At 41.8% G+C, this 144,179-nt stretch overlaps 1 protein-coding gene across 2 annotated transcripts; it reads right to left on the reverse strand.

Annotated features, from left to right (window-relative positions):
* Nucleotides 1–13,832: 13,832 nt before the first annotated feature.
* Fyb1 (FYN binding protein 1) lies at nt 13,833–86,634 on the reverse strand. 2 transcript variants are annotated; one of them, XM_041631086.1, is made up of 18 exons: nt 85,509–86,634; nt 54,436–54,625; nt 42,809–42,855; nt 41,434–41,453; nt 40,888–40,922; nt 39,558–39,678; nt 37,002–37,161; nt 34,814–34,958; nt 32,903–32,925; nt 31,351–31,420; nt 30,284–30,409; nt 28,575–28,600; nt 26,652–26,718; nt 23,759–23,858; nt 22,904–23,066; nt 18,077–18,110; nt 16,042–16,073; nt 13,833–14,007 (listed from the first exon to the last, which is right to left on the reverse strand). In XM_041631086.1, exons 1-18 carry the CDS (start codon nt 86,611–86,613, stop codon nt 13,985–13,987), a joined length of 2,487 nt encoding a protein of 828 aa, XP_041487020.1. In that variant the 5' UTR covers nt 86,614–86,634; the 3' UTR covers nt 13,833–13,984. The 2 variants fall into 2 exon arrangements, with proteins under 2 accessions (XP_041487020.1, XP_041487021.1); XM_041631087.1 differs by lacking the exon at nt 30,284–30,409.
* Nucleotides 86,635–144,179: the final 57,545 nt, after the last annotated feature.

Raw genomic sequence — 144,179 nt, forward strand, 5'->3', positions numbered from 1 at the left:
TTTTAAAAGTTTTTTTTATTGAGAAAAGAAGAAAAAAAAACGTAAACAAAAAACAAGTTTCCACCTCCTCCCAGCCCCCCCATTTCCCTCCCCCTCCTCCCACCCTTCTCTCCCTCCCCCCCACTCCTCTCCCCCTCCCTCTCCAGTCCAAAGAGCAGTCCGGGTTCCCTGCCTGTGGTAAGTCCTAGGTCCTCCCCCCTCCGTCCATATCTAGGAAGATGAACATCCAAACTGGCTAGGCTCCCACAAAGCCAGCACATTAAGTAGGATCAAAACCCCGTGCCATTGTCCTTGGTGTCTCATCAGCCCTCATTGTTCGCCATGTTCAGAGAGTCCGGTTTTATCCCATGCTTTTTCGGTCACAGTCCAGCTGGCCTTGTATTTTTAATCATATATTTGATAAAGTACTTGTATACAAGTGACTAGAGAACTCACAATACTTAAATGTTTTTTTTTAAAGAAAAGAAACCGATGGTGTTTTTGGTTGTCACCTTGACTATATATGAAACGAACTATAATCTAGAAATAAAGGACACACTTGCAATCTGGATCTTGAGGCAAGAAGACAGTATGCCTTTGATCCTGATCTTTTTTTTTTAGTGTATTTTTTTATTGTTTTATTGAGCTGTACATTTTTTTCCAATCCCCTTTCTTCTTCCCCTTTCCCCTTCCACCTTTCCTCCTGCCCCCCCCCCCCATGCTCTAAAATTGCTCAGGAGATCTGGTCTTTTTCTCCTTCCTAGGTGGCTCTCTCTTAGGGTCTTCTTTATTGTCTAGGTTCTCTGGGGTTGTGAACTGTAGGCTGGTCATTCTTTGTTTTATGTCTAATATCTGCTTATGAGTAAGTGCATACTATATTAGTCTTTCTGGGTCTGGGTTACCTCGCTCAGTATGGTTTTTTTTTCTAATTCTGTCTATTTACCTGCAAATTTCAAGATGTCATTTTTTTTTTTTAAACGGTGAGCAGTACTCCATTGTGTAAATGTACCGCATTTTCCCTTATATTCTTAAGTTGAGGGGCATCTAGGCTGTTTCCAGGCTCTGGCTATTACTAATAATGCTGCTATAAAAAGACACAGGCTAACAGATCAGAAACAAAAACAGAATCCATCCTTCTGCTGCATACATGAAACATACCTTAATTTCATAAGACAGGCATTACCTCAGGGTAAAGGGTTGGGAAGATTTTCCAATCAAATGGACCTAAGAAACAAGCTGGTGTAGCTATCCTAATATCTAACAAAATAGACTTCAAACTAATATTAGTCGAAAGAGATGAAGATGGTTATTTCATATACAACACCGAAAAACCCCATCAAGATGAAGTCTCAATACTGAACATCTATTCCCCAAATATAAGAGCACCCATATTTGTAAAAGAAACATTACTAAAGCTTAAAAAAATTACACACCAAAACCCACCTAGTAATATTGGGAGACTTCAACACCCCACTCTCACCATTGGACAGGTCTGCCAGACAGAAACTTAACAGAGAGATAAAGGAACTAACAAATGTAATGATTCAAATGCGCATAACAGACATCTATAAAACATTTCACCCATACACACAAAAAAATATACCCTCTTCTCAGCACCTCATGGACCCTTCTCTAAAACTGACCACATACCCGACAACAAAACAAATCTCAACAGACACAGAAAAAAAAAAATTTGAACAACCCCCTGTGTCTTATCGGATCATCATGACTTAAAGTTAGAATTTAACAACAGCACTAATTGTTGAAAGCCCACAAACTCATGGAAACTGAACAGTGCTCAACTGAATCACCAGTGGATCAAGGAAGAAATAAGAAAGGAACTAAAGACTTCCTAAAATTCAGCAAAAGTGACCACACTTCACACTTAAGCCTATGACACAATGAAAGCAGTGTTAAGAGGAAAGTTCATAGCACTAAGTGCCCACATAAAGAAACTGGGAAAATCCTACACTAGTGAATTAACAGAACATCTGAAAGCTCTAGAACAAAAATAAACAAACCCAGGAGGACTAGGCAACAGGAAATAATCAAATTGAGAGCTGAAATCAACAAATAGGGGAAAAAAAATACAAAGAATCAAGGAGACAAAGAGTTGGTTCTTAGAGAAAAATCAACAAAATAGACAAACCTTTATATAAACTAACCTAAAGGCAAAGAGAAAATATCCAAATTAACAAAATCTGAAATGAAAAGGAGGGCATAACAATGGACACGGAGGAAATCTAAAGAATCATCAGGTCATACTTCGAAAACCTGTATTCTGCAAATTTGGAAAACTTAAAGGAATTAATCTGATCTTGAGGCTGAATGACACACGCATTTAATCCAGACCTTGAGATGGGAAGGCACAGCCTTTAATTTGGGGTTACACCTTCTGCTGGAAGCACAATGGAAGAATGAAGTGGGGTGTTTTTGTTCGCCTGCTTGCCCTTGCCTTGCCAGCACATTCGTTTCTTCACTGACATTGGCGTCTGTTTCTTCGGGATTCCAGTATGTTCAGAAGACCAGCTGAGAAACCCAGCCTCGTGGGACTGAGAAACTCCTGGATTCTTGGACTTGTTATTCATAGCATGCACTCTCTTTCTCTTTCTTTCTGTCTCTCACGTGTGTGTGTGCGTGCGTGCGTGTGTGTGTGTGTGTGTGTGTGTGTGTGTGTGCATTCTCATTCAAACCACCACACTTGATGTCTCATCTATTTTTGAGGGAAGCATTAGCTGTCTGATCAACTTCAGGTTTCATGAAATATAAAGAAAAAAATATAACGCTAAGCAGTAACAGACAAGCAATAGTGTATAGAATTTTCCTATGGGTAGGGGAAGCCTAGGATAAATTCCATCAATGAAGTCTCCAGAAAAAAAAAAAAAAAAAACAAGAAAAAAGTGAAGCTCAGGGAAAGAGAACTCAAGAACGGAAGGCACCATATGAGACCGAAAAGGAGTCCCAACAAGAGCATCTTAAATATATCCATCTATCTTCCTCCTCCCACTTAAGATCCTTCTTCTTCTCTCATGGTCCCCTTTCTTGTGTCATACATGACCTATTATTATTTTTGTTGTTTTAAGTTTTGTGGGCTTTTTTTTTTTTTAAAGATAAGATCTCATAGCCCAAGTCAGACTCAAATTTCCTACTTGGCTAAGGATGGCCTTGAATTCCTGAGGCCTGTTGCCTCTGCCTCCAGGAGCTAAAATTTTGGGAATGGGAGCTAGGTGGGGTGGTTCATTCCTTTAATCAATCACAGCACTCAGGAGGCAGAGGCTGGCAGAGCTCTGTGAATTCAAAGTCAGCCTGGTCTACATAGATGACAGCCTCCAAAGCTACACAGAAAAACCCTGTCTCAGTGTGGTGACAAAATGGTCCCCAAAGGGAGTGGCACTATTAAAATGTGGTATGTAGAAGTAGGTATGGCCTTGTTGGAGGAAGTGTATCACTGTGGGGCGAGCTTTGAGCTCGCCTTTCTTCAAGCTTCCCTCAGTGTGACTGTCAGTTGACTTCGTGTTTCCTGCACTCTCAGCTCCAGCCACCATGCCTCCTGTCAAGATGATAATGGACTGAACTTCTGAAACTGTGAGCAAACCTCCCCAGTTAAATGTTTTCTTTATAAGAGTTGCCACGGCCATGATGTCTCTTCACTGCAATAAAAACCCAAACTAAGACACTCAAAGAAAGAAAGAAAGAAAGAAAGAGAGAGAAAGAGAGAGAGAGAGACCTTCAGCTAAACATGGGCACAGAAGTTTACAGTGTATCACCAGGAATAGAGGGTCTCTGAAACTCAACCGTAGTACCCTGATAATGAACTTCCTGTGTTCAGAACCATGAGAAATATGTATGGTATGTATGATACGCAGTGTCTATAGTGCTTTGTCATGAAAGCTTTTGTCTTAGTTAGGGTTTCTATTGCTGCACTGCAATGAAACACAATGACCAGGGAGGGGGAGGGAGGATGGGGAGTGGGGAAGCGGGAGGGAAATGGGAGGAGGGGAGGAAGTGTAAATTTTTGAATGGAAAAATAAAAAAAATAATAATAAAGAACAAAAACAAAACCAAAAAACCCCACCATAACCAAAAAAGCAAGTTGGGAAAAAAGGGTTTATTTGTCTTATATTTCCATATATCACTGTTCATTATTGAAGGAAGTCAGGACAGGAACTCAAATAGGGCAGGATCCTGGGGATAGGAGCTGTTGCTAAGGTCATAGAAAGGTGCTGTTTACTGGCTCACTTCCCCTGACTTGCTCAGCCTGCTTTCTTAAAGAATCCAGGACCAGAAGCTCAGGGATGGCACCACCCACCACGGACTGGGCCCTCTTCCACTGATCACTAATTGAGAAAATGCCTTACAGCTGGATCTCATGATAGCATTTTCTCAACTGAGGCTCCTTCCTCTCTGATGACTCTAGCTTCTGTCAAGTTGACACAAAACCAGCCAGTACAAGCTTAAACTAGGATATTGATTTATTGCCTGCCATTGATCATCAACTCAGCAGGATCTAGAATCCTTATATATGCCAGGGAGTGGCTATATTGGGTGGGATGACCAACACTAAATTTGGCATCACCCATAGACTGGGGTCTCACACTGACTAAAAGAGAGGAAGTGAGCTGAGCACCTGCATCCATATCTTTTTCTGTATCTTGTTCACAGTTGTTGACCAGGACTCTATCAGGAATGAGACCAAGATCCATTTATTATTTATTATTCCAGAACTAAGGGCCACTAATTTTATACTCTAGTGATGAATTTGACTTAATTATTTGCATTTCCTCAGAACTCGAGCAAGGCTGGATTTAAAAATAATAGGCTATTTAGTTTGGCAGGGGAAATTTTTAGAGAGAATAAAATTCATCTCTTTCTTCTTCTTGATCACAGGTCAAATCTGAATGACTAACTGCTTCACGGCCCTGCTGCCATGTCTTTCCTTCCGTGGTGGATTATACCTTCAAACCGTGTGTCTGTAACAGGGCCCCAGACCTTAGCTTGATGGAAATACCATTCAGGCCATAAAACTCAGCACACAGACAGTACCACCTGCTGGAATGAAAACAAAGACCAAATCCATCAAAGTCCATAGTTCTGGGAAAGTCTCTAAATGTACCAACCTTGCCTTTTGGCTTCTATAGTTCCATTTCAGGATAACTGTTCTTGTTAAATGAAGTATGTCAACTCAGAACACGGTTTCTGTGCTTCAGAGCTCACCCTGAGAGAGGGTCAAGGCTATGCTGCTATCCCCAGTGCCCAGTGTAGTCTTTGGCTGTCTAATAAAGACTTTCCATTGGCTTAAACTCATATCAGATCTGTCTTCTCCGGTGACTACCCCACAGCAACTCCAAATAACTCTTTCCTTCCTAAATTTACTTTTGTTAGATATTTTTGACAACAACAAGAAAAACAGCCAGTGCACCCCAAGACTCCTTCATAATGTCTACTTTTCCAAATAGAAGAGATTTTTTTTATTTTGTATCTCTTCTAAATGAATATATAACAAGCTTTATGTGTCTATTATTACTTTGTGGTCTGGTTTTCTAGCATTGCGTATTTATTTATATCTTGAAGCTTAGGTAACCACCGTAGCTTAGTACATCTCCTTGAGATCTTTACATATTAAAAATGAGAAAACGCTGGTCCCTTGAGGTATGTGGGAGGCAACAGGATTTCAGTGCTTCACTTAACATAGCTTCTCCCACTTAGGGTGAAGCTCAGCAAGCACATTGTACTAACTGAAGTATTATGACTGAATTCTATCTTGACTTTAGGAAGTGCTTTAGGAAGTGCTCTTAGAGATATAATAGGGTAATGCCTCACATTTGATTACAGATGTATTAAGATCATTGAGTTAAAAAGGAAGATGTGGCTTACATGTCTAAATATAACTCACCAACTTATCAGAAAGTTTTTTTTGTTTTTTGTGTTTCTGTTTTTTGAGACAGAGTGTCTCTGTGTGGCTTTGGAGCCTGTCCTGGAACTAGCTCTTGTAGAGCAGTTTGGCCTCAAACTCACAAAGATCCGCCTGCCTCTGCCTCCTGAGTGCTGGGATTAAAGGTGTGTGCCACCACTGCCCGGTTTAGAAAGTTTTTGAAAAATATTACAATATCTCAAATACCCTTTTCTTTTTTTATTGATTTTATTGAGCTATATATTTTTCTTTGCTCCCCTTCCTTCTTCTCCCCTCCCCTTCAACCCTCTCCCATGGTACCCATGCTCTCAATTTACTCAGGAGATCTTGTCTTTTTCTACTTCCCCTCAAATACCCTTTTCAAGGAACTGAGTTGAATGAGTTCATACTTATGTCATAGAGGGTATTTCTTTGATCTTCTTTGTTAAGAAACTGACCTTTAGCTACTGACTACTATGCTCAGTTGGACATGTCTCAAACCAGTTATATTTTAGAATTTTTTTCTGAGACAATATTTCTCTGTTGTGTCCCTGGCTGTACTGGAGCTCGCTCTGTAGACCAAGCTGGCCTTAAACTCACAGAGATCCCAGCTCTGAGTGCTTGGGTTACAGATGTGTGAATTCTATTTAGTTTCAAGCCATGGTGTTTGCAATGTTCGAAACTTTGAAGAATGTGAAAACACCAATTTTACATTGAAAATTGATTTTCTTGTTTTTAGTCATATGTGTAGATGTGTGATGTGAGTCCAGATACAAAGAGGACAGAAGAGGGTGTTGAGTCCCTTGGAGTGAGAATTAAAGGCAGTTGTAAATCATGCCATGTGGGTGCTGGAAAGTGAAGTTGGGCCCTTTGCAAGAACAGTAAGTGCTTGTAACCACCAAGGCATCATTCTAGATACCATAATTTTTTAATGCTCATATTAAAATATTCTTTAATTGCATCTTGCATAATTAAGAAACAGGGAAACTAGCTTTCTATCTAGATTCTGGGGAAAAAAACATTGTGACATGGGCCTCATAAGCCATTATAAGTGAGTCATTAAGTTATTAAGTGCAAAACAAATAGTTACTCAAACTGAGTAGTCTGAGGACACAATAAAGGCTTGTTTAAAGGTGGATAGACAGCATGTAGAAACTACAAAATAAAGAGGGATTTCCTTTGATTGACACTTACTGGGTGTGTCTGCAATCCCGAAGGAACCAGCTGAAGGAGAAACAATGGAATCAGATAGCCAGTATCCTATGGAAAGGTCTGTCTGAGTGAGCTGGAACTTCAGGGAAGAAGGACACAACCAGCTGTGTGAACTCCTCCAGAGAGATTCTGAAGAATCCTCACTCTTGGTATCTCTGACAGACTGCTGCTATTCCCCATGGGTCACATGGACTAGAAGCTAGAAGTCAAGTGATCCTCTGGAGGGAACTGATAAAGGTTAGGCTCAAAGGACACAGTAGCTAGAAGGTTAGGAAGGGGCATCTCGGAGACCTGAATAAAAAACATCTACCACAATTAGCAACTTACTCCTGTGCCCAGAACTTATATGGTATAATTTGCCACAGTCTACACTGCTCTCTACCATGCCCAGACCAAAAGCTGAATATCAAGTTGCCATCTTCTTATCATAAGTACCATTGTTTTTCATAGAATACAACAATTATTTGTTGATAGATCCACAAAAAGTGAGTCAGAATGCTAGAGAACAGGATTTTTCAAGAAAACAATGGAAGAATATGATTTTGAGCTTAAAGTGTATACCAAACACATTCTGATAGTCTTTAAAAATAATTTTGGGGCTGAGAGATTGCTGCTCTTGCAGAGGACCCAAAACTCTCAGCTACTTCTCCAGCACCATGTCTGCCTGCATGACACAGTGTTTCCCACCATGATAATAATGGATTAAACCTCTGTACCTGTAAGCCAGCCTCAATTAAATGTTTTCCTTTATAAGAGCTACCATTGTCATAGTGTGTCTCTTCACAGAAATAGAATATTAACTAATACAGAAGTTGGTATCAGAAGTTTTGATAGACCTATGATCCTTGGCAGAATGTGGACTTTGGGACTTTGGATTAGGAAAGCAGTTGAATGCTTTAAGTGGGAACTAATGGGACACACTAGTAGGAGCAGAGAAGTCGGTGGTGCTGAGAACAATGTAGATTGTGATGGCCTGACTCAAGAGGTTTCAGAGGGAAAGAATATTAGGAAGTGGTCTAGAGTTTGTTTCAGTGATGTTTTTGTGAAGCATGTGACTGTTTTCTGCCTTTGTACAAAAATTCTGCCTCAGGCCATATTGAAGATGCTTTTGGATTAACAGCATTGGCAGAGAAAATGTCAAAACAGCTTACTCTTGACTATTATGTGGTTATTAGTGTCCAGTCTTAAGCAGATCTATAATGAAAAGAAGCAAGCTGAGCAAAGAAAAATACAAAATATACAGCTTGGGGAGAAAAGGGGAACCATGAACTGTAATGGAACTAAATTCTGCATTCAAGGAGATAAGCATATTAAAAGAAAAGCCTGGTGCTAAATGGAATAAAAGGAGTGGTATCCTTGGGGTAAGACACCACCCAGCTAAACTTCCAACTTGTGAAAGGAAATTAAAGAAAAGTTTAGGGTCCAGTGTGATGTCACACACCTTTAATGCCAGCACTCACGAGGCAGAGGTAGGCGGATCTCTGAGTTTGAAGCTAGGCTTCTCTACAGAGCAAGTTCCAGGACAGCCAAGTTTAGGCAGTGAAGGCAACCATCAAAAACAGAATTAGTGAAAATGTCTTTGAACATGGGGAACATGTTCCAGCCCCTGCAAGCAGCAAAACTTAGAAGTTTTGACTACATGGTTCTGTCTTTAGAGTTAAAGACAGAAGATAGGGGTTGTAGAATATCCTGCCGTGACCAAGGAAAGCTGCTGAGACCAGATGTGTGTCAGGGATGTCCCTTCATGGAGGCCTTGAGAAACCATTGCATGAAGCTGTTAAGGTAAAGCCTGGATTGTCCTGGAGACTCCAAAATGTTGGAGATGCCAGGTTATGGGATACCTGTCAAGGAAAGCTGCTACCAGGGAGTAGATCCAGCTCAAGAGAGAAAGGTGTGCTGTAGTCAACAGAGAAGGAAGGAGTTGGAGATCTGAAGAGCAGATTGACATGTAGTCAAAGCTTCTAAGTTTTGCTGCTTGCAGGGGCTGGAACATGTTCCCCATGTTCAAAGACATTTTCACTAATTCTGTTTTTGATGGTTGCCTTCACTGTCTAAACTTGGCTGTCCTGGAACTTGCTCTGTAGAGAAGCCTAGCTTCAAACTCAGAGATCCGCCTACCTGCATGGAGATGCAGGGTTTGGAGTTCGCCCAGCTGGTTTTTGGTCTTGTTTGGTCTAGCATTTCTTCACTGTGCTTCCTTTACATCCCTTTGGAATGGTAATGTATAGTCTCTGTTATTATATGGAAGTATGTGATCTGCCTTTTGATTTTACAAGGGTTTAAAGTTAAGAGATTGCATGCGTCTTGGAAGAGACTTAGATGACTTTGGACTTATAAACATTGTTGAGACTCCTGTGCAGTATGGGGACTTTTGAAGTTGGACTGAATGCATTTTTGTATTATGATATGACCAAGCCTGTGGGTTTCAGGGTGTAGAATGTGGTGGTTCGGATGAAAATGCCCCCCTTAGGCTCATAGGGAATGGCACTATTAGGACTTGTGACCTTGTTGAAGGAAGTTTGCCAATGAGGGTGAGCTTTCTCTCTGCTGTCTGCCAATCCAGATGTAGAACTCTCAGCTACCTCTTCAGCACCATGTCTGCCTGCATACTGCCACACTTCCCACCATGACTAAACCTCGGAACTTGTAAACCAGCCCCAACTAAAAGTTTTCCCTTTTAAAAGTGACTGTGACCATGGTGTCTCTCCATAGCAATAGAACATAAGACAGTGAACACCCTTCATGTGGCAAAGGTGTGGCAGCGGGAGGGTGGAGTGTCAAGTCTCAGTGTGTCTGTGGTAGGGAGCAGAGAGAGATGAGTGCTCAGCTTGTTTTCTCCTTTTTATTCTATCCGAGGTTTCAGGGAGAGTGTTGCCCACATTCAGAATGTGTTTCCTCCTCGGATAAACTTCTCTGCAACACCCTCGTAGAAATACCCAGGTGTCTCTCCTGTCCTCGGTGATTCTAAACTCTGCCACGTTGACAATGAAGATGAACTCCTACGAGGCTCTTTGGGGACATCACATAGGAACAGCTTTAAAGTGATGGAGCAGCAGCCAGGTTGGAGCCGTCTGGAGACTGAGTGGATCTTGAGAACATGACAAAGGATGAACGGGGGAGGGGGAGGAATGCTCAAAAGTAGCTTCAAACTTATATTTAGGGTTACTTAAAAATGTTTCTCAAAATTACTCCCCCAAATTCTGATTCAGTTTATTCCAGGGTTCAGAAACAGTTCTGTTTGTATGGTTGGTTGGTTTTGTATTTTCAAGACAGAGTTTCCCCTGTGTAGCCCTGGCTGCCCTGAGACACACTCTGTAGATTAGGCTGGCCTTGAACTCTGCCTCTGCCTCCTGTGTGCTGGAATTAAAGGCAGGCACCACCGCCACCACTGCCCTAACAGGTACAGGTTTTACTAATCTTTCAGCTTTACTGTGCTCAGTCTCCAGATGGCTCCAACCTTGCTGCTGCTACCATCACTTTAAAGCTGTTCCTATATGATGTCCCCAAAGAGCCTTGTAGTAGTTCATCTTCATTGTCAACGTGGCAGAGTTTAGAATCACCGAGGACAGGAGAGACACCTGGGTATTTCTACGAAGGTGTTGCAGAGAAGTCTGGCTTCCCTGGAAACCTGACACCAAGGTGAGCTGAAAATGCAGGAGTTTTCTTTCAGTGGACAGGAAGGAACAGGTTTGTGTGAGAGAGCCAGCCAGGAAGGTGAGGAGCCTGGTAACAGCAGGGCACACCTGCTCTAGTAAAGGCAGGAGGTAGGATGGTTGGGACTCTGTGGAGGGGTTAGCAAGGTTGTTGCAGAGGCCTCAACTGGATTTGCTTTGTGAAGAGTCAGTATGTGCCTTCCACCCCTGTTATTCTCAGTCACTGGTTAGGACAACCTGTAGGGATCCTGATCTTCATACAAGCCTCGCGATGTTCTCCCAAACACAGTATTGGGAGCCTTTGGGTCATCCAATTCAGAATAACTAGAAGAATCTGAGGCATGTGGTAACAGCTGGTGCCTGCAGTTCATCATTTAAAGACAAGGGAATGAGAAAGGGAATGTTGAAATGGGTTGTAGGTGAAGTATTTGGGTTCAAGTTAAAATTGCGGGTTTTCTTACAGCTAAGGAATATTCTAATGTATTTTAAATATACAGGGAAAACTACTCACATCGAAGTTAAAGGTGGAAAGGAAGTGGGGAAAGAAGGGAGGAGAGAGGAGATGTGACAGAGGAAGGAAAGAGAAGGAGCAGGGGGGAGATAAGAAAGAGAAGAAGAGGTAGAAGGGGAATAAAGGGCATGAATGGTTTATATTGGAAGCAGCTCAGAGGGCAGTTAGGAGGAAAGGGACGCTTAGTTATGGCTTTGAATTCAGGTCATGATGTCTTGTTCTCTTAGTTTTCTGAACATGGGTTAAGTTTATGTTGCAGGGAGTTGGAGAGAATTGTACTTAGTTACCTATTACTAAGACAAAATAGGAAACAATGTATCAAGAGGCAGCAGGGAGCGTGGCTGGGAATAGGAGGCTGAACAAGACACAGGGAGGATGGTGAAGATAGGGCTCTTCTGTAGACAGAACCACGTCAAGGGAGAGGAAAGCTGATGACCTTGATGAGTACAGAAGTGGGAGGCCGGTCACTTGCTGGAAAGGTATTTATTTTATTGGCCACTCTTCTCACATGACAAAATTCCACACACAATCGATAACAAAATCACATTTAGTATATTAAAATTAACACTTCAAATATACATTAAATAATTATTACATAAGTCTCTCACAGGTATCCGTCCATTTCTTTGAATATAAACCAAAGTTGAAATAGTCTCTTGATCTAATTTGGGATTTTTAAAGCCTTATGTTTACACTGAATCCGTGCAACTCTTAATCACAGAAAATTACTGGAAATACAGTCAGCATTTAACCTATATTTGATCCCAAAGTTAACACACAGTTCCTTTTGAGCCATGAAATTTGTATCTCGTGACAAAAGAAGTTCATCTCAAGGAAGCATGCTGACTAATGCCACCAAGGAACTTCCAATCAAAGGCTAGCTGAGAGGAGTCATTTTCCACCCAGGAGACTCAGAGCCCTGCAGCCTATAAACTGAGCTGTAGAAGCTGACATTTCTAACATTTCAAAACACTTAATAGAAACCCCGAATCTAACCTTCTGAAGACCTGCAGCTACTTTACAGATTTTTCAGTCTGCGTGTGCATGTTCCTATGCATGTGCGGGCATATATGGGTAGCATCCAGATTGCTGTCCATCTCCTGGGACCAGAGTCTCTCTTTGGTGTGGAACTCACCACTCAGGATACACAGGCTTACCAGTGAACCCCAGGGGTCCTCCGATCTCTGCCTCCCTGGCACTGGGATTGCAAGTACTGGTCACCACACATGATTGTCATCTGGGATGTGTTGATTGAATTCAATCTTTGCACTTGCCATACAAGCATTTTACCAACTGAGTTATCTCTCTATCCCATACAATTCTTGACTTTTAAAAAATTCAATGGGGGAGGGTCACTTTTCAGAAATTCCATTGGATCTTTGCAATTTACATATACAATATATTAATCAGTATTTAATCAATGATTTAAAAGAAAAAAGAAAAAACCTTCTGAAGTGTGTGTCTGAGATGGGGAAACCATAAAAGGTTGAAAAAATTGGTAGTGGAAAATGTTGAGATAAACGTAGTTGAATCCTATGTTATAAGGACACTGGAGGGTAATGAATATTGCCAAGGTAGCATCATGATCAAGAAGAGAGTCAGCATTAGGATTTACCAATTAAAAAAAAATTCTCTAATCTGTTATCTTCTTGGATGTTGAGCATTGTGGTTTTGGTTCGGTGCTTCATGTCCTTAGCATTCAAAAGCTGGTGCTTTACAGTCCTGAGGAGGTGGTGAGGGATGCGTTTCAATGGGGTGCCCCAGGCCAACCACTGGGATTTATTGCCTTGTGTTCCTTCCGCTGAACAACTTTCTAGTAAAGTGGGTGTAAACATCACTAGGTCCTTCAGAAGCAGTTGACCACAAAACACAAAACCTCTCATAGAGGCCTCACAGTAAGGAGCTACCATAAAAGGAGAGTGAGCATCATGGTTCTATCTCACAGTGTTCACAACTGTCTCCCTCTATTTCTCTAGTTAACAATGGTATCTAAACAGAGTCTGGGATTCAACCATGTGTGCCTGAACCCACACTAAGACTTCCTTTAGACTCTTGTACAGGGTAATCTGAGATGTGCATACAGAGTATAAAGCATGCTGAGTGAATGGCTGACTTGACTTCACAGGGAACAAAGAGGGAACACTTCGAGACTAATGTATCGCTGCTCCATTGCCATTCAGAAACTAGAGAAGCTAGCTTCACCTCTTCTGGGTAGGTAATTTGAACAAGGACTATAAGGGCAGCACAATCATTAGGTTGTTCTCTTATGGGATTAAAAATAAGAATCCCTTTTATACAGTCTTCTTTCTTCTTCCTCTGGGATGTCTTTCTTTTTTCTTTATATCTTTAAAAAGGGATAGGGTAGGGGAAGAGTCCCTAATGGTTGTCTAAAAAAAAATAGTGCCTTCATAAGCATAACTGAAGTAAATGGGATCCTTAAGCCAGATGTGGGCTCAAGCCACTAGAGAGGCTGAGGCCAGAAGATGACCCGAACTGCAAAGTAAGACCTTCCTCTGCACACACACACAAAAAAAATGAAAACAAAGAAAGGAGATAAATTCTTATATCTCACTGCCAATCTTCTGACATAGTAAAGAGTTCATTTTCCGAGCTTAAATTTTCAAACTTTTATAAAGAGATTGAAATTTCTTTTTGTACATTCATTTTTCCCCCTATGATACCCAAGAACATTCCAATTAAAACTCATGTTGGTCACAGCAGAATGAACAGACCCAAGTGCTAGTCATTGTCATAGATGCAACCTGAAAGAAAAAAGAAAACTTTCATTTATTCACTCAATATTTTTATATGTTCATGTATGTGTGTGTGTGTGTATGTGTTCGTGTGTGTGCAGGTTGGAGGACAATCTCTAGCAACATCCTCAGGAACCATGTGCTTTTTCTGAGACGGGGTCTCTCATTGGTTCCAGTGCCACTAATCAGAGGGAGCCCCAGGGACTGTCTTCCTGTCTCTACCTCCCCAGGACTGGGATTACAAGCACTTGTCATTATGCCTGTCATTTAGAAAAAAAGTAAAACTTACTTATTTTATATTAAGAAGACAAAACTAGTTAAGCGAAATGAGATATATTTCACCTTCTGTACTGGCTAGTTTTATGTCAACTTGATACAAGCTAGAGTCAACACAGAGGAAGGAGCCTCAGTTGATAAACCTTCTCCATAAGATTGTAGGCAAGCCTGTAGAACATTTTCTTAATTAGTGATTGAAGGGGGAAGGCCCAGCTATTGTAGGTGGTGCCATCCCTGGGCTGGTTGTCCTGGGTTCTACAAGAAAGCAGGCTGAGTAAGCTATTGGGAGCAAATGGGTAGGCAGCACCCCTCCATGGCCTCTGCATCAGCTCCTGTCTGCAGGCTTCTGTTGTATTTGAGTTCCTGTCCTGACTTCCTTTAATCATGAATTATGATGTGGAAGTGTAAGCCTAATAAACCCCTTTCTTCCCAACTTGCTTTTGGTCATGGTGTTTCAAGACAGCAATAGAAACCCTAACTAAGACACCTTCATTGATAGCCCAGTTTCAACAACATTCCTAGACAAATTTATTCTTCATCAAATGAGACTGAAGATTAATTATTCTGACATCACATCACTTTTTGGAAATGAAATTAGTTAAGCATTGACAAGTTTCTCAAGCTAAAGACTAAAAGGTCGGAGCTGGGAGGTGATTATCAGAAAAGCATTTGCTTGCAAGTTATGGGAATAGGTTTGATGCCAAAACTGAAGTAAAAAAAACAAAACAAAACAAAAAAAACAACAATAAAACCCTGGATGATGCCAGGTATTTTGGCAAACACCTTTATCCCAGCAGTCAGGAAGCAGAGGCTGGTGGAGATCTGTGAGTTCAGGGCCAGCCTGATCTAGAGAGCAACTTCCAGGCCAGCAGAAGCTGTGTAGTGAGACCTTTTCTCAAACAAAACAAAACAAAACACACACACAGTCACACACACACACACCCAAACACAAGCAAACCCTCACACACACAAGCACACACATTCACATACGCACACCAGCTAACGGGCAACATGACAACTGCACACGTTTTGTTGAGATTAATGTTTTAAATCATCATTTAAAAATACCTGATGATTTTAGTAGTGTTATCAGTTATGAAATGTGTATCTGTTTGTTGATTAAAGATTTGTTAGTCACAGATTTTAGCATTTGTCAGCTTTACATTTGTTCATTTAGGATTTGTTAATTTCATATTTTATAGGCTGCAAAAATAATCTATTGTTAGCTTCTTGGGCATTATGGTTGCTGTGATATAAATATTGTTAGCTTTAAAACAAGCTACCTATTAACTACAAATGCATTTCTTTGATAAAAAAAAAAAAGCGCAGCAACTCTTAACTCATGCTACAATACAAAATTTACCCGAGAGTTCTCCCTTCCCTCCACTCCTTTTCACTCCTTCTACCTCTTCCTGTTCTCTTGTTCTTGACTCAGGTCTCATGTAGCCTAGGCTTGCCCCAACTTTCATTGTGTAGTTAAGGTTGCCCTTTAACTTCTGATCTTCCTGCCTCTACCACCCAAGTGCTAGGATTACAGGTCTGAACTACCACGGTTGTCTTATACTTCTCATTCTGGAGAATAAATACGCTTTTATTTTCACTTAATTTCATAACCGTGTGTGAAGATGAACCTCTCCCTCTCTCTACAACACCAGACCATTACTTTCCCTCACATTTTAAAGAAACTCAAATTCTGATCATATCTGATGGCTCTCAGTCAGCAAGCTGTTTTCTCAGTTACCATGGTGGGAGCTGCACAAGACTTACCATCCGCAATGTCATCATAGATTTCTCCATCACTGTAAACACAGAAAAACCACATTTTTTATTGTATAGAGAATATCTTCCCAACATCAATATATAGAAGCTAGCAGTAATATGATTGCCATATATCAGAACCATGAGAGGTAAAGCGAGCTATGATGTGCATGTGTAAGTGGACAAAGATTTTACATCCATCTCTAGCTCTCCTTTCCCTGGCTCTATTGACTTCTCGTTCATTCTACAAACCGAATAATAGACAGATGTTTTGAGAGCACAGATCATGCCCTACTTTGAGCACTGCCAAGGTCATAGGCCCCCTGAATCCCTAAGAACTGGGTACAGAACTAAACAAACTGAACTGCCAAGGCAAAACCCTCATCCAGGGGCCTCAATCCAAAAGTGCAATGAATTTTGACAGTCATTATTACTAGATCTACACCTTTACTTGAGTTTCAAATGTTTCAAATTTTAAATGAATGCAATATATTTGACATGGAAAATGGCTATCTTGTTTTCACGTGTTCCTAGTTATGGTGCATAAATATCAAGTTTAAAGCATTTAAATACTAACTATGGAATATATAGTCATAGAATTTTCTTATATTACTTATTGTGAAGATTACATCCACTGCAGTAATTCTGGCTACTTTTATACACTTTCAGGTTTTGCTTAGCCCTGCAGCTTTATGAAACATTTCATTAACAAACACTGAGTTGTTCTCATATGCTGGGAGACAACTATGAGCCAGATGTAAGCTTTGATTTCAAGGGTGCATAGTCAAATGAGTGATTTATAAACAATATAAAAATATATTATAATTATGACCATAATCTTGAAATGGAGGATGCAGTGCCTGGCTTCAGAGCTGTGAGGGTGGACATGCTCTTGGTTCCTTGCCCTATCTCTGGGCTTTATCGCAGCAGCACGAGGTCCCTTGTTTCTGCCAACTGTGGCAGATGCTGTACGCTCCCTATGTCTTCTGTTTGGATCCTGTCTCTGAGGCTGAGGGAGCATTTGACTAGTGGAAATCTGATGTGAATGCAGAGGACAGATTTTCCTGCTGTTTAGTTCACAAATGTTTATTGAATTATGCCTTTTAACAGGTAGCGAGCCAATAGCCACTGAGTGTCCTTTCTCCGTTTTCTTTTTACCATCCTGAAGTCATCACAGATGAAGATGTGCTCCTATCTGTGACACGTTCTTCCCAGAAAATGTGCACCTTTCTTAGAACAAAGCCTTTCAGATATCCCGTGCCCACCAGTGTAATATAGATGCTGAAGAAAACACAGATGTTAAGGCCGTTCCCTGTCCGCTCTCTATTGGTTCGCGGACAGAACTCTTAACATGCAATGCCCTGTTCACATGGGTGTCCTGCTGCTTATGGTAAACGGGTTGTGAATCCCTGATTCTTTCATTATGTCAGTTTTTACAAATATAGTGGGGTTAATTTTCTGCTCTGGGTGTTTTGCTGCAGAATCTTAAAATGTTTGAGAGGAATCCAAGGGCTTACAAGTACCAGGCTGTGACAGACAGTGAAAAGGTCTTATTCAGAAGAATACAAGAGTCATTGATTAGTATCTCTTTTGAGGGGGCATATTGACAATAAGGCAACAGAAGAGAGCACTATGCTCGGTGTGAGTATAGAAAAATCTTCAGTTAGGAGCTAAACTATGAGCTATTAACTGATGATATTAGTACCTACGGCACACACCATTTGGATCTAGCTCGTTCTGTTCCACTACTATAATAATTAATAAACAAAATGCAAACAATTAGTGGAAAGGGTAGTGCTTTCCCTGTGTGTCTTCAGGGTTTGCTAAACAGACAGCTAAAGGAGTATATGAGACTATTCACCATGAGTGAGATAGACTTTCTTCCTAATTCAGATGGGCATATTCAGCGTTGTTATTGGTACTACTATATTGAAACAAATATAATATATTGCTCAACCCATGGCATTCTGGAAATGACTCCTTAAGGAAACCAGAAGAGTCTCTTAACAAATACAGTGATAATAGAAGAAAATGATGGCCTTACTTGTCCGCCAGGTAACTCCGAAGAACATAGCCATCTATAAAGGGAAAAAGGAAATATATTTAATTGCAGATAGAGCTTTGAAAGTTACTTAATGTCTAGTTCCCAAAGTTGACATACAAGGGAATAATTATATTAAGATAGAATACCGAGGGACTGGAGAGATGACTCAGAGATTAAGGGGCCCCTTCTTATCCACAGCACACAATCTGATGCCCAGATTCACATCAAATAACTCATAACTGCCCATAACTCCAGTTCCAGGGGATCTTATACCCTATTCTGGACTCTTCAGGCACCCACTCATGACACAGCCACACAGACAGATTTTTAAAAATATTTAAAAGGATAATATATTAAATAATTATATCTATACAGAACATGCTCAGAGGGTAATTTGATCATGTTTATGCCCGCATTACCCACGCTTATTCTTCCCCCCCCCTTAGCATCTATCACTGATCCCTCCCCTAACCTATGTTTTTCTTTTTATTAATTTTTTAAAGACAGCAAAAAAAGATAACATCACTATGGTATTTTCACACATAAATCCTTATATTTTTTGTCTTTTCTCTTTCCTCCTCTGGCTGCCTTCCCTGTGTCTCCTGCCCTTCTCTTGGTGATTTCCTCCCTCCTTCCAAAGAGTCTTCCTTCTGTTTTCTTGACACACGAATTTCATTACCCCCTTCCTTCCTCCAAGGTCCCCCTTTCCCCTCCTATGCTCTTCTTCCTAGGCCTTCCTCCCACATACACATTTAGATATCGGTTCTACATATGAGAGAAAACATGGGGCATTTGTATTTCTGAATTGGGCTTATTTTGTTTAATATAATCATTTTGAGGTCAGAAGATGACTGGCAGAAATCTGTTCTCTCCTATGTGAGTTGCAGGGATTGAACTCAGGTTGCCAGGCCTTATCAGTATATGCACCAAGTTATGACATGTTGATAAAGACTAATATTTTTCTAATATTAAATGTCTTCATTAAAAATATCCCCAGGAAGATTATGAGAAATACAGTTTGTGAAATTAAAACTAAAGATGACTTAACCACCTTTTTGAAGATTAAGATTATTATTTGCTGATGTTTTTAGGTAATTTACTTTTCAATTAAATCACTTTTAATTTAAAACACAATTATGATAAAAAAATGATGGAGGAAGGTCATTGGTCAATTATAATAAAGAAACTGCTTGGCCTCATAGGTTAAAACATAGGTGGGTGGAATAAACAGAACAGAATGCTGGGAGGAAGAGGAAGTGAGCTCAGACTCGACAGCTCTGCTCTCTGGAGGAGAGACACCATGCTCCCCTCTCCCGGGCGGACACGAGAGCTCTGCTCTCTGAGGCAGACAAGATCAAGCTCCGGCCCAGGATGGACGTAGGCTAGAATCTTTCCTGGTAAGACTGATGCTACACAGATTATTAGAAATGGGCTAGTCCAGGTGCAAGAGTTAGCCGAGAAGAGCATAGAAATAATGGGCCAAGCAGTGTTTAAATGAATACAATTTGTGTGTTGTTATTTTGGGGCATAAGCTAGCCATGTGGGCGGACGCAGCCCCGCTGCTCCTATTTCAACAGAGTGGCGCCCAACGTGGGGCTCGAACCCACGACCCTGAGATTAAGAGTCTCATGTTGAGACTGAGCTGCTCCTACTACTGCAAAAAAAATTCGCAGACCTGGTTAAACCACTACTAACAGTCCCTTACATGGTCAAAGTTAATAATTAATAATGTACAGCTAATTATCTCACCTTTATGAGTTAATTCTAAAAGCTATATTCTCTTATACTCTCAAGAGCATACATCTTTATCTTCTGTTGATGATTCCTTTGCAGATACTATTGTTTAATTCTGTTTTTTTTCTCTCTCTTTCTCTCTGTCTCTTCTTTGCAGTACATATGTGAGGGGAGAAAGGGAGGTATCAATGACTGAATATTTATGACAATGTAGGTGGTCACATGCAGGATGAGGCTGCTTCACTCTATTTTAGATTTTTGATCATGTGACGATGTCGGGCTCACTAACTATAAACCACTTACATAGTGTTTTTACAGGAATACTGACTTTTAATGTCACATAGGTCTTGCTGTCTAGCACTTTCAAGGGCTAAGACTGTATTTTATTCAAGGACAGTTCATGATAGAGTCAAAATGAGTGACTTGCCATGGCTCGCCATGTAATCTTGGCAGTATAGTTCCCAGAAATTCTTTTTTTATGCAGGAAGAAAATGTTCTCATTGTTCACATGGTTCATGTTCGCTTACCAATATGAGATATCAATAGAAAATACAAAAGAACCCACAAAACAAAACAAAGTCATGGTTATGGTGCAGAACGGCCACTATGTTTAGCCTTGCAATATTAGGAAGCTGATGTTCCCTGGATTCTCACATGACACAGAAAGTTGTTATTTGGAAAACTCCTGCTCACAGAGCAGAACACAGTGGCTGCAACAAATGTCTTGGGATATGTAGTGGGGTAGAACAGCTAGGAATGTAACACCCATCCCCCATATGTGCCCGTCAGTTTCTTCCTAAAATGCTGTCTTGCCATGGGATAGATGTGTCCCAGGACTAACAACTCACCCGTGAGAGGACATTAGAAATATGGAATTTCTAAGGAAATAGAAAATAGATAATAGCCTTGAAAAAATAGAAATTAACGTGGTTTTGTAGTTTTCAGTTTTTCCTTAATTGAAATGGCATCTATTGCCTGTTTACAGCATGTGTTGTGTTTGCAGAAAATAAAGTTAAGCTGCTGAATTTGGCCTCCCACAGTTAAAAACATATAATCGTACTGTGTGGACTTGCTCAGGCAAGTGAACCAATGTCAAACTTGAAAGGAAATGAGACACAGTGAGTGGTGCCTAAAACTGAATGTAATTTATTATTTTGGTTTTCACAAGAACTAATCTTTCTCCTTTTTTCTCTCTCTCTCTTTGTATTGTTTCTGAGTCTTTTTACCATAATGACTTCAAACATTTTATTCATTCATTCATTCATTCATTCAATTTAATTTTTACTACTTTTGAGGTGAGTTTTCACTACATTGCCCAGGCTGTCCTTGAGCTCCTGGTTTCAAGTGCTGTTCCTCAGTCAGTCTCCCAAATACTGGGATTTTAGGTGTGTGCTCACACAGACTGACTTTTGAAGTTTCTGAATAAATTTTTTTTCCAATGAGCATGCTTTGTTAAAAAAAAAGCAAAAAAAAAGAAATTATTAACTAGCTTTGTGACAGCAAAGCTCTCAGAAATCTTTATCTGATGCCTAAAGGAAACAGAACATTATAGCCCAAATAACTCCTTTTTCATGCCTCAGTTTTTTTCTTTCTTTTTTTGTAGGAAGTTTTCTCCAGTGACAGGAGGTGGGAAAACTCTCAGCTCATGAGCATCAGATTGTAGAACGTATGCAAATATTAGCTAGCAATTTTAAACTTTTGAGAATGTGCCAGAAATATATATATATATATATTTAAGATGTCACTGCCTACACAGTTCACACTTGCCAAATGTCTCTGGGTGAGACCCGACTGAATTAATAATGTCTACACTTGAGGCTCTTGCTCCACAGAGCGGCAAAGAGATTGTCCTTTGTGCTTTAACCTCTCGTTTGCTCGCTATAAGCCTTAGGTCGCGTCCTTTTCTGTGGTAGCTTGAAGAAGAACGGAGAGGGAGGAAAACATTAGTCATGCTGGTGCTGAACTGCAAAACACCCATTGCTGGTCATGCGAAGATGTAAAAATAAGGAAGGAACAGATTTAGAGTCCTTAATGATTCACAAGCTAACAGTGCTTATCAGGCCAAGCCAGCAGACGTTTATGTGAGTGTTTGTGTAGGACTTTCATCTGGTTGTTACACTAGACATCTAGAGTGTTCCTTTGAATCTACCCAGTCTAACTCCAAGTTTGAGACACTATACCAGTGCCAACAATCCAACATCAAGAACACTTCACTGAGGTTCTGTGTGGGCTCGAAGCCTAAGAAGAGCAGCAAATTCATGAAACAAACCACTCAGAAGTCAAAGTGGTGTGGTTGGGGAGAGACGCAGCCTCCTTGGGTAGCTGGGAGAGTAAGGAGTAAGGATGCTTCCAATTTAAGATGATCACTGAGCTGTTTTTAATGGACAGTTATGCATTCCAAGTCAAATAAAGTAGCACAGTGGGATGAACCAGCAAAATTTATTCAGGGAATGACAAACACGTCCTTTACTTTCGGATGTCCGTGCTAGACAACAAACTGCAGTTGCTGTCCGTGAGGTTGGATGACGAAGGGCATTTAGTATATGCTATCCTAAAGACAGTGTGGGCTCTTGAAAACATTTGGCTCACATAGGAGTGGGCTGGATGAGAATGTGGGAAAGATGGATACCATTTGCAAGGCCATTTGCGGTGATTGAGAGGAGGGAGGGATACGTTTCTACAGCAACCATTCCAAGTCCTAGTGAGTGTGTAGAGAATAGATCAGACGTGAAGGAAATTAAGAATGGTCAAGGATACCAGCCAAGAAAGGGATTTCATAAATATTATGAAAAGCATGTAGTCTGAAAAGTCAAAAAATAAAATTAAATAGACACACCAATTCAACAACAGGGGTACTAGGGAGAGACTGGAGACAGGAAAGATAGGGAGGGAAATGATGTAATTCTATTATAATCTCAAAAGCTTTTTATAGACATTAAAGTAGAATTTATTGATTTCAGCATACGAGAATCTCCAGTTTCCTAATATGTCCTGCAACCCATAAACCGCAGAACAAAGCAAGTTAGTAGAGATGAGCGACCGCTGCAGCCCACCAACCGTCGGTCGCGCAGTGTGGCTTCAGCGGGGACTTACATTTGCCTTCTTCATTCCTGCAGAGAACTTTGGTGTCGTCTGTGCTTTGAATCACTTCAAGCGATTCTCCGGGTTTTATTTGCAGCTCTCTAGCTCCCCACTTTTTAGAAGTTATGGAGGAAGCAACTTTCGTTGAATAGAGAACTCGAATTTCGCCATCGTACTGAAATAAGTAAACATCGAAATTACTGATACATATTACTACAGTCATTCATTCATTGACAAGTTTATTAAGAAGGTTTGTGTTCTGGACATGCCTGTGGGGGGTCATCTTGAGTTTGCTAATTAATATAGGAAGAACTATGTTACTTCTGAGTGGGACTAGTCCCTGGTCAGGGGATGCTGGACTGTATCAAATGGAGAAAACAAGGTACACTCTAGTATGCATGCGTGTCTCTCTGCTTTGTGACTGCAGACACAATGAGACCAGCTCTATCAAGCTCCTGTCTCTGTTATTTTTCCATGACATACTGTAGCCTTGAACTGTGAGCCAAAGAAACCCCTTGTCCTTCAAGATGCTTTTATCTGGGAATTTCATCATAGCCTTGAGACAACAACTAGACACCTCATAACCTCACCAACTTCACGTGACAAAACTTTATAGGTTATCACTTTACCAAAGGTCAAAGGACATCTAAATTTAAATGGTTATCACAGTGTGGAGGATACTAGCATGGATGCTTGCTTGCTTAATTTATTGTAGGAATAAATTTAAATTTACAACATATTTGGAACAAAGAAAAGTTATGAAAGATAGTGCTAGTATTGTTAACCATACTCTAAAAGAATATACTTTGTCATTTTGAAATTTTTCATCAGTACTTTGATCTCTGAATGGCATTAAATAATATATACCTTAAATTTTTTCCTGAGATCTTTTTCTTCTTTTTCCTGTTTTTTTAGCTTCTTGGGATCTTTTTCTTCTGTTTTTGTCTTTCCAACATTAATTCCTTGACTAGGGTAACAGAACATATATAAACCAACACTTTGAGAAACAGAAAATAACAGATCATAGTACAGACTTAATTCTCCTTTTTGTTTTTTGAGACAGGATTTCTTTGTGTAGCCTTGGCTGTCCTGGAAATTCCTCTGTAGACTAGACTAGTCTCGAACTCACAGAGGTCCACCTGTCTCTGCCTCCCAAATGGTGGGATTAAAGGTATGTGCCACCACCACCCAGCCTGAGACTTAATTCTTAACATTAAAATTTTCAATGGTTTGCTTTTTGTTTTTATTTTTCTTCTCTTTTTTGTGACAAGGACTTACAATATACACTGGAACTCATTAAGTAGACCAGGCTGACCTCAAACTCACAGAGATACATCTGCCACCTGCCTCTGCCTTCTAAATGCTGGGATTAAAGGTGTGTGCCACCATGCCCATCATATAATAATAAATTTTTGTTCAATGTTGTTTTTAATTTAGTACTGATTGTTATAATCAATTATAGGTTTCTGACATGTAGAAGGGGTCCGTCATTAAATAATACACATGACTTAAGCTGTAGGTGAAAGGTCAGATTGAACCCATCATAAAACAGAATAAGGTGAAACAGAGCTTCATACCATGGTTTCGTGTAATTAAACCTGTACTTGAGCCCCGTGTATTTTCTAGTTCTTTGTAGAAAGCTGAATGGCAGAGATAATGTTACTAAAAAGGGTCAAAATGCTTTTTTAAAGAACTGAGTTTTTATGGCTTATAAAATGTATGTAACTTAGTGTTTTCACATCTAATTAAAAGGGAGCTATAAGAGAGGAGATGGAGTTCAGTTGGGGAGTATTCACATAGCACACCCTAGACTTGATTTCCGGCAGAGAAATATTACAGAAATAAATGGAGGCAGCACTGAAGACAGGAAGTGCTGGTCATAAGGGAGCATCTTAAAGATAATAGCTAATATAGTCTATAGTCGAGCTTTATCTTGGAGACTTTATTAAGTTGCTCACTGGGAACTAAAAGTTCAAGGCAGAGTAGGAAGAAGTGTGATTGCCTGTAGAAGGGAGTTGTTTTTTTTTGTTGTTGTTGTTGTTTTTAAAGTACTAGAATATTTGTGAATAGTGGAAATTTGACACTGGTATTTTCATTTTGATTATTTAGAAAAAACTTGCTTGTGGCTTCTTTAAAATGTTTGGTTCTATTTTTTTCTTTCTTTTTAAGCATTTATCTTGTTGACTGTGAAAAGAACAAGGGCCATTCTACCTCCAGTCTTGCTTCTATCCCTAGGATCTATTGCCTTTCCTGATCTGGGCACTTGTGAAATTGCTGGCCCAGATTAGTTCTCTGGGATGATCAGAGCATGGATGAATGCTGAAAATGCTCCACAAGCTATTTTTGAAAATAACTTATTCCAAAATAGAATACTGTGTTTAAAATATAGAATTGTTTTAATTTCTGAAAATAAGCAATGGGTAGGGAAAAAAAGTCATCTTTGATCAAATTTAATCAGCTGGAGTTTGTTTTCCTCCAAGAAAAGGGCCAGGATAGGATTCTGGGTTCCCGGAGAGCTAGCTAGCTCATGGAATGTGGGGATGTTTCCAGAATGAAAAATATATTGAAATCCATCAGAGTCAGGCACAAGGTCCTGGTGGTGATGACTATTAAGATGAACACTTTACTGAGAGCAGATTTCCCTGTCCCAGACAGCTCAGGGGAGGCAGATTTCCCTGTCCCAGACAGCTCAGGGGAGGCAGATTCCCCTGTCACAGACAGCTAAGGGGAGGGAGGTCTTCTTTCATCTGTGTTGCTTGTTTTGCCTGCAGAACTTGATTCCTTTGTGACCAGTGGCACATTTTGCCTTCAGTTTCTTTGATCTTGATACTGTTTCTAGTTTAGTAAAATTGGCTTAACGTGGTGAGACTAAATACTTGAAGTTCTCTCATGCATTCTTAAGTACAGCTCAGCAGGCATGACTAAAATTATTAATGTAAATTTTTCCCTTTAACTAATCAAGTATACCATTTTTTTTTCATTCATCTCTTTCTTGAGGGCACTGTTGGACTTTCCTAGCTTTTGTACACAGGTCATTTCACACAACTATTAAAAAATGAGCAAGTATTTTAGTACATTATATTCTACCTCAGAAAATTTTTCAAAGGGCACTCCTTTTGGGCTAACTGATATTAACTTATTTTCATATGCTTTTAACCTTAAAGTTAAATGCAGACCTCAGATAAACTGAAGTTAGTGATCACTGTTTACTTAAAATAGAAATGTGCATAAAACTTTTGAGAATCCCAAAGGATATACATGAAAGTCCTTTTAAGCAACAAATTCTGTAACCATTGATGGAGGACAGGGGAGAAGAATGAAGAGGGCTGAGATAGAAAAGAAGTACATCCAAGGAAAAATGCTGGGGAAAAGGGTAAAAACAAAAGAGAAGATGAATCATAAAATTACTGTGAACAGAATCTCAAGTATACATTCCCAGTAAATTAGGGAATACAGACAGCAGTGAGTCACCAGCAACCAGCAGAGATTAGTCAGGGAACAGGGGGCAGAACCAGTGTCTGAGGTCAGGAGAAAGGACGGGGAAGGGTAGAGGAGGGGGGTGCTAAGGATAACTTGCTAGCAGACTTAGCTCTGAGCTGAGAGCTGTGCTCAGAAATAAGCAGAGCATGAGCAAAGAGGAGCAGAGACTACATGACCGCACATGACACACACACACACCACGCTGGAGTTTTACTCCAGCCCAATATTGCTGAGCAGTTTCCACGTCAACATTTCATGGTAACCAAAACGTTTTAATGACCTCATCTCCGCAGGTGGAGCAGGGAAGTCGGAGGCATCCACATCGTCGTAAACTTCTTCTCCCACATCTATTAAGAGACAGAATACCAAATATTGAAGTGTCGCTAATTTAAATTTTGATGTGAACATTTAATGATGTTATTAAAACCCAAAGACTGCTTCCAAGATAGTGAGAGATTTCTCAGGGACTGTATATATTTCTATTAAAGGCATTGTCTGCTTCTCAAAGGAAGGAAGGGGGACATTCTTATCTTACAATCAATAAGTGAACAAAGCAACAATAGAAACCAGTGAATACGATGACAACTATCATTATTTGAGGGGAAAAACCAACAATCCTAGAATAGTGCTGTGACTATAAAATCCTACAAGTGTAATCAATGGATGAATGGCGAGACTTAAAAGCTGTGGCCGAAGACGTCAACTCTCTTGGCCACTGGCAGCAGAAAGTAGGAAGATATTCTTTATGTCTATAGCTATCTGTATAGCTCGGTGTCGGTCTCCTCTGTGTCGGTCTCCCCCATCTACCCATCTAGCTGTGTGTATCATTTATCATCCACCATCTTCTTTTAATGATTTGTCCCATATTAATTCATCACCTGACAGTGATAGTATAATTGTACTGCCCTCAAAGGAAAATCTTATTTCTACAGATAATATATATCAAGTGACGAGAAACAACACTGATAGAAAACATGCCATGACTGGTATGGTGGGCTGAATGAGAATGGCCCCAATTCCTGGCTTGTGAAGTGCTGGGGATCAAATAGTGCTACCAACTGAGCCACGCCACCAGCTTGACATCCCCCCTTCTCTCTCTCATTTCTCGAAACAGGGTTTCACTGTGTAGACCTGGCTGTCCTGAAACTCACTCTGTAGACCAGGCTGGCCTTGTACTCATCGAGATTCATCTGCCTCTGCCTCCCAAGTGCTTGGATTAAAGGTGTGTGCCACCATCAGCAGCATACTTAAAAGAATATGAATTTAAGTAGGTAAACTCTTTAAGTAGCCTTTCAATGTTTTTAGAGACATTTCATTCAGAGAAACTTTAAAAAATCTTAAAAAGATCTGTTCCAGCAGCATTTTCAAAATGACAACTGAAATTGTACAAAGAAGACATTGTTACCCTTTTCCCTAAAGAGTTAGAGGGAGACTATCCAAAAGTGTCTGGTTATGTGTCTTTTGCATGTTTTAACACACTTTCAAGTAGCAACTGTGCATATTCAGCATGGACTGAATTGGGGTGGGCTCAGCTGACGCTGGTGTCCATTACCTGCCTCTTATCTCTATGCCTCAGTGGCTTTCAGATTAGTACTTTGAAGCCATCTGTGCTGGTGTGAACGAGATGTACATTATGGTCTCAGGCATTTGAATAATTGGTCCCCAGTTTGTGCTGTTGTTTGGGCAGGCTTTGCAGGTATGGCCTTGGTGAGATTTGTCACTGGAGGTGGCTTTGAGAGTTGAAAAGATATGCACCATTGCCAGCTCACTCTCTGTTGTTACTTGAGGCTCAAGGTGCAAGGCCTCAGTTTTTCTGCTCAAGCCTCCTTGCCTTCACCAAGGTGCACTGTTGTAATAGAAAAGTATCTAATACAGACGTTGATACCAAGGGATGTTCTACTGCTATGCTATGACAGGCCTGGCCATGCTGCTTCTGGGAGAAATATTGTGGTGTTTTATCACAACAATGAGAAGTATCTGATAGGTGAATCTTTTTATTTTTTTATGTGTTTATTTTTTGAGTCTGTTATTCTATTACTGGGTCATTGGCATCATTCAGGGTGAAATTGTTTATGCAATGTGACATATTTATCATTTGCAGTCAGGACTTCAAGCAGGTACATTCAATGTTTGGTGACCTTCAATGCTTCACTATCTCAGGTGTAAGAAATAATTTGTAAAACACACAGGTTTTATTACATACCCAGTTGTTTAGGAGGAGAAGGAAAACTGAAAAAAAGAAGAGAGTACAGTTAAAATCAAATTAACACGAACCTTGGACTTAATCCCTTTACATGTGAGAGAAGTGTGAGAGTCAGTATTCTAGAGGTGTGAAATGGTTAATCTGGTGAGCACCATACCTTTCTCATCCTTCATTTCCTGCTAGTCTCTAGCCATCAATTTGACATTTGCCAAGACTAGTTTTGAAGTAATTTTGTTGTTCAAAAACCATCCAGAACATAAACAATTGTTTACGTTACCGAGTCACTAGACCAATATTTCAGATTTGCTCTATAGTTTGGGCATATTTTTACACCAGAGTATGTTAAATGGACTCAGTATTTCGTAGCTTCATGCTGTCCATAGGTCTGGCCCAAACTGTTTATTTGAATTGAGGACTGAAATTACAGAGTCAAAATCAACAGCAGTCACTGGCATGTGACCTCATTTCTCTGGTATTCACAGATCTACACCAAACTGGACAATGATGAACAAGAAAGGAATGTATATTTCAACCAGGCAGTGAGAGCTCTGGAGAGGAGTGGGAGGGAACCAAGATTAGGTGGTATTTAGTTGTAGCAGCAAAGGACATTTGTTTTTATTATTTCCCGAAGTATGACAGCTACATGCGCGTGCACACACACACACACACAAACATGCATACACACACACATACACACTTCTGAAAGATTCATGTATAGCACAGAAATAACCGGTAAGTAGAAGTTGAGAATATTCACTCAAATATCTTCAACTCAGAGTTTGGGAATGTGAACAGAGGACGGAAAATGTCTCTTCCTTTACCCCAGGTAAAGGTCATATTTGAGCAATGTCGCTCAAGAGAAGACTTCTTGCTATGTGCTTTCAGAATTGCAAGTGTACCGTTTATTGACTACTATTCTGGTGCTCTACCCAAACAGATAAAATTAGGAATGTGAGTGTGAAAACAACTCAAAAGGATTTCAGTGAAATGTGATGAACTCATTCAAAAGGCGAAGCAGAAAGGCTCTCCATGGTTAGGATCCTTCCAATTTATATAGATGGAACTTATATTAAGAGGCTGTTTTGAGGATGGATGGGAAGAGAAAATTTATATATTAGATAAATTAGATAAATTTATTTAGATAAAATTGAAATGCTGAGAATGAGCCTATATAGGTATATCGTTAAGATAATAAATTACTATTGTAGAACAGTTATAAAAATTTCAATACTATATTCAGAAAAAATTCTAAATTATGTCCTTTAGTTTAACAAATTAGCTTTACTAGAGATAATGAGTTTTCAAAGCAGTCAGTATAATGTAAAATGTAGGCTGCAATAGTAATAAAGTTTTAGATGGGGTCATACAGGTTGGAGAAATCCTAAGTAGCATGCATATTGATGAATGACTGTGTGTGCTTGAATATGTATGAGTATGTGCATGTGTCTGTGTGTGTGTTTGTCTTTGTGCAAATTTGCAGGGAGAGTAAAGAATACCTTACAATTACATGATAATTTCAGCATAACCGGAGTCCTCTCATGTGATTAATACACACTATGAGATGAATGTAGGATAATTAATGGAAAATATCAGTAAAGTGGTGTTAAGTGCATCAGGACGTGCTTATTGGTTATACAATATTAGTAGCGTTCAATTAAACCGGTATTAGTGTAGTTATTGTGCACTGAAGGCGGTCAGTTGACTCTTACGATGAACCTTCATTACTGTCTGACTCAGAGACTTTAGGTTTCTCTCGGATACTTTTCTTTCCCTTTAACATCTTCAAAATCCCCCAGGACCACGTGTTAGTCTTCTCTTCGCCCTGCAGCATGGATCTTTGGAGCATTAGGCATCGAGCAGAATGGGACAGTCAGCAGACCACGAAGACATTGTGTGGACATTCAGAGTTTACATAATTACACTATGCTGACCAGTAAGTAGGTTACTGTAGCCAATAATACGGGGCTACTAAGTATAAATTCTGGTGAGTGAATATTTCTTTCATCAGGCTGGTTATTTTTTACTTATCCCGTAAGATTTACCTAGGTTCCTAAAACGTAAAGCTAGGTCAAGTCAGTTAGAATTAAGTTTAGAATGTCTACTTGTGATGAAAGTAAAATAATTACTACATCTTAAATACTCTATTTTAAAATGGAAAGAAAATTTAACTTAAAAGATTTTTAAAATTGTTATTACAAAATAAAGATACTTAATATTAAGCAAAGTATTAGCTATTCAATACCATAGATAGCAAATGGTCTCAATGTACTTGCAAAAGGTTCTGACTCTGCAGCCCAGGTTAGCCTGGGGTTTATTGACCAGCTCAGACTGGCCTTGAACTCCTGGGTTGAAGTGATTCTTCTGTCTAAGCCACTAGAGTAATGGAATTACAGGTGTGAGCCCTGGCATCCAGCTATAGTTATGTCATTATGCAGAAAACATTCCAGGCTTTTAAACTGACAAATTTCAGAGGCGATTGTAAAAGTAAATTATTGATTAATAGATAAGTGATTGGAAAATGTTTAAAAACATTCACAACACTTGTAATTTGCCCTCTTTTCATTTCATCTTTTTCTTCATAATTGAGATTTCTCTCCAATCTACCATTTCATTTACAGTGTGATACAATTATCATTCTTGATTTACCCTTACCGTCAATTTTAGGACTGACTAAAAGCAATAATTTCTACTACTTAATCCTATCTGGAAATGAAAACTAGATTTCCATAGATGTAATATTTTGCATGAAAAAAGGCAATTCAGTGATTATTCTTACCCATCATTAGCCTCTTCCTCTTCTATCCCATCATAAATGTCGTCATCTGGTGGTGGCGGTGGGAACATACCTTCATTTGGATGAGGGAAGAAACCTTTTGTCAATTTTGCGATTTGTTCAAATATAGGTCATTCTGGTTTTGATACTAATTCTCCCCTATTTGGATGCAGAACGCAAGATGCTTTCATATTATCTGTTTAAGTAGAAAACTTTAAAATTTCCCAGCATCACATGGGTAGTTAATAATTCAGTTGCTTTATAGATTATTTTGAAAACATTTTAGGGCCAAAAGCCATAATAATGCAATGAGTGATGATGATGGGTACTCTGGATTTATGTAAAACGAGTGTGTGAGAATTAATAGGAGAATGTGTAAGACAGAAGAGGAAGTCAAATTCATGAAAAGAGAGAAGTAAGGAGGCAGTAGAAAAAATTCAGCTAACAGTTAGCAGACGTTGAAAAAAAGACTGATCTTTATCGCTGGTAATGGATTGAACTCTACAAACACTAAGAGTAAATGAAACTCTGAAAAGAGAGGCCACATTTTAATACATATATGGCACACCAGACCCCTTTCTTGTTTCATTTGTTATGCTTTGTTCTTTGGATCTTTGTTATATCAACGTATATTTGTTGGCAACCTTCTACGTGCAGGAAAACGACCTTGAAATATAACTTTCAGTGTGAGAATCTGAGCTCTTGATTTTGCTGCCTGTGTCTTTAGCAAGAATCACCAAGGTAGCTATACAGTCTGCCATCTAGACAGGGACAGTTCTGGAAGCAAGGGGCATTATTTATTCTGTGCTCAGACAGTCTGTAGAAACCAAGACTTTCCCAAGACACTGGGAGTGGAGTCACGCTAGCATCCCTGGCAAACCCAGAAGACAGAAGTGACTGCCTCACAGTCACTTGGTGACCAGGACTGGAATCTGGCTTGTAGACTCCCGGTAAATCCTTTTTCCACATTAAAATCCTCCTAATTGAGTCTGGAGAGATGGCTCAGGGGTTAAGAGTACTGTGGGCTGCCCTTCCAGAGGTCCTGAGTTCATTTCCCAGCAACCACATGGTGGCTCACAACCATCCATAATGAGATCTGGTGCCCTCTTCTGGCGTGCAGGCATGCATGCAGACAGAACACTGTATACATAATAAAAAATAATAAATAAATAAATAAATACCTTTAAAAAAAAACCTCACTAGTTCTTTCATTTCTGGTTCTTAGGTTTTATATAGCTACATAAGATCATATATGTGTGTATGACAAGAAAGCAGAAGAGAAACTGTCTAGGGGAACAAAGGTGACCAAGGGGTGGAGAGAGAAAGAGGAGGAAAGGTGAAGGTTGGGGAAATATGATAAATTCATTATATACTTGTACAAAAATCTTTTATAGATATCAGTATCATGTACAATGGATATAGAGTAATAAAATCGTATTTAAAATCCCTTATGTATAGGAATCTAAAAAGTCCCTCTTACTGTTAGCCAAATAGTGTTTGCATGAGCATACTCAAACATGGTCAAGACTGCAAACATAGAAAGCTTTCATCTCACCTCCGCTTCCACTCTGACCGTGGCTGAGAACAAAGCAGAAATAATAAATGTATGAATTGTTCAGTTTTCAAGCAGGGAAATTAAAAAACTGAGACGACTGTTTACGTTAACATTCTTTTAAAAACTTGGATGAAACCTTTGGAGAGCAAGGACGTTCATTGTAGTAGATGCATCACGACAAGACAATATAACATAGCCAATACACAACCAGCAAGAACCAATGGGTTAGGGTACTATAGTTCACAGCAATTATGCCTCATGCTTTTAATAAACTTCCCAAGAAGCAATTTTCAGTAATTACACATTAAATTTAAAATTACTTTAAAAACTACTGTGTGTTATTTTAGGAGTCAATTAGGACAATTATTATTGCCTTTAATTCAACTCTCTTCAGCATCTTAGAACCACAGTATCTGACTCTTAATCTGGTATCATTATATCTTATTTTATGAAAAAACTTTTAAGCTGTGACTTTGATGGAACTTTTATAAGATGTGTCCCCTACTTCTCTAATTCCAGATCATCTTAAAAAAAAATCCTTATTTCCCTAATAGAACCTTTTCTGTTTTAGCATCTAGTGTTATGTGTTCTGCCCTGTATCTCCTGTGTGAATCATGGGAGAGTCAAGCGTGGGCACTGGGAAAACCTAGACATTATCTATTTGTCCATTTCTACCATCTTGCAGGAAAGAATCCAAGACTCCAAGGGCTTAGCCCTCTTTGAACCTAGCTACAACCCCAACCCCGTTTTGACCTTTGGGTAAAGTGCCAGCAACAGCAGTAAGTTTGACGTTATCAAGATACAGGACAACCGTATAATAGTACCAATCTTTACATTACTTTCACAGGCCAGGGGGAGGAATTAGCCTGATGCATATCTTTGGTTAACTTAGAAACAAAAGCATACTGTTGTCAAGGGAACTTTGTAGAAAGGCTTGGTGCACCACACTCTAGCAGTTGATTTGTGGAGAAGTTGATGCACCCTCTCTGCTTTTCATCTTCATTTCTATTTTCCCTGCCGCATCTGCGCATGAGGCAATACTTACAATCAAGTGCATTCTGGGTAGCTGATGTTCCTAATGAATGTGTCTCCTCCTGGAGAGTCTCAGATCCAGTGCCTCGAGAACGTCATGTGTTAGGAGCAGAGCTACCATTTGCTCATTTCATCAGTAGCGTGAATTTATTCATATTTGTATGTAGTGTATGCACTTGGCTTGATCTCAGACTAGAACTTACAGCACATGTGATCCATAAACCTTTCCTCTTTATAAGTTCAAGATCTCAAGTATTTCAGTCTAGTTATGAGAAACCAATAATGGGCATGAGGGAGAAGATGGCCTTTGTTTCCTGCTCTAAACAGGATGTTCTGTTTCTGTTCCTCTGCTTTATAAAATTGTGCTTATTTTTGTAGGAGGAAATGGCGCTCTAATGTAGTTGAGAAAATAGATACTGAAAAGTGGACCTTTAGACATTATCTAGGGATTGTAGCAGACTGACATTTGACTTTTAAGGAGTCTACTGGAGTAGCAAAGGAGGGAGGCCATTCTTTTTCTGTTATATTTTCAAGCAATGACAGAAAATGCATTTAGACTCCGAGACTGAAGGGTGAAAAAAAGGGAACTATATTTCATATCTTCTACTCCATAGATTCCCAAATCATACTCATTTAGATATATCCCTAAGTCCAAATCATAATAAATATTCTAAAAATGCTTTGTAGTAGACAACATGTTTAACATGACTGTACAGCCCATTGTATTTCAAGTTACAAGATGTGTGTGACCAACAAGTAAATTAAAAGACAATGGAGTTTCCCATGGCCTTCCACTCAAGCTAGGGTTGTGGTACATGGTGATTTAGTGTAGCGATTGAGAGCATTCCGTGATCGGCTTACACTTTGTGTGTTACCCACCTGTTGGGAGCATCCTGCTCAGCCACATCGTCGTAGACTTCTTGGTCATCTTCAACAAGTCTCGGTGGAACAGCATTGAGAGTGTTCTTCTTCCGCTTCAGAGAGTCGTAGTCAATCTCCACAGCAGTCGTTTTAATGTAGCCATCTACCAAAAGGGAAAAGGGTCTAGGTAACCGGAGCTTATACACTTTAGAGTTATAATTTGAGTATTAGTTGTTCATCTACTCTTGCATGTTTCTCTTTAGGGGTGGGAATGGAGCGGCGAATGCCCCAAACTCTGGGTTTGGTTCACAGGCTATGCACATGCGCACACCCATGTTCTCTCCTAGAGCCTGTGATCTGCCTAGCCATATGTTCCTTTTGGATTAACATTAGAGCCTTTCAGACCCACATGCCTCATGTTAGGAACATGCTACTGAGCACGTAGAGAGGAAAAAGAATCCTACTGAGTAAGTAGAGAGAGAAAAAAGGTCTAAAATGGCAAATGTAGTTCTTTTTAGTGAGGAACAATGTAAAATTTGACAAAGGCTATTATGTTCTCCACTTCTGTTAGAAGAAATGTGTTATGCCAATCGCTTTAGAATCTTCAAATTGATTCTTGGCTCACTTAAAAGTACCATAGAGTAAGCGTCTGACAGAGCACATAAAACTTGTGGCTATGAAACAACCTAGATGCCCTTCAGTGGAAGAATGGATGAAGAAAGTATGGAATATATACATATTAGAGTATTACTCAGCAGTAAAAAACAAGGACTTCTTGAATTTTGCATACAAATGGATGGAAATAGAAAACACTATCCTGAGTGAGGTAAGGCAGACCCAAAAAGAGGAACATGGGATGTACTCACTCATATTTAGTTTCTAGCCATAAATAAAGGACATTGAGCTTATAATTCGCGATCCTAGAGAAGCTAAATAAGAAGGTGAATCCAAAGACAAACATATAGACATCCTCCTGAATAATAACCTTCATCAGGTGATGAAAGGAGACAGAGACAGAGACCCACATTGGAGCACCGGACAGAAATCTCAAGGTCCAAATCAGGAGCAGAAGGAGAGAGAGCACGAGCAAGGAACTCAGGACCGCGAGGGGTGCACCCACACACTGAGACAATGGGGATGTTCTATCGGGAACTCACCAAGGCCAACTGGCCTGGGTCTGAAAAAGCCTGGGATAAAACCGGACTTGCTGAACATAGCGGGCAATGAGGACTACTGAGAACTCAAGAACAATGGCAATGGGTTTTTGATCCTACTGCACGTACTGGCTTTGTGGGAGCCTAGGCAGTTTGGATGCTCACCTTACTAGACCTGGATGGAGGTGGGTGATCCTTGGACTTCCCACAGGTCAGGGAACCCTGATTGCTCTTTAGGCTGATGAGGGAGGGGGACTTGATAGGGGAGGAGGAGGGAAATGGGAGGCAGTGGCGGGGAAGAGGCAGAAATCTTTAATAAATAAATAAATTAATTAAAAAAATAAGTAAATAAATAAATAAAACCTTGTGGCTTTGCAGAGGTCTGTAAGCCAAGATTGCAAGTGAAGACATCTTTTTATTTGTTTAATGAAGTGCCTTTGGTGGTGTGTGTCCTCCAAAGGCTCAGGGATATTGCAGAAGAGGAGCAGAAAGAGTGTAAGAGCTGGAAGTGGAGGATGATTATGAGGAAACTGTCCTCTAAACACAGCAGGGCAGCTGTACATAGTAACTCACAGCAGCTATGACAGAGATCACCTGTCAAGATCCAGCCAGATCAAATCCCAGCATGAGTCAGGAGTTAGGCATGAAGTTCTGCCCCTTAACCAAGAAGCAACTAGTCATTGTTAGTTGTTGGGGAATGAAGAGTCTGTTTTCCCTAAGCTTATAGCCCCTGGTATAGACCACACTCCAGAGAAAGGCCACACATCCAAGAATATTCGGGTAGTGTAAATTGGTGTTGATGGAAAAAGAAAAAGGAAACAAAATGACACAAAGTTGGTTGAAAGGAAAGGGGTTGAATCTAGGAAGAGTTGGGGGAGGAAAGATGAATATGATAAAAATAGGTTATATGAAATTCTCAAAGAACTAATCAAAAATATTACAGAAACAACACAGAGAGAGAATGAAAGAGATAGAGATAGAGATAGATAGATAGATAGATAGAGAGAGAGAGAGAGAGAAGACAGCCCTTGAAGCCTTGAAGGTGCACTCACATGATCCCCGGGCAGTTCTGCCCAGCCATTTTCCTTCAGGGTTGTCTGTGATGCGAATTATTTCAATGTCCTCCCCTTGCTTGAAGCTCAGTTCATTCTTTCCTCCTTTGACATCACAACATGCTTTTGCATGATGGATGACTTGAATGGGGCCTGTTAGCTACAAGATGACAGAAAAGCATAACAGAAAACCACTAAGAAATACAATTTTGAAAGACAATAATCCCACAACTGTCATTCCTGGTGAAAGAGTCAAGGGAAAATCATAGGGGTACAGCGAGACCAACAAAGAACAGGAGAACATGTATCTGTGGATCATGAGAGAGTGGTGGGGATCTGATGAACGTAAGCACTCTGGAGAAAACATCTAATCAAAGGGCACCATGTATGTACTCATGTGCACTAGCCCACCCTTTCTTACATCCGTCCATCTGTCCTTTCCTTCCTTCAGTACTTTCATTTGCTGAATATAAACCTGTAGTAAATACTATCTGCTACAAATAAGATAGCATTTTAGAAATAGCTTCAAAAATAGTAAACAAATACTAGGCAATGTTTTTGCAACTAATATTCTGGATAGCATGGTGGCTTATTAATAGCAGTATAATATGTCTTAAGCATGAGTCCCTAGATGTGAACTTTCTATTGCTAAACTGGTATCTTCGATAAGGTGTCTTTTGATAAAAAAATATGGATTGTGATATTTTGGGGGAGAAGCTATTTTGTTGAGTCTATGCTGTCATCAATTGTGTGACATATTAATTATGTATCGTCAAAAACATTTTAAAGCATAGGTGGATAGCCAACTACCATATCAGTTATGGAATTTATTAGTAAAAGCAGACCCAAGTAAAAAAGGTTTTGGGCTGAGCTGGATTTATTCCAGTCGGCCTCTGTTTGTGAACAATCTGTAATTTGAATATTTGAATTACAGATCATCTGCAGCTGCACTGGACTGGAATCCATACAGTGTTCAGAATGTGAACTAGTTACATGCTGGCATTTTCTTACTGCATCAGTGAAATACATATCATCTTGTCAGCTTTTGAGCAGACTTTCTTAATTATCTTGAATTTGTTTTAGTAGTCAATAAACATGGATATGTCAGCAAAAAGAAAGGAAAAGAAAAATCTAAGTTGAATTATGATGTGCTATGATTCTGATGGACCTCACACTTCACAAACCCCAGTGTCTATCAGTACCTGGGTGGGATATAGCTTATAAGGTCCCAGACTTGACAACGCTTGAGTTCCTACCTGTTGATATGACTTCTCCATTCTGTTTTAGTGATTAGCAATATTATTTGAATGAATATGTGAAACACTGTATTACTTATTTTTCTAAATTAATCTCAAATCCTGGAAAACTATGAACAATATTGCATGAAAAGTATAATATATAAATATATATATATGAATTAAATTAATTTTTTACTTGAAGAATATACATCCTGGTAGTCACGCATTCTGCATGAGTAAACTGTTTTAGTTTTCACATTGAAATCATAACTTTACTTGTACTTAAAAAAGCTTTTTTTTTCTCAAAAACTGTGAAAACTCATAGTAGATATAGTGGCTTTTATATAATATTTCATTCAATCCCATAACAAACTATAGGAAAATGTCACTTATTTTCACTCTAAAGACTAAGAGTCTGAACCTCAGAAGAGATAAGTAGTAAGTCCAAGAGCACAGAGCTTGTATGTGCAGCTGGGCTTGGAATCCATGTTGATCCAAATGACTCCAAGTTGGATGTTTTCCTTGCATCATGAGGTTGAACTTTTGTTTTAACATAACAAATGTACTGGGAAGTTAGGTATGAGTCATATTTTGTAATTCCATGCATTAAATCCTCTAGTAAAATAAATATTTAAAGAAGTAATTATTTAAATAAAATGATATGAATTTCTTTAAAAGTGAAGACAGTTTTGTAATTCAGATCATCACTCCAAATACTTCAGAGGCAGGCACCAGAACACACCAGATGGGTTATGCCATCAAATATGGTATTGCTAAGGAAGTTTAAGCATGCATGAAGCGCAATGGTGGTGGCAAAAGAGGTGACAAAATTACCAGAGATCAGAAAAGATAGAGGTTGGAAATTTAGGCATTTAAAGCAGCCTGAGAGACAGCAGCTTTTAGAAATAAGTAAGAGATTAGAAATGGGTCTTAAAGGCAAATGTATAGTTCATACTCAGATGCCGGCATCTCTAGTAGCTACAAGGAAATGTAGTTCATCCAGGAACACTATGTTCATTGCTCTACTATGTGATGTGCCATCGGGACATCTATGTGTGTGGTTCCAGATGCATGGCACACAGTAATGAGGCATTCATCTCCTCAATCAACATAAAATCCCTGGGTACCCGCCAATTATAAACTACTTAAATTTTATTTGGATTTTTTTTGTCCTGTTTCATTTTTGATGGTAGAGATAAGGTGGTGTATTGAACAAAAAGCATTGTTTTTAAAATAACTTGGTAAATTTTCTTTTAATGTTACAAAAAAAGCTTCAAAATTATGCTATCACACTCCTCTTCAGCAAGTGAGCTCTTACCTTAAATTTCTTCTTTAGTTCTTGTTCTTTCTTCTCTTTTTCTTTCTGTTCCTTCCGTTCTAGCTCTAACCTCTTCTTTTCCTCCTTTTCCCGTTTCTTGTCTCGTTCTTTGGATGATTCTCTGTGAATAGAAATGGCTAAGTTGTGGCTCAATGAACAGGGGCCCGTAGGTCAGGAACCACTGCACTACAGAAGAATGTCTCTAAAGATGAGGTGGGGGCAACAAGCTAAAGATGTGAATATTCTGGGTGTGTGAGATGCTGTATACAGCCAGCAGGAATCTCTCAGTCACAGATACATTTGCTGGCAGCCCCAGCTCCCCCCCCCCCACACTGCAATATGTACCATAGGGAAGGCACTAATCAGGAAGCCCCATGGCCTGTTGAGCTCTCTCACTCTCACTTCCATGGGCATGCATGAGCATGTGTTCACAAGCACTCATATTAATTTTGATGTAGCGATTAGTTAGAACTGGTTGAATAATTAGGTAGAGAAAATTAAGACACCTGAGCTCAACATTTGATTGACTAAGATAACTCCTATTTTCACACAATTTCCAAGGAACTTCTTTGAACTCCATTGTGGAGTCATGGAGTTGTTTCTCATATCTATCCAGCAGATTAGAATGTGGGCATCGGGATGCTAACGGCAGCCCATAGTACCTCTGTGTCTGAGTGAAGAAGGTACAATACACAATGAATCCATTTCCTCAGGATACTGAGAGGGGGAAATACAAATTCTTGAGTCTAGTCCCTGACTGTCTCTCAAGTAGCTTGCAGGTCTCACGTGGCAGTTTGTCACCAGAGTCCTATGTAGCGTGGAGAGTTAAAAAATTTTAGTTCTTCATAGTGAAATAAGGGATGCCATTACATGTGGGATAATGTTTTGTACACTCTAAAGATTTGTCACCCATATTTGTTTAATAAAACACTGATTGACCAGTAGCCAGGCAGGAAGTATAGACAGGGCAACCAGACTAAGAGAATTCTGGGAAGAGGAAAGACAGAGGAAGCAAGATGAAAATACCTTACTGATAAAAGGTGACTAAACATAGATAAGAGTTTTGGGTTAATTTAAGTTGTAAGCAGTCGTTAGTAATAAGCCTGAGCTAATAGGCCAAACAGTTTATAATCAATATAAGCCTCTGTGTGTTTCTTTGGGGCTAAATGGCTGAGGGACCAGGCGAGACAGAAACTTCCATTTGCCATTACAATCACACATGTAAATAAAGCCTTTTCTTCTTAGTGCTTTTGCACACCCATGCTCCCTCTTATAAAATGTTGTATTCATCTTAGAAGAAAATTCTTATGGTAACAAATGCAATGCATACATGTCTTCGTATGTTTCTCCTTCACTCTCTTGTTCCTGGCAAGAAAAACAGATAATTATTACCTGTAATTATTGCAAAAGGTCATATGTGCATTTCATTGACAACTTATTTTTAAAATAAATGTTTATGAGTTTGTATAATTTGAGGCTAAATTGGCTTATTTGAAATTTTCTTTTTCTTTCTTTTCTTCCTTTCTTCTTTCCTTCTTTCTCTCTTTTTCTTTTTCTCGTTCTCTCTCTCTCTCACTCTCTCTTTTTCAAATTGTGACATACTTAGGAACAAACAAAGGAGATTTCATTCTCTGTCCTGCTCAGTCATTAGCTGTGCAGTCAGACAGAACTTCAGCATTACACTACCGTGAGTCAGCATACCAACTGGCATATAATATTTCAAGGATTCCAATTAAGTAAGGTTAGTAATGGAAAAAATACCATTGATATTTGTAAAACTTTTTATTTGTCTGTTGATAACAATAGAAAGTGAGTCATAGTAATTGTTAAATGCTCCAAGTTTAGCAATAGAAAAAGAGAAATAAAAATGTCTGACCTCTTCTAGAGTTCCAGGACCTACAGGATTAAAAAAAAATACATTGTAATTAAGAAGTACTTCAACATGTGGTCATTAGATAAAATACTCATATTAGTTCAAAGTATAACAGAATTTACACTTTAGGGCACAAAAAATGTGCCTTAGATACTTGGTAGTTTTAACACTTGTAATTTAATTATAGAATTATTTTATTAATTTTCCCAAGATAATGCCAAAGTCAAAAACATTTATGCAATGTTTTACTGCCGTATATAAAGCATAGTGCATTTGATGTATGTGCTTGTGTGAAGTGAACAAGAGAAAAAAATCACAAATTTTCCATACTTTTTGGCTCATTCTTTCTCTGGGATTTGCTATCATGTATCAAGTCAAGATGACTAAGTTAAGAAAAAGACTACTCGGGTTTGGTGTAATATACATTCTATCAGATATCAAGACATAATGCTATAGTTAATAAGTCAATAATATTAAGAACAATCATAATAATACACATAGAAGGACAAGACGATTAGAAAGAGAGTTCAGGGACAGTACTGGCTAGTTTTATGCCAATTTGATCCAGGCTAGAGTTATTTGAGAGGCAGGAACCTCAATTAAGAAAATACCTCCACAAGATCAGGCTGTAGGGAAGCCTGCAGGGCATTTTCTCAATAGATGATTGATGGCGGAGAACCCAGCCCATTGTGGGTGGTACCATTGCTGGACCATGATAGTCATGAGGGTTCTATAAGAAAGCAGGCTGAACAAGCTGTGATGAGCTAGCTAGCAAACAGCAGCTCCCAGGCCTCTTCCCCTTGGTTTCCTATCTCCTTTACCACCTTATCCTAGCCCATTCTAAAATAGGTCCTTCCTTTTCCTCCTCTTAAAAATGACACCCACAAGGTCATTAGTTGCTGTTTTCTGCCTGAGTCAGAAAGCTGCCACTTCAGCTTTTCTTTCTCACTTAATAAAGAATCTCCGTGAAAACAGGTGTGTGGGTGTGGTCTGGACCTAATCTAGGGTCCAAGAGCAAGCCCCCTCTGTGTGGGGTTCCCCTTTAGTACTTAGTGACAAGGGACTAAATGTGTACCCAGTAATGAGGAGAGGGGCTGGGAAAAACCTTATGTTGAGTATTCTCAAAAGAAAACCTATTACATAGTTTTTATATAAATCACACACACACACACGAGAAGAATATGTGCAAACACACATTAGTATTTTAGGATGTTTGCTTATAGTGAGAGAAAGAAGGTAATGAATCATGAGGATTATAGGGGCATGAATAAAACAAGAGCTCCTATATAGACCAACGATGCTACTGCCATAAATGATTCCATGACATTTGACTAATTCAAACATGCAGCTCAGATTTTTTTAAAAAGTTACCCCTTACCATCAGAGTGCATGACACCATCTTGATTTTCTTCACTTATAGTATTTCTGAAAACAAGAAAGAAAAAAGGGTGAGAACAAAGTAGACACTCTTGCTCATTTTACAAATGAAAACATACACAGACATATGCATGTAATAGCGATTGATGAAGAAAGAGGCCCCGAGTCTGAAAGAGAACAAGGAAAGTTGTTCAGGAAGGTTCAGAGGAAGTGGTAAATGTTGTAATTATAATATAATCTCAAAAATAAAAAAATGTAAAAAGAAAGCAATTGAATTATTGTTTTTTATTAATATTTGCTCTGACTTAAAATTCATGCATCACTGGAGAAGGTTTTAATATTGTGTTTTTGCTGTTACTGTGGATTTTAAAAGAAAAAGGAGTACTAAGAAACTCAAGTTCAGCACCATCCATTCTTTTTTTTTTGTTGTTTGTTTGTTTGTTTTGTTTTGTTTTTTGTTTTTTAAGACAGGGTCTCTCTGTAACAGGTCTGATTGTCCTGTCCTGGAATCCACTTTGTTGACCAGACTGGCCTTGAACCCACTGATATCTGCCTGCCTCTGCCTTCCACGTGCTGGGACTAAAGGCATGTGCCACCCACTGTTCACCGGCACCACTGTGGACACATTCAATGGGTTCATTGCTTTTGGGGACTAGCAGGCCCATCTGTAGTCAGTTACTCAACACCGGGATTCTCCCAGGATTTGATTGGTTCTCTTGCACATACACAGGAAGAATTTACTCCTACCCCTGACTTAATCCACCTTCCAAAATAGATCACACCAGCTTCACTTCCATCAAACGCTTGAACTCCATGTGTGTCCTTCCTCTCCAGTGCTTACCCCAGCTCTGCTAAAAGAGCAGCATCAGTACATAGGACTCATAAGCTCTCGGTATGTAGCCAGCTATGCGCCCCATTCCTGTTCTGAGACTGGTGAGTAAATGTGTATAAAACAGTCAACCGTTCTGACTCTGGGCATTACACGTAACTGGTTTCCAATCTCAGCTCTTCATCTAATGATCTCATTTACTCTTCTTCCTAGCCCACCTTTCTTGAGTCATCCTTTTTGATTTACCATTTACCATTCAAAACCTTGACCACTTTTCCTCAAAAATGATCTCATCCTCTCACCTAGGAAATCAGATAATCTTGCATTTTGTTCTACTGATAAAATAGAAGTAACTGAAAAATGATTTCTATTAAGATATAGCCCCTCAGAACACAAACATATCTGTAGCTGAGCTATACTTACCTTTAGTCCACCATTTTCTCTACCTATATCCTGTTACATATACCTTCTTAGAAGTTTTGCATCTTCCACTATCTCCCTTTTCCACACATTGTCATTGGTGACTGATTCCATAAGTTCTTACAACACCCTATAATAGCTCAACATTGGTCACGTCCATGGTGAAATCTCTATCTAAGCCAGGTCTCTCTACTGAGTGTCAGAGACATGACTGTACCTCAGTGGTCTCGTACCTTCAGAGGTATAGGAGTCTGGAAATCCCTCTTCCCCTGCTCTGGCTTGGAAGTCCTTCAGCCCGTTGCTGAAGGGAGTGCCTTCCCTGCAGCCTAAGCCTGCTCTCCCGAGTAGTTTTCCTACATCAAGGAACAGCACCATCACCCATACATCCCACTGAAGCTTCAAGTCATCCATTGTTTCTTTCTCTTCTTCAGCTCCATAGACACTAATCATCAACATCTGCCAGGTTTCTATAGTTAGTAGGCCCCTGAATCCTTCCTTCCTCCATCTCTCCCTTCTCTCAGGCTCACTGGAAGAACACCATCTTTAGTAGAAGCTCCTTCCCCTCTTCTACTGTTGGAAGTGCTTTTCCTCATCCCCCACCTTGTAAACCTTGCCTACGATTTTTGCTAATGTGATCTTTAACATTACATGTTAACATAACATGATGCAGTAACACAAGAAGACAAACATGTCACTCTCAATCCTTCTCTCTCTCTCTCTCTCTCTCTCTCTCTCTCTCTCTCTGTGTGTGTGTGTGTGTGTCACTTTGTTCATAAAAAGCATTCAGTAGGTGTGTTTCTGACTTAAGGAATTTTTTCTTTTAATATAATTTTTTATCTTAGTTTTTATTCATTTCCTTTCAGTGATGTAAAGATAGGGTACGAAATTGGCTTAAGAAAAATATGCTTGGTATGCTCATATGCCTTGCTGTCTGTCCTGTTTCCCAAAGAGTCCTATTTCTCCTCTGCTATGCAGAGTCAAATGTTTGTTATAAGCCTCTGTTGAAAGGACACTATGCAGCTACAGAGATGGCTCAGCAGTTAAGAGCACCTGCTGCCTTTGCAGAGGAGCCTCCCTTGGTTTCCACACCCTCATGGTGACTTGTAGCAAGCTGTAACTCCAGTTCTGGGGGATCTGAGACCCTATTCCGACCTCAGTAGACACCTGGCATGCATGTGGTACACATACGTATGTGCAGGCAAAACACTCACACCCATGAACTGAAGGCAAGTCTCAAGAAAAGAATGCACTAGAATCAAGAGACAAGTTTTACCCCAAACCCAGAATCAAACACAATGAAAGAAAGACCTAATGCAATCAAGTCACCTTGTATCCAATTACCAGTCTTCAGGAGAGAATATGAAAACGCACTACAGAGACAGTCAGAAAACAAAACCCAGACAAGGGTAATCATACTGTCGGCAAACAACTTGATGACCTCAACAAACACACTGCAAGGAATAAGGAAAAGTTGAGGTAGTGGGAAAACCTCCATGTTAAAGAAAATTATGAACGTGAATTACCAAGGAAAACTGTGAGTGCTTAGTCAAACTTAAAACACACATGTACAATGTGTTTGAAACTTTTTTTTGACAAAGTTTCACTATATAACAACTCCAGTGGCCTTGACCTAGTAACCTCCCCATCGCCAAATCTTGAATGCTGGGATTAGAGGCCTGGGTCATTCTGATGACCCAGTTGATATTTTATACTAACACACAAAGTCTAATTTGGGGGGCTATCTAATAAAATGTTTATGGGTGAAATAAGATAATGTTTGTAGTTTCAGAATAGCACAAGAAAGGGAAGCGATGAAGGTACAGAGGAAACGGGACCACATGTTTATAAACATGTTATAAACCACTCCTGAAGTGGGTAGGAGAGACTGGGCCCATTATATTTCTGCCTCTGTCTTCCATATACTTAAATAGATCTTACCATACTTATACTAGCTCTTTTCCTAGTGAGCAGGGCACAGGGCTTGTGCAATTAGTTCTCTTCTCCCACTGCTTTACTCCTGGAATTCCTCTCCTCCCTCCCCCCCTCTCCCTCCCTGGGATCCCAATCTCCTTCCACGTAAGCTCTCCCCTGGTAGCTCTCCCTAGAGGCCTTGAACTCTCAATCCTCGCAAGTGCTGGGATTATAGGTATGTACCATCACACCTGGGATTATTTCTGCGTCTCACATCTTCTTTCCTGTTGATACAGGATTCTATGCTTAGCCCATGCTTCCCTTCACTCTGGTTCTTAGAAAGGAGTTTTTTTTTTTTTTTTTAACTGTTAACTGTGTGTGTATGTGCCTGAACACGTGAGTGGAGCTCAGAAGACAATGCTCAGGGGCTGGGTCCCTCCTTCCACCTTTTTGTAGATTCCAGGAGATTGAAATTAGGTGGTAGGTTTGTCCTAGTAAACACATTACCGGTCGGGCCAGCTGCACACAGGTATTCTGGTTTCTTGTCATCCCCTGCTGTATCCCCTGACCCCCTTGACAATATCTCCTCTGGTTCCCCAGCTCTAAGCCTGCTCTTTGTTGCTTTTGACTGTGACAGAGTGGTTATCTCTCTATCAGTGAAACTAAGTAATCTTTATCATCAAAATGGATTAGTGCCATTTGTGTAAAAGGATATTAAAACAAGTAAACAAACAAAACACTATTCTACTTTCTAAACCATCCGGATAGATAATAATTAAATGATAATAACAAAGGGTATTATTCTAGCACATTCATGCAAAGCATTTCTTACCCTAGAGAATGTCATTTGCACACACATACTCAATATTATGCCACATAAGATTTGATGCCACTTTATATAGGTCTGAGCTTATGCCATCTATCATGTTAAGATAGTAAGTATGAAATAGTGACCACAATAGCAGTGACGGCGGAGAATAAAATGGCCAAGGATGAGAGTAAGAAAGAGGTGCAAATGTCCTAACAAGCTCAAGTCCAACTGCCACCAACTACTCAGTGTTCAAGGCCTAGAGAAAAACCCCACAGACAGGCGAAGAAGAGAACAATGGAACTAGTCACAACCAACAACATAGACCACGGAGCAGAGGGAGGGGCAAAGGAGGAGAAAGAGCAGCAAGCTTATCAGTGGAGCTGGCTTTCACCACAGCTCCTTGTTTTCATGCCACGGTACTGAATGAAGTTCATTTAACAGTAAGCCTGTCATGTTGGAAAGCTATTAGGGTGTGGGGAGCTGTAGCTGAGTGACAGCCTGCTTGTCCAGTGTGGATGAGGCCCTGGTTCAATTCCCCGGTAGGTGAAGCCAAGCAAGCAAGCAAGCAAGCAAACAAAAGCTACTGGGGTTCTATCTCCTAACATTGAAAGATGTAAGACTGTTGTTTTCTCATCTGGATTCGCTCTTCCTAAGTTTAGCTTCTAGTCTTTTATTGCCGGATCTTTTTTTGGAAGGAAGAGGTGATCTCAGCGACACCTGAAACTGCTTTCTACCCGCCCTTAACAGGAACGAGCCCCTCACTCCGGAACACATCTTTCTGTCCTTAACCTAAGAGAAATTTCAAAATTATGACTCACCTAAACCAAAGCATTCCCAAATGGAGTTAGGTAAGGCTATCTGGCAGTGGCCTGCCGATGTGCCAAGTTTCAAGTTCTGGAAAGTTCGAAGCCCTGGTAGTTAATTATGAGATTACGCTGGTACATTCTCTCCCTATACTAACTGAAGGGACTTCAGGGGAAGGACACTTTGCCCTTTCCTTTTCTAGCCTGAGTCATTTCCCTTTCTGGAGGACTTCTCATTACCTCACTTTTCCTGTCTTACTCCTATTTATAACCACGAGATGTGTTTTGTATATAAAAACTCAGCCGCTGCTTCTGTTTTCATCTGAAGGGCCCGTTGCGCGGATAGAATTCTAATTCATTTTAAAACAGTACTAAGAAATGTGCCACAGGGAATGAGTTGAAGATTAATAATGAAAAGCTCAAGCTCTTGGTCCATTTCCCTTCTAAGTCTGAGTGACATGGAAGAAAATGCAATGAGCTGTATATAGTCTGACCACTAGGTGGGGAAACAATACAATTTAAAATACACGTAACTTTGTCTTCAACCACGCGATACTGGAAATTATTCATGATTTCTGGTTCCTGTTGACCTTCAGACCTTTCATACTTACAAGGTAAACTGAACCGAATGATATGATTACAAGTCACTCCTGGGAGGAACTTCAGAAGCAGGTGGGACAGGCCCCACATGGTCAAGGCCCCTCTCTTTCCAGATTCCTCCCTTGACCCCAGCTGGAGATTCTGCTGTGTACCCAGGGAGAACTCTGACTTTGTCAGCCATTCAGCCCATCCTCTCTAGACTGAAGTTGAGGAAGACTCTGTTCCGGGAATTCTCCCGTCTACACTCCTTCTTTCTTCTTTAAGGGCTATTATTTATCACCATATAAAAACGTTGCTATTTCCATATAAGTTCATTATCATCCTTGCTACATAGCATACCTGAGGTCAGCCTAGGTTCTAGTTACATGAGAGCCTGTCTCCAGATACAGAAACAGAAACAAAAATTCCTCCCACGCCAGCCGTTGCCCTACATTGTAAACAGTGTCTGTATCGGCTTCTTTTCGATACCTGTGTGGGCGCACGCATGTGCGTGCGCAGGCCAGAGGTTGAAGTCAGGCGTCTTCCTCTACCACTTTCCATTTTATCCTTCGAATCAGGTTCTTTCTTACTCAATCCAGAGCCTGCCATATGGTTACACCGGCTGGCCGGTGATCCTTGGGAATCTACCTGTCTCTGCCATTTCCATAACGCCTCCACCCCTTCAGCATTGGTGTTACAGATGCGCGCTGCCACGCAAACCTTTTCACATGTGTGATGGGGGCCAAACCCAGGTCCTCACGCTTGTGTGGCAGGCGCTTTCCCGCTCGAGCCATCTGTCCTAGTTAGCGGAAATCATCCCCTCGTCACAGCTCAGAATCATCTGATGTGACCGCCTCGATTAAGAAATGGATTAGACGAGGGGGGCCTGTGGGGTGTCCACAGACAATTATCTTGGTTTTTAACTGAAGAAGGAGGGCCACTGTGTCTGGTGCTGTCCCTAGGCAGATGGCCCTGTACCATGTCAAAGCACGAGCCCGTGAGCGAGTAAGCCTGGAAGCCATGTTTCTGCACGGTCCCTATCTTCAGGTTCCTATCTTGAGTTCCTGCTCGTCCTTCCTTTCATGATGGAGTGTGACCCGGAAGGATAAGATGAAACAAGCCCTGTTCTCCTCTGCTCTGCTTTTGGTTAGTGTTCTGGTACAGCAACAGAGGCCTCTGCAGCCTCACCTTTCACCCCCTGAAAGCTGCATCATGCTTGGTCCTAACTCCGTCACACCTACCACCCTCCATCGGTCTCTCCCTCTGCCTTCAGCAGCATCTGAGGCACTTGCTCACCAGCCCCACTTTTGGTCCCTCAGTTCGCTTACTTTATTCCTCCTTCCTCTTTATCTCCTTTGTCTCCGTTTCCCCAACACAGGCCAGACTCCGAGTTTTGTCTTTTCTCTTTGTACTCCTTCCTTCTCTCCTTGGCCAACTTTGACCAGCCTTATCACTTTAAGAGTGAGACAAAGTCCGATGTCTCTCCTCTCTGTGTCTTTACCAGAACTCTCTTTGAAGCTCTCCATTTTCAACTCTCCAATTGTCTTCTCGGTGTTCCCCTTGAACTTTAAATAATATTCCAGGGTTATCAGAGCCACAACCGCTTTAACAAAGACCTTTTAGATATATTCATTTTACTTTATATAGATGCTTTACCAGCATGCATGTGTATAGACAATGTGCCTGACTGTTGGAGACCTGGGAAATGAATGTCTGCAAGCCACCACATGGCTGCTGGGAAGTGAGCCCACTTCCTCTTCCACAAGCAGCAAGTGTTCTTAACTATAGAGCGATCTCCCCACTTCCCAGTCAGAACTTACTTCCTCTCAAACACCTCACCTGCAGCCTCCTTCTGTCATTTGAAGGAATCATAGCCTTTCCAGTTGCTAAGACCAAAGGCGTTGGAGCCACATGTGATCCTTAACGTGAGTTTTATAACTAAGTCCAACTTCTGCTGTCGCTCCCCTGAACAGTTATCCACAGTGCAGACATTTCTTAATACCCCCCCCCCCCCCCCCCCACCAAGAGCAGCCCATCTTGGTTAGAATGCCTCAGTGTCTGGCCTGCATTTCTGCAACATTTAACTGGTTCTGCTGCTACCCTTGCACATCTACTTTAAGTGACTTTAACAAAAACACAAGTCAAAAAGCCTGGAGATGCTGTGCTCCAGCCCACAGGGGTCCTCATCTCAGATAGGGTGATGGTCACAGACGATCACAATGCATGGAGCCCTCCGTGAGCTGACTCCTCTCCAATCTCCTCTTCTCTGGCTGTCTCTAGTGTCCTGCTGACCTTCTCCTTAGCCTTTGGGTCTTCGAGGCCTCTATTCCTTCTCTCTCCCCCACAGCGTTCGGTCTCATGCCCATGTTTCCTTGCATCTTTGATACCTCACAGTTCTGTATAGCCATCTGTGGTCTGGAATCCCCCCTCCCGGCCTTCCTAACTCTGCTCTGCTGACCACTGCCCTGTCTTTTACCTGTGCGACTGCTTCTCTTTCTCTGGCCCTTGCTTTCTATAAAGGCAGGGAGGGGCCTCTGTTTTGCACACGATTTTCCCTGGAGCTCAGTTGAAAGATCCCAGAGGAGTGACTCAAAGATGTGCTGAGTGACTATCTTAAAAGCCTAGGAGATCTTGAGAGTGGATTTTGCTTAGGAGGAGAGTGGTTACAGACCTGCAGAGCAACACTCGGGAAGCATCAGGGAGACATTCATCAGAAGACCTGCGCCTTCTACTTTTCTGCCCCCAGTCCAATCCATACACGTCCCGTAAACCCTTAAGCCCGAACATGAATGTCCATTCTGCTTTCGTTTCCTCTATGTATTTATCTAACTTCCCCTTCTACGGGGGAAATTTTCTAATCTAGATATTTCCTCCTTGCGGAATTTACTGATGGGAACTTTAAAACTGTTGACCCTTTCTCTTTTGGAGGAACAAATTTGTTCTGGATATCCTTAGCTTTCACGCTTTGTCCTGCATGTGACAATTAGCTTCCTGATATTCCAAGCATAGATTTTCCACGTAATGTGAAACACCCAAGGCCCTTTTATCTATTTCATTTTTCTTTTAAGCGGATGTTTAAAAATGAAGTTGGCAGATCATGTACGAGTCACCAACTAAGAGGAGTCCCTAATATGGTGGGAATTGAAATGAAGCAAAATGTATTACCGTCAGTGAACTTTGTAAATGACTGAAGGCAACACTATCCCCTCTAAGAATCCAAACCCTTGGTCTTCTTGGTGATTCCTTGCAAAGCTGGCATGTCGCCCAGCATCCCCCGCTATAGCACTGCCTTTGAAATGCCCTCTTCTTCCCACAGCCTGTTTAAGAGCCTTCTGGTGGATTCCGGGGATGAGATTTTTTTTTTTTTTTTTGAGAGTTAACACAGGAGGCTCAGATTTGCCTTGCTTTAGAAAGATGCTACCACGGCTGGCCTGTGACTTATAAACAAGAAGCATTTTCTCTACAACTGTTCGCTGCAATGGGAGTGGCCCAGTGGATCAAAGTGTTCTGCTCTGTGAGACCTTAGCAACCACGTGATTGATGTGGATGCTTGCTTTCTTTCTAGGTTTCTGGCAGGCCTAAGGAACCAGCGAGACAGCTCCCTTGCTCCCTGTGGAAACCTTTCAGTTTCTCCAGCCTCTGGCCAGCTTCTGCTGGAGTCTGCCTGAGACACCCACTGCAGTTTCACAGCTATGCTCTCTGTGGGGAAGCCCTGATTAGACAGTGCCACCTGCTGGCTGTCCCTTCCTCTTTTTTTTTTTTTTTTACCGCATTGAATCCCAGTCTCTCCAGTTACTGTAAGCTGAGGACTGTGAGTCCTTCTAGTGAGCTATTAGACACACGGGAAGTCTGGAGGCCCTGAAGCAGCGGACAGAGTGTCAGATACCTTTCCACCCCTTAATGTCCAGAATGAAATGATGACTGGGCTCCAAGCCTTACCAATTTTCAGAAGTCAGGTTTGAGCCATTTGTGAAGATTTCATACTAAAACTACGCCTTACTCCGAGGCTTCACTGAAGCTGGTGTCTAGGACAGAGCTACCTATATAGTAAACTTGAGAAGTGTTAGGATTGTGGGTTCAGTGTGGAGGCACAAGCCTGCTATCTCAGGACTTGAGAGGCAGAGGCAGCAGTACATTCATAAGATCAAAGCCACCCTGGGCTACGTAGTGAGTTCTAGGTCAGCCAGGGATGCACAGTGAGGGTTTGTACAGACAAAAGAAAACAAAAAAGTAAAAAGTACAATAAAAATAAACACATGAAAAGGAAATTCTGAGATCTAAATTCAATGAGTTAAATTTACCAGAGGGTAAAACGATATTAGGAAGAAGAAATATGATTTTTATATGTGTAGAAAGAAATAAGTTATATGAAAATTAAGTATTTGAGAGAACATTTATTGGTTATTTTAATTAGTCTAATATTTATTTAGCCTTAATATGATAGTAAGCAGATGTCTTACACTTTGATTTGGTAGGTAGCGGAATCTCCCAGGGGGTTAGAGCCTTCAAGCAGACATCTACAGACTCAAATGCCCAGAAGAGCGTAATGTTATATAGACATCCAGAGCAGCCTATGAAGAAGATAAGGCTCACCATGCTGCTCACACACCCTTAGTTACTGACTTTAAACTCCTCTGGAAGCATTACGAAGTGAAAAATAGTCAGGGGTACTCACAATAAGCGGGTTTTCAACATATTGAATCTTCAAGCACTTAAGGAAGATCTCAACGTGATTTTGTAATTAACAAATTCTACCATGTGGATCATGGACAAAGGATCAATCTTATGGTGTGTGTGGGAGGGGACTAAGGTGAAATCAAACTACACTCTTATAGCAGACTATCACTGTACTGACTGTTGTGTGTCAGCTTGGCACAGGCTAGAATCACTAAGGAAAAGGGAGATGAATTGAGGAAATTCCTCCTTAAGATCCAGCTGCAGGTATTTTCTTAATTAGTGATCAATGAGGGAGGGTCTGATGTAGGTGGTACCATCCCTAGGCTGATGGTCCTGGGTCCTACAAGAGAGCAGACTGAACAAGCCATGAGAAGCCAGCCAGTAAGCTTGCCTTCCATGGCCTCTGCATCAGCTCCTGCCTCCGGGTTCCTGCCTTGCGTGAGTTCTCACTGCGTTGGATGATGAACTGTCATGTGGAACTCTGAGTGAAATAAACCCTTTCTCCCCCACATTGCTTTTGGATATGGTGTTTCATCACAACAATATTAACCCTAAGAACAGTTTGGTAGCAGGATAGTAGAGTATGGCTGTGATGGACCTGGACGTGTTGTTTTGAAGGGGATTGTGAAGGACCCTGTAACTTTGGGCTAGGGGAATCATTGAGTGTTCTGTAGGATCTTGGAAGGAAAGAACGCTGAGAGCAGTGCAGAAGATGGAGGCCTGGCTTGTGAGGTTTCAGAGGAAAGCAAAGACTCTACTGAACTTTTTGTGCAAGGAATCTGTAGTTCTGGTTGGCTGGAGCTGAAGAATCTGCTGTGTTTAATAAGACACCAGAACTATCAAAGTGAAACCTCTGCTTTGCTGAGATACTCAACGCTGGTCAGCGGCAGCTGAGAAATTTGCAGTGATTAAGAAGAGACCAACACCGCTGAGGTTTCTGGAAAGTGTTTCCTGAGAGTCAGCACACAGAAGCTGTGCTCCAGATGTGGCCAAGGTTGTGTCTTGTGTTGGCGGCTGAACTGGGTAGTGTAAGAGCCACGCAGATGGTGCCCGTTTTGGGAGGTGTGAAGAGGTCACGGAGATTAACGGATGCCTGGCACTGCATGTCAGGGATGGAGTCCCTGAAGCTAGCTCAGGAAAGGCCACTGCTAGGCCATTTGTAGCAAGGGACCCTAGCGGTTACGGAGATGCCAGTGTCAGGAGATGACTCCCAAGGCTAGCAGCAGCAGCTGGAGCCTAGAAGACAAGCTCTGTGTTCTGCAGAGGGCCGAGCTGGAGAAATGACCCAAGCCCCTTGGCCCAGAGATCACGAGTGAATCACAGACAATTGGACACTGACTTATTTATACTGTCGGAGTTTGGTTTTGCTTTGTTCAGATTGTGACGGTACCCTGGTTCTTCGCTCTTGAAGTAAGAAAGCATGCAACTTAATTTTGACTTTTACAGAAGCCAACGGTTGAGAGATTTTGAACTTTTAAAAGAGCCTGCCCTTCTTCCTGCCAACTGCCCACTAATGTACCACAGAACTCTTAGTGCCCAGTCATGAATCATTTGGAAATCCCTGGCGAGGAAATATTGTAAGATGATCCTTTACTTACTTCAGGTCAAGGGGAGGCTTAATGTTTCTGGGGGGTAGGCTTGGGACTGGCGGCTGTGTTGGGTGAGACGCTGGCAGTGGTGGCTGGATGGCTGGATGGGACATAGGCGGTGGTGGCTGGCTGCCTGGATGGGACGTTGGCGGTGGTGGCAGGGCAGTTGTTGAGTAAGGTGTCTGACTTTTGCTGGTACCTAAGGAGGAAAGGATGGTAAATTAAGACAAATTGTCAAAATATAAGAACTTGCCATTCCAAATATGCAGGCATAATCGGGTAGAACATTAGACATATAGCCCTTGTTAAGTGAATTCTTTAAAGTATTCAATATTTTATGTATATTACCTTTTCTGAGCTTTTTTTATAAGCCTTACTTTTAACAATCTTGACTTTGTGAACAATTCTACATCAACTTTGTATACATTCTTTATGAATTTAGAAATACACTTTATTTTTTTTCATTGGATTTGTATTTTAGACCAAAGAGACCTAGTGCTCATATCTATTTTCACAGGCAACACACTTGCTTTTGACAAGCTCTTTGAACTTTTAACAAATTATATTTTGTTTGGGCTATGGTTTTTAAACATGGAAGCGTTTTAAATCATCCCACAAGTAAATAATACACATTGTTAAAACTATAAAATGATATTAAGAACATTGAAGTATGAATTTCCCGTTTCCCCACCACCTAGCAATGTGTACTAAATTGTGTGTATTTCTGAGCATTTTGATGCAAATGCATGACACCTCTCTGTTCCAGTATATTGTCTCTGCTCAGTTCTTTTACTATGAACCTGTTGACTTTTATTTTATTTTGATTTTTGAGCCAGGATCTCATTGTGTCAACTAGGCTGGCCTGGGACTCACGGAGATTCACTTGTCTCTGATTCCCAGCTGCCCGAGTGCTAGGATTAAACACACACGCTAACGCACCCAGCTCCCTGCTGCTTTAACATTCTGCAACATCACACTCATCCTGGGATTTCTCTTTGCCAGCAAGATGATGATGACTCTGATATTTTAAGATAATATTCTGTGGGGAAGAGCATGGCACTGAAGTGCATGGGGCTAAATCAATTATTTCCTGGTTACATTTATAAAATGTAATGATGGTGCTACCTTATAGGGTTCTGTGGATGTTATGGCCCAACATTTGTAAAACACTTAGGATAGTGTCCTGTGGAGAGTAAGTTCAATGTTTTATTTTTCATTTAATAAGTCTTTGTAGAACACCTACAATATGCCAAGTTCTGTTCTACGTACTAGGAATACAGTAGAGATACATTAGACAACAATTTCTTAAGAAATATATAATAAATACATTTAATCCATATAAACTGTCATATAGATTGTGATATGCACAGTGAAAGGCGGGAATACTGGGTAACTGGAGGTGACTGGCATTCCCTCTAACCCTACATTTAATGCCCTGACCGAGGTAGACTGGAATTGGACCATGTAAGTACATGTTTTGTTTTTTTTTTCCACAGAAAGCACCAGGCTTCACTCATGATTTTCTTGACTCTTTATTTTGAGAAGGTGATAGATGAAATTTAGGCTTAAATGTGCCACTTCTCCAACTATCATATTAGGTCTAGCATCGCATCAAGGAAAAATTTTTTAGTATTTCATCAAATATTTATAGTTATTTTCTTAGTCAAATATTTATACTTATTTCTTAATCCACCAAAACACTCATTCTCTTCATTCATAAATAAATGAAGTTCTCACAGATACCTTTATTACCCAATTCTCCATTTACTTTCTGGCTCAATAGTTTATGCTTTAAGTTGTTGGCTCCACCTAGTTTCATTCAATACAGTGTTTGTGTCTCTTATCTTCCTGCTTTGTGGTGACTTTTTTTGAGAGGGAAAGAGAATGTCATCTTGAAAAATGTGTTAATTTTACATTAATTAGCGCAATGTTCCCATGTTTATAGTTATGTTTCTTTTAAAATGCTTCATCTATTCAATTCTTCATCTTTGCTTTACATAACATTTGCTTGTTCTTATCAATTTATACAACATCTTTATTAGGAATATTTGGAGCTAGAGAGATGGCTCAGTGGTTAATAGCATGTACTGCTCTTGTAGATGACTTGAGTCTAGTTCCCAGCACCCACCTTAGGGCAACTCACAGCTAACTGCATCTCCAGGTCCAGGGAATCTAACAGATTCTTCTGAACTCTGTTGCTGCCTGACTTCACACTTGCATTCATGCACATATGCACACACACACACACACACACACACACACAATTAAAAGCAAAACTAAAAACTTTAAAACGGTAGTAATCTTTTTGTTCCTTACATGGACAGGACTGAATATGATTTTGCTGATTTAACTCTTTCTTCTGTCTGTTCATATTTTTTAAAAATATCTAAAACCGACCTTGACCACAAAAGATATCTGCAGAACCTTTGACAAGAACACAGCCTTCTATCAGTTTGAAAGTATGTAAGGGACTGACTCAACCTGATCAATACCGAATGAAGTACTTTCTCTTAACTCATAATTTTACAGAACCATTGTGGCCCATGCAGCCTTGTGTTGACTGACATGATTTCATATGGCCCACGACTATGTTTATTAATTAGCAGTGACTCTTTCACCAGAACATAAATGTTAGATTATTGAGCAGATGAAAAGATGTTTTGCTATTTTAATAAATGACTTGTAGTCAAAGAGAAAAAGCTACTGTGAATATTAATAAATAAAACCAACAAATCATATTAATTAATATGATTTATAAATAATATTAATAAATGAATAAAATGTTTGTTAGCCATCTGTGACTTATATTTCACAGAAAGATTTTATCAAGCAGGAGCCCTTTTCATATGCAAGTGAACTAAGACCTGGTATTGAGATGCTACAGACAAGAGCTGGGCAATGTCAGTCTTCTGAACTGGAAGCAGGGAGAGAGGGCGTACCCAGAACCCTCTAGGCCCCACTGCCTGTGCCCAGGCTGGTGGGCCTCTCTGAAAAAGCATCTCTGGTAGACACTGGTTGTACTGCTTGCCTATCCTCCACTTGCTGTCAGTTGGTTATAACAGCCAAGGTCATTTTGGAAGGGCGTGCTTGCTTTTCCATTGAACTTGGAGCAGAAGGAGTTGAGTTTCAGGTAATGGCACCTTGAGGGGCAGCAGGACGGGGCTTGTCTGAGAGGCCATCAAGGCCAAAGGAGGGCAGGACTCAGAGACAGAGAGAAACAGACTGGGTTTGAAATGAAGGCGAGCTTTGGGAGATTGTTAAGAAGGAACTGTAAGACTTAAGGAGGCTCTGACTGTTCCCACTCCTCATCAGACATTAGCATCTTCCAGGGCACTAGGAAGCAGTGGTGAAATAGTTTGCTTTGCAAAATCTGTGGTCACTTTCAAATACTGCAAAAACTCATTTACGTGTATGAAAACTATTCCAAAGCAAAGCATCTTTGTTTTCATGGGGGCAAAGAAACAAGTAGACTTAACTTCAGTATATGTGGCTAACTCTGATATCTCAATCTTAGAGGCTTTATGAAACATAACAAATATTTGAGATTCTCAAAAAAACGTTTTCTTGTGTTACAAAGAGTATAGACATTGAAGTACAATAAAATAAAGAGAGATAGATATAAAAATATACCAGCAGGTAATGTCAGAGTCAGAATTCATTCCTCAGTGTGAGCCAGGGACCCTATTAGGCATTGTCTTATGTCTTATAACAACCTTGGGATATATGCTATCATTTAGTTTCTATTTAGTGTTTAAAAACTGTCCAAGTTCAGAGCTGGTAAGCAATGAAATGGAGACAAACCAACTACGGTCATTTTCTTTCTTTTTTTTTTAAATTTATTTATTTATTAAAGATTTCTGCCTCCTCCCCGCCACTGTCTCCCATTTCCCTCCTCCTCCCCCGATCAAGTTCCCCTCCCCCGATCAAGTCCCCCTTCCTCATTTGCCTAAAGAGCAATCAAGGTTCCCTGACCTGTGGGAAGTCCAAGGACCACCCACCTCCATCCAGGTCTAGTAAGTTGAGCATCCAAACTGCCTAGGCTCCCACAAAGCCAGTACGTGCAGTAGGATCAAAAACCCATTGCCATTGTTCTTGATTTCTCATTAGTCCTCATTGTCCGCTATGTTCAGCAAGTCCGGTTTTATCACAGGCTTTTTCAAACCCAGGCCAGTTGGCCTTGGTGAGTTTCCGATAGAACATCCCCATTGTCTCAGTGTGTGGGTGCCCCCCTCGCGGTCCTGAGTTCCTTGCTCGTGCTCTCTCTCCTTCTGCTCCTGATTTGGACCTTGAGATTTCAGTCCACCGTCTTTTTCTTGTGTTTCTGCCCTTCCTGCTATGCTCTCCTGCTTTTCACAGGAACGAAACTGAAAGGGGGTTGGTGTTCTGGAGAGTCAAAGAATGTGTGAGAAAGGTCCCTCACAGCCCATCCCTCTCACATCCATCTGGCTCGGATGAAGGAGCACACAGCCGGGCCATGAACTGGAGGCTTCAAGGGAAGGTGAGGAGATGATGGACATCTTAATAACAAACCTAGCAACCGATGGCAAAAGTAGAGGAGAAATGACTGTGTCTACTCTGAAAAAGATTAAGAGTAATTACAGAACATTCTAGAATGTGGAAATAGCTTTCAAGCATCTAAGAAGCTAGTCACCCTCGTTCCAACTTTTTTTTTTTATCCTTTTAATTTCCAAAGTTCAGAAGAGACCTTACACAGGCCGTCTCCCTCTGCTGTAGCACACCTGGGTGGCTGGGACACTGGGGCTGTTTTGTCAAAAGGAAATGAGTGGGGAAGGCCTTCCATGAGTCCGAGGTGGTTCAGTGTCATCTGGCCCTGCCCTTAAGGGTGATCTCAGATGATAGCAACGCAGGATATCTTATGTGATGAGATTAAAATGTATAAATAGAAAAACAGAATCTTTCCTTCTAAATTAATTATGCTTACTCCTGGCTCTAATGGTAGAAAATTTTAGAATTTAGTGACTAGGAATTGAAAGTTTAATTCTCTGTAAATCCACCCTCGTGTGTCCAGAAACAAACAGACACCACATTCATGTTCTTGACTTTTAGGCACGCCAAAAGAAATTTTCCTAAGCATCTTGCAGCTCACAGAGAGAATATGTGCTGGACTCAGGAGACTTGGCCTTGTTAGAATGAGCATTTCTCTGCCCTAAGACACAGGGCAACTTAGTTCGCTTCTGTGGGTTTTCGTTTGGTTTTGTATTCTCAACTGGCAGAGTGCTATGAGAATTTGAAAACTATGAGCACCTGCCCAGCACATAGGTGTGCGATGCTACCTATGGTCTGCCCTGGAGCCTAGTTCTGTTATGGCCTATGGCGCAAACACCTGAGAAACCTTTGACAGTATAAAAATCACACATTCCTTCATTTGCATTTCTATACTTGAGGCTAAGGAGTTTGGCCATGCTTAAAAGATGTTCCATCTGTGCGAGCATGAACATCTCTTATAAGCATATATTAATTTATAAAGAAATATAGCATTTTTTTTGAGATAAGCTGCTCAGAAAGCACACATTCCCTTTTATAAGTTTATTTGATAGAATATAAAACATTATACAGAATATAGGTATGTAAGTAGACCCTGCTGTGCATCTAAAAGCACTTTGAAAACATTCAGAGAACACCCAGCAGCCTTCAGCCTTGAAACCTCCACACCTTTGAGTTAGAGAGTCTGGTTTTACATTATTTTTGCTTTCCTTAACTTCACGCCTTCTGTTCTTATCTTCAAAGGATTTGTAAGCTGTAGTGGATGGGAAATTTTGCAAACCAGGCTAGGTGAACTCGGAACATGGGAACTATATTAGTAAGAACGCTTTTGATTTAAAAGCAAAGTGCCAAGACAATGTTTGCCAGCTTAGAACGGCCCATCAAAATGGAAAGAAAAGTAATACTGAAACATCAGTGCCACATAGGCAGTCACGGGCAAATTATGATAGAGGTGAAGAAGGAGGGATCAAAATTATTCTGAAAAGAAACCAACTCTGCACTCATATCTTCAACGCCTTATCTTATCAGTGACTTTAACATTCAGAGTGTCGTCCAATTATTGCTTTGAATTTATTTTTAATATTCAAATTTTATTTGCGTGTGTGACTGTGCCATCTCACGCATAGGAAGTCAGAGGATGGTTTGTAAGAGGTTGATCTCTCTTCCACTATGTAAATAGGTCTCAGGGACTGAACTCGTGTCTTCAGGCTTGAGTGCAAGCGTGTTCTTCCTGATGATCCACCTTGACAGCTCCCCCATTTAATTCTTAGAAAATTCCTTTCCCAACAATAACTTTGTTACCTATTTAATTATATATAACTACAAAGGAAATGTTTTTTTTGCTAGTGATTTTATTTTCAATAGATAACATGATTTTCAAATTTTGCAGTAATTTAATAAGAGATTGCTGATTTTTACATCTTGTCCTTTAAAAAGGGATTAGTTAAAAACTAACTAGCTAATGTTAAAAAATGTTAAATACTTTAAAAAGAAAGTTCATATGTAAGATGAGCTCTTTGTTAGATACTTGCAGATTGCAAAGCATTGTTTTCTGCTGTAAGAACATATTTGGGTGGAAAGCAGTAGCTCAGTATCTTTTCTTCTAATGTTAAAAGTTGTTTTAGGGCCAGGGTGATAGCTCAATGTGTTTTGGTGTTTTGTACAAGCATAAAGACCTGCATTCAAATCTCCAGTAACCACATAAAAAATTGAGTGTTATTATGTGCACCTGTAGGAGCAGAGAGGATGCTGGGAATTGCTGTCTGTCAGTTCAGCTCCAGCCAGGTTCAATGAGAGACATCATCTCAAAGGAATAGGGCAGAGAGGGAGAGCACAGGATGTCTGATGCTTTTTAATCTGGCCTTTTTCAGCCTATATCAGTTTGTGGCAGACACCTTTTAAAATAGCTTTTAACAGACAGATAGTAATTTTACACGTGATATTTTGGCATATGTATACATTGTATTAATGACCAACTTAGGATATTTAGGTCACCTCTGTTCTCACAAATTTATAATTTATTTTTGTAATAAGGAGACCCTAAATAATCTTCTTTGGTTATTTTGATGTATCAGCCATGGTTTTGCAAACAGTCCCCTTTCATGTAACAGAACATAAGAGCTCACTCTTCTCAGTGTGCCTGTGGCCCCTATCACCTTGTGCCCCATCTAGAGCCTCTAGTCACCACTATTTTATGTTCTACTTCATTTTTTTTTTATGTTCTACTTCAACAAGCTCAACTTTGACAGATTTTGTCTGTTTTGAGGCTGGGTTTTTCTATGTAGCCCTGGCTATCCTGAAACTCAATCTGTAGACCAAACTGATTCCAAACTGAGAGATACACCTGCCTCTGCCTCCTGAGTATTACATTTTTTTTAAGTAAAGAAAGAAGAAATGCCACAAAGAAAATGCTTATTAAAGAAAATTGCCTGACTAATGGTTTATCCAGAAAGGCTGTCTATTTCTATTCTAAATATGGGGCTTTAACAGGGATGTAGTAGATCATCAGACCAGGCAAAGAGCCATAGACATTGGCAAAAGAACCAGAAGGAACTTCTAAGAAGGTAGAGCCTCCTTTCAGGCCTGGACAAAGTGGACATTTGGGGTACAGCTCCCAAGAAAGCTAGATGAAGTGACAACAAACAGTTTAGCTAAGAGTTAATCACAGTGACAGACTAGACAAGGACAAAGGACTCAGTTGAAAAGCAGTTGTTACTTCTGCTATGAAAATGACTGCTGCCATCGTTGCTCTTTTGGGAAGTTTACCTCTGCTGACAGGGGATAGCCCTGAGTCAAAAGATACCCCAAAATACCTACTTGATAAGGTAAGACCTAGAAAAGAGAATGCCAGAGTAGATACAGAAGAGAGGAGCTGAAACTACCAAGAAGTGCAGGGGCAGGGGAGCAATGCAGTGCAGAGGGGGAGCAGTGCAGTGCAGTGCAGAGGGGGAGCAGTGCAGTGCAGAGGGGGAGCAATGCAGTGCAGAGGGGGAGCAGTGCAGTGCAGTGCGGAAGGGGAGCAGTGCAGTGCAGAGGGGGAGCAGTGCAGTGCAGAGAGGGAGCAATGCAGTGCAGAAGGGGAGCAGTGCAGTGCAGAGGGGGAGCAATGCAGTGCAGAGGGGGAGCAGTGCAGAGGGGGAGCAGTGCAGTGCAGAGGGGGGAGCAGTGCAGTGCAGAGGGGGAGCAGTGCAGTGCAGAGGGGGAGCAGTGCAGAAGGGGAGCAGTGCAGTGCAGAGGGGGAGCAATGCAGCACAGAGGGGGAGCAATGCAGTGCAGAGGGGGGAGCAGTGCAGTGCAGAGGGGGGAGCAGTGCAGTGCAGAGGGGGAGCAGTGCAGTGCAGTGCAGAAGGGAAGCAGTGCAGTGCAGTGCAGAGGGGGAGCAGTGCAGTGCAGAGGGGGAGCAATGCAGTGCAGAGGGGGAGCAGTGCAGAAGGGGAGCAGTGCAGTGCAGAGGGGGAGCAATGCAGCACAGAGGGGGAGCAATGTAGTGCAGAGGGGGGAGCAGTGCAGTGCAGAGGGGGGAGCAGTGCAGTGCAGAGGGGGAGCAGTGCAGTGCAGTAAAATATAATGGGAAAATGTATTTTCTCCTTTTGTGGAATAGAGATATCCCCGTCAGGTAACAGTATCATCACTAATATGATAGAAGGTATAAAGATGTATTTTATGTATATTTTCAAAATAACTAAAAATAACCTAGAAATAACATTTTCCCATTATATTTTACTATACTAAGGATAATAAATCTCAAATTCTGGGACGACAAATGGCAGCATCCACATCGACTGAGAACTTAAGAGAAAGGCCAAAGCTCAGGCCTGTTGCATATCCACTGATGAGACTCTCGATGTTTGAGCCAGCAACTTTGCCCTACAGGTTCTCGGGGGTGGATAAACACACACACTGAGGTCTGGGCAGCAGTTCTGTAGCCACGGTGTTTTACTCAATGCTCAGCTCAAGAATGTCCAAGTCTACGGGAGAGGAGTAGCTCCATGAAGTGTCTGCGCTGCAGAAGCATTCAACTGGCTACCTGAGTCTCACCACTGCCCTCTCTTCCTTCTTAAACATACCCCCCCTTTGACTCTCTAATTTCCTTTTCAACTTATATAATTTAATTTTACCTTTAGAATTTCATACATGGATATTGCATTTAAATTAGTTTCACCCCCCCCCCTTCTCTGGTGGCTCCCCATCTTTTTTATTTTTATGTATTATTACTGGGCATATATGAGATGTATGCATGGGAGGGTGGGTGCCCACACGTGTGGAGGTCAGAGGACAACTTTCAGGCGTCAGTATTCTCCGTAATACCATGAGATCCAAGGAGTGAACCCACAGTATTCGGCTTGCGTGCCAAGCCCTTTTACCCACGGGTCCATCTCAGCAGCTCACGTTTGTACTCTTAATAAGACAAGTATCAATTGTTTTCTGATATTTTCAGTTAGGATTTCATTCTCTGAGAGTTCCCCTGAACATCACTTGCCCACCCTGTCAGAGACAAGGCATTTCTGAGCAACTGTAACTGAACTAAGAGAACTCAGGGGTTAGGAGGCATGGAACCCCTTCCAGGATGCTATCCTGTTGGTAACTGGATGGATGAAGAAGTGACAGACTGGGTGGAGAGAGATGAAGGGGATGAAGAAAGCAGATGACTGAGGGACGGTAGAATTCACGAACGGGAAAAATTGTTATTCTTCGGATGTGCACATAACTTTCATATGTCGGAATAGAACGAGACAGGTAGGTCTATTCATTGAGAGAGGAAATGATCCTTTGACCATGTGCGCTACTGTTTGTGTGACAGATGCCTGAAGACCGAATCACAGCACCCTAGGACTGGAAGAGCTTGTCACTATGTTGTTTTGGTAGTTCTTACAATGTTTGGCACAAACAATAGCTTTGATTTTTCCTGGAGTCACCTTTCTGCCTCTGCATTGGACTTTGAAATACAGTGGAAGAAGATAATTTAGACTTAGGGATGCTATAACATAGGATAATCTTTAGATATCCTCCATCCATTCCAAAGATAACAAATCCAAAGTAAGTCTGGCTAAGAGTAATGATTCACTCAGACACAAAGCCCAAATCACAAGATCCATGATAAAATTCTGTTTTCCTTGTTTAAGTTCAAAGGGCTTTTTGTTTTGTTTGTCTTTAGCATGCTGCAAAGTCCAAACTACCTCTTTCTAGTTTCTTTCAAAGCCCTTGTAGTTAAATATCTCCCTTTCGTGAGCTTTTTGGTATCTCAGTAAGGAAGGAAGCTACGAGATCAAGTAGAAAAGAAAATCAATAACTAATATACTAAGGATAAATGCAGACAAAACTCGTGTGTGGTGTGTGTGTGTGTGTGTGTGTGTGCGAAGAGGAATGCCGATTCCAGGATAGCTACAGTCATATATGTTACTTGCTTATACTTTGGTATGAGCCAGGGAACACTGGCTGACTCTAGGGGTGAGTAAGGCTGATCATTCATTTCCCAGGGGGAAGAACTGTTGCTGGTTACACCTCTGGTTGTGGAAGGGGAAAAGGAAAGAGTCTATAAATTAGGAAGAGAGACAAGAATGGAAATTTACTACATTGACTGTTGAGCCTGTTTTAAGATTTATTTTACCATTTACTGTGTGTGTGTGTGTGTGTGTGTGTGTGTGTGTGTGTATATGTGTGCGCGCGCATGCGCTACAGGTGGCAAGCAGAGCTGACTTAAGTTGCCATCATTCTGAAATGAGACTGTTTTGTGTAAAGTGGAGTAAGTGGGTTCTGGTGTATGTTGTGAGAGGTTTCTTTCCAGCGCATTGGGAAACACCCTGTAACCTGTGGCTATAACAGACATGTGGCTGTGAACATGACTGGGATTGCTGTTCTAACTTCACAACATGCTCAGCCATTTCTGTGCCTCTTGCATGCAAGGTCCCTGCTGTGTGTGACATTCCTAAGAGGTTGTCGATAACACCATTTTAACTTCCAGTACTTTTTAGCCTTAAAGGATGCTGGTCAGGGAGGAGTCTCAAGCTTCAGATTAGTGGCTCTGATTTGTGACAGGGAAGCCCCAGCTTCTAAGGAAGTATTTAGAACCCCATGTAGGTGTGGGAGAAAAGTTGCTTTTAGTGGGCTTGTGTGATAGTAAGTGCTGCCAGTTTCCAAGGTCAAGAGTTCAAGGAATCTAAAATTCCTGCGTTGGGTGGAGTTATGATTTACAAAGAGTATAGCTTGGTGTTCTACAACACTGAACAACTCCTTTTGTATAAAAGATGCAGAGGCACAAGCACTGCATGGTCAAGTACAGGGGACAGATCAACACGCTTCAAATAACGGCGTCCTTTCTACAGCAGCTCACTCCACTGGCAACAGTGGTGACTTCACGCTTGTCCTGGGAGAATCTCACGTCATTTCAGCATCTGTCCTAAGATCAGACTTGTAGGGAGCCAGACTGCTGCTTCTGTGAACAGCATCATTCTCACCTCAAAGCTAGACTTTTTTTTTTTCACCGTAGCATTTTTTATTGATCCTCTAGGAATTTCCCATCAGGCACCCTGATCACACTCACTTTCCAGTTCTTCCATGTCTGCCCCTGTGAACTACAACCCCTCAAAAGTTAAAAATAGGAACCAAAAAATAAGGAAAAAAAAAACCTAAACAAGTCCAATTTGTGTTCCCTATATACTCACTGGAGCATGGTCCACCTCTCAGTGGCCAGCCCCTTCGATAGAGCTGAGTCCTTCCCCTCCCACACCCCTGCCAGAAGCCATCAGTCGTGGAGTGCTGTACTTTCTTACTGCTACCTGAGGCCATCATGATGACCAGGTCCGTGCTGCCAAGGTCCAAATCCAGTCAACTAAATATTTCAGCACCCTCTGCTCTGGATGATCGACACGGCCAGTCGTGATGCCGATTGCCACGAGGGACCTTACGTTAGACATGGCAATGCTTAAAGCACTAAACACGGTTCAGCTCTCAAAACAGTCCCAAGTGGTGGGGGAGGAAACAGAGATTATAACATCAGAGTTTTTCAGAAATGAGACCTGTCATTGAAGTTAAAAGTAAAAACAGCAATGCAACTTCCTGCTTTTTCCGAGTCAAGACGTCTTCTGTTCTAGTCTTCTGGTTCGACTCCTCAAGCCCATTTTAACCAAGGTGGTGTAGGCTGCTGAAGACAACAACTCACGGGTGAGACTACAAACAGATTTGACCTCAAGAGGCTGGCTCAGACTCTGATAGGCAAGAGGCCCTCCTGATTTCCAGAGGCAGTAGTTAGGATCTCACCTAGGCGTTCCACACCTGCGGAGGAAGGCATCCCCACTTCTGCACTCGGCTCGTCTGACCTGCAAGAGGTCCTCCACTTCTGGACTTTGGGCCATGATAATGGAGGAATGTGGTTATTTGATGACTCTTATTATTTCCAGGCAGTCTGTACTCGAGTTGGATTTAGTAACGTTACACAGGGTAGGCTGGAGACTAGACCCCTGTCTATTCTCCTGAGGGCTGTGACTAGCCTCTGAAATTAATCGCCTTCATTCCTACCTTCTTACTATGGTGCTCCTGCCTGCCGAGGGAGGCTTCTGTTTCCTTAGAGGAACTAACACACCTAAGAGATCTGTAAACTAACATCTTTTTTAATGTACTGAGCTTTACCTCAGTGAGACTCTTTGGTAGTGGCCGAATTTAACTTTATCCCTTTGAAAGTGAGAAGGTGATTAAAGAAGTTGTTTGGTTCAGTATCTTCTGAAATTGATATGATTGGGCCTAGAATGGAACCTCTCTTGATATTAAACCAAGTTGCATTCTCCAGACTGGTAGCTGTGAGCTGATTAGATTCTGTCTGAGTAATCATTCTGGTTGTGATAGGACCAGGGCATCATTCAGAAAGAAGGGAATTTATTTTTTTCCTTCCAATGAGTTTACAGACCTTGCAATTGGTGTACTTCACATTTTGAACCTGAAATGTGGTATTTGATGGATTTGCTTTTCAGCTTCAAATCTGGAGCATTCTGCATTGTGAGCCTGGTGATCCTGGGTTGTAAGAGTCTGTGCCTTGCAGCTTTCTCTCTGAACAACTCCACACAGCTGTCAGAGGCTGCAGCAAGCGCCACTTCCTACTTCACCTGGTGACAATCTCTTTGCAAGGTTGTTCTCAGCTTCCCCATCATGAGCAAATGTAAGATTAAGAACGATGACTCCAAGTTCCCTTTTGTGCTTCTGCTCAGAACAAAGGGCTTTCCCAGCAAATGCGAACCATTTGTCTCTGGTGAGCTTGAACTGTAAGCATTATCCATCAGTGTGCATAGTTCTAACGTGTTATTAACCCTGATGTAGTTCTGAGGGACACTGGTCCTACTGAAGTATTTTGGAGAGAAAGACAAAGACAAAGTCCGATGGGCAGCTGTGATTTGGAGATGACTGTAGACAGCATTGTCGCTTTGATATTCACAGTCTTAGTACGGCCATGGTTTTGTTTGTCTGAAATGAAGTTTCTGAAGTCTCCACTATCCAAGCTGCCCTGGACTTTCTGCATAGCCCAGACTGTCACTCACCTCACAAGATCCTCCTGCCTCAGGCTCCCAAGTCCTGGCATTTCAGGTGTGTGCCACCACCCAGAACCCATCATTTGTATCGTAAAAACCTTATAATAAAAAACAAATTTACCTCAGCTTATACTGGGATTTTCCAAATGTATTTTTCTTACAGACATTTCCTTGCACAGATATTCCTACAAAAATCTTTAAAAATTTTATTGAAGTTTTTGTGGTGGAGGGGCTGTTTTGTTTACATGTATGTGTGTGTACCACAAGAATGCCTGGCGCCTACAGAAGTCAGAAGAGGGCATTGGGTCCTCTGGAACTGTGGTTATGGATGGTTGTGAGCTAGCATATGGGTGCTGAGACTCGAACCTTGGCCCTCTGCAATAACAAGGGCTCTAAATTGCTGAGCCACCTCTTGTCACCTCCTCCTGCAAACATCTTCATTCTGAGATAAAAACTAACGTTCGTTTTTGAGTGTGTATCACATGTCTTACAGTGTTCTGGAAACTTATGAGCATGAAGTTTTTTAAGGACCAGGTATGGTAATATAAACATAGATTCCACAAACACACCTGGGGTTTAGTCTCATTCTAGAACTCGGTTAGATAAGTCACATGATCATCAAGCCTCGGTATCTCTGTTGCCAAATGGAGAGAATTGGAATAGCCTATGGTATGGGGTGGGTGGGACAGAAGACCAGAATTAGCTGTAGACTCCAAATACAGTGGAAAACTATGAACAATGTTTAAACTTTCGCCTGTACCAACATGAAGATAAGCAGGAAGTGCTGCCATTGTGTTTCTTGTAAAGAAGTTTACTTTTAAAGTGTTAAAAGAATGTCATCCTGAAAATCTACCATTGGCTTTATTAAAATAGTTTTCCCTTCAAGATTTTATTTCATTTATTATATTTTGGTTTTGAGACAGGGTCTAGCATTAAAGCCATAGTTGGGTATAAATTAACTCTGGGGACTAGGATGGCCTCCACATCACTGAAATCCACCTGCCTCTGCCTCCTAAGTGCTGGGATTAAAGGCATGGACAACCATACCTGGCCTGTTCTCACATGAAAATGTTGTAGTATGTTTTCTTTTCTTTTCTTTTGTAAGTTTTCTGTTGATTCAATTAAAACATAATTACATGATTTCCTCCCTCTATTTTTTTTTTAACCTTGTACTTGTCCTATGTATCCCCCTCCTAGGTCCATGAGGCATTCCTTCTTTAGCCATTGTTGTTAATTTTTGATAGGGACCTGAACATTTTCTGACTCTCCTAGGAGTGCCTTTGTTTTGATAAATATAACCTCTTATAGGACACATAGAAAATTGGCTAGGGTTTTTTTTTCTTCTTAGCCTTGGCTCTTGTAGAATTGATTTGTGTATAGTGTTCTGTATAGTGAGTAATATTCTTTCACTAGCTACCGAGAGCCTTTGTTAATCGAATAAGAACCTTTGCAGAGTTCTATTCAACTTAGACAAGTGTTTGCTTACCGAATCTCTCCAAAACCTTATGAAGTAAGGTATTTGTAGTATTGGTTTTATTTTAGGCGAGAAAATGGATGCATTAACTTGCCCCATGTCTGACAGCTTCTCAGGGTAGAGCCGGGTTCTGAACCCAGACAGTCTGGTGTCTGGACACTGTGTACTTCTCCCATAAGGTAGCTGAGCAGTGGATTCTGTTTGGGTTCCACGCTGGGCTCAAGAAACAGAGGGTAAGGTAAGGGAACAAAAACAAGGTGAGATCTGAGATCTTCCTTTCTATTTTCAGGAAGTAGGTAAAGAGGGCTTATCTTTGTAGTAACTTCTCAAGCCTCACTGCTTCTCCAGAGGAGACTCTTAAGGTTCGCAAAAGTTCCCCTCCAAGCCGCCCACTCTCCCCAAGCACTTGTATAGGTACAGCTCTTCTCTGCAGCTCCTTTCTTTCTTCTCCCCTCCCTCCCTTCTTGGCTGCTGTGCCCACTCAGTCTCTGCACTCAGCGGAGGCTTCCATTCCAATAAGAAAGCTTCCCTCCGTGTTCTAGGACTGTCTGAGACTTTAAGTACTCAATGCCTCGTGTTGCTTTTGCTTTTGCCCTGTTACATGGCAGTCGAAATGCTGGTTTATTTATCTGTGGCTCTTGTTAGAAGGGATGTGTTAGGAAGGCAGCAAGCCACTCATCCTACTTCTGGTGGTCTCTAGGTTCTAACATAGTACCTGGCACGTTCTTGGTACTTGATCGGAATTTGTTGCCACCCCCAGCTGCATCTTTTCCACACTGGCTTGTTATGTGCAAAATAATCGTTCTTCACATACAAGTTCCTTCTTTCTGTTTCATGATGGACTCTAGGATCCTGCTGGGAGAAGTGAGGCTGGTGTTTCCCTTTGAGGACCGCCTCCCTGCCCATTTCGTGTCCATGTGTCTGCCATCCCTCTAGTGTCTGTAACTAACTTCACTCTGCCTCCTTTCTTCTCATCCTTCTATGTATGCAGGGGTTCCTGGAAATAAAACCCAAGTGGGCATCTGCATTGGGTTGGTGGATTCTCAGCGAAGTCTGTACTGGGAAAACTACCAGACTCAGACGACTGTGTGGACAGAACCCTCACCATCACCACAATCGCCCAGCCAGTTATCTTGACTTTTAAGAGGCAGAAAGCAGTTCAGATGGAAGAAGAGAGGGGACTGTTGTAGATGTAGTTGCTGTGGCAGTCACTATGGAGCGGTGAAAAGTTTCCTCTAAGGGATGCTGATCCAGGCAAAGCTGATGGCAGTGAGGACAGGTGACAGCTTGCGAGGGTATCATTGGCTGCTCTTCCCTTCTTGTTCCTCCTCTTGTTATCATTTTATAATAAACCCCTTCACTATTTTATGGAGCCTCTACTGCTCCACATTTTTCTTACTTTTAGCATTTTTCCAGAACAAATTGAAGCATTTAAATAAACGACACTTTCCATATACATTTCTGGAACTGAAGCTGGGGTGTTGCCTCACTGGGTGACTGAGGTTCCTTTGTTCATCTCGTATCTTAGAGGGCCTCACAAAAAACTTGGGGGTGAGTAGGGCATGGTTCTAACTCACAATAGATTTGGTTTATCTGTAGATACAAACAACACTGTTCAGAATGTACTATGACGGTTATAGGGGGAGATGCCAATGCAGTTTTAGAGATATATGAACAGAGGCAGCTGGAGGTCACCTCTCATTGCTGTTTTCTAGTGTTCTGAGATGATGAAAGAAACAGTCTAGTGTCTTAATTGCCTACAGTATAGTCACATGTGAACTATTTAAACTGTGGTGAGTTTAACTTTAAAAAAAAAATTCAAGACAGAATTATCTCTTTAGGAAGAAGGAAACAAGATACCCCAGAGCCTATCTCTATGCAAACCAGGTGACAAAGTATACTTGGAGAGGTCATAGCATCTGTGGTTGCAGGTTTGGTTATTTTTAGATCCTTATCCTGGAGGGGTTGGACACAGTGTCCTTGGTCACCATAGAAGCAAGCAGAATGTGCCCTCGATCTTTTGGAAGCATCTTAAGGATGCTTGGCTCTGTTGGGAAGCTTGGTGAAGCCCTAGCATGACGAGAGAATGAACACTGCCCAGTGTCCTCCCTGCTTCCGCAGAAGATTGCGGGATGCTGGCCAGCTCTCTGGGACTTAAACTGGCCAGGATCTGCAAGAAGTTCTGTAACAATTCATGCCAATACGTGATAGATAGGCCCTTCTTTTTTCCTCATTCTTTATCCTTCCATTCTTATTTAGCCCAAGGTATACCAAAGGAAAGTGCGGTTTTAAGATAGCTCCAAACAAGCTATTTTTATATTATAAAATATAAAAATCACATGCCATTTAAAGAGAAACTAATTGAAGATTTACAAAATGTTTAGATGTTAAGGGTGCATAAGAATCTCCTAGTGGGGCTGGAGAGATGACTCCGGTGTTAAGAGCATTGGCTGCTCTTCCAGAGGACCTGGGTTCACTTCCCAGCAACCAATGGGTGGTTCACAACCATCTGCAATTCTAGTGCTAGGGAGTCTACCACGTTCTTCTGGTCTCCACGGGAACCAGACATACACGTGGCACACAGACATACATGCAGGTAAAAATGTCCATATATTAAAAATATGCAACAAACAAATAAACAGAATTTAAGTAACAACAAAGCATTATTTCTAAGAAAAGACATTAAAAATGGAGATGCTTATATCCCAGGTAAGGAACTGAGGAATGCAGCTTCATGGAGTTAGAAAAAGAGCAGGGGTCTCCATTTTTGAAAATGCCAATGCCATTCTGATGGAGGGAGTCTGTGGGTCACACAGGAGAAGCGCTGCCTCGAGGATCAACAGCTGTGAGGTGAAAAATGTTTCCTTCACTGCAAACTGAATTATATCTAATAATTTATAGGGCACATTTTGTTCTTTGAAAGAGCAACAGATTATTACAAGTTGATCTAGGCAAATTTTGAGAAAAATAATCAGAAAATGCAATCATATTTTCCACAAGATTACTTAATAGTTAGTTGCCAGATTTTCAAGGTGAATTACAAGTCAGCCAAATGAGGGATGGAGCCTGAAACATCCTTCACTGTTGTATTTGGGACAGAACAGCAAAAAATCTGATACGATGAACAACTCAATTACATTAATCCAAACAGTGTTTGATATGTTTTCTTCTACAAGAGGGTATATTTTCCTTAATAAATTCAGTAAGGTTATCTGTTTGAATCACTTAGAACTGTTACAATGTGAACTTGTGAAGGCACAGTTAAATGGTTTGTTTTGATGAGTTTCAACATGAAAATACTAGACTCCTAGATCACACTCACAGATTATAGCGACCCTTATTTTCCTGACTTTTTGAGAAAAAAAATTTCCTAAGGATTTTTACCTTTGATGACAGTCTGTTTGGGGGAAAGAGTAATTTTACATTTCCAAAAGAGGCTTAGTATGTTCCTGATATTGAAAACTGAGTTTTCATTAATACTGTTCATTGTATCAAGATGTTGAAGGATTTCCCATCAGTTTGCTAGCATGACATAAAAATCCTCTTCATCCTATGTATTTCTTGATGATTTATCCTTTCCCCCAATTTCTTACAATGACATAATAGAGAAAGTGAATATTTCCAAGCTAGGCCCTCTCAAAATAAGAGATGAAAAAAAAAATCTATTCTGACCTATTTAAACACACACTATCTTTTAATATCAAACAAGAATTAACCTCTGTCTGATGTGTGTCTTTGGACAGACTCCAAGTAATTACTTTTGAGGCCTTTGAAGGAACATGAAGCTCTTTTTGTTATTTTTATTTTGTCCTAGAACTCAAGATGTAGACCAGGCTGGCCTCCGACTCACAGAGATCCAGCTGCTTCTGTCCCTCAAGTGCTGGAATTAAAGGTGTGCATCACTGTGCCCACAAGCAGTGACACAAAGTTCTCTCTTTAGACATTGCCAGTTACTGTGGAAAGGGACGCTATTTACTATGTCAAGATGGTCTTTGTCCGTGACATAGTTCAAGCAAGACCTTAGATCAGCGATTAGCTTCATAGGACGACTGCCTTGCCTGTAACGCAGTGCAAACTTTACATTGGTATCTACTTGTCTCACACACGCCTTTTCATATTCTGGGAGCCCAACCTTAGATGTTGTCTTTCTTCTCTCCACGCTGGGGAAAAAGCAAAACTTAGGGCCTCACACGTGTTAGGCAAGTAGGTGCTTTACCATTGAGCAGTATCACTGCTTTGAGGGGATTATTTCCCTATAACACATCAAGTATTTTTCTGTTGTTAATGTTTTAAAAAGTTCAATATCTGCAACCAAAGTCCAGAGAGCTGATTCTAAATTTCTAGTAAAAGTGGCTGGTGGAGCTGCATTCCTGAGGCATAACCTACTTTTCCTCAGGCTCTAAAAATGATGGATAAGGTAGATAACAATAAATTCACACACGCATTTACACACACAAGCGTACACGCAATTACGTTACTACCAATGCTTTGAGTCTGTATGAAGTTTCAAGACACTAGGTGCTTTTTCTATATATTCTTTCACCATCATAATACAATATACCATAGAAATTTTATTTCCCCAAACATGACAAAAAGAGGCTTAAAGAGGTCAAGTACTTCTCCCAGGGTCTGGCAGTGAGTGGTGCCGCTTTTACTGGCACTTGTCGCTAACAACAAAATATCCTCGGGTCTCTCTGATGAGAAATGATTGTGGGAAAAAATGATTGCGAAATCTACATCTTCAAAGTAAAAACGTGCACCCATCTTTATAAGACAACTCCCATTTGATAGGTAGATGTTCACAGAGCTGTCTGCAAGGTCTACAGGCTGTCTACACCTATCAACTTCACAGCTTAGAAAAATAGAGCAACAAGCTTGAAAAACGTTGTTTTCACAGTGCCACCTCCATCTTCTCCTTTTATCGTGAGGCACACCAGCACTGGCTCCTATCTGCACCATCAAAGTCTGAGAGTCCTTCCTTCAAACCCGCTTATCTTTGTTTCAGGTCAAAGGCTGTCACAAAAAGAAAGGGACTCTTCGTCTCAGGACAGCTGTCTGACTTTGTTTTCTATTGGCTCACTATTTTGTAAAAAAAAAAAAAAAACAAAAAAACCCAAAAAGTATTATATAAACATAAATCTCCTTTAAAGATTAGGTGCTTGATATGTGGAAATCATTGAGGGATAAAATGAACATTGTTGCCAAAGTATGAATTATTAAGAAAACTGAGTCACTATAGTTGCGGCCCTGGTCAGAATCTGGACATAGCAACCACCAATGCTTTTATTCTCTTAGCTTTTTGTGTTGCTGATCAGATGGGAAGAGCTTTCCTTAAACAAGTGGATTTCCCAAAGGAACAAAGGTGTGTGTGTGTGTGTGTGTGTGTGTGTGTGTGTGTATGTGTGTGTGTGTATGTGTGTGTGTATGTGTGTGTGTGTATGTGTGTACATGTATGTGAACAGTTGTCAACAAAGCAGCACCTCTTACAGTAATATGTCGTTATTCTTATTTTCAAGGTCAATGTTCTCAACACTTCCACTTATTTCTTTGCTTTGAGTGCTTTTTTGAATACCACCAATTATACTAAAAACAGGTGGTTTTCTTACACTTTGCTTGTTTGATGAATAACCATCATATTGGCTATGTAAACAAAAAATCATTGTGCAGGTCAAACCTTAAGACCATCGCGTAGTAGAAAGAGGGGAATAACAAAGATGGAGGGACCAGAGAACAGAAGAAGAAAGACAGATTAGAGTGCCAAGGGTTCTTGATGATTGCCATGTTAGTCCTCTCGTCCAGGCTGCTAGGAGGTTGGAGCTGACATTTCAATCACCAACTATTTAAATGAGAACTGTAGCTCTCCAAGGGCTCTGCACTCCTTCAGAGAACTTGGAGCTCTGTGCAGTCTAGAAACTGAAGGACTTCTCAGATACTGGTGTTCTGCCACCACAGTGGTTGGAGCTATGCCCCCCTAGGTGTTATAATATTTGAATAGTACCTTTGTACTTGCTCTAGCTAAGCAAATGTTGAAGACCAGGCACCAGGCAGTACCTGTTTGCTCAAATACATTGCTCACTCATTTGCGTGTTCTGATGTAAACACCAACTTCTAGTATCCTGTTTCAGTGCCATTTTGTCATTTCTTTTGTCTGAGAAAAACACCCGTGGCTCAGAAACTCTTCCTCTCCTCAGCCCCTCACTTCCTTCATCCCACTGTGACCAGGAACTTGATCTCAATAAGAACTCCTAACCCTGTGTCCTCCCTAGACCCCCATCTCCTGTGTCCTCCCTAGATCTCTAACCCCTGTGTCCTCTCTAGACCCTCAACCCCTGTGTCCACTCTAGACCCCCAACCCCTGTGTCCTCCCTAGACCCCCCAACTCCTGTGTCCTCCTTATTCCCCCAACCCCTGTGTCTTCCCTAGACCTCCAACCCCTATGTCCTCCCTAGACCCCCAGCCTCTGTGTCTACCCGAGATCCCTTCAATTCGAATGTGGGGGTATTTTAAGTGCAGCTTTCAGTCAGCACTGGAAAGACTAAAGCCCAATTTGAAGTTTTGTTTTTACTTCTCAATGGATGACACGACATAGCTGCCATCCGTTGGAACCTCAATCCACCTTCGCTATCTTTCTCTTTAGTGTTTTCTTGTTTCGATTTTTATCTTCTGTTTTCCATTTAGGGTTCACAGGGACCAGGAAGTCTTGCCAAAGACCTTGCTAGGTGGGGACAACCTTGTTACAGTTTAACTCAGGAAAGAACCCGAAAGCCTTCAAGTCCCAGGTCTGGTAGAAGAAAACTACTTTCTAATATTCTTGTTTTTTTAATGATGTTTAGTCATTTAGGACTAAAAGTAGAAAAAAATAGCCTGCTTGTTACATCACTTTGGGACAGCTCCTGCCTGTTCTTGTGTTTAGATGAATTACATTCTCCCAGGTATGTCCTGTCCGTCAGATATCCATTTCTAGCAAAACAGCAAGTACTGATAACAACACAAAATAAACCACTTCCCCTTTGGCCACCCTTTCCCATCTGCTCCTCCTGGGGGAAGGGACCTCGAAGTCAGAAACACCTGCTTGAGCACAAAAGGAGCAAAGCCTGGTGGAAGGGTTTGGGCTCCAGGCAGTTGAAATGCTCTGAATCAAAAAATGGAAAGAACATGTTTTTATTTCTTTCTTTGATTTTGTTTGTTTGTTTGTTTTGCTTTGCTATTGAAAAGTATGGGTCAAGCAAATGCAGAAAGGGAAAGAGAGGTGAGCCACAGGAAGAGGCTGAAGTCTGTTCTAAAAGCCGCCGCTGCCTGTGAAGAACAGAGTAGACACTGCCCACCCATGCTATGTTCAACATTAATGCCTCTGGTCCATGAAGCCTTCCATACATCTGTCTTGCATGCAACTGCTTGCAGTAATTAGGCTGCAGCGACAACTGCGGACTCGGGACTGCACCCCTGCTTTGTTGTGGCAGCATGCAGCCTGGAGCAAGGAAGAGATGCTCTCTAGATCTATCCAAGTTACGAGAAGCAGGAGACAGACTCTGGGGTCACCCTTGAGAAACTGAGCCTCCCGCTCCTTCACGTATCAGCACAGGGCAGTAGCCATCTCTATCAATGCCCAGGTGGTGCTTGGAATCCATTTATTCAGATTTTATGGAGCACCAGAACACAGCTAAAACTTCAGCCTTTTTTATTTACAAATCACATGAACAAGATTTTCTGTTTCCTTAGTGAGGAACTCAGCAACCTGTTCAGCTTTCTCATCGCCACACAATTCAGTCATGGTGAGCAGATTTCAGCTCCGCACCTAGTTGGGGGCCCACAAAAGCCTGTTCTTCAGCTCCAAGGGATCTGATGCCCTACTCTGGCCTCCACAGGCACACGTGTGCATATACGCTCACACAGAGTCACACGCTCACGCATGAACTCACGTGAAAATGAAATCTTTTTTAAAAAGAAAGAAAACTGGTCAAGGAATAAGTCATGGTCATAGTTGTATTGTGGAAGTAAAGACATGCATACATACAAATGCTTTGTGTGTATATGTATGCATGTGTGTATGGTGTGTGTGTATGGCGTGTGTGTATGTGTGTGTGTATAGATAAACTGGAAGCTAGTATTTGGACAGCAGGCAGAAGCAGCATTCCTGGAGAAGCTTCAATCTAGATCCTCAGTCACTGAAGTCAGGTGTGGTAACTCGCCCTCTTCAAGGTGACAACTTGGGAGAGAGCTATGGGTTCCTGCAGGAGAGTTAGTCAGCCACTGAGGAGGAACTCCTTTCCGCTGAATCTAGGTTTCTTTCTCCTTCTAATTAGCTGAGCACCATCTAGTGAGCATGCAATGAGCAGATCTTGGTCTGCAATGTTTATCTGTGGGCCTTCATTGTTTGTGTGAACAGGAATTTTTTAGTGCATGGTCACACTAGTCATCTTGTCGCACAAGGTGATTCTGAAAATCAATCGAGCCTGCTCACTTTCCTGAGAATTAGAAGAAACTCAGGTCAAGAGTTGAGAGTGCTTAGGCTGGGTGTGGTGGCACATACCTTTAATCCCAGCACTCGGGAGGTAGAAGCAAGAGGCTCTCTGTGAGTTCGAGGCCAGTCTGGTCTATGTAGTGAGCTCCAGGACAGCTAAGACCACATAGAAAGACCCTGCCCCAAAATGAATTGAGAGCGGTGTTCTGTGTGTCTCCCTAGCTCACTGGCCCTATGCCACCCGCAGAGAAACATGTGCAGTTGCCAGGAGAGCTGAAGAGCCGCTGTGTGCATCAGTACTGGCAGCTGCAGAGACCCTACTGCTGCTTTCAGCACAGTGGCTGCTTCCACAATGCAGCTCCTTTCTTTGGGGTAAGAAAAACCTCATATGGTTTTGGGTTCATATTTTTTTTTCTGTAACCAGATGTCGCCTGTTCGGTTACATTTTGCTGATAGTATCTATTGCTACTGGGGGCTCTAGCTGGGGTTTTCCACCTTTGACATGCCAGACAGCATTAAACATCATCCCCGGTTCGCCTTTGGAGACAATAAAAACAAAATAGAAAATTGTTTCTTTTCTGTTTACTAGCAGTTTTAATAACAGATTCGCCAAGCTTTTTGAACTTTTTTTCTTCTTTATCTCTCATCTATTGGAAAAATACATAATCTAGTGTTCTAGAAAGTTCCCGGAACTTTGGTATAATTATCATGTTTATGCTTTCTATAAAAGGATAGAAAATTTCCAACAAATTTTGAGAAATCAGGTAGCTAGATTTCTGTTCCTGGGGCATACTTTTGTTCTTCCAATAGCTGCAGTCAATCATTCTTTTTTAGAAGCCAGCTTCATTTTGTTTTCAAAATACAAAACATATGCACAAAGATGTGATGTTGGCCTATGACTCCATCATCTCAGAAATTGTTTTAATCAAGGCAAAGAGACAAAAGAGCCTTTAGTACCATTTACATAGAGCCTACAAGTCAAACTCTATTTGAAAAGGTTAGTTTAAGTTGGCCTGGAGATTGTTTTAGTGGATTGTGTGATAGAAGATATCTCCTGTCCATGGATTATGTAACACACACATCTGTCTGGGATTCCTAGCTAGTTGTTTTGGTTGAGTTGGGTACATACATCAAAACTAAGTTGGGAAGAGCTTTTTGTATTTCATTATCAGATTTATACTCTGTTTTTTTAAATCAGCTTCAGAGACCTCACTTACTCTGGGTGAACAGTTTTCCTTTGAGCAATAACTATATCACTTCCATGCCTAGCTGAATTTGTATTTGATTCTTGAACTTTCTTTTTGATTTTCTGTCTTCCATGAGAAAAGAAAAACTTCACTTTAATGCTTTTGAAATTTTAAGAATTACCTGAATTTGGTCAAACCTGGAATAGACTAAGAATCATCTCTTAATATATTTCACACTTCAAAGGTAAGTCAGCCATTGGAAAAGCATTCATTTAAGTCACAATTGGTCAATGTTGGTGACATTTTACAAATGTGATTAATGTTGGCATAATGCCGGCTATTTTGGTACTATTTCCATCTATCATTAAAGCTCGGAGAAGCACCGATTTCAGCCTTTGGACCACAGGAAGAGGTTTTACAATGTGAAATCATGGCATGTTGCCATAACATTTTATAGGTATTTCTGTTTCATAAACAAGAAAAGTGATAGTCTCTTCCGAACAGGGTGGATATCACTCTAAGAAAACCTTTCCCTGTGAATTAATGGGCATGTGCAGACTCTTGAGCTAAGACAGTGCTAGAAGAATAACTGAGATGGGAGTGGGGAGAATTTTGAAGGTCAAATTCAGGACCACGCAAAGAACCAGGAACCTAAATATACCATGGACAACATGGCCTAGGTGCCAAAGGAAACCGCTTCGCTCCCCCCACAAGTGGCTCTCTTCTCTTGGTCACACTCTCAATTCTTGCTGTATTTGCTTTTCTCAAATTATAAGCTGGTTGGCTGGTCAAATGAGGACCTTCCTCAAAGCGTTTGCAGGATGGTCATCAGTACTGGAGTATTGTCTGAGTGTCCTTGGTCCTGAGAGTAGTTTACAGGGTATGGTATCAGGCTCCAGGTAAGCACTCATTAGTTTCCTTTCTGCCTGTTTAACTCATGAGGGACTGGATGGTTGGTCCCTGAGTTCTAGACATCTCTCCTCTGATCCCCAGTGTAAACCCCGTTCTCCTGAGCAAACTATTCCATGGATGTTTATATCCCAACAGCATTGCTGGGCTTTGTAAAATCCAAACTCTCGTCATTACAGCAAGCATTTACAGCCTCTGTTTTCAATGCCTTTATGAGGCATTTATATTAGGGAGTTAAACCCAGGTGAGCTGACTGATTGGTTAACAGTAGACACCTCCTCAAGGGTTGCAACCTAGGATAGAAGAAAGGACCAGGCATCTTCTGAAAGACAGGTTTCCCAGAGTCAAGACGGTAAGAGGATTGAAGTTAAGCCTGGACTCCAGTCTCAAAGTGTGTAAACATCTGGGGAATAAGCGGGTACGAAATGGATGGTGAGGGAGGGGAGCTACAGGATATCGTTCCTCTAATTCTCAAATAAAAAAAGTTAAAAAAAGAAAAAAAGTAAGAAAGACATCTAAAATTACTGGTTAGCCACCTTGGAAGGAAGGAAAAATAACCTCATACACAAACTTTAAGAAGATGTTGAGTAAGGAAATAAGGAGAGAGTTCTCAGGCTAAGCAAAGCTCCTGATTTGTTCTCCGGGTCCAGAAGCATCTTGTTGGTGGAAGAGTGGCTCTAGAAAATTCTGTGAATTCTCACAAGAACATCTTACTTCAAAAGTAGACTGAGGGGTAGCCGAATAGCCTGGGTAAGGTCAAGAAAAATCCTCAACAGAGACGCCCTAAATACCACAAAAGGATCAGCAGTTAATGCTGACTCTATAATGCCTGGGACAGAACACTCAACAAAAGCTCAGAGAACAGCAGAATCTGTGTCTCCAGCAAGGGCTGCCCTCAAATCCCAAACAGTTTTCCAACACTAAGGAGAACAGTATTTAAAGCAATGCTTAGACCTCAAAGCATAGTTTGAGGGGAGAATAGGTTTATCACCCATCACACATCTGTCAGATCATAAATGATGGTGAGATCCCTGTGTGTATGGAAATGCAGAACTCCGGAAGAGCCCAAGAATAACAGAGGGCCAGAGTCTCTCAGGAAATAATTGATGATCAAGTGATGGACAGACATGGCCTCGCTAAATATCCATACTTCCAGGACAGAGATTTCTCTGAGGATTCTGACAGAAAACAAGTAATTTTCAAAGGGGTAAACTCAGGATAGCCTCAGACTTTCTCAGAGGAAAATTTGCTGGCAGAAATTGAAAACGGAGGCTGAAAATGCTTGCTGTAATGTAGAGAGTTTGGATTTTACAAAGCCCAGCATTTACATCCATGGAATAGTTTGCTCAAGAGAACAGGGTTTACACTGAGGATCAGAGAGATGTCTAGAAGTCAGTGAGGGAAGACCAAGCATAAAGTAGCTCAGATCTGACCAAGGACTTGCGCATTGAAGGGAGCCTTTTTGAGGCATTTATATTAAGGAGTTAAACCCAGGTGAGCTGACTGATTGGTTAACAGTAGATACTTCCTCAAGGGTTGCAACCTAGGATAGAAGAAAGGACCAGACATCTTCTGAAAGACAGATTTCCCAGAGTCAAGACGGTGAGAGAATTGAAGTTAAGCCTGGACTTCAGTCTCAAAGTGTGTAAACGTCTGGAGAATACGAGCCTAGCTCAATTTGCAGAAGGCCTCATTGCCTCCTCAGGCTGACCCACACAGCTGAGTAAGTTCTGATTCATGCCCTCACTGCACACACATCCAGGGCTAGTGCCCTGAAATATTCCAATAAGACATCCTTGGTAAACTTAGGTAATCTAGGTAAACCTCCTTCTCAACTTCCAAGTGTACAGTGGCGTGGCTAACTTGGCTCTCTGGAAGACTATTGACCCTCAAGTCTTTAAGATGCATTTGAGCTTTGGGTCCCTGTTTTTATAATGGCCTGCAGCAATGTTGTGGGAAATCCTGCTAGGCACTGAGATCAATTATTTTTCCATTTATAAAAATCCAGTAAGGTCATATTACAAAAGAGTATTCAAAGGGATAACGATGGACCAGAAGGAGGTGATGATAGCCCTGGGATCTGCGGAGGAAATTCTTACCTTCTTCTAGAAATAGGTCACTTGCTGTTGGCATAGCCCTTCCTGCTTCCCCCTTAGGCCGCTAAGGGTGGGGGCTCTCCAGCTGAGCTCTGCTCCAGCCACGGCCCAAGTTCTTCCCAAGGTTTTTTTTTGGCTTATTTATTTCATTTTATGACTGTTTTGCCTTCATATATGTCTGTCCAACACATGTGTGCCTGGTGCCCATTTGCTCTTCTGAGCAAAAAGAATAGAATCCCTGGAAATGGAGTGACAGATGGTTGTGAGCTGCCAAATGAGTGCTGGGGACCAAACCCAGGTCCTCCATTAGAGCAATGGGTATTTGTAACCCCGGAGCTATCATCTCCTTATTCCCCTTCTGGATGTCAAGTTCCTGGCGGCTGGATTAGTTGGAGCAAATACACAAATGAGGAGGGGACACAGCGTTCTGACAGCCTTTGATTAATGCTGGCCCCAGATACATTCCTGTAACTGTTAAGGTCTTAACTGATTATTATTTCCATAGCTAGCACACAGAACAGTTAGTGCTTCTTTCTAGTGTTAAGAACAAGACAAGAAAGACGGCTGAACAGAATGTTTCCTAGCAGGTTTTTGCTACCTCCTACCTACCACCCAGCAGCTGGGCCTGGCAGGGTGATTATGAACCCAGACGATACGATGAATCGTACCGGAACACCTGGAAATTAAGTCTTTTAAGAGAGTCAAAAGAAAGAGAGTGTTTTCACATTTCAATTTAAGAAAGTGTTTAGGGTTTTGTCGTTGTAAATGGTTCTAGTGTTGGTGGGGGTGGAGGAACCAAAAATGTTTTCAGCTATTACATGTTACTGTTATTCCCCATTCGGGAAACAGTGTGATAATGCATGTTTGCAGTTTACAGACAAGACACTGAGAAGATCTCTTCGGGGAGGGGCACTTTGTGTAGAATTCATTTTGTGTCAAAGCTCCATTTAACTGAAAGTACAGACAATATGTGGAAGTTATTAGTAAACTGTGGAGAACATTATAATTTAATACTGAAAAAGCTGGGGGCAGCTAGCTTCATATTAATATCCTTTTGTGGGAGTACACCCCTAGGAAAGTGATGAAAATTCATGCCTTTTCTGTTCCACAAATGAGAGGAGAATGCTAAGCAAACCGATTTCTGCTTTAAGGGAGCTCAAAGTTTTACTGATAGTAATTTTTAAAAAGACACATTTTAACCCAAAGACAGAACAAAAGACAGGGTTGCGGAGTCTTTGGGTACCATTTGTACCTGATTCATCATTTCAGGAGGTCTTATGTTTCATGAAAGGCAGCCAGCATGGGTACTGGGACAGAGATGGGCAGTCTATAGAATCAGAGACATGAGAACACAGTTGCCCTGTGTAGGTAAGCTACAACTTGGACAAATTCCCTAACTGTGCTGGGATAGAATTCCATTTCATTGCTTGCACCGAATACATAGATTAGGATTGTGTGATGTGATGTGAAAGTCCTCTACAAATGGCAAATATTTATCTGGATGTGAAAATAGAGAAGGAGCAAGGCAGCAGGAAGTAGGAAAGAGTACTAGAGGTTTAAAGGCCAAGGGGAAGACACAGACCATTTCGGTAATTTGGAAATTGCTGTAACTACTTTAAGCAAATATAAGATATGGGCTGCTTGGAGCCCATCTCTACATTTCACTGCAAAGCATTTTACCCCCATCAGTAGCCTCACAACTTAGTAGATTGAAAAAAAGAGTCATTTATAAACATCTAGTAGACCTTTTCTTTTTCTAAGCATGCAATCTCTTTTCTTTCCCACCTTAGTACAAGTGAATGGCTAATGTTCTGAATTGTCCCAGGCACCAAGGAATGTATCCCAAAGTCCTTCAGTGTGAGGCTTCATATCAAGCTAGGCACGTTTATCACGGGCACGTCAGAGCTGGAGAAAAAGCTGCGAACTCAGAAAACCTTGGTGGCCTTAGCAGCCATCTAGAATGGTCCTTGCAAGCTGCTATTCCGAGTTGGAGGATACACATCAAATTGGGTGAACTTGATGAATCAAGAAGGGGGAAAACTTGACGATATCAGTCTTGGGGTAATCATCACGGGAACCTGGCTCTGTGATCTTTCTCCACCCCTGGTAGAAACGGCTGTTTTCTCTTGGCCCCAGTCAGGAGCAGGTGGCACAGTCTGGAGGTGATGACAGCTTTGTGCCACCTAGACTTCACCTTATGTTCTCTCTCAGCTAGGCAGAGGGAGCCTGGGAGAAGGTCTACCAGAGACAACGGTTATGCTTAGACCTGCTTGTATCAGACAAGATTTTTCTTTTTAAGGTAGAATCTCACTTAGCTCAGGCTGTCCAAACTCTCTAAAGTAGTCAGTCCCAAGACTTTGAACTTCTGATCTGCCTGCCTCCACATGCCCATTCCTGAGTCACAGGCCTGTACCACCATACATAGATCAAGATGATGATAATTTTATTTGGAAAACCATATGACTTAAAGTGGTATGGTCACTTGTCACTAGCTTGTTTTTCCATCTTACAAGGGACAGCAGTCGTTCGCCATTTGCTAGAATATTAATCACCACAGGCATGAGTGAGCCTTCCTCATCACAACACAGGGTGACAAGTGTTTACAGAGACATTCAGTATCTAATTCCACCCATATACTGTAATATTGCAGTAATGCCTTAGGAAGAAATCTGAACCAGTCTTCTAGAAGGACAGCAAAACACACTTTGTCTGTCTTCATTTACTAGCTATGTATGCCTTCATAAACTGCAATAGTACAGATATTATTGGGAAATTAAAAAAAAACAGCTAAAATAAAAAAAACCTATGAAATACCATCTCCTATAAACTCTCCTGCTTAAATCTTGGGCTTAGACAATATGATCAATAACATTTGCAGCATTGGCCTTTTGTCCTGGATGAGAGACTGCTATTGTGTTGTAGGAAGTGGCTTTACTTCCAAAATGTCATTAGCATTGTCCACTGTGACATTTGAAAATGCCTCCTGACAAGGCAGACATCCTTCGGTCATGACATTTGAGCCCTTCTAGAATGCTGACTTAGAGGTCTGCCCACTTCTCCCTTTGACTGGGGATGGGCATCACATCTCTCTCAATCAACAGAAATAAAACCCAAGGGAATAAACGCAATGGTTATCCTTAAGCAAAACCGCTTATTAGTCAAATAGGTGTATTTCTTTCCCATTATTCCTCTCTAAAAAGTCAGTGTCCCCCACCCCCCCGCCAGGCACTTTCTCATCCAATACTCCAATAGAACTCGGATTTTCGACCTTCTCAGACCTCCTACACAAAGTGAAGAAACCACCAAAGGAAAATTGACCCTATGCTCGCACGAGCATCAGTTATGCAATCGCTCCTTGCTCTAAAGCTTCTCCTAAAAGCTGCAATGCTCTCCACTGTGAGCAAACCACAGTTACTAGCAATGAGAAACACTCACTGTTTGCAGCGTCAGCTTTGCGGAATCTGCTCAGGTCAACATTGGGTGGTCTGTTGGGCTTGGGTGGAGGCGGGCCCAAGACAGACAGAGGAGGCAGAGGCTTCTGCTTGGGGCTTGCTGAATTCTTGTCTCCTTTTTCCTTCTCCTGACTTTGACCCCATGGTGTCCCTGCTGTCAGCTTGGAAGGGGCCTTAGGGAACCGGGCCGGTTCTTCCTGATTCATTTTATTCAGAAAGATGTTCTTTGTAACATCTGTTTTCCTATCTTCTTTTTTCTCTTCAGAGTTTCTGGAGGGCCCTGGGCTCCCTCTGTTTGCGGCAGGTTTCAGAACCACTCCAGGAAAGGGCGAACTTGACGTCCCGCTGTCCTTTTCCTCTGTGTCTTCCCTGGCTGGTTTGAAAGGGCCAGCCTTGCCCTTGGCCCCCAGTGGCACTGGGGGTCCTTTCTGGAGAGCTGCATTTTTAGAGGTGCCTTCCTCGTCCTGAGAGTCCTCTGTACTCAGAGATGGCTTCTGGCCAAAGGTGTGTCTGGGAAATCGGGGTTTGGTGTCAGCATCTTGGGCCGCAGGCATGAACTTGCTCTTAGCTCCGGCCACCTTTGAGAACCCTGGCTTTACATCGTTTTCGGGTACTGGGGGAGTAGGCCCTGGCTTTGGTCCTGGCGTCCTTAAGTCCGACTCTTGGTTCAAATTGTGAAGCTTATTCCCAGAAGGTCGTAAAAACGCCGGTTTAGGATCTTCTTTAGTCAAACTGGTGGGTTTGGGGCTTACAGGTTTCAGAAACCCTGCTTTGATCTCGGGGTCTCTAGAAGCCGAGTTTGGCTGTGTTCCAAATCTTTGGTTCCCTCCACTAGGTTTTAAAAATGGGGGTTTGGGATCCTTGTCAGACTTTTCCTCATAGGTAGGTTTCACTGCCAAGGGTGGTTTTGTGGTCCCAAACTTAGGCGTGTTGCTGGGTCCGGCGGGAGGACTGGCATTTCCTTGGTTGTCAAATAAATTCTTTTTTGCTTGTATTCCCGAAGGCGCGTTTTGGCCGGCAACTTTGAAAGGCCTGCTGTTGGTGGAGACCTCCTCTGTCGGGCTAGTCCCTGTGTTGAACTTCGCCATGAGGGACTTCACATCTGTTTTTCCATCCTACGAGCACAGGGAACAACAAAAGCCAGTTGAGAACCCAGAAGTCTCACTTGCAATTTAAAATACTATACCTTCAAGGGCTTCCTGATCTGCGGCCAGAGTGCTGCAGTGTCGGGGTGCCGCTGATTGGCTGGCCAGCTATTGTAACATTTAAGTTCCTCTATGGCAAAATAAGTAGTGAGGGTTTTTCTGAAAAGGGAGGGCTGTGGCTGTGCATAAACTTCTCTTTGTCACACAGAGACTCACTCGTTTGTGTTGAGAAGGTTTCTCTGTCCCCTCACTGCCTGCCTACTTATCTCATTGGGCTTACTCATGCTCCATATTTCTCCAGACTTTCGCTTCACTTGAAAAACATATGGAAGTGACCAACCAATGAATTCTTCCACATTTTACAGCTGAGACTCATGTGGAAACTGGACTTAAAAAAAAAAAGTAGACGTTGTGAATTTAGGCTCTGTGCTTTGACCCAGCAAAGCAATGCCGGCTTCGTTGTGGCTGGCGAGAGCTTTCCTGTTCCTGTTGCATTTGAAGTCTGTCTGCTATCGGGGAGGTGGTACAAAGCATGCCAGCCCTTCTGAAAGGAACGGGATGAGGTTTCCTCATCTATAAATGCAGAGTGGTACTGTGTGGATGTATGCAGACTAACAGGCCATGAGGTGGAAGCTTCTTTAGGGAAGGCAACAGACCAGCAGTAGGAACTGGCTGGGAGGTCTCATTTCCAGATCTTTCTCTCAGTCTTGTCTCTTCCATAATGACTTTTATCAGTTCCCTGAGGTCCTGCCTCACCTGCCCCCTCATGAGAATTAGGAAATTACTCAGGAAAGACAGCAGATGTTCCCCTTTCTTTGTTAATATAGTCCAGTTTAACCTGGGACAATTAATGGTGGGTGTGTTGGCTCTTTCTTTAAAAAAAAAAAAAACCACGGAGCTTGAGCAGGGAATGTGGCTCAGTTGAGAGAGCATCTGCCTAGTATGCATGAAGCCCTGGCTCAGATGCTTAGCATGAAATAGAAATAAAAAACAGGTGTGGGGGTACACTCTCCAGTGCCAGCGTTTAGGAGGCCGAGCCAAGAAGATCAGAAGTTTATGAAGGTTAAAGTCATCCTTGACTACATAGCGAGTCTGAGACAGAGACAAGACTCAGCTCCATGAGCTCCCGCCTCAAAAAAAAAAAAAAAAAAAAATTAAAAAGCAGGAAGAAGCCCCTCGCTCAGTGCTCTGACCGAAGCTTCACAGAGAAAGAGAAAGCAGTATGAGATACTAGACAGAAGACGTAGCTCACTGATGGGGCAGGTGTCCATCAGGGGCAGGGTTCTGAGCTCAATCTTTAGTGCACAATGTGTGCACATACACACATGGATAGGTGCGCACATGCATGTGTGCACACACAAGCATGCACAAAAGTTTGCTCTCTGGTTGCAAGGAAGTTTATTCCTGAGAACAAATTTTTTGATCCCTACACTCGATAGAAGCGTAATTTATAGTCTTTATGTATAATTTCATTGAGGATTATTACAACCAAGGTGGAACAGCGAAGCCATTTAAGGACCTAGGCTTGGGAGCCAGGTGACAAGGAATAGCCATGAGCTTTCTTATCTCCTCATGCGAACAATGCCATGGTGCTGCTCCAAGGTGCATTAAATGAGTCCACAGGGCAGGCAGGGTGTACAGTGTGAAAGAACACTCTCGCACATTAGACGGCTTCCTGTTTTTGTATAAAGAAGAAACCTTACCGATCATCTCTTCTCCCTCCTTGCTGCACTGCCGGGGAACTGAGCCCGGCTCTGCCAATCGGCTTCGTGCCTTACACAGCACAGGGGAAAACCCTTGAAATACCCCTGGCCATTGTAAAACATCATGCTTATTTTTAGCTCGGAAAATATGGAAGTTGTGGATGTACAGTGGAAACTTTAGTCTCGCCTGCTAATCTGGATCCAGGAGACCTTGCAAGTGTCTGCACTAACGGAGGTCTGGACCTTGAAGCTATCTGACTGAGGCACAAGCCTTGGCTTCGCTATGTAGCATGACATCTATCAGGTTATTGACTTTTCTGATCTGCTTTCTTAATCTCTGAAATCGGAACTCTAATCCCACTCGTCATTCTGTTCTTGTTTGTTTTGGCAGAGATTAAATGGGTTAATACAAGTGGTTAGGTATTTAGCTCAGTGATAGAGTACTTGCTTAGCAAACACAAGGCCTTAAGTTTGGTCCTTAGCTCTGAACAAACAAAAAATATATAAATAAATGGATTAGGAATTAAATGCAGCACTTAACAACTGATTTTTTTCTGCCATCATAATTGTTTCTAATTCATTCATAATATAGCATCGTCTTTTCCAGATAGAGTCAAAATTGAATTATTTGCACTAATGTATCTTCAAACAAACACACTTGTCAATTACACACAGAGTTATGGTGTTTGAGTCTGAGTCACTGTCCTCTTGAGTGTTTTCAGTGGATGCTGCAAATGGGGAGGGAGGAGTGACGGGACCCTTGAAGAAACAGTGAGGATAACCAGGCTCCCTGGTGTGTTTGGCACATCAGCAACCTGAACTGCACAAGAGGACAGTTTTCAGGAGTCAGCTCTCTCCTTGCACCGTATGGGTCCTGGGCACTGAACTCAGGCCATTTGGCTTGGTGGCAGGCATTTCTACCTACTGAACCATCTCATCAGCTCCCCAGCCCCCTTTTAAAGTAAAAGCAATGCATAAATATTCAATTTGTAATGAAACTAAAATGCAAGACTATTAATGTTTAATCATTGTTGTCTTCTTTCATCAATGACAAAATAAAAATCTAGCTATTCATGTTAAAATTGAAGCTAAGGGTTGATAACCTTAGATGATTTAGCTTAGTAAAAATGCCACAGTCAGACCAAAGGAAGTGTGAGTGGCAGGTAAGTACTCTCCTACTGAGCTACATCACAAATGCTTGCATAGATTTTAAAGTGCAAAAGATATTTGAATGATAAACAACTAATGAAAATCAAAAGTAACTTGGAAGCTCAATTTTGACCTTGTTAAGATGTGTTCACCATTCTTGGGATTAAAGCAAGAGGAGAAGGAATCATCTCTGTGGGTGTTGTTATTCCTTCCTAGGCAAAATGCACAAGAGAAAAAAAAATGTTTTTCTGTGATGGTCTATAATGTGCTTAATCTCTAGGGAAAGATAAGTTAATAATAACCATTTATGCATTTTTTAAAGAAGTTTGTTGATAATTTTTAGATTGTGGGGCATGTCTTCCCTCTTTTGTTGGTACGTTGACTCACTTGCTCTGAATCCTGATTCTTCTCACTGGCCACCATTTTTTCTTACTCCTGGCGTGATCGCCAACATCAGGACCACAGGTACAGTGGCATCATAGGACAACCTGAGGCTGTGAGGGGCTCATGCATAATGAAAAAAAACCTCTGGGAAGCCAGCCGTAGTCCTTTCCACAGTTTACCCGATTACACACAAGGAACAGGAAGTCGGAGAGAGCAAGGACAGGAAAGGCCCAGCTTTCATGATGGTGATAATGATGCCACTCTGCCAAAGACTGGCTGTAAGGCATAACGAAACACAGAGAAAACAGAAACCCTTCCCCAACCTGCAAAAGTTCTCCATCTTGAAGTAGTAAGCAAGTCATTGAAATGTCATGGATTCAAGAAGATCAAACTAACATAGAGAAATAATTTTCAGGCATAGTGGTTTGCTTTGTAGAAGAAAGACAATGACAGATACATTTGCACAGACACTCACACCCAACATGAATGCACCCATATGCATACATGTGTATGCACACACACACATTCAAGAAGCAGAATGCTGTCTCTTCTCCTTGAAGGTATTTCATCTGGTTTACCTGGTATACTTGGAAGAAGGCATTTTTTTAATCTTAAAATGAACATTCTTGAAACTCCTTATTATCAGAAATTATCCAATAAAGTTATGAAGAGGTAGTGGAAGGTGGAAATATAATACTTATGATAAAACCCTAATCAAATACGAAGATGGTAAGCCCCAGTATAGACCAACAGATATACAAAGAGATTTATTTCCCTCCAACAGCATTGCACAAACATTTAGGTCATGATAATTTGCATATTTAGTGTGTACACTGCCTACTTGGTGCAACGTAAAAGCAAGGACCTGATTTTACTTTCCTTCCCTCGTTAGGAACATGCCTCCTCCCACGCAAACATCCCCTTCAGGCCTGGAACTTTCTCCCACAATATGCATTAAATACACCCACTGATGGGCTGAATCAACTTGATTTTCCCTGTGACTGATCCACAGAGAAGCTGGAAAATTATTTCTTCACTTCTTGGTTGACCTCAGCCACGAATCTGTTCTTACATCTCCATCCCATTGCAAAAGGGCTGTAGTGGGTTCCAGTCAGCTGAACTTCTGAGGCTGGAGTGAGTGCAAGGCCCCTTCTCAACAGGATGTGGGAACTTGTCTCTCACCGCAAACTTAGTTCCTGAGAGCAGGAGCTGAGTGCTTCAGAGGGCAGGGCATTGGTGGGAGGAGCTGACAGCCTTAGTTGCGACAACCCTTTCTACATGAGGAGGTGGAGGTGATTTTTTTTTGATATCTCTCCAGCCAGCAATGCCTTATCCTCAGTGGCTTACACTTTGAGGGAAAGTGTCCCATGAAGAATACAACTGGCACCCATGGGCTCTCCCAAAGCTGTGTGTGTTTGTCTATTTCTTTATGGTGGGTTAGCCTGATTATGCTGTCAGAAAACTGTGGGTATCACATTGTAGCATTGGTTCTAATGTTACCCAAAGCACCTGTTAAAACCAGGATCTTTCTCTTGTTTCTGCTTTGTAAATGGGGGGTGGGGGAAGCAAGAGACTTTAGCAAGCCATAGAGCCCTGATGCTGATGGCTTGGCTCCCAACTGCCTTACATTGACAAAGAGGCAACCAGCAGGATTTTCATATTCCCCCTCAAAGACTAGGATGTCTTCTTGATGTGAGCAGAGATGGGATGCAGAGAACACAAAGGATGATAATATAGATTCTATAGATACTATAGAACAATGAGCAGTCCTAAAATTGCTTGTTTTGCTTTTTTAACCTATATACATGTGTGGGCATAAATAATAGGATGGCGTATATTACAGCAAACTCAACCTACATTAGTTTAGGATTTTTCAAGTTCCTTTAGCTTCCATTATCAAAGTGTATGAAATTCAAAGATTGTCTTTGAATAATTTACATTTTATTTCATTTTTTTGATTTTCGAGACAGGGTTTCTCCATAGCTTTTTGGTTCCTGTCCTGGAACTAGCTCTTGTAGACCAGGCTGGTCTCGAACTCACAGAGATCCGCCTGCCTCTGCCTCCTGAGTGCTGGGATTAAAGGCGTGCGCCACCACCGCCCGTCAATAATTTACATTTTAACTATTGAGCTTATAGATACTTGTAAAAAGTTTTGATACGTATGTTTTACATTATTTGGTTCTTGGGGGATTACTGCTTATTCTATAATACAGGATAAGTTCTTCTGTTTTTCCTGTGTCTCCAATTGTCTTGGCTTTCTGTTACTCTTTCTTGTGATGGTTCACTAAAAACAGCAGGAGAAAATTTATTTGCTGAATACATATAAATATCGTATTGACTGAGAAGCTCGGCTGAGGCATGAGATTTGCTCAGATGGCAATGCACTGACTGAGACAGGCGGCAACTGCTACTCATGGGGGGGGGGGATTCAGAGTTTTAAGTTAAGTAAACAACAGACATTAAGAGAAGAGTGAGGAAGATTCCAGAGCAGAAACAGATGGTATTTTGAGCTATTACTTCCCAGGCATTTCTGTCTCATTTCCTAACCCATCCCATTCTGTCTCTTCCCCTTTTGAACACTGAAGGAAGCACATGCAGTAACTGTTTAATGTCGCCCTTCAATGATACTATCACCAATCACCTTCAATGACACCTCTAGTGTCAGCCTTCAGTAACACAATCACCTGACACCTCTTGCTCTCCCCCCCACACCCACAGTGACAAGTCTCTGAGGAGCTAGGCTGCTTCCTTCTCCTTTGGTGTCATAGGGCTCTTCACTGGACCATGCCCTTTCTCATTAAAATTATGATGCTCTCTGTTTCACACTTCCTATGCTAGACATCTTGCTCTTGGTACCTTGCCATTCTCTTTCCCTCAACTTTCCAGAGGACTTCATGACTTCATATGCTTAGGGTTCTCATTCCTTCACTCACTAATTCAATCATTCATTTATTCATCAAACATCCATCCATCCATCCATCCATCCAGATAGTGGTTCATCCTACTTGAGAGTTCTAGATATCCATTGTGTACACTCTAAATTTAGTGTATCTCACTTTGACACTCCTTAGTTTATTACCTGTTCTTTATTCCAGGGTATGAATCACCTCCATTTACTCTTATATTTAGCAAAAATTTATGTATTCTGGTGTCTTATTGCTAATTCTATGATTGGGAAGAATAATCACATTATTAAGTGTAAAATTTCATATACAAGAGAAGGAAAATTCTGGCCTATGCTATCATATAACCTCTTGAGGACACCTTGATTCACTTAGAGGAACCAAATCAGTCACTTAAAAACTAACATTCTGTGGCTCCATTCACATGAGGTACCCAGTGTAGCTGAATTCACACAGGCAGGGAAGCTGCCAGAAGCTGGGGAGGAAAGGAATGGGGAGTTAACACTTAATAGATGCCCAGTTTCAGATGGGAAACATTAAATGTTCCTAGAGATGGTGAGGGCTGCACTACAATGTGACCATATGTGATACAGAATTGTAGACTTTACACAGCCTTAAATTCCTATTGAAATACACACACACACACACACACACTCTCTCTTCTCTCCTTCCCCCTCATTCACACACACACACACACACACACACACACACACACTCTTCTTTCTCTCCCCCCTCATTCACACATATACGCACAACACACACACACAATTGGACTGGGCAAATGCCTCAGTGCTTAAAATGCTTCCTTCTCAACCTGAGGACCTATGTAAAGTCTGGATGGGATTGGTGGCTACCTGTAATTTCAGCCTTGGAAGGCAAAGGCGGGGGGAATCCCTAGAGCAAGCTAGCTATTGAGACCAGCCCCACTTTTAAGCTCTGGGTTCAATTGTGAGACTAACTCAATGAATAAGATCGAAGAGCTCTGTAGTATGAATCTCTGATTCCCCACTAGCCTTAAATTCCTATTGAAACTCTCTCTCCCCCCCCCATCCACACATACACACACACTCTTCTTTCTCTCCCCTCATTCACACACATACACACAACATACACACACTCTCTTATTTCTCTCCCCCCTCTCATTCACACATACACAAAACACACATACACAACACACACACACATTTACACAAATGAAAAAGGAAAAAAAAATGTCAGATTTTCTGTTAACTATGTTCTACAACCATACAAAAATTCAGTAAGCTTAGTTAAAATCAGGGTTTGGAGAAGTGTTAAATCAGATATGATGTAATAGATAATATTGGCTCAGTGTCAAATACTAGCATGGATAAGGCAAACAAGAAACTATTAGAATGGTAGAAAGATGACTTTAAATGACCAAAGTTGTTGGTCAACACAGCAAATACAGGTATTTTGGGTGGTGTCCTGTGACATGAAGACGTCTGAGGATAGGAAGCACAGGTTGGGGGTAGCAGCATCATCTTAAGGACTCTTTCCCTCCCTCCCTCCCTCCCTCCCTCTCTCCCTCTCTTCCTCCCTCTCTTCTTCCTTCCTTCCCTCTTTCTTTCCTTTGTTACTCTGTCTCTGTCGCTCTCTCTCTCTCGGAAATGAAATTTCCCTTTAGTGTCAAAACATTATGGACACATTGGGTTGATCTTCAGTGCTTCTAGTGAAGCAGAATTGAGCTCCCGGGATAATGGGACTGTCACTCCATAAATCTAATAGAAGATACCAGTGGAAGTCCAAAGACAGAAATCAAATCATGGGGAAATGTGGTGGAACTTGGGAACCAGCTCTAAAGAAGAATGGAGGATATAGAAACCAACCACTTTCACAAGGCACTTGGCAAGAAGACCCCGATACCAGCATGGTCTTATGGAACCAACTAAAGGCCTGAGCCATTGAACTTGGTTCTGTCTGAGACCCTGACTTAAGACCACCTTCCATTGTTACAAGCCACAGTCATAGTACTTTGCAACAGAAATCACTAGAAACCAAAACATGTACCTCCATCTGAAATCCCTTGTGCTAGGTTTCTATGAGATTCGAAGTGCTTAAATGGATGACGTTTAGAAAAGAAGGGCAGGAAGGGTTCTTCTCGTGATTGCATTACAGGGTCACCATTTATTGCTGTCCTTTTCTTCCCAGGTGGCATCCAACTGTGTTTAATGATTAGTGACAAGCAGCAGAGGGGACTTGGCACTTAACCTGCCCAAGCCAAGTCATAGGCTATTCTGGCCTGTTTTCAGGAAGCTTGCCCCAGCAAGCCAGTTACCCGAGTGAGTCAGTTACTATATTGTTGCTGCAACAAGAGACCGGAAGAAAACAGTAGCTCAGGGAAAAGAAAGAACGGTTTATTTTGCCTTACGGTTTTTGAAGGTATAGTCCACCATGGCTAAGAAGTTATGGTGGCAGAAGAAGGCATCCGGTCACGTTATACCACATGCTGAATGCCTGTGCTCAGCTCAATTTCCGTCTTTTTTGGTGGTTGTTGGCTCTCAGCCTACAGAATGGTCCCCTCTCAATCTGGGCTAGGTCCTTCCACATCGATTAATCTAACCCTTATACACCTCCAGAGATTTGTTTCCATGGTGACTCTGAATGCCATTCAGATCACAGCTAAGATTAACCACCAACCAAAGAATATGCTGTGCTTATACAGCCTCATGGCTTTCCTGACTTCCTGTTTCTGCAACTAGGCTGGTTAGCAAAGTTACATGAGCAGGGTGAATCTGGGGCTATCCGCATTACCAGAGAATTCCCAGACTAGCTTCTGATACGAAAATATCTTTTGGCTTCTACAGTTTCCTACTGGCTTCTTACATCTATTTGAACACATACTTGATTTTCTCTGGCGATTGGGGCAGAGGCTATTCCAATTCTTCCTCTCACACTCAGTAACTCTACGGTAATTAAGAACAACCTTCAGCCTGGTCTACAGAGCTAGTTCCAGGACAGGCTCCAAAGCCACAGAGAAACCCTGTCTCGAAAAAACAAAAACAAAAACAAAAACAAAAAAAGAACAACCTTAGCCCTGAGCTTTAGTCACAAGCAAGGAGGTAAAATTGGGTCTTACAGCTAACCCAGTTGAATTGGTGGCCCTAGCATTGAGTCACGGTGTCTGAGAAAGAAACAAAGCCTTAAACATGGGGCCACAGTTTTACAGAAAAGTAGCAAAGTAAGGGACTTGTCCTGATGCCCCCCAGGACCTCAGTCTTTGTCTCTCTTGCTCTCCGGCCCTCCTCAGTGTGGTATTGAACCTCACTCTGCAGCTCTGTCTTGCACACACACTCCACTCCTCACTGTGGGATTGGTAGCTTCACTGACAGCAAATACACTTATGGGTGCTGGGCCAGGAGATTTTGGGGCATCACCTAACAAATATAAACTTAATTCAATAAAGCAATCGAGGCACAGACATCCCATTCATTTACCCACTGCTCACAGACGGCACCTGGTCTAACTAACAAACCAAACAGCTCTAACCAATCTCAGTAGCCAGAGAGGGACCAAACCTTCTCATGAGACATGGTTTACTTTCTCTATGTTCTTGTTGTTAGAAACATGGCCTCAGAGACAGCTCCCAGCACCATCTCAGACAAATGCATGGCTCAGGCACATCCCTGAACTTCCCTGCCTTGGTAACTTCTGATGCAAGTGGGATCTGAAAACAGCATCCAAATTGCTGAGTCCTTCCCAGCCATCATGTGCACTTAGGCTTTGGGCCACTAGATGTCAGCATAACCGCTCTGTGAGGCCTTTCAGGACCAGCATTTCTCCTCTGGAGGGAAGTGGAGAGAAGGGTCTTCTGGTTCCCAGGAAGAAAAGTGTGTGTGTGTGTGTGTGTGTGTGTGTGTGTGTGTGTGTGTGTGATGAACCAAATGGAAGTTAAAGAGATGGAAATGACAAGGAAGTAGAACTGACTTCAACCTGCGAAAATGATGTACTTCCTTCCCTGCCTTTCTTTCCTCTTTTTGAAATACCCTGCCAGCTCTCTCACAGGGTTCCTGGAACTGGCTACAATTCCTCGGATACAAATGATTGCCTTGAGGAGAGCATTTTAAAGATGGGAGTATGTTGGAAGAACAACTTCATCTGTCTCCCCTTTGCCTGTTGTCTGTTGCTCGTTTCTCGGGACATTAGACTCATTGTGTGTCTGATCTCATATATGTATGTGTTGATCTATGTGTCTCCTCAGGCAGCTCCCCCCCTAGCAGGAAGAGAGCGGCTGTATTCACCTATGGCTTTGCTTGTGGGACGACAGAGTTTATTTTTCTACACAAGCAAACTTGTACCTGGTGCCAATATATTTTATACAACAAGTTCCAATAACTTAATGCTACCTATTAGTACTCAATATGTAACTTTATCACCACAACAAACCCACGAGGCCAGAATAATCACTACATCCATTTGTTAAAGAAGAAAACTTACAGACATCAAATGGCTCTTTCAGAGTTACATGGCAATAGGAGGCAGAGTCTAAAGTCCGTTCTCTTTTAATGACTCCACTATAAATCTAGTATAAAGGGGAGGGGGAAAACAGCCTAATACATTTTTCAAAAGCAACAGCCGCACATGCAAGAGAACCAAAGCTTGCAACCCAAACCCGTAGTTACTGGCCATTCTCAACGCCTTCCTTGGCTGACTCGTGGCTGTTAGTCATTATCTATCCAGTGTGCCAGGGCCTCCTTGGAGAAGAAGGATCATGGCTATTGCTTCTTTCCTTTGTCAGTGTGGGAATCTCACAGAAACCCCGTGCTCTGCCACATCTTAAAGTCCGAAGGAAACCGAATGTAGTTTCCCCTGCCCCCATTAGCAGGACAAACACACATTTGTTAAGCGCGAGAACGAGGCAAGTCGTTGGTGCCCAGCTCTGCAGGCAGTAGGATCGTGCCTCTGGCTCTGTTGCAAGGCTAGAGGTTTGCAAGGCACAAGAGGCCCAGCTGTCTTTTCTATCTGCTTTTCTCCCTCCTGGCTAAGATAAAGCTGAGATTTAGCATCTGATGTCCATCTCCTCTCATGTTTTCCAACAGAACATGTCTTTCCCTCACTTACTCAGCCAGGACAATCTGTCCTGCCAGAATCTAGAGGTGGCATCATTCCCTGCTGTAAAAGTCCATGCACTGATGGGAGAGATGAGACCTGGGCATCCTTGTTACCTGGTTGCTGCAGAAGAAGGTAGGAAGGCGACTAGGCTCAGTTAGTGGGTTTTCCTGGGGGCCATGCCTCGGCTTCCCCCGCTTTTAGCTGCTGTGTCTGTCCTGCATACAAACACCAAGAAATAGCGGCACGTTCTGATGCCTGGCAGGGCTGTGTGTAGGGGAATGGTTGGATGAGCTGCCCCTTCTTCCCCGTACCAGGCTGACACACAGAAAAGTTCACTTCTGTCCTCAGGATATTGAGTAAAAAGGGGAAAAGACGGGAACTGAAAAGTGTCTATTCAGCCCAGCTACTTCTGCTGACCTTCCCACCAAGCATGTGATATTCAAAAGAGTGAAACCAAAGCTCCGGTGGCCACCATTGTACAAGAGGGCGAAGACTTAGGGAGGATTTTGTTCCCAAGATCTGTCTGTACTCCTGGACCTGTCACTTTGTGGTGGAGGCCGAATTGTACTCTTGATTGGGAAAGTCCCACCAACCAATGTGTGCAATAATTGGGGCCCAACTCTGGCTGTGGTCTAGAGATGAAATGGGGTGCGTGCAGGCAGCATGTGCGCTGGAGAGCCCCATGGACTCACTTCTAATGTTCTCGTCATATTTCAAACTCAGAGGCAAACATGGTCCTAGATGATAATCTTTGGTAAGAAACTATCGTCAGGATTTTACAAATTTCACTTAATTTCTTTCTTCATTCGTGATCTTAAGGACAAATATGAAAATCAAGTACTATTCCGAGTCCAGTGAACAGGACAAGTTGTTTCTCTTCATGGCTATGATCTTGTAGAGGTCCCCTTATAGGTTACTGAATCACACAGCCCACTTGCCCTCTCTGGTCAGTGACCTGTTTCAGACAGCTCTCCTTTATTAATTTGTTTGTTTAAATATTTATTTATTTTTGAGACAGGGTTTCTCTGTAGCTTTGGAGCCTGTCCTGGAACTAGCTCTTGTAGACCAGGCTGACCTCAAACTCACAGAGATATGCTTCTCTCTGCCTCTCAGGTGCCGGGATTAGAGGCACCTGCCACCACAGACAACTCTCAAAACAAGGAGAATTTCTTACATTTTAAAAAGGACTGTAAAATGAACAAATGAACAGATTAGTTAGAGTGGAAGTTAATCCTTCCCTCTGTGTTCCTCATCAGTTGTCAGACAGTGTCCTCTTCTTGTTCTTTCTAAGGAAACTGAGAGCTACACTCATGGGGCTGATGTCCCTCCACAGGGTGCATTTGGGGTTCTTTACCCTCACAAAACATCCCGTTAGTGTGGCGTTTTGACATCTCCTGGGCTGTAACAGTCTGAAAATGAATTTTGTTTGCACACTCGATGTGGAAAAGGGAGAGTGTCTCCACTGTGAGTCTTTCAGGATAACATGTGGCCCTAGCACTTCCTCCTCCATCAAGAAAGACAATGCATCATGAAGAACATGTTTTCTGTTAACTGTAATTGCATTATGTCTTAAAAAGAAACCGATGGGCTGGGGGAAAACCCTCAGTGGGTAAAGCAGTTGTCATACAATTATGAGAAGTTGAGTTGAAATCCACAGAACTCAGATAGAGTCAGGTGTGACAGCATGTACCTGCACTCCTAAAGTTCCTATGGCAACATAGAAAGCTCACAGTTCTGCAAGCCTAGTAATACAATGGCGAAGAGAAAAGAGACCATGTCCCAAACAAGATGAAAGGTGACAAACCACAACCCCAGAGAAGCTAGGTAAAAAAAGAGGACCCTAAGAGAGACACACATGGAAGGCTCCAGGAAAGGAAAATAGTCAAGATCTCTTGGGTAAATTGGGAGGAAGTGGAAGAGAGGGGATGGGGGATGGGAACATGAGAGTTCTATATGGTTGAGTTGGGGGAGGGATGGAGAGGGGAGAGCAATGAAAGAGATATCTTGATAGAAGGAACCATTATGGGGTTAGGGAGAAGCATGGTGCTAGGGAAATTCCACAAGGATGACCCCAACTAAGACTCCGAGCAATAGTGGAGAGAGTGCCTGAACTGGCCTTCGCCTGTAATCAGATTGATGACTACCCTAATTGTCATCATAGAACCTTCATTCAGTAACTAATGGAAACAGATGCAGTGATCCACAGTAAAGCCCTGGGCTGAACTCCTAGAGTTCAATCAAAGAGAGGGAGAAGGGATCATATGAGCAAAGGGGTCAATATCATGATTGGAAAAACCATGGAGTCAGTTGACCTGAGCTAGTGGGAGCCCATGGACTCTGAACAGACAGATGAAGAACCTTCATGGAACCAAGCTAGGCCCTCTGAATATGGATGACAGTTATATGGCTTGATCTGTTGTGGATGGGGCTGACAGTGGGACCAGGACTTATCCAGGGTATATGAGCTGGCTTTTTGGAGTTCATTCCCTATGGTGGGATATCTTGCTCAGCCTTGATACAGGGAGGCAGGCCTTGGCCTTTCCTCACATGATGTGACAGAAGGCTTTACCCCCTCTGAGGAGTGATGGGGGAGGGATGGGGAGAAGGTGGAGGAGTGGGAGTAGGGGAGGGGGGAACTAGGTTGGTATGTAAAATGAAAAAAAAAAATCTTAAATTAAAATAAAGAAACTGATATACTATATAAGGTTTTCATTGTTTTTTTGTGGTTACTTCTCAGTGAAAGCTTTGATAAATCACTGGGAAATCTGAGCAATTAAATAAAAAACAAAACCATTCAAAGTTTTCTCAAATCCAGCATTAGATCTCCTATCTGCCACGCAATCTGAGGTAACGCGTCAATACTTCTGGACATTTTATTAAATGCTCAGGGCTTCCACTCCCACAGGAGTGATTTCAAACAAACGCTGATGGGCCTGATGCTCGGATCGGAAACCTGAGCTGGCACCCCCCCCCCATCCCGTGCTGCAGCATCGCACAGTGCAAGCCAGTGTAGAAGAGCTAGTGAGCTGGGAAGGTGTACAGTGGGAGCGGCACCACCTTTCTCCTCCCAACATTATCGCTCCCAGGATCAAATGCCTGCTTTGGATTTTAGCATCCCTTCCTTATCACCCAGCTCAGTTCTTCTACCTCTCCCTCAGACCCATTCCATCTGGCCAGGAAAATGATTAGTGTTCACACCCTCTGTCTGTCAATATGCTTGCTGCTCCGTCTCCACGTTAGAAGTAGAGTTTATTACTGCCGTTTCGTTTTGGCAGTGACCACATTCCCACTCCACTGAAAAAATACTAGTTAGTATCCTGGGTCTTAAAATAGGTAAACCAACCTGGAAACCAAGAGCCCAGGCAGTCCTGTTTCAAGTGTGGTCGTCTGGTGCTGGTGACCACATTAGCTCTACTGTGCCGGTAAAGCCTCCACGGCTGTGTCTGAGCATGGAAAGTCATCTGGTCCAGAGGCAATGGTTTCCTTTGTGCCAGGGATCTGGGTGTGGATTGATAGCACTGGTCTTCCCTCCAGCTGCTCAGCAAAGAAGGGGATCTGGCAGCAGAGCCACACCCTTCCCCTACCAAGATTAGAATTAGCAGCCGATGACGGTCAAGTGAATCCAGGCCTCAGTGAAAGCTCACAACATCTGCAGGCTGCTCACCAGCTGTGTGAGCCAAGTGTGCTCAGATCACAGCTCATCAGAGAGACACATCCCTCCACTGGGCTTCCTCCCTGCCATGTTAGGCTGTGAGATGCCCAGACCCCCTGGTAATGAAGAAGAGAGTGGGTTATATGGAAGTGAAGAGCAGACATGGGCTCTGCTGATTTTCTTTTGACTTTTGTGGCCACTTCCTCTTCCTTTCCTCAAAACTTCTGCATAAAGAGAAACATCAGAATTCACACCGTGCAGGACTGGCTCAGATGTAATGTGCAAAAAAACCAAAAACCAAAAAAGCCCAGTGGCTCTTCCCTCCTGTCTTTGCCTCAACAGTATTCTTCTGACCCCAAAGTTATCCTTCTAATCTGTTCTTTCTTTTGCTTCTCAGAAAGCTGAGGAACTCTCTGGACAGCTTTGCAGTTTAAAGATCCTAGACACACATTTGCCCTGGAGAACAAGATTCAGAGCTTAGAGGTCTGGGCTGGAAAGATGGCTCAGTGTTAAGAGCACTGGTTGTTCTTCCAGCGGTCCTGGGTTCAGTTTTCAACACCCACATCGTGGCTCACTATCTGCCAATTCTAGAGGATCTTAATGCCCTCTTCTGGCTTCTGTGGGTAATGCACACAGTATCCCAACATGCAGGTGAAATATATAAATATCATGGACAGAAGAAAGCTCGTGAGACCTCACCCTACACAAATAATGACAGGCCCTATGGAATGCTGATAATAGGAAAAAAATAGTCTTTACCAAGGAAAGTACAAGTTGATTATCCAGTACCAAATGGACACCCCTGAAATGTATAGATATAAGTAGCATTATGCAGACTGAGACGGTTGTATTTATGTATTTAGAAATATATGCAAGTAGCAATCATGAAAAACAAGAGGCTATAGATTTGAAAGAGAATGGGAGGAGTATACGGGAGGATTAATATCTGATTTATGATTCCCCCATGAACTGTTTAATGTGTTTTATCTAGAGTTTATCTTTTTACAACAAAACATGTACTCTTTATGACTATAACATTTGATTGGAAGCATAAGGAAATAAAAAGATAAAGTATTTAAGATAGAAGGTTCAAGAATCGTAACCATTTTTCTTCATTCTTAATGAACTGTCTTGACCAGATTTTTTTTTAAAGTGGGAAGAGGGGATCCTGAAGGTCAGCAGAGGTCACAGAGATGGCAACAAAACCACAACATTCTCTTCCCTTCCTGCTGGCTCCACCCTTTTTATTTGGTTAGCAAGTTTTCTTACCGATCAGTGTGCACCAAGAGGCCCTGTCTGGTTTGCCCCCCTCCCCACTCCCACAGCTCACGGTGTTCCTTGTTAGCCTTTTGTCCTCTATGGGTCCTCATGTCTCCTTTGCCTGCTAAGATTCTTATTCCTGCTTTTCTAATCAGGCAAACAGTAGAGGTAAGTTTTCGTCAGTGTCCCAACAGTCACCGTTCACATGAGACAAGTGAGGTAGGCTTGAGCCGTGCATCTGCCTTAGACTCCTTTCTCTGACTCACATTCTCACCTCCTGTCAGCTTGTCCTGGCCCCTCAGCTTCCCAAGGATCTTTGGAACTTAGCCCTTCCCCCCCCTGAGTCCTGCCTCTCTCACTTCCTGGGTGACAAAGCCATGACTTCTTACTGAACTGCTCTTCTTCAAATGGACCCTTTCCCCATAGGACTGTCATCAAGATTGTCCCTTGATAAATGAACTGTATCTGCTTAACGCATCTCAATGACTTTCCAACCCTCAGGATAAAAGTCATCCAACTCTTTCTTTTTTCTTCCTTTTTTTCAGTGTTTTGCAGCTCTGGGTATTGAACCTCCGGTTTTACTCATGCTAGGCAAGCACTTCGCCATTGGACTATATTTGGAGTCCTTAAAGACAAGGGGGGGGGGATCTCCTTTCACCTGTTTGGAACAGAGCTGTGGTCACATATGACATCCCTCTTCCATTACATCCCTGCTTGCCTCCCCCTTGTCCTCACGTGGGGCGCCTGACATCTGCTTTTTTAAGCTCATTTCACCCTCAAACTCCTGCCTCCTTTTCCCCAACAGAGTACTTGCTATGTCACATGGTCACATCTTTAGGTGTTGGTTTCATTAGACATTGTCAAAAATGCACTGTGGTTCTTAAATTGTCTGTGTCTTTAGAAGAGTAGTCTTTGGACTTCACGAGTTACTGCCCTATGAGATTTTGGTCAGAGAGACCCCAGAACAAGACAGGTTATCACCATTGCTCTTGGTTGCCCACCTCAACTGGATGGTAAGATCCTATTGCTGAAGAGGCCACTCGCTTTGATTGCAGGACCCAGAGAGCTAAGAATTGTCCAGACCAGGAAACTCTCCCTTTTGGTGAGCTTTCACAGCTCTGAAAGGTGCTTGCTAGGCAGGCTGCTGAGAGAGAAAAGATATCAGTGATCCCCTCTAGTGCTGGCCCCGGTGTGTTACAATACCAACCCTCCAGGCGAGGCATGCTCACCGGTGTAATAGTAGTAAGACTGTCTATGGGGATAACTAACCATTCCCTTGACAGGATTTGAAGCCTACTCCTCTGAAGGGAATTCAGAACTGGTACAATAAATATGGTCAAAAACCATGAGTGAAGAAGTAATACACCCTAGAAGAGAAACATGTGAAGTGGTTTTTTCTTTCTAAACAGTCATGTTTTCTTAACTGCCATATAAATATTTATGTTATAGTCATAGATATGTGCCGCTTCCAATCTTGGCCAGGGTGGGCAGTGGTTAATGCAGAGACGTATTGATGTTCAAAGCGGCGAGAATAAGCTATTGTGTGTGCTCAACCATAGACGGAGCATCTCTACAAACCATCCTCCAAGGCTCAGGGACCAACCTGGGAGAGGGGACAGAAAGAACATATGATCCAGAGAATGGGAGGGGTGCTGTGAAATGCTGCCCTCTGGGTGTAAAACGGCCCTTGCATCCATGAGCTTGCAGCATCTGTGATTACCTACCTAGGACCTGCAGGGTATCAAGCTGGTTAAAATATCGGCAGGTAGAAGGAGGATCTCATGAAGCCCCATGTCCCAGTTGAGAAGCCAGTTGCTGGCTGCTTCAAGAGGGAGAATCCCTTTCTTCAGAGTATGGCTGCTGGTAGATTCCCCATGCTCCAGTGGATGCCACAACACCTGTGTGCATTGGGCGGCACTAATTGGATTCTCAGGGTTAAATTAATACATTTATTAATTATAAAATGAGCATGTAAATTTGAGAAGGATATGTGCTACAGGGTCCTGGGGGAAACTGAAGGTGTAATGAAGGGGGGATATGATCAAGATACTTTGTATATGCATATAAAATTTTCAAATAATAACAAATGTGTATTTAAAGCATTAGGGAGATTTTATGCTAATGCCACACAATGAAAGCAAGGTTTACTCTTCACTAGATTTTGATTTGAAAAAAAAAACAAGGATTAAACAAGGATTATAAAATAATTTGGACTCAGATGAGAAAATTTCAAGATAAGCAATCAAATATAAAATTATTACGTTTTAAAGGTTGATAATCATTTGTAAGAGGTACATACTGAAAAATCTAAGAAACTAATTATCCTGTTTCACATAATTTAAACACTCCAGTGGCTCAGGAAAGGATTTACATAAGCACAGAAGATATGTCAAACGTTAAAATTTTGAATACATTTAAGTGATGAGGATGAGGGGTTTTGTAGATTATTAAAATTTTTCTGTAGAATTGAGCTTAAAGAAAAACAGATCAACAATGACAGGGAAAAAGGAAATGTAGACTGGAGTGTCTTCACATCCAGACGGATCTCTGTCTTCTGTGAAGAGTCTAATCCCTTGGTGGTCTGAAGAGCTGCCATGCTCTTCTCTAACTGCTGCTGTAGTTAAAGTCACCTGCCTGACCTCAGCTGGCAATGGGCTTTGCAATCAATGTTGTAATCTGATGCTATCTAATTCACCAGAACCATTGGAATTCTCCTTCGGGCTCGTTCTTTGTGGAATTGTTTCTCTTGAAGTCTACAGACTGACCTGAATCTTGACCTTGAGAAGCCCACTGGGAACCAGGAAACAAAACTTGTATAAGCTGTAAGATCATCGCCTGCATTAAGGCTGAGCATGGCATTCCACCATAGTGAATGGACTCCAGCAAGGACTTGGCCCCACCCCAACTTCATGTGCCAGACTTTGTGGACTTCCCACAGGAGCCCTTACCCATTGGGGGGAGTGAGTGGGGGATGGGCTGGGGGAGGGGAGATAAGGGGAGTGGGAGGGAGAACTGTTTTTAGAATGTAAGATGAAATTTAAAAAATAAATTCATTAAAAATTAAAAAAAGATCTTGTCCTTGATGTACATGCAAATGGCCCCCAAGTCAGTGGCCAGATAAAAAGGAGAACCAGGGATGAATTTTTCCTGCAGAAATAGTTTTCTCTCTTTCAGGATTTGATGCCTGGGCATACCATCACGATGAGTAGATTGATTTTGATAGGTAAAGTAGAAACCTCAGAGAAACCCCAGTAAAGTTGTGATAGTCTTTGGCAGGTAATGGTGGCAAATGGGCCCCAGGAAGGATGACGACTGAGTTCTGACTTTAAGTGCATATTCTTTTATATTAGAAAGACCAAAGGGCTGCTGAGACGGCCCAGGAGTTAAGAGTACTTCCTGCTCTTCTAGAACCCAGGTTTGATGCCCAGCACCCACAGGGTGGCTCACAACTGTCTGGGAATCTAACACTATCTTCTGGCCTCCACAGACACTGCATGCATGTTGGGCACGGAATACCTGCAGACAAAACACTCACACATTGAATCAATCAGTAAATAAACAGCCGAGGAGATGTGATACATCTTTGCCAACCCTTGGTGATGGACATGTTTGTTGTCTTTTGTTATATATGATGGTTTAGCTATTTTCCAAAGCAGATCAAGGAACCAGGTGTTCTTTCAACCTCTCATGGAACAAAGATTTCCACCTAGATTTGTACGACGACTATGCCAACATGGCTGTGCCAACCTGCTGTCTGCAGCAATGACTGTTAGTCTTTTCTTCAGTACTGATGGCAGAGGAAGCGGAGCTCCAAAGCTGAGGTCCTCTTGGTGACAAAGAACCACTCATTGTAATTTTAAATTGCCAAACTCGGGTGTTTTGGATACAGTATTTCCCCTAAGTTCCCAGCAGCAGCAGAAAGAGGTGAGCAAATTATATACAGGACAATGAAAACATATGCAATCTTTCCTCTATAAGAAGCGATTTCTCTTCCCCCTCTTCTCACTTTAGAAGCTAAGAAAACAAAATTGCCCCCACTTATAGTCTTCCTGCTTTGTGGCTTCTGGGAGCTAAAAACATTTCAACACCACAATTGATAGTTCTCTTGTACCTTTAGCTAAATGCAGTTTCCTCTATAAAATGTAGGAGAGTAAAATATCTATTTAGCTTTCTGTAACCGTGGAAAGTCTTATCTTTGTGTGAGGGTGGTCATAAGGCCTGGGGCTCCTTGAAGAATCTAGGGACTCAATATTCTAGAATGATAGGCTGAGTGTTTTCGGGTTGTTAAGGACAGATTGAAGAGGCAGGAAGTCTAGCCTGGCCTAGACAGGGCTGAGGACACACCATTCCTTGGGGGAAGAAAGGCAGACATGCGGCTACCTGCTGTAACATTCAGCTCCATCTGTTCTAAAAGCATGCTCTGTGCAGAGGTGGCAAATGCATACAGAGTGAAGAAATCGAAGGAGGAATTAGCCATTGCCCATATCCAAAGGCAAGGACAACCGAACGAATGATTCTCCTAGGTGGTTTGCAGAGTATCCATGCAGAATTCGTTAGGAATTAATTATCTCTCAAACAGTTTTAACAAAACCTTTATTTTTGTGCATGTGAGAGTGCATGTCCACGTGTTAGGTCGCATGCATGCCATAACGTAAGTGTGGAGGTCAGAGGTCAACATTAGCTGTTGGGTCATGAGCTTCTGAGGGGTCTCTTGTCCTTGCCTGCCATCTTGCAGGAGCAGCACTGGGAAGACAGAGCCACAGCACCAGATCTGGCTTTTATACGGTGTCACAGGAGCCAAACACAGGCAGTCTGGCTCGTGGGGCGACTGCTTCAGTATGCTGCCCATCTCTCCTACTATCTATCAATTCTGCCTCGCAGTTTCCGACACAACTAGTTTTAGCCGTCGTACAGTGAAACACGCAAAATATTACCCACAAAAATGTCCACCTGTGGAACCCCAAGAAGTGCAAGTATATTGTTTTATATGACATAGGGGGACTGTAGAAAAAGGATTGAAGATTAAAGTAATTTACAGTGCAACATCTATTAGAGCACAATATATTGTGAGCCTCAGGGAGGAGAGTGGTCATGAGAAGTCATTACACGCTGACGGAGCCTGAAATGCCACTTGGACGATGAGTAGGGTGGGGTGACTGGGAGAAAGTGTTAATAAGGAAGTGTCCAGGGACCTAATAGTTTCAAAATTCTTCCAACGCCAGATCTGGGGGAACTGAAACAGAGAAGTCTATGTTCTCATGGAGTAAGCACATCTCAGCTGCTCTCTCTTTGGTCTGAGCTCAGCCATGTGGACCACTGTGCCATTAGCCTGTGCGTGAAGCTTTGGAGGGATGTCTGGGTAAGGCTGGGTGACTGAAGTCGTAGCAGAGTTTGCCGGTGGTGACGAGACTTGTACAGTGATGGCAAACCTGCCTCAGACAGAAGGGAAACTCTAATGGCGCAGAAGAAGGAGATGCCATTCAAGGGAGTGGCCCTGGGCTGCTGGGAAGAGGATTGATAGAGAATACTGATCAATGGTGAACTCTCTCTGAGTAGATAGGGTTACTGAGAGGAGGAGGCGGAAGGATATCTTTTTAAAAGAATGCCTGTTTGCACACATGCCCCTTCCATTCTCTTCCGTAGTACTCTTTAATCCAAACCAACACTGCAGTGGCTAATGTTCTAGCTCAGTGGGCAGATTGCTTGCTAGACGTCCCACCCCTAGGTCTCAGAAATAAACAAGAAATCAAAATCACTTGCATCATTATATTTAAAACATTGATTTAATGTAAATTTCATTGGCATCATTGAGCCCAGAAGGTAAGTTATGTGAAAGTAAATAAACCAATAAGCTTCCTTGCATGACCCTCCCCCACCTTCAACATGCACGTGCGCTCGCAGACACACACACACACACACACACACATGATATTCATGTGCCTTTACCACACAGCCAGCTTCAGCTCAGGCTGCCAGCAGCTTTCAGCCGTGTTCTCAAATTAAAGTTAATTCCTCATTTAAAACTACTGTAAACACAAGATCTTAAAGTAACTGGTTTGTGGAACAAGACAGTTTGTATGCAAGTGGAAAGAGCTAGCGAATATTTGGCTGAGCGAAAGAATGGTTTGGTGTATGAGGGGGAAAATGTAAGTCTTAGATGCAGCCATCAGTAAAGCCGCGAGTGATTAGTTGATTGGATGAAGAGGCACAGTTGCTGGCCACCGGAGAAACAGTTATCTCTGCTTTCCCCCTTCTTCAGTAAACTATTGTTTGGGAGGCTATTTTCCTTGTCTGAACATTCTGCATTGCAGAGCCTTGATCTTAAACTGCCTGGCCTCAAGTTGGCATCAAATACTTAAAACTTACTGGGAGCCCCCAAAGAATTTTTAATGATATGGCTAATCACTGAGAACATTTCTGTTTGTTATCAATCCATTTAAAACAACAAATCATTAAGTAGTAATAAGATTATCACTTTTATGAAAACTGTATTTCCCCATACATATACTTTATTAGGAGGCGTGGCTTGGCTTTACAGGTTTGCCAATGTCTTTATTGTCCGGCATGACAGAAAACAGCTGGGTTGTCATGTTTGCTCAGCATTCACTCTGTCCTGACATTGTTTTGCATGATGTATTTGAAGATATGACCTCACACAGATCAGATACATTGTTGGAAAATGGAAGGATACCTTACTTGCTTTTTCAGATGGTCATATAGCCTCTGGGAAATCCCACTGAGCAGTCATGGGATCGAGAATCCAGAAGGCAAGTGACCCAGAATACATCAACATTCTGGATCTCATAGAGAGGAAGTAGGTAATTCCCAATAATCTTGGAACTTAACTTGGAACAGGGCTTCTCCGGCCCTGCTTTAGTTGGTGTGAGTCCCTGGCTTTCCAGGATGCATGAGGTTTCCTGTTGCCTGCAGCAGATCTTCATGTGAACCGTCTACAGACTGCAGAGGCTTTCTTCCAGCTCTGTGACCAGCATCTTAGTCCCACTGCCCATGAGACCAGTGTCATGCTAGCTACTGCGATTTCATGTGGAACTATAAGGAATCTGAGCAAAAGATATATATATATATATATATATATATATATATATGTATACATACACACACAGACACACACACACATAATATTGTCAACCAGCTAGTAAGATGGCTCAGAGTATAAAGGCACTGACTGCTGCTGATGCCCTGAGTTTCATCCCAGGACCCACAAGGTGGAAGGAGAGAGCCAATTCCTACAGTCTCCCTGACCTCACACATGAGTCATGGAACATACACGCACATGCACAAAACACACAACAAATAAGTGTAATTTTAAAAGTTTCAAATAAATTTAGAATATTATTGATACTTAAAAGATCTAATTCCAGCCAGGGAGACTCATTTGTGAATTTTAGTTGATTTATATGTATAAACATGTTATTTATTATGTTTCCATGTGAGTTATGACCTCCTGGGTCATGGGGCTTAAAGCCTGACTCTAACAGTTCTGTTGTAAGGAGGGGTTTACAGGTATTTTTTTTAATTATTTGTTTTCATTGTCTCTGTGTGTGTGTGTGTGTGTGTGTATGTGTGTGTTGTGCACACACGCACACATGCATGCAGATGTCCACGGGGGCTAAAGGCCTTGGAGTTCCCGGAGCTGGAGTTACAGGCAGTTGTGAATTGCACAGTGTGGACCCCGGGTCTGAACCCAGGTCCTCTGCAAGAGCAGTATGTGATCTTAACATACATGACATCGTACTGAGCCATCTCTCTAGCCCCCCATGGTCTTTGATATCCAAAGAAGTCAGTATAGAATCACAGGGTTCATCAATACAAACTCAGTGTTCAGCTTAAACTCCCTGTAAGAGGCTAATACGACCGAGAGGGTGGTAGATTTCTTATTCATCTTATAACTGGGACTAGAGACGAGGTGGCACCTTTAAAGAGGGGATTACAGCCAACTCCCCAAGGAACAGCTTTCGCCTCTGTAGCCGGTGTAGAACTCTGATGGTTTTCTTGAGAAATGAACAAAGATGACATTTTCCTCCTGTGGGTCTAGAAAGGGGTCAGCACACATTTTAAAAATAAATATCTCTTGGCTGATTCGGTGCAGCTGTCATCCACAGCTGTGGAAGCAGGGGCAGAGCCACGGGTGGCGATTGTTTGCCACGCTTGGCCTTTGGCAAAACCCATGTAGTGTAGACTACCTGTTTCTGGATCATTTGCTTTTCTTTCTGCTTCTTCAACGATGACTTTTTAAATTCACATCACGGCACCACAAAACTGGGCAGCTAGATAGGAGTGCCAGTTTTATGCAATGAAAGCTCGTTAACCAGTTTTTGAGCACATATGAAGCAGTAAGTATGTTGTGGCCAGTTAATAAATGTTGAGTAAAGTCCTCCTAAAGGAGAAGTATTAAATAGACACAAGATCAGCTGCCATAAATGACATCAAACGCGCATTTCTCAATAAAACCAGGGATATGCTTTTCGAGCAACGTTGTTCACTCTGTTGGCCAGATTGTACATTTTGTAAAAATAGAAATGTTTTGCAGTTGTGTGGCTCACTGTGGTAGCCACAACCACATCCCACCGTGGATCACCTGATGTGTATTTAATGCAGCTGAGGAAATGAATCTGAGGTTAATTGGCAGCATGTTTCAGACAGTATCTTGCTATGTTGTCTTGAAGCCCTGGGTCCAAGTGGTCTTAGCCTCATTTGTGTCCTAATTAATGTACTTCAGCGACGTGCCACCCCACTTAGCTCTTCACCATCAGTTACTTAAAATTCGAATGGCTGCAGGTGACTAGTGTCTACATTGTTGGCTAATGACTGCCCTTCTAGAGCCCGGGACCAAAGGTTAACTGTTTGTTATCAAAACCACTCAGATACTAGAGGAAATCTAGGTCTGTCACTAGGTTTTAAAAGTTCCTCTATAGTAAATAAATTCATTCATCTTGTTATTAAAGCTCAGACTTGCATTGATGGAAAGATTAATAGACAACTGCCTTCTGTTCAAAGCTAAGAATACATCTGAAGATAATTGCTAGAAAATCAAGGTGTCTGAGAGAAACCCCTGGACATTCTAGACTTTAAATAGGGTGGAAGATTTATATACTCTGAAGAGACATTAAACTCTAAGATTTTAATAACTAAAGGAAGCACCAGAGTTTTTTAATGCTGTAATAATCTATGGGCTGAACTATCATGCTACCACCTATCCCTGAAGAAAGAGCAGGAAAATATCGAGATAAGAAACGCCCATCAAATCTCTTGGGAACACTGTGGTGTGGCTCATGTGGGTCAAAGAAACGACAGTGACTCTGTGAAAATCCAGAAATCGAAATCTCATGTTCACAGAGATAAAGCAAAGTCTAAAATTGGATAGGGATAGAGTTTATAGTCAAAAGTTCCCAGTGAAGTTGGACAGAAAGATGCAGACAGCATTTAATCGCTGAAGAATCAGAGACCTATAAAGAACACTCAAAGAACAATGACTTCATAGCAAACCTTCAATTCCACCAGAATTAGAAGACTGGAAAGAAGTGTTATGAACTGAGAGAGAGCTGAGCACACATCTGATAATGCAGCAGAAAGAACGTGGTGTTTGAAGTCAGCCTTAGCTTCCAAGGGCAAGCCTTCATAAGCTAAGTTTATTTTCTTTCTTGGCTAAGTTACTTGTCTCAGTTTCTATCTTTTCGCCTGCTCTCTGCGGACGATACCAGTTAATGCTGAGAAGATTAGTGGTGGGCCTCACATAGCAGGCATTAAGTCTGTGGGAATCCTCAAGGAGTTCTGACTGTTGATTATCAGACCTGCGGTGAGCAGAACCAACAGAAGAATAGTGATATCTGTGCTAGGCAGTACGTGAAAGTAATTGGAATGGAAGCCGCTAGGCGAAATAATCGGAAATAAATGTACCAGGTAAAGATGGATCTGTCTAGTCTCTTTCCTTGAAATTCTGACAAAGGAAGGGCTTAGGTTATCCATCCTAGACACTGAAGCCTAACGCTGAAAACAGCAGTGTTTTAGCCAGTAAACTCCAGGGAGAGGCAGAGGGCGCAGGTAGTGGTGTCAGTAATGAGGCAGGTGTGAGCTTATGGCCATGAATAAAAGACAGTAGCTGCAGAAGTGAAGAGGAAGAGAGATTTCAGTTTCACTCCTGCAACGGAAGAAAGAGTGGATTCCCCCTGAACTCCCAAAGCTATGTGACTAGGGGTTAAGGGGAGTGGAGATCTTGAACCAGTAAGGCCTCGAGGAACACTCTCCTCCCAGCAAGCTCCCAGGTACAAGGAGCTTCTTTTTTGTCAACTCATCAGTCAGACCATCATTTCCTGTGTAGTGTAGCGTCAGGCGTTCTGGCAGTCACTTTAAGTAAAGGGACTTGGTACCAGACTGAACAGAAGGAAAGGCAAGTCATTAAAATGATTGCAATGCTTGTCCTTTAAGATGAGACAGGTACTGGGTGTGGGTGGCACACACTGGTAAGCTCAGCAGTGGGAAAGGAGAAGCAGGAGGAACAGAAGCCCAAGGCCAGCTTGGTCTGCATTCCAGCCTAAACCGTGTGTGGCCAGCTCCATGAGATCCTGTCCTGAAAGCAAAACCCAAGCCAAGAAACGAAGCCAACAAGAATAAGACAGGGCTTTTTGCTGATAGAGAATGAGTAGGTTTGGTTTTAAAGGTTTCAGTCACTGTGAATATGAAATATTCGTGGAAATAAATAGCACAGAAAAACGTCAGTACAAAGAAGACAAAGATGGGGTTTCCTTGCTCACAGAGGTCATCTGTACCCACAGTAGAATATAACAACTTTGGCTCAGATACCTCTCAGATGATGTGGATTACTGGGTGGATACGAACCTATCTCCCTATCTTAGCTTTAAATATGTAGGATTAATTATCATAATCCTCATCTTAAACAAAGATATGGAAGCATTCTGACTTTGAGAAGTTTTACAGATATGGAAAGCTAACTGCTATCTTGACTGATGTAATCCAGAATCAGGATGATCTACTGCCTTCTTGTCAAAAGATAAAAATGAACAGGGCCCAAAACCAAGAATAGATACGTAAGGACACTGAACTACATTCTTAAGAAAGGGTAAGGTGGAAAATTCAATATTACATCTTATAATTTAAAGATTAGGAAATGGAGAGTTGGCTCAGTGGTAAATAGTACATATTATTCTTGCAGAAGACTCAGCTTTATTTCCCAGCACATACATCAGGTAGCTTATAACTGCATATGACTCTGTAACTCTAGTTCTGAGGGGATCTGATAGCTTTTGGTCTCTGTGGGAATCTGTACACATGCGTTACATATCAACACACACACAAAATAAAACATTGCTTTTTAAATATAAGTAAATATTTATTGTGAAATCATCTATGTACATGTATATGCATATTGTTTGTATTATATGCAAAATATATGCATATATATGCATGTATGTATGATGTAGGATTTCCCTTTGTATGCTATGAATGTGTTTTATTACCATTGGTTATTAAAGAAGCTCTTTTGGCCAATGGCTTAATAAAGTAGAATAAAGCCAGGCAAGAAATCCAAACAGAGATATATGGAGAAAATAGGCTGAGTTAAGGAGCTGCCATGTAGCTGCTGAAGGAGAAAGATGCCAGCCACCAGCCAGAACCTTACCAGTAGGCCATAGCCTTGTGGTGATTCACAGATGAATAGAAATGGGTTAATTTAAGATGTAAGAGTTAGCTAGAAATATGCATAAACTATTGGCCAAACAGTGCTATAATTGATATAGTTTCTGTGTGACTATTCGCATCTGGGTGGCTGGGAAATGAACGAGCAGTCTCCACCTTCATATGTATCTATAAAATTACTGTGGGGTTTGTAATAATGAAACCCGAGAGGGAAAATGATTTACATTGTCACATGAGTTTTTTTTTGCAATGCAGAAAATCGAATCCAGGGCTTCATGAATAGCAGGCAAGTACTGTACCCCTGAGCTACATTCCCAGTCCTATTAAACAAATATGTATTTTCTTCCTTTGAGAAATTCCCTATTGTAGAGAAATCACCATCCAGCTAGAAATGAACAAAGATCAAACTACCTAAGGTGGAGCCATGTGTTTACAGTGCTGTGCTAACTCATTTGCCTGCCTTAGAAGTACAGTAGGGGCAGCTATTGTATGAAGAAACACTGCACAAGGGCAATGAGGTCTCTGTAGTCGAAAAGGGAACTGTTCCTGGGGTTCAGAAAGAGATGAACTAATGTTCTGAGTCCCAGCATAGAGCAGGTCATGTCTGCACAAATACCATTGGACCAGCGCCATGTCTGTCCAGAGACTGAGTGTTTGGATGAGTAAGATAGTTTGGAAAGTTTATTAAGTCCCCAGGAAAGACATCGAGGCAGAAGCACCTGTCTTATTCACCTTTGCCTTGACAGATAGTTTTGTTACCTGAAAAAAAAGTTTTTTGTATAATATATTTCTTCAATATGTTTTTCCCTTCCCTCTATTCCTCCCCAGATCCTCCCTTCCTCCCTACCTCCCCAACTGTCCACTTTTACACACTCTGTTTCTGTCTCTCTCTCTCTCTCTCTCTCTCTCTCTGTTTCTCTCTCTCTCTCTCTCTCTCTCTCTCTCTCTCTCTCTCTCTCTCTCTGTGTGTATCTGTTTGTCTCTTAACATATATATGGTTTTCTGAGACAGGATTTCTCTATTTAGCCTTGGCTGTCCAGGAACTTGCTCTATAAACCAGTCTGACCTTGAACTCACAGAGAGAGGAATTAAAGATTAAAGGCGTGTGCCACAACTCCCAGCTTCTTTTCTTTAAAGAACAAACAAAACCAAAAAATACATTCTCACAAAAGCCCCCTCCACACACACACAAAAACTGGAAACCAAAATGTACAACAAAAGACTGTTAAGACAAAAAAAAAAAAAAGCCCAAACAAACAAAGTAAAAGGACACAAAAAGTCTACAAAATACCATTGAGTTTTTTTTTTTTTTTTTTTTTTTTTTTTTTTTTTTTTTTTTAGTGTTGGCCAATTTCTCCTGCGCACAGGGCATGCCCTGAATGAAGTGTGCTTGATAAACTCCATGGGGAAAATGAATTTTTCCTTTCCCAGTGGGTATCAGTTATAGATTATTTATTGGTTAGGGATGGGAGCTCATGTCACTTCCTTTAGTTGACAGCTAAATTTTGAACCATGGCCCTTCTGAATGTGTAGCAAACATTTCTTTTTGTGTGTGGGGGGGTAGAACATACTGAGCATTCCTATACCTGTCATGGGTCTTGGCGGACTGCTTAGTTTGTTCACAGGGTATGGGGTACCACTGAATCACTCTCAACGAAGCATAGATGTGTAACTCTGCCGTGTGGCTGAGACAGAGGGAGGCATACGCTCCAATACCAATCCATGAGTCTGGAGGTACATCTACCTAGCCCACCTTGTTTTCCCACTATCTGAGCTTAATTTCTGTTACTGTGATTAAAAACCCTGACCAAAACAATACAGGTTCTGGGACTTAATTTTGTTTACAATTCTAGGTTCCAGTCTATTATTTCAGGGAAGTTAAATGGGAACTTACAACAAAGTATCCATGGGCAAGAGCCGGCAGAGAGAGAAGAATTCACACAGGCAGCCTATTTGCCCCCAAGGTTAACTTTCTTCACTCTTCAACATTTAAGGACCCAATTCTCTAGGGTGGTCTCAAAGTCTTTGTTTTGTTTCAATATTTTTTAAATTGGAAAATGCTACAGTATAAAATTTAATTATTTAACAACCAATCAACAATCAATATGAACCCCTAAATGTTCCCAACCTGACTGTGTTAATTCTACATGGAATCTCTGTTCCCAGGTGATTCCAGGTGGTGCCAAGTTGACACACACACACACACACACACACACACACACACACACACCCCTTCTTATCTCTTCCACTTTCTCTTTCTCTTAAAATCTGGAGTGAAGGGTAATTGGAAAACCCTAGGGAAGTGAGGTCATGTTGGGTGGGGCAGTAGAGTTCTGCTCTATTCCCTGAGTTCTCGTTTCTAAGGGTGTCTCTGTTCCCCAAAATGGGTGTGGCCAACCCAACTCTGCTTTGCACAAAACTAAGAGGCCATTGATGCTGTGGTATAGGATCCAGAGGACACCCCATCTGAAGAGAAGGTCCAATGGGAAGGAGGCGGGGGTTTGGTTCATCTGGATTCCTCCTGCTACATTTAAAGCTTTTCTTTCTGCTCGACGGCTTCAGTTTTTGACCATTTGTTCGGGGACTTTATTATGTGAGGCACAGGTTTCTTGTAAACTTACAGTGAAGCCCCAAATGGAGTTTTATCAGGCTGAGGGCTCTGTTTCCTTTTCCTCTCAGGACCCAGCGACCCCAGCCTCCTGTATCTCCCAGGCATCCCGAGAGGGAAGTCTCATGGCTCCTTATGTGTTGCTTTACATTCTGAAACATGTACCGCCTCATGGTTTTTGTCTTCTCAAGTTAAATCATCTCAGCTCTCTTAAGTGGGCTAGCAGTTTGCAATTCATTTCATTTTTTTTAACTTTGTGAAATGCCAGAATAGAAATTTAATCATAAAAGATATGTATTTTGTCATGAATGTTTTTTAAAAAAAAGTGTGTTTGAGAAAGAGAGAGTAAGAGATAGAGGGAGATGCGGAAATGTCCCTATGTGCACAGGAACCACAGTGACACACACATACACACATACACACAGACATATAGACACACACATGCACATATACACACATACACACACATACACACACAGACATACAGACACACACATGCACATATACACACATACACACACATACACACATACACACACAGACATACACACAGACATACACACAGACATACACACATACACACACAGACATACACACAGACATACACATACACACAGACACACAGACACACAGACACATACATAAACACACACACACACACACACTGTTAATTTCTTGGGTAAATGGGCAGTCACCAAATATCGGACAGTCTTCCCGTGAAGGGAGACACATATTTGGGAGGTTGAGGTGGAAGAGAGGGTGAAGATAATTGTTTAACTGTTCCTGAGAATGATGCAACAGCTGGTTGATGGTTTATTCTTGCAGGTTGTGGGACAGGCTCCAACGGAGGGTTTGCTATTGCCCCATATGGCCTATACAGTTTAGTGATACTAAAGCGGGGGAGGGAAGCCAAAGAGAAGCACTTGGCTGACAGGTCCAGCAGAGGGGGAGGGCGGGCTTTGAACAGTAGACTGGTGTCCTTAGTTAAAGAGGCTTCTGGGATAGGCTAACCTAGGGTTTGTTTCTGCTCTTTTTTAAACTTTACAAGTTCAGTAACTTGACTCTGCCAAAGAAAGAGATAGCCTGAAGCTTTGCCTTTTGTTTCATCTGTCCCATGGCTGATCAAGAAGGAAAAAGTAAATCAGTATATCTCCATGTGGGGTGGACAGGCAGACAGGTGGATGGGGAGGAACGTGAGACCACCGCAGATCAGAAGAGGACCAGAGGCAACCAGGTGGGGCTTTGGTGTCAAGGGGAGGCCCAAACACCCAGCTTTCTTTCACAAAATAGGAGTGTGTCACTTCCATGGTTTTAATTCATTTTTTATTTTATGCATGTGTGTTCTGCCTGCCTGCCTGTATGGCTGTGTTGGTGCCTGTGGAGGCAGGAAGGCGGCATCAGGTCTCTTGGGACTGGAGTTCCAGATGGTTGTGAACATCTACCTAGGTGCTGGGAATTGAAACCAGGTCCTCTGGAAGAGCAGCCAGTGCCTTTACCTGCTGAGCCAGCTCTCCAGCCCAGAGAGTGCCAGTTTCTAAAACTCATGCATAAGAACTATCCTGTCGCTTGTTTGCTACGCAGCAACCGTGGGGACAGACACCGTGTAATGAACACCACTCTGTATATCTACAACTTAGGGATACGCCCACTAATTCTTTTTTTTAAACACAGTGGCAACTTGGCCTGATTACCTAGTATCCCCCCATCAGTTTTCTAAGCCGTTCAAGTTCCTATTACAGTGAAAATGTCATTTTCTTTCCACCAGAGACCCAACACATACCACCACACAGTGGCTACCCATGTCCCCTCTCTTGTGTGAGCAGACAAGGACTTGAAGAGGTGAGAGAGAGGTCCACAATGGAAAAGGACAAACAGTCTCCATGGGGAGGAGCAGGTTAGCCCATGGGGAGTATACCCAGACATGTGTGCAAACAGTGTCCCTGGGGAGGAGCAGGTTAGCCCATGGGGAGCATACCCAGGCATGTGTGCAAACAGTGTCCCTGGGGAGGAGCAGGTTAGCCCATGGGGAGTATACCCAGACATGTGTGCAAACAGTGTCCCTGGGGAGGAGCAGGTTAGCCCATGGGGAGCATACCCAGACATGTGTGCAAACAGTGTCCCTGGGGAGGAGCAGGTTAGCCCATGGGGAGCATACCCAGGCATGAGAATGTTATTTGGATGCCAGAAGGGTGTTACCCATGTGAAGCAAAAGTAAAAGGTGTTAACAGTTCCAGAGTCATGTGACCAAAGACACATTGGAAAAATGCAGCATCATCTCATTCTAGAGACTGAAGCAGAGTTTATGCCGCTAGTATATGAATGCAATATCAGGGTGCTATAAGGTACTTGGTATGCATGACAACTGTCTGATTTCATCTCCATAGCTTAGCCACTGCTGGTGCTGAGTGAGAGATAAGCATCTCGAGGGAATCACCTCCCAGAGATCTTACTCTACATGGACACAGAGCTCCGCACATGCCAACATGTAAGACCAGCTTCACAAAGGAGGCCTGTAGAGGATTTGCTTTAATACTTTAAATGCCACAAACACATGTAGTTATAGATTCCCAGCCAACTCTGAAATCCACCTCACTAGGCTAGCCCTTGGACCTTCTCAAAACTGCTATGTGAATGTCTTGGCTCCTCCTTGCGAGGGGTATGATAAGTCTCTGCAGGCCTGCTGTTTTTAGGGCTGCCTGGAAATTCCTGGAGTTTCCTGTCTGCAGGAATATAAAGGACAATATAAAACATGAAGTTTTACTAAATGTAGAGTGGCTCAGATTTCATGTAGACCACAAATAGCTAGCAGTCTTCAAAAAGAAGAAATCGATTTTCTAGAGACCGAGCATATTGGTAGAACAGCTGCGAATTCTTCATGGCTGTTTAGTGGAACGTAGCATTTTTGACTACATCTTAAAGACAGTTTTATTAAAGTGAACTTTAAGTGTGTGAACAAAATCAAGTTGTCTAGGGGATTTTTTTTCCAAGCAGGTAGTAAACAGCTAATAGAGATATAGATAGATAGATAGATAGATAGATAGATAGAAAGATAGATAGATAGATAGACAGACAGACAGACAACGGGAAAGAGATACACAGAGAGAGTCAAAGAAGAGAGAAGATGAATGTATTGTATGCATGTATTGGAGGGACATGGGGACATGTACTAGGATGGCTATTTTATTTCTATGTTGTTGTTCTTAATTTGCCCAAGATTTATATGTTAGAAAAAAAGTTGAGTGTAGCATTGATGAACCTATTTCACCCAAATCAATATTGATTAAATTTCTGACACACTGGGCCTGGGTTAGGGGACTTTGCGTTAGAGACAAGCTGGCTGATGACCAGGTGGTTGCAGGAGACAGGTAAGAGCTTATTACCTTAAGGTACTGATATAGTTAGGACAAACATGGCCTACGTTTAGTAGTAAAGCTTATTTGGAGAACTGACTCTGGGCTCAGAAGTATAGCACTTGTCGGCATGTGTGAGGCCCTGGGTCCACTGGCGCCACAAACAAACATCTACAAAACAAAATAAGCCCAGAGACCTTTGACTGCTGAAACGTGCTTACCAGAAGGGAAGGGAATGCTAAACGACTTAACTATAAACAAAGGTATCCTTGGCAACTGGATTTGTTACTTTCTTCTTTCTGTGACTAAGTACCTGGTAACTCAAGAGACCAAGGATTTGTTGTGGCTCACACTTTGGGGAATACAGTCTATCATGACAGGGAAGGGTTTGTGGCAGGACTAGGAGGTGGTTAGTGAGCATCCCTTTACTGTCAGGAAACAGAAGGAGATGCACAGTGCAAGTACTCCCTGAATTTTCTCCTTTTCCCTTTATATTTAGTCTGGGTCTCCCATGGGTACTTTCTCCTCAGCCACACCTCTCTAGAAATATCGTCATACACATGCCCAGAAGTGTGTCTCCTAGGTGACTCTAAATTCAACTGCAGTGACAATGAAAATTAATTATCACAGTGATACAGTCTTGCACAACACTACCCAGGGTAGCAGCCCCTAGCCACTTGTGAATATTTAAGTTTAAATTCATGTTAATTAAAATTTATTGCAATAAGACATTTCAGTTCTTTGGCTATGCTAGCCTTATTTTAAATCCATAGCCACACACATGCAATGGCAGGGGCGCTTGGCAGTGGAGACACATGGTCTCAGTGGCTACATGTATGCGGTAGTGGTATAGACACATGATCTCTCCATTAGGGGAGAGATTCCTACTGACCAGTGTCAGGGATCTGTAGAGGAAGAGGGAGGTTAAACAAATATTTGGTAAGATCTGGGCCCACAAAATAGAGATTATGTCCAAAGAAAGAGCTCATTCATGCCACATCATGAGTTTAGACCTTACCCGTTAGGCTAGACAGCAATCTTTTTCTATGAATCACCGGATAGTAAATATGCTGAGCTCTTTAGATCATGTGAATTTTGCCAAAAACAATATAACTCTGCTACTGCATCATGAGAACAACTTTAGACAATGAGTGATCTTGGCTGTGTTCCAGTTGGGCTTTATTTGAAGTGGGGGTGGGTGGGAAAGAACTTAACAATGGGCTGGATTTGATTCACAAGCTATATTTTGTTGACCCCTGCATGAGGCCAGTGGAAGCCATATGTGTGTTATGATTAGAATATTATATAATTGTGTGCCTAGAAAGTGCTTTCTAGTAGCTGAGTGAAGATGGATTCAGGGAGTGTAAGATCCAAGACAATAGCAGTCTGGTCAATGAGAATATGACCAAAGTTCTGAATGTAGCTTATGACATGTGAGTGGAGAAAATGCAATGTCAGGGTGTTGGTGGCAGTGGAAAATATATAAAATGAGAGAACCTAGAGACTGCACTCACCAAGTTATAAAGTGCACACAGAGGACCAGATTTGGGAAAGATGACTTCATTAGGGTCAGGTGACATTTGAGCATATGAGTCATCAGCAGAGACATGGCAGCTGACACTTGCAGAGACAAAGAAGACCCAGGGAGGCAGAAGATATTTGAGGAAGATAAAGATTTGCTGGGAGCGTTACCAGATGGAAGGTACAGTGTCAAGGGGCTGGGAAGCAGCTGCTAACGGTTTGCAGGTTTGCAGAGGCAAATGGGGAAGATAGAGCTGAGGGAGTCAAGAGCTTTACAAATGACCCTGGAAAGACTGAGAAGATACCATTGGATCTGGCAATTAGGAAACGGTTTGAACATCACCTAAAATTGATTTTGCAAAGAAAGAAAATATCCCGAAAAGCAACCACCAGTGTCTGGATCTTTCTTGTTGGGAACCGCGTTGAGCAGAACTGGAATGATGACTTATTTCTCCGTTGCTGTTAGGATCACATGAAGGCAGCGAGCAGTGAGCATCTTCTGAAGCTCATTATATAAAGTATATGCAGCGATCACTCTGTGGACAGGAAGGCAGGTGGGATTTGATTCTGTCACTCTAGGTGAAACTTTGTAAGCTTCCTAGATTGATTTCACGTTGTGAAGTAGTTTGTAATCTTTGCAAATTTACATTTGGAATTCAGATTTTAGGTTAAATGAAAGAAAAATGAGAACCTTAAGCCAGTGATCCTAAAGGGGGCTTTATTTTTCTTGTAATAACCATTCCTTTTAAAATTAATTTTTAGATTTTTATTTTTGAAGTTATATTATAATTACATTGTTTCTCCCTTCCCTTTCCTCCTTCTAAACCCTCCCATATACCCTTCCTTACTCTACTTCAAATCCATGGCCATTTTTTTAAACTAATCATTGTTGTATGGATATTCTTATATATAAAATATATTCTTATATATAAAAATATGGATATTCTTATGTATAAAAATAGAGTACAGATATTGTGGTAGTCTGAATGTAATTGGTCCCATAATCTCATAGGGAGTGGCACTATTACGAGGTGTGGCTTATTGGAGAAAACGTGTCACTGTAGGGGTGGGCTTTGATGTTTCTTATGCTCAGAATACCACCTAGTGGTGTCAGTAGACTTCCTGTAGCCTGCAAGATGTAGGAATCTCAGCTCCAGTACCATGTCTGCCTGCATGCCGCCATGCTTCCTGCCATGATTGTAATGGACTGCCTCTGAAACTGTAAGCGAGCCACCCCAATTAAAGGTTTTCTTTTATTTATTTATTTATTAAAGATTTCTGTCTCTTCCCCACCACTGCCTCCCATTTCCCTCCCCTTCCCCCAATCAAGTCCCCCTCTCTCGTCCGCCCAAAGAGCAATCAGGGTTCCCTGCCCTGTGGGAAGTCCAAGGCCCACCCACCTCCATCCAGGTCTAGTAAGGTGAGCATCCAAACTGCCTAGGCTCCCACAAAGCCAGTACGTGCAGTAGGATCAAAAACCCATTGCCATTGCTCTGAGTCGCCATGGTCATGATGTCTTGTCACAGCAATAGAAGCCCTAACTAAGAAAGATATCCATACAAATTCCTAATTACATATAAATAGTTCATTCTGAAGCTACCTTAATGAAAAATAGCTAGCAGCATATTTAATATAGAATCATGGGATTGAGTGTTCTGTTTTTATCGTTTAATGGTCAAAGGATTAGTTAATGCCTCTTGGAAACATTTTAAATGAATTATAGTCACCTTTAAAAAGGTTGATAGAAAAATGTTTCACATGCTTTCTGGATGAAGGTATCTCACCAAATGTAGACCAATGTGCTTCTAATTTTTTTAAATCTTGAAAAAAATGGACAAAACAAGGTTCATGGTTTATAGGAAGTGTTTCTTCCTCTGGAAGTTATTTGATCCTAAAAGAATCGCTTACTTTGGAGCATGAAAGTCGAACACCTGACATTGGTACAGTTTTGTTTAATCCATATGAGCCACATTCCAGGAACAATAAGGAAGAAGCTCCTGTATCCTGGGACCCATTGGGTCTCCAGGAGCAACTGGGATGCAGTTGCAACTTCCACACAGTTTTCTCATGGGGTGACTTTGCTCTCAGGTGGGGCTCCTCTGAACTTCCTGGCCACACCATGCTGTGATCTGGGAAGTCATTGGGAGAGCTCATAGCTCCTCTTGCGTAGGTGGAAAGATCTCTAAAGGGCAAAGCATTGAAAGTCGCTGATAATGTACTGAGAAATGCTGAAAGTAAAAGCTAGTTTCTGTACACCTCTTCCTCGTTTGCGATCCTGAGATAATAGAGGTAGACTCACGCACAGAGCTTTGTAAGAACTGAAAAACGTGACCATCAAATTTTCTTAGAAAAACGCCGAAGAAAGATATCAATAAATAAGTTAAACCACAAAAAGAGGAACAATAATAGAAATGGTGGTGGAGAAAATCCCTAGAAGTCAGTAATATTACATTACATAAAATCAATACATACAAAAAAATCAATACATACATTGTTATAATTCATTATTATATACTATAATAATAAAAAGGTATGATAATCATACATATGTCAAATTAAGTGACTTAAAAATCCATATGTGATAATCTTACAATAACAAAATTAGGGTAAGAAAATATAAACGGGTACTGTCTTAGTTTCACAAATAATTCTTTCCATAATTGAGAACAAATACTAAATAGATTGTAGTCATTAGAAGAAAAATCAACAGACTAAAATCTACAGTATTTACACACAAATGTATTGATTTTTAAAGAAATTAAAACATAGAAGACCAGCTAAAATAAATGACTATAATCCCAAAAGAGATAGACTTGCAATTTGTGTCTGAATGAATTAAAAAATAAAGAATTTATCACTTAGAGAATATCACTTAGGTGGCAATAAATAAGTCCCCTAACTGTAAATTCAGAGGAAGGAAATATAGAAATTACCCAACAGAGTGGAATGTTTAATAGTAACTCGATAATAATTAAGGGAAATTGATTTAAAGCAGTCTTTATTTTATTCACTAAGAAGTAAACCTACAGAAACCTTAAATTTCATTTTGTTAGTCTATATATGCATAAACTAACAAAATTTAATCTCTTCGATTGCCTCTTGGATTTTAACCTAAGGAAATGATCTAAGATGAGGGAAACAATGATCAACGCTATGGATGTGAGTATTTCAGATTTTCCAACTGGAAGAATTCAGGCAGTCACAACTCTCTAAGAGAACTACTGTATCATCACAGAATATGTTACAATCAATACAAGAACTGTGAACAGGAGTGTGGTAGACAAACAGCTCTCTGAGCTCAAAGCCAGTATGGTCTACAAAGTGAGTTCTAAGAAAACCAGGGCTACACAGAGAAACCTTATCTCTAGAAACCCAATAAATAAATAACTAAATAAATAAATAAATAAGCAAGCAGACAAACAAGCAAATAAGTAATAAGTTTCAAACAGTGTGTATCAACATAGAAATATGAATTACTCTTATGTGAAAGGTGACAAGATTTATAAAATATGATAATGTACAGGCACATGCATTTAATCACAGCATTCAGGAGGCAGAGGCAGAGTTATCTCTGTGAGTTCAATGCCAGCCTGGTCTACAGAGCAAATTTAAGGCCAGCCAAAGCTATGCAGAGAAGCCCTGTCTGAAAAGCAAAACGAAACAAAAAGAAAGTAAGATAATGAATATGGTTATGGACAAAGATTGAATGGCTGAGTTATATAAGGGAAATAGCTATGGCAGTGGATATTTTCAAGTTACTTTTGATGTATTTTAGATAATATATATACAAAAATATGGAAGACCAGTCAAAGAAGTAGAACCAATTATCATAAATTTCTTTCGATTAAAAAAAACCCTCTCAAACTATATGTCTAAAGAGAAGGGGTCATAGTATCAATTTATCACAATTCACTAATAACCTTGTACTAACCAACCTAGTGAGACCCAGGCAGAGACATCAGCAAGACTAAACACGCAGCAGCGAGTTCATTTTGTGTTCACTTCACTAGGTCAGTGGCTTTGTCCACTTTTCCCACTTAGAGAACTAACAGGGTAAAGCACATTAGCCACACTTTTGGCGGCACAGTTTGACTTGGATATTTCTGGTTCCTAATTACTTAACACCCTGTCCCTTTTCTTTCCCTCTCTCTTTCCAGATCAATGACCGTGTCTCCAGGAACAATCTAAGAGAATGCAATGCATTGAAACCTTCACAATGTAATAGTGCCTAGCATAAAGGAAGCGGGTGACAACCACTTCGTTAGTTACTGTTTGTTATTGTATGTCTAATGTTGAAAGAGCATGGAAAAACTTGCACCTTTTGTATCTCAGGACAATGCTAAGTTTACAGGAAAAAGAAATAATTTTTCTATTGCGAAGGAAATGTACACTTTTTATTCCTCAGGTTATCCCATCTTCTAGTCTGTCTTCTGGCATTCTCATAAAGTAGTGGAGTGAGAATAAATACGATATATCCATAGAATTAGAACAGTCTAGTACCAAAAAGTGAACTCACACAAATGCCTTTAGATAGATCCGCAAGGTCCCTCTCCAACTCTGAACATGAGTGTTTTTTCCCCTCTTTTAAATAGTGAAATCTCACTTATTTTGTGAAATAAGATGCCCACAATCAGGGGAACCCAGAACCTCCCATGCTCTTTGAACACCGTACCTATCACTCATCGTCAGTACTTGGGACATACCAGTGAATAAACCTAAGCCAAACCACATCAGCACCAGTTTGACGATGATGATGCTTCTGTTTTATCAAATAAGTGTGGTGCCATAAGCAGGGGCTTAGTGTTTCCCATCATTTCACACAAAGTGATTGACACGAGTATCTTCATTCCCATCTGGAGTGGGAGGATTTTGTTTTAAATCTTGTCATTACTTATTAACGCAGAAGCACAGTTTTCCCTTAATTGGATTAGGCTTTTGTAAAATTAGGAGCCCACCAAGACACATATATACTGTCATCCGAACATATGCAAGATCACATAACCAAATAAATATTAAAGGCTTCTCATGAGAATTTCACTGATGGGGAAGGGAAAGGCTGCCGGCAGGATGTAGCCAGCCAAGAGCCATTAGGGCAGGTAAAAGAGCAGTGAAAGCTTTCACGGAGCAGTGAAGTCGCTGCCATTTGCTAAGGGAAGCATCAGACGGAGTGGAAGAGCCGCGATGCAGTGCCGGAGGCATCGCAGCAACGACATGTATTCCGTCCAGTGTTGTGCTTAGGAAGACATTTACCAAAATGTTAACAGAGGTTCTTGGGTACTTAGACTTTTGTTTTCTGAAAAGTACATCACCAATGCGTGTTCCACTTTCACAGGAGAGGAAAATAGTGTTTTTTTTTTTTTAACATTTGAGGGAGAAAGATTTATTGCTTTTTTTTCTCTTGGTGTATAGATGGCAGCTATATACATGCATTGGTTGAGAGTATCGAATATGAAGAATATACAAGAATGTGAAGACTATTGAATTTAGAGCTCCTTTTGCTGAGTCTATGACATTTCAATTTTCCCTAACATTTTGGTATAAAACATTTAAATCACATGCATGAGCTTTTTAATTGAAGTTGAAGGTGAATGCCTGTACATCTGCCACCCAGCTTGCACAATTCCGTAGGCTGGTTCTTATTTCAGCCCATTTTTCCATTTAATCACCCATCTTTCCTTAGAGGAGACAGGGGCATCCCAGAGTAAATTGGAGACATCAATATCCCATTTGATACCACTTTTAAGCCATCCCCAAATTCCTTTCACACACATACACTGAATACTAGCCCAGAACCTCCCAGGAGGCTGGTATACATTTACTCTAATTGTCAACTCTATACACGACTTCTACTCCAAACCTGTCCCAAACCAGCAACCTTTTCAAGGGAAAAAGTTCTCAAACCTCACCCTGATTCTTTCTATATTCCAGAATTACACATTGTGTTCACTAAAGAACAGTAAATCCTGAAACAGAAACTGCTTGGGGGTCATCAGGTCCACTGTATTCAGGAACTAATCATGGAACAGAAAGAATGGACTGTGTAGGATCCCTATTCATGTTTGCTGATGGAGATGGACTCAGCCTGGCTGTGCTGGGGCGGGCAACAAGGAGGAATGGAGTTTCCCAGCACGAGACAGCTAAGAACTGAAGATGGAGGCAAGCCTTCTCCGCCCAGTTCTAGTTCCCAGGAGCCCTAACTTTTATCAAGCATCCCTCTGTTTTTCCACTGTGGGCTAAGTTCTCTTAAACATTTTCTAGAATAGCAAACAGTGTATATTGCCAAAGAGAAACTTTCATTATAGATATCTATGAATACACAGTTTATTGCCATTTAGTCAAACAGAGATCTTAACAATGAAACCAGTAAGTAATTACAAATGCAGAGATGTGTTAGTTTCTAGTTCTTTAAGTGTCTTTGCCTAAGAAGATACCACCCTCCCAGGTCCCGTTTGACTACCTGTGTGCAAGGAAAAGAGAAACCCATTTCTCTCTGATCAAAAGGTGGGTCTGGTATCAGTCCCCAGGAATGTGCCTGGTGCCTACATACAGGGAGAGTGGATTACAAGGTGGAGGGACTTACCATGTGGGAAGGTGGACCAGTGAGCCTAACAATGATGTCACTCCTCCTCTCCTGCCTTGCTCTGCTTATCACTTTGACTGTACTTGCCCAGGTTAGTTGGTTCCTGCCTCTGAGAGCCAGTAGGCATGCTCAGTAGCTTCAGGTGAACTCTGCTTAGAAAGGTCATTTCTTGGCTGAACCATTCTTTGGAAACTCCCTGAGTCACCTTCTCCACCTCCTAGGTGATTAATCTGAACAATGTGCCTCTTTCAGGCCTGTTGTGCTGGGGTGGCCGTGCTCTGCCACAGGGAAACTCTGCCCTGCTCTCAAGTGCTGTCTCATGAGGTTAGGGGTACAGGCAATAAAATTAGTTTCTCTCGTATGAATGTCCCCTTGTGATAAACTCAGCTGTCTCTCCCCCCATCCCCATGTTGTAGTGAATAGCGTCGCAACAAGTTCAATGGACGCACTTCCACACATTGACAAATCAAAATGTACGCATGCGCAGTAAGCCTCCCAAGTGTGTTTTTAGTGGATGTCACCGGAATTATTTCATAGAAATGTCTGTCGTAAATCATATGGTGCAGATGTTTATGTTACCTCTCCTGCTCTTTGTCTCTGCCAGGGTTTACATAAGGGTTGGATTTATTGCCATCTTATCAGTATTTACAGCTGAACTCCAGGGACAGAATAGTGAGTCTCAACTCAGGTTTTAGAATTTCACACCTGGGATTAAGACACATGACAAAATCCCGAAAATTTTGGTGAGGCAAAGCTCATTTTTGTCTATATTTTGAACGTGCATATGACATTTTGGAGGTGAGAAGACTTTTTACAAAGCAAAAGCTCTCAATATATAGGAAGAGACAGGGAAGCATTCTTTAACCTCTTTAAAATCCCCCTGCCTCAGACACTTTAATTTAGGTCTGTTTTGAGGGTTCTTTGCATTGAAGACCTGTTTGGAAGGATTAGGTTTGGCCCTGTTAGAGGCGGCGTGGTCTTGTTGGAGGAGCTGGGTCGTTGGGAGTGGGCTTCGAGGTTTCAAAAGCCCACCCAGGCTCAATTTCCCGCCAGGTACACATAGGCAAATATGCATAATGTAAAAGATTTTCAAACGTCTATATGAAAAGAGTTACCAAAATGAAAGTAGGAAGGAAGTCAGTTTTATTCTGAGAGAATAAACTTTGCAAAGCATGTAGTTGACATGAGATTAGGGCCTAAAAATAGATGGGTAATCTCTACAAACTGACGCAAAGAGATTATCTGTAGAAACAGAGAAGAAGAATGTATACCCCCACACTGGCGAGGCTGGAAATAGTGGCAAGAAAGGAAACACTTCTTGAGACTAGAGAAATGGATTGTAACTGGACTGGACAGCAGCCTTGCAGTGGGCGGAGCCACCACCGAGAGGTGGTGAATACATATTGAGAACACAGCAGTGCACAATAAAAGAAAAACCAATCCTTAGAGGCTATCTAAAAACTAAGCGTTATTGTATTCATATTATATATGCCAAATAGCTAGTAGATGCTACTTCCTAAACACTCACAGATGAAGCAAAAGTATAAACCGTGACTACGAAGGCTAGATGCTGCTTTCAAAGCGGGGAAGGAAAGATACAGAACCGAAAAGGGACTAAAAGCAGAATTTAATTATTTCTTTTCAATTTATTAAGCAAGTGTCATAGTGCTACTTTAAATTAAGTGTAGAAGGCAATAATGGGAAGTTATATTCTTAAATTAAGTATGCATTTAATTTGTATTTATCTGTTTATGTTTGAGATAGAGTCTTCCCAGGTGGCCCCAGGTGGCCTTGGGCATGCTCATCCATGCTGCTCCTACCTCCCCATTACTGGGATTACAGACGTGGACTACTGTATTGCACGGTGTTATATTTAATAGAAGGGCACAGGAACGAAAGGTCAGAGAGAAGGCACAGTACCAACTGGGGAAGTGATATCGAAGTTACCAAAGCAAGAACTAGAAGACCACACCTATCACTTCAGAACAAATACAGTGTCTCAACCTAAGATCTGAGAAGTGGCCCTTGTCTCATTCCACAGGCACTGGCAAAATAAATGAGTAAAAGACATCACTTGGAAATTAAAATGCCTATCTGTGGCTTAAAATTTGGGGGGTTGCATGGAAAGTTTTAATTTTTCACACGCTAGGCTTGTAAGGAGTTTGGAGAACAGTCCTCATGGCAGCCTTCCGGTTCTGATTCCTTGGAACGCCATCTTTCCCCTGGGCCTCCATTGCTGTCCCTCAAGTTAACCTACTGGACTGCCCTAGGAGCCTTTCCATATCACAACCTGTATACTTACTCCCTAACTTGGTGATATTCCAAACTGGGAGGGGCATCGTGTCGAGAACTATGAGGTAAAACTGGTAGTATTTAAGCCTTAAGCCAGGACCGAGGATTCCCATAAAGCTGATGCATGCCCACCACTTCTGAAGGAGCCCCCCTGGAAATGTGAGTCAGCCGTCTAGCACATACCCTTTTGCTCAGCAGTCTTCAGGGACTCTGTGCTGCCCTGCAATAAACTCAATTCCCATGGCCTGAATGATTGTGTCCTTCAGAAATTCTCCTGCAGGCAGCCTAGCCACTAAAACATTGGTTCTCAACCTGTGGGGCTTGCATATCAGCTCTCCTGCATATCAGATATTTATATTACGATTCATAACAGTAGCAAAATTACAATTATGATGTAGCAACGTAGTGATTTTTATGGTTGGGGAGGTCACCACAACACGGGGGACTGTATTGATGGGTCCCAGCATTAGGAACGCCGAGAACCAAAGCGTTAATAGCATGGGTATTAAGGGGTAGGGCCTTTGGGAGGCTTTCGTGCCTGAGGGGTCCCCCAGGTGTAGGACTGCCATGAAAGAGGCTAAAGGAACCTGTTTGTCCCTGCCAACACAGGAGCGCACCAGAGGAAGCCAGCAGTCTACCATCTGGACAGTGGCTCTCACCAGAGCCTACGTGTGTGATCCCCTGATCTTGGACGCTACAACCTCCTGAACCATGCGTACAGAGTTCTGTATAACCACGCAGCTGAGGTATTTCGTTAGAGTAGTCAAAATAGACTAGACAGCCTTCAAGGCCCACTGATCACGTGACTATGGCCTACTCCTTAATTACAGCTTGCCACTCTCCCTTCTCCATCAGGCCTTTGAGACCCGACCTTGCTTGCATGCTTTTAATCTCTTGTTTCTTCAACTGGAAATCCTTAATCCCTCCCCCATGCCAAGTTCTTCTCGCCAGGCCCCACACCCAGGTTTCCATGTTACATTTTGGGGTGGACCCTTGAGCTTTCGAAGCTGCTGCGAGGGATCCAGGGTGCAGTTAGAGTGGAGAACCAGCTCTGTCTTAGCCCTCAACCCCCTAGAGACCAGACAGCAGCCTAAAGAGACCACCTCCCCTCTGTTCTTTAACTCAACGTCTTGGTTATCTCCTTTAGACATCAGAACAGGAAACATTGCTCATTTGTTACATTTGGGGTTGCCCACCTCCCAAGAGCAATGGCTCTCTCTGTGAGTGTGGTCTAGCAGTCTCTCGTGCAGAAGAGGGAGTTAGTCAGAAATGCGAAGTCTCAGGCCCCACTCTGGGCCTTTCTGAGGATTCTGAGGAGAACTGAAGTCTGAGAGCTAAGGCAGGGAGTGGAGGCTTTGGGAAGACAAGACCCCATCTGCGTTGTTCACACATTGTTTGCTGAGGAGCAGAGCCCAGATGTGGAGACAGGGCTCAGCAGGCCTTTGAGGGATGGATGAGCGCTAACACATCTTAAGCAGATTTCCTTTGTTAAAGCTCACGTGTAGACAGAAGGCTAAAGGCAAGAAATAAAACAAGCCAATGACCCCAAACACAGCCTTTACTTTACATCCCAAATCTATGCATAAAATATCTCTCTGCACATCATGAACATTTGAAAAACTTTGTGAATTATTAGAATCTGTTTTTTTTTCTAGTAAATTTTATAAATTGGGCATAGCCCAAACTATTTGACGATGTATCATCCTAATATTTTTATTTAGAACTGCAAAATTATCTGCTGTGTCTAAGGCCAGATATTTGAGAGGTTGAATCTATTGCTTTTGTCTTTTCCCTTTAAAAGTCCAGAATCATACTATGAGGGACAACATCAGAAAACTCTTAGACCAGCTCTGGAGCTTTGCCGAGCTCCTGGAGAGGGTTTGGGTCAAGTTCTTGATGAAGAAATGAGGAGGCTGAACCTGGATCCTAGTGCCCCTTGCTAGATGAGACATGAGCTCAGCGCTGTGAGTCTGTAGAACTAAGCCACATGGTACTCATTCCCACACTGCCACAAGTGCTTTTGGGCTTCATTTCTACAAATTTCTGCAGTTTCCTCACCAATTCATTGTTGGGCGAGCACAAGAAAAGGCAGATTTCCCAGTAACCACTTGGGTCATTAAATGGTCCCACATAGGGATGGTGTCCCGCCTGGATGTTCCTGCCTGAAGGAGGCTGGTGTTACCGGAGTAACACAGCAGAAGAGCTTGGGGAAGGAGATGGATGAGGATTAGAGGTGCCTAACCAGTTCATCTCTGCCTCTGAATTCTGGGGCAAAGAGAGAGAAAGTCAGGTACTATGTGTTATTGTTTAGAATGAAAATGCCTCCCAGAGCTTATAGACTTGAACATGCGGTTCTCACTGGTGGAGTGGTTCTGGGCAGTTGTGGTGCCTTTCGGAGGTAGGGCCTTGCTGGAGGAAGTGGGTTACTGGTGTGTGTGTGTGTGGGGGGTAGGTCTTATGGCATACACACTAACCCCAATTCCAGCCAGAGTGTTTTTGTTTCCTGATCTGCTGATCTGCTGAGCCACAGCCTCACACTCCCATTGCCAGGGACAAGAGCTGGTCCTACTGCCGTGCCTTCTCCACTATAGTGAACCACATTCCATTACACGATGGCCCAGAATAAGTTCTGCTTCCCTTAGGTTGTTTTGTAGCAGAGTGACAAGGGATACATCTAATACAGGCAGTCGATATCCCTAAAAGTTATTACAGGATTTCATAATGTATCTCTGGCTCACCCTTGTTAGCTGCTAATATCACTTTCTTCTTGGGCTCCTGGGATGTGTCTATATCTGCTTAAGAAAGTGTGTTGGGGGTTGGAAGAAAGGAGACCAACTTCCCCCCGTGTCTGGTATGTGTCTGGGCTGTGATGGCCGCTTTTTAACTCTGCTTTTCTATTCCCATCAGTCCAGGAGGAAAATCCCTACCAGCACTGGAGCCATTAGACGGAGAGACAAACCTGGAGTTTAAGAGACTGACAAAAAAGCATAGGAGTAGAAAGGAAAGTTAACGGATAAGGAGCATAAGTGCAGATGTTTGTTATTACACTATGCAATCTCTCAGGGTCTGCCCATTATAATGTTGTTGTAGTGTGCAAAAGATAATTCTGGCCAAAGCATAATTTTGATAATCTGCAAAGACATACACACACACACACACACACACACACACACACACACACACAAAGGTAGGCATGCATTTACAGTATTGCAGGGGGGTTACTTATATGTCTGTCACTGTCAAGAGGCAAACTTTAAATGTATCGATAAGAAAAGAACTGGTATTGGAAGTCTTAAATAACTGTGTGTGTGTGTGTGTGTGTGTGTTCCCCACTTGGTCATTTTCTGATAGTTTAGTCAATGAAAAATCATCAATGCTTATGATGAGCTTTTCTATATCACAGTAAGGAAAAGGAGGAATGAAACAGAAATAACTGAAATGTCCACTTGTACTGAGAGAGAGAGAGAGAGAGAGAGAGAGAGAGAGACAGAGAGAGACAGAGAGAGAGAGAGAAATAGAAATAAGAGGAAAACATACCAGAAATCTCCAATCATATGAAAATGATTTAGATAAATTACAGATACCACATAATTGTTTGAAATGTCCTGTCACTAAAAATGACATTATAACTTAGATATCAGCCAAGCTATTTTAAATTAAAATGCAGTGAGAAATGACTTTACACATTACAATAGCACAGGAAATTATACTTATAAAATATGTATTTAAACTGATGAAATCCGAGGAGAATATGCACAAATGTATAGATTGTTCCTTAGGATTATAGAATTCTTTATTGTTTCATTTATATAGATCTATGTCTCTAAGAAGCTCTTCAACTAATGTGTTTTACTTTTACAGTAAGAAAATGGCATTTCTGGAGAAATAGCTAGTCAGTTCAGTTTCTTTTCTTTTCCGAAATCGTCACACCGTTTCTCTCTAGAAACCCACCTGCAGCTGTAAACCACAATGCTCCCCTTTAGTTTGGAAGATGGCACCAGTAACAAAGTCAGGCCCTTTTCAAAGAATCCTGGACCCAATAGAGTCAGCATGGAGAGACTGCGGGGTGGGTGACACCTCAGACACAGTTTCTAGGAGGGCTGTGCACCTCTATTTCCTCAGTGCTGGGCACACCCCTCCCCTCTGACTCTGCAGCTCTCACCCCATCTCCCTTCCTGCTCACTCTCGCCCCGACTGCACTGACCTCTACCCTCTCTTCATCCTGCCTCAAACCCTTCGCTTTCCCCATGACAACAACTGTAGTCCACCAACTGTAGTCCAGCAACTGTGTCTGTATTGGGACAAGGGATGGCATATCCCCAGTCTTTGTTGGGTGTCTGGTGGTGCCCAGAGATGGTCTTGACATGAAAGAAAAATGACTCTCTCTTCCTGAGTCGGGGAGTACAGTCCCACACCGTTTGGAGAAAGTTAAATTGTTTTAGATAAATAATGGGAAATTGGTGGAGCAGAATGCCAGTGTTTTAGCTTAGCTGGGCTATAAATTAAGCTAGGGTTTGCGACACACCTGGGAACCCACTCACTGTTTTAATGCGCTCCAATAATGACTGCCGATTAACTTTGGGAACACAGCCTGTCCCTAAGGTTTGGACGACTCAAGCTTTGCTTTCTTTGCTTAATTAAAATAATAAAATGCATTTTCAAACACAGCAATTCCTTTTCCAACATCCCCTATGTCGTTGCCAAGTGGCACCCCTCAACAGCAAGGCTGCCTGAGACATGTCACTGGGATCTCGGTCTGAGACCCAAAGCACTCACCGGGGAGCCGTGGCTATGTTACTGCCCCGTTCAACCGTTTTCTTCGGTGTCAAAGACAAAGAATTCAACTCTTGGTTCTGAGTCAGATACCTTCCTCCCTTCTGACAGCTAGCCTCAGAAAAGGGAACTCCCAAAGCCTCGATCTCAAAGGGCATCATAGACACAGCAGCTTCCTCCACACAAGGACAAGAGTGGGCAAGGGACAAGTCTACAGGCAGTGAGAACCTGACCATAAGCCCCGTCTTCCCCAGTACAGAAGACTGGCATGCTTGCCAGGAGACCAGAGAGCCAGGAGATCGGTGACTTACCATGATTGCTGGGAAGAGCTGCTACGCCTTGGCACTCTGCGACCCTGCAAAGGCTGTGACGCCGGCAATGAGTGTGCAAGTTAGCTGTTAAGAGCATACTTCCTTTTCTGAGCAGTGTGGTCTAACCAGCCTTCACACGTTGATATAGAAGGCTCGATTTGCATTTTATCTCAGCCCAGGGATATTGTATGACTGGCCAGGTTTCTCTTTGTTATAGTTAACAACCCGAGAGAAAGGGGTAGGGGAAACTTTGAGGCTGAGAGATTAACACCAAATTTAAAAAGGGTCTGGATTCTGAATTCTCAGGGTTATTAACCTGTTTATACTTAACAGCCTCTATTATGGGATGCATGTGAATGTACCTGTTGATTATCTATCTTCCTCTATCTATCTATCTATCTATCTATCTATCTATCTATGTCTATCTAATATCTTATGTCTATCAATCATCCATCCATCTATATCTATCAATCTATTGTTTGTCCACATCTATTTATCCATCTATCTAGCCATCTACCCATCCATTTATGAAGGATCACAATAAAATGATAATAGTTTATTGACTTGACTGGAGGTATAACAAGTATTTCTTATTTTGTTCTATGCTGTTTTTCAGTTTTTCAACTTTGAATGCATACCAGTTCAGTAAAAAAAAAATAAGTATAAAATTAAAAAAGGATGAAAAGAACCTGAGCATTCACTCAACAACTTCAAATACATTAGTGCCCCTGCTGTGAAATTTAAGCGGCAGCACTATTCATAAAGCTTATCCCAGAACGTCATTCAGGTCACTCAGAAAGCGCAGTAAACGTTAAGCTAAGAGATGGGTTTCTTAATCGTGGAGCAATGCTTGTTAGTGCCGGCTGCTTTTGACACCCACATTGCTAAATAGATACATTCTGAACTAGCTATAGTTCAGGGGATTTTATCTTTTTCTCAGATCTCATCATTCCCAATCTGATGCATGATTTAGCTCCTTTATTTTGAGTGCAGAGTTTGCCATCAAAGTGAGTTCAAGGGCATGGGTAATTTTCTGTTCCACAGCCAAAGAAAGGCAGCTGAATCCTGAGCTCTGGGCCCCAGGCTTCTAGCTCTTCTGTTAGGTTCTAGGGTGTTTGATTATTAAACCCAAGGTCACTAAGTTTCTGTACAGGACACTGAGCTATCTTTAGTCACTACCATATCCATACAGAATAAACCTTAAACAACAAATATATTCTCTGTTATTTCTTCCTTTTTCTTCCCCCTTTCCCTTATGATTTATCGAAACAGTATCTCTGTGTAACAGACCTGACTTCCTGGAATTCTCTTGTAGACCAGGCTGGCCTTGAGCTCATAAAGATCTGCCTGACTCTGCCTTTGGAGTGCTAGGATTCAAGGCAAGCACCACCACGCCCAGTTCTGTTATTTCTTTCTTAATATGAAAGTATTTCTAAGAAACAGTTTGCGATTAAAAATGTAGATAGCCAAAAAAATTAATAAAGGGGCCGAATGGTGGGGGTGCACACCTTTAATTCTCAGCACTCAGGAGGCAGAGGCAGGCGGATCTCTGTGAGTTCTAGGCCAGCCTAGTCTACAGATTGAGTTCCAGGGCAGCCAGGGCTATACAGAGAAATTCTGTCTAGAAAACACCCTCAAAAAAAGAAAAATAAATAAAAATAAAAATAAATAAATGTAGATAGCATTATTGCTGGAGAAAAAGAGCAAGATATGGCTGGGGAACAAGGGTCAGGCTACAGAGCAGTCTGGTGATTGCCCGGACATTTTTAGGCATTATGAAGAGGAGTGGAGTTTAAGGTGTGGTTCTAATCTAGGGTGGTGGGCAGCAACTGGAAACTGCCTGGCTTTTGACATCCTATAAACAACCCATGAATACAGGAGGACACTCAGGGCAAAGCAGCAAGCTTTTAGCTATGACACATTTGGACACGAGGGCACTGGGGTGGAACTGTCCAGAAGTGTTCTGCTGGAACGGAGACTATCGCAGTACAGGTACTGGTTAGGGTTGAAACAATGACCTTTAGCGAGGCTGCACACCAGACTCACCTGGGGAACTTTTAAAACCTGCCAATGTGCAAACCCTTTCAGCCTCTCAACCAGGCTCTCTTGGGTTGAAGCCTAAACATCAGGATTTGTTTAAACCTCCCAGGTGAGTCCCAAGTGTTCGAAGGCATTTCGTTACATGCTACAGGATGTCTTATGCTTAGTATCGCCGTAGTCTTTATATCCAAAACTGAATAAAAATGACATGATAAATTTAGCAGTCGTTTGTTAAAACTGTAGCCAGTTAGACTAGCCTCTGGGTACGGAAACTTGCAGAATCGTCACAGTTATCTGAATCCCATTTGAACTTGTGCTTGTCTCTAAACGCAGGGTGAGGTTAATTTTTGTTACTGCTGAAGTTTTAAGGAAGCCCCTTCGGCTGAGACAGGGAAGGCGAAGGAGTTCTGTTTCCTAACTCTAAACACCCAACCGGTTCTTATTTTTAGTTTTGGAACTATAGAGGTTATGCGAAACATTCCACCTTGCAATGAGGGAAAATAAAACGATCATATTTCCTGTGAACTCAGCTAAGTCCATCAGGCTCTGATTAATGCAAGGAGACAGGACATCAAGGCCTTGGGTCATCTTCAAAAGGTAAAGCAAGCTGCATTTTCTCAGCCTGAGCTCTGAACCGATACCTGCTCCTGGCAGGAAGGAGTCGCCCAGGGAATGCAGAGTGCTGATAATTCTTCAGACAGTGTGGTCCGTGCTCTCTCTTCCCATTTGCATTGAAGGAAATATTTTTTTTTTTCTGCTCAGGCAAAGGAGAAAGGAGCATGCATGTCCCGTGGTCACCATGGTGACTTTATGGAAATGGTGAAGTCCAGAGACACGGATGTGTGAAAGGAACCAAGTGCACATAAAAGATAAAGTCAGTTTGCAGTAGATGAAGGAGAGAGCAAGGACTGAATTTAAGTTCCACTAGGGATCATGTTTTTAAACACTGCTAATGCTTTATCAGTTATGTCGTCAAAGGAGCGTGGTGGACATTGCATAGAAGGTCAGGGAGACATGATTTCTGATACCATTTCTTCTTTATAACCAGGAGGATTTTAACAGACAGCTATTCCATGTACACGACACTAACATGCCTGGATAGGAGATACAAGAGAGGAGAACACAGGGATGGTGATGTCACCTCCTCCTGGGAATTTCCTCAGGCACCCCCCCTGCCCCCGCACTTTCTTTGGAGTTTTTTGAATACACAAGAGATGATGCTTTTCAGTGTGTTTGTCTTTATGCTTCAATGGTGTCACGCGGGTTGGGTTAAATGGTACCTCCTCAGTGAGAATTATTTTTCACACTGCCCTCTACCCCTGACGCCTACATTACAAATTAGGTTTTTTTTTTTTTTAAAGACCTATTTGGGACTCCTGTGTTCTTTTTTGAATCTGATTAAAACAGATATGGCTTTGTATGCTGATACTGCACGCGTATGCCATCCCACAAAGCGCCCCATGGGCGTTGCTCGGCTGAAACAGAAGTTCATGCTGGGACCGTGGCACTGCAGCGCTCTGAGGACGCATCCAAATCAGATGCGGCTAGTGACCCAGTTTCCCACACCCAACCCACTGGCAAGACCAGTTAAAACCACCATTTTATAAGCGTCTGTCTTTTTGACTCACGTGCAGTTACACTGTGCCCGTTAAGGACAGCTCTGACTCAGGAAGTAGAGTCGCGGGAGTTCAAGGAAACTAAGGCTTCTGCTCGGCCAGATAGGGAACAGTCAGGAAGAGAGAAAGACAGCCGGTGTAGTTAAGGAAGGCAAGTGGGGAAGAGCGGGCACTTCTTAATCGGGCCTCCTTTTACTTTTTGTTTTCAAAGCATGGGTCCTTTTCTTTCTCTTTCTTCCTATTTTTTTTAGGAAAGCAGGTTGTGTTTCATAACATCAAGGAGCTGGAGACTGGAGAAATGGCAGAGCAGTTAGGAGCGACTATTGCTCTTTCAGAGGACTTGACTTGGTTTCCAGCACCTATGTAGGGTGGCCTACCTAGACGTATAGTTATCACCTATAACTAGGCCTACCAGGGGAATCTGGAGCCGTTGACCTCCACAGGCACTTAGATTTCTGTGTGCATACCAACATGTACACATGCATATTGATAATCGAAAATAATAAAAGCAACGCTGTTAAGGGGCTGGAGAGGTGGCACAGCTGTTAAGGGCAATTGTTGCTCTTGAAGAGTACCCCGGGTTTGATGCCCAGCTAGTTTACAACCATCGGTAACCCCAGTTCCAAGGGACCCAGTGCCCTTTTCTGGTCACAAACATGCATGATATACAGACATACACACAGGCAAAACACTCAAATGCATAAAATTAAAATAAAAGTCTAAAAAATGATTAAGAGCATCAAGTATCTGGAAGAAGGAATGTTAATTACATTCAGTGACTTTCAAATGTATTTACCCTTTGGTCAAAGGAGAGTTCTTAATATGTTTCAATAAGAAGTGAAAGTTATCTTTAAACTCTAGAAGGGCAAGGAACAGCTACCCTTCACAGGCAAACCTGGGTGACTATTTACTAAGCGGTAGCAGGACTATGGAAAAGGAACTCGGATCCTAAGGAGGCTTTCATCAAGCCAACTAATGTGGACAACGAGCAGACAAAGGACACACTTTGTGTGCAATTCCTGCATTCTGTGGTTTTGCTCTTTTGTTTCTAATTCATGACTTATCCTTTCTTCGGTATTTGGGGACTTGAATCTCTCTGAGTCTGCTGGTTGTGTCCTCCATTTCTTACTTCTTCTTTTAATTTTTATTTGTTTGTTTGTTTATTTTGGGATGGGTTTCTTCCTAGATTTGGAGCCTGTTCTGAAACTTGCTCTGTAGACCAGGCTGGCCTTGAACTCACAGAAACCCACCTGCCTCCGAGGGCTGGGATTAAAGGCCTGCACTGCCACTGCCCGGCTCATTTCCTACTTCTATAGCTCATGCTTATTCTTCTGAAGAACACATCTAAATGTAATCTCTTAATCGTAGGTTTGTGTCTTTTGGCATATACAACTTCAAGGGCTTGGATTCTGCCTTTGCCAACTTGGATAGTGGGCAGAAGAAAGGAAAAGCCCCGCACAGAGTGGATCTTGGCATTGTCCTTGATTGTCCACCTTTCTTTTCTTCTCCTCCTGCCGCTTCTTCCTTCCTAGGCTCTTTCCTTCGGAAGTTTCTTGTCCAGCAGAAAGAATCATTATGAGGAGTAGGCAAATAAGCAGCCGTGCCTTGTAATTTTACAGACAGAGAGAAAATAAGGGGCAAACTTTTAGTCTTATCTCAGTATTTGAAGATAGAAACAACTTCATTTCAAAATAGTGTAAATGTTACCAGAGGGCATATCTTGTCTCCTTTTAGTTACCAGAGCTCATATCTTGTTTCCTTTTAGAATGTTTTCACAAATTTGTTTAAAATAGTACATTTTAGAACAATCTTGATGTTTTTCTTTTTTCCATAAGCTTCCCTCCATCTTCTGTCATATCCTCACTCTTTGTAGCTTAGAGCCACTCTAAGTCTCCATTTGTGGGCTAGGGTCCACTAGACAGGAAGCCTCTCTACATATGGAATCATTCAACCTGCTATTGGCTTAACTTTCTGTCAATCTTCCCTGTGGTCAGAATGGGAATGCTTCTGTATTTAACTGTATGGTGCATTTTAGAAGGCAGCCGTGCTTGCCTCTTCATACCACCAGTACATTCTTTCTAAACATTTATTATTCTACACATAAGTGTTTTGCCTGCATGCATATCCATGTACTATATGTGGTCAGTGCCCACAGAGGGCAGAAAAGGGCATTGGAACTCCATACCTGGAGTTACAAATACTAGCAAGCTGCCATGTGGCGGCTAGGAATCCAACCCTGATCCTCCGGAAGAGAAGATGTAGTTCTTAGTTTCTGAGCCATGTTTCTACACCCAACACTAAGGCATTCTTTTTTTTTTTTTTTTTAATTTTTCGAGACAGGGTTTCTCCGTAGCTTTTGGTTCCTTTCCTGGAACTAGCTCTTGTAGACCAGGCTGGCCTCGAACTCACAGAGATCCGCCTGCCTCTGCCTCCCGAGTACTGGGATTAAAGGCGTGCACCACTACCGCCCAGCACACTAAGGCATTCTTATGGGGCATTTTGGAAGTCAGTGGTTTTACTTAATGTTATTAGGAGAAACTATAACGCCTATTTGAAAACAAATTTATTAAATCTGATTTTTCAAGCAATTTAATGCTATTCTAGCTGTCTTTTCTTTGATCCATTCTTGGGTTATTAACTTTAGCAATTTACCATAAGGTTTGAACAAAAGAATCATTAAGTCATTGAATGATACTAGAAAGATTTAATATACACTTGCTAAGGAGTGGTCTGGAGCCTGACATTATATCGGATAAAATAAACTAAACACCCAAATATCAGAACTAATAAAGTTATAAACACTTAGAAAAAACTGGGAAAAGGGTGGGAAAACTGATTTTTGGGTCTCATAATTTCTTGAATATGACCTCAGTTTCTCAGCCAACAAAAGAAGAAATACGTAAAATGAACTTTAATGGCATTAAAGGCATTAAATTTTAATGGCATCAAAGGACACCATAGAGAGATTAAAAATGGAACTCCAGAATGGAAGATCACATTTTTAAAGCAAATACTTGACAAGGGATTAGTATCCAGAATATATAAAGAACTCCTATAACTAAACAACACAGCAAACTACTTGATTCAAAATAGGCACAGAAATTGAATGTATTTATGCCCAATAATGTCTATTAAAAATACTCAATATCACTAATAGGAGAGTTCAAGTTAATGCCACTTTGTGATAATACTCCATGCTCATGAGGATTTCTATTATATAAAAAGAGCAGAAGGTTACAAATATTGGTTAGAAATTAAGAAATTGAAACAGGTCATTATTATTACTGAGACTGAAAAATGATACAACTGCTATGGAAAAACCAATGCATTCCTCAACAAACAGCATAGGTTGACAAAGATCCAGCAACACTTCTTCTAGGTATATCCCTGTGGAATTGTTTGTTTATTTAGGTTGTAGAGACAGGTCTCATGTATTTCAGGTTAGTCCCACACTGACTGCACAACTGAAGATGACCTTGAATTCTGATCCTCTTGCCTCTACCCCCCAACTCCTGGTTTTGCAGGTGTACACCGGCACACCTGGACTAACAGAGTACTGGGGATTGAACCCAGGGTCTCATTCATTCTGGGCAAGCACGTTACCAACTGAGCTACACCCAGCCCCTAAGAGTGAAGTTAAAAGAGACTCAATGAGATAATTGCACACTTATTGCTAGAAGACCATTATTCAACTGTGAAAGCAACTCAGGTGTCCATCATAAAGAAATGGAGAATTAATGTATATAATGTATATATGTCGTATTATCTCACCCCAAGATACAATTATGAGGCTTAATGCTGGGACGCAGGTCTATAGTCATAACACTTAGCAGGCAAAGGCCAGATGATCAGCATTCAAGGTAGCCACTGGCTCCAAGAGACTATCACCAAAGCAAAGCAAAACAAAACAAGTTATATGTTAACATACTCTATAATAGAGATGAACTTTGACATGTTATGCTAAGTGAAATAAGCCACACACAAAAGAACAACTGTTCTCTTGTCCCATCTATAAGTGGTGCCTAATGTAGGCAAATTCCTAGAACAGAGAACAGACGAGCTGGAACCAGAGCTGGCAGAATGGAGATTGGAGTCATTGCTTAATAGGCACAGGACTTTAGTTTGCGGTAGAAGGAAATTCAGGGGATGTTGTACATCACTGTAAATGTACTTAATGCTATTGAACCACACACTTACAAATACTTAAAATAGTTTTTTAAAAAACTTTTATTGCCAGATATCTAAAATTATTTTTTATTTTTGGATAGCACCTCTGAATGTAACCCAGGCTACCCTCATTTCTGATATCCTATAATCCTTCCTAAGGTTGCCACCATGCCCAGCCAAAATAGTAAGTTGAATATTACCAATATTTGACCACAATAATATAAAAAAAAAACAAGAACTACTTGCTATGAATGCTTATTTTCCCCAAATCAATAAAATGAGACCTAATCCTAAATGTGAAGGCAATAACAGGTAGGGACTCTGGGAACCATTGAGGTCATGGGAACAGAGCTTTTGTGAAATGGATTAAAATGTTCATAAACATGGGTTTATTTTCTCCTTCCACTGTCTAAGAACACCGTGGAATGATGCTCCCTGTGATCCACACATCATTCTT

This window comes from Microtus oregoni, unplaced genomic scaffold, assembly GCF_018167655.1.
Source record: "Microtus oregoni isolate MIOR12 unplaced genomic scaffold, Mior012 000036F_ref0000092, whole genome shotgun sequence".
In the NCBI taxonomy this organism is placed as follows: domain Eukaryota; kingdom Metazoa; phylum Chordata; class Mammalia; order Rodentia; family Cricetidae; genus Microtus; species Microtus oregoni.

Excerpts from the sequence above, each read along its gene's own strand:
- Fyb1 (XM_041631086.1), bottom strand. The coding sequence starts at position 86,613 with ATGGCGAAGTTCAACACAGGGACTAGCCCGACAGAGGAGGTCTCCACC. Across the intron at positions 41,454-42,808 it reads TGGTGTCATGCACTCTGATG|GTCCTGGAACTCTAGAAGAG; the intron begins GTAAGGGGTAAC and ends TTAATCCTGTAG. Across the intron at positions 40,923-41,433 it reads GTCCTGGAACTCTAGAAGAG|GAACAAGAGAGTGAAGGAGA; the intron begins GTCAGACATTTT and ends TTTTCTTGCCAG.